The sequence below is a fragment of the Leptidea sinapis genome, chromosome 13 (genome assembly GCF_905404315.1).
Source record: "Leptidea sinapis chromosome 13, ilLepSina1.1, whole genome shotgun sequence".
NCBI lineage: Eukaryota > Metazoa > Arthropoda > Insecta > Lepidoptera > Pieridae > Leptidea > Leptidea sinapis.
The window spans coordinates 9284899-9429077 of NC_066277.1; the positions used below are offsets into that span (position 1 = coordinate 9284899).

A 144179-nucleotide genomic window follows, 5' to 3' on the forward strand; every position below is an offset into this window, starting at 1 on the left:
ACTGCCCCATAACAATATACCATAATACTATGAAAATAACTAAAGTATACTAATCTCGACGTATCTATGTCAGCTAACCGTCTGATTTTCTTAACCGCATATGCTGCAGAACTAAGCCTATTCGCCAATCCTTCAATATGGGGGCCCCACTGCAATTTGGAATCAAGAGTAATGCCAAGAAATATAGCAGATTGCACTGGTTTTACCACCTCTCCATTTAATAAAATATTCGCATCTACATTTTTGACATTTGGCGCGGTGAATTTAATATATTTGGTTTTATGATTATTTAACAATAAGTTATTGGCGCTAAACCAGTACACGATGTCAGATAGAGCATTGTTTACTTCCTCATATAAAACTTGGCTTCGTTTCACTTTGAATATAAGTGAAGTGTCATCCGCAAACAATACCACCTTGTGTTTTTTTTCTACAAGGTTAGGTAGATCATTTATATAAATTAGGAAGAGGAAGGGTCCAAGAATAGACCCTTGTGGTACCCCCATACCGAGAGGAGTCCCAGGAGATCTCCTGCCATTCACCTCGACCCTCTGAATCCTATTATTTAAATATGAGATTAGAAGATCGCGTGCAGATCCTCTTATACCATAGTGGCATAGCTTCCTGACCAGCGTTGAATGTTGAACACAATCAAAAGCCTTAGATAAATCACAGAAGATACCAAGTGCATTCTGTGATTCCTCCCAGGCCTCAAAAATATTCCTGATGAGTTCAACACCTGCATCCGTAGTCGAGCGTCCCCTAGTAAAGCCAAATTGTTTTATATGAAGTAACTTATAAGTGTTAAAGTGAGTAAGCATTTGGCTTAAAATAATTTTTTCAAAAATTTTACTAAGGGTCGGCAACACCGAAACAGGGCGATAGTTATTCGGGTCAGAAGTGAGTCCCGATTTGAATATTGGTGTAATTTTACTATACTTCAGAAGGTCAGGAAACACGCCATGTTCAATACAGCTATTAAAAACTAGTGCTAGATATGGTGCTATGACGTCAATAACAGAACTTATTATTTTTACAGATATGCCCCATATATCAGCAGTTTTTTTCATTTCTAAGGATCTGAAAGTTTTAATTATTTCTGTTGGGCTAACAACACTGAATTTGAAATTTTGTTTACATTCCTTAACATTTTCCAAAAGAAGTGACTCGGCAACACTGGTGGAGGAGACAAGGGTGCTTAAGATGGAAACTGGAATGTCAGAAAAAAATTTCTCAAAAGCAGAAGCTACTTCCTGCTCAGACTGGATTTTTGTATTGTTTATTATTAGATTATATTCAAACTTGCAGTCTTTCGCTCTTCCAGATTCCCAGTAAATAATTTTGAATAATTTTTCACATATACAAGGAAAGATGCATCATGATTACATGATGATCTCTCACTATATAGTTCATATAACCGTTGTCTGCTCCTATGAATACCAGCTGTTGCCCAGTTGTTAAATAACAAGAGACCACCCGAGTTGACTGTCTTTGAAGTAAATATAGAAGCAAACTCTGTTTTAATTATTTTAAATAACTTACCATACATCTCATTTGGAGTACTGTTATAATTCAAATACAAGTTTGAGAGTTTTTCTGAAACATTGCCTCTATATTTCTCCATTCGCCTATTGTTTACCGGAACAAACATAAACTTTTTAGTTGAAGTACATTTGTTCCCTTCAATATTAAAAGAGGCTAATTGACCAAAGTGGTCCGAGCTCAGTTTACTTATTATTGATTGAGAAATAGGTTTATAATTAGTAAAAATATTATCAATACAGCTTTTAGAGGTGCTGGTTACTCTAGTAGGTAAAAAAATTTATAGATACATTAAAGATATATGAATGACCTCATTTGAGTTTCTACTTTCATGATAAACGATAGTTCAAATTAAATAAATAGATTTTTGTAAAAGGCAACATTTTATTCAATCAAAAATAAAACATCTCTTAAATCTAACGCTGATTATCACATTGAATACCTGCTATATTTTAACCATTTCGAAAATTTCAAATATACTTTTTCCTCACGACTAATTCAGGGAAGAATTGTGCACACAACATATTTTAGCATTTCTAAGTTAGATGAAATGGTCAATATTAAACCATTTAGTGCACAAAACACCGCCTTTAGTCCGTGATAACTTAATGGTATGTGTAGAAGAAAAGAGATATTATAATTAAATTTACTACCAGGATTGTTAAAAAAAAAATACTTCAATAAAAAAAACGAAACAAAGTTTCCCACCTTTTGTACAAAGTACACAGACTATCAAGAGTCTCGTCAAAACTTATCTTTAATAACAATATTAATAGTAATAATAATAATAATGACACACTTTCACACAGACGTGTACTATGCGTAATAGACAATAAAATAAAGAATCATCCATTGGAAACTAACATTTGTATCCATCATAAAAATATGGCTTTAAAACCCCCTCAGTCAGAATCAGTAGCTTCACCTTGAGATGTAAGATAATAATTATACACCGCCACATTATCACTGGACTTCGCTGGAACGTGGAGCCCCCTGCCGTTCCCCTTTCACCCCCTCGCCTTGTCCTGTTACAACAGTACGGTTTACAGTTTCATTACCGTTCTGTAGTTCTGTGTCGGTATAATAGTACTGCCAGAAAAATACATACTATTTTTAGTTAACCTAGTTTTTTCTCATTGATTTTTCATTATTATACTAATCACTTATCAGCATCACAGCATACCTTTACATCAATCTATAATACTGAAAAATAAATCGTTGTTTATTTATTAATAATAATATCCTGGTGATGATTGTTTTGCACACCGTAGCAACGCGATGTGGTGACGTCATTGAAATCAGATCCAGAGATAATGTACCCGGGTAGTAGATTTTAATAGAATCAGTGCCCTTCAAACTGAAGCACAAATTGCATACTACCAAATTTGTAATACATACTAATAATATGTCAACACTGCTGCCGCTAAATACCTAAATAGTGTGGACGTCTAGTCGCTAAAATATGCACAAAAATAGAATATATACTATGCTGATGTACAGCCATTTATCTACACCCATGCTTTAAATCCTCTATTAAAGATTCTAAAACAGTAAGCTTATTGCCAACATTTAAACACCAAATGTCCTTATAACCATTAAATCATCCAAACGAGTGTTGTAATGAAATTCAGTACAACATTACAACACTCGTTTGGATGATGTAATGATTGCTAGGACTGGCCTTTTTTAATGTTAGCAGTAAGGTAACTGTTTTAGAATCTTTTAAAGAGGGTTCATATTATGGGTGTAGATAAAGTCTTGTATGCAACTGTTGATAATTAGGTATTGAAACACTCATGTGATACTATTATCACCATAAACCCACATTCGTGTTTTAATACCCCTTATGTGTGATAAGGGGTATTGCATTAATAATTATTACAGCTAAGGTATTTAAACAAGAAAAAAAATAACAATGGCAAGTCAATACAAAAGACGTGCAACTGATTTGTGTACGTGACATGCCCAAATACAAGTACCTGTAGACTGCGCGGGCAGGAGAGGGACGCCGCTCCCCTTCATACCAGACAGAGCAACTATGGGGTGGGTACCCCATAGTTGCTCTGTCTAGTTGCCGAGTTGACTAATTGTATTTATTACACAGATAATAGTTCATGTTCCTGTTCTATCCATCATCACAGATAACGCGAGTTGAATGCAGAGTTCAGGAATGCGATAGTGCTGTGACCTAATTATAATTAATGACCATGATCATGAGTGTGTTGATAAATTTAAAAAATACTTTAAGTATACCATTTTACACTAGATTAAAAATGATGAAAAAAATAACTGATAACTGACAAGGACGGAACAGCACTACAAAGAGGATGTAAACACTACGTAAAACCAGGCGGGTGTGCCTTAGTAAAAATTTAAATTTAATTTAGTGTGAAACGCGCAGTCATTAGACATAAGTTTGAAATAGTAGTAATTACAGTATCGCGATTGCCCACGAAGTATAATCCGGCTAAGTTTGAAAGCGAACAGTTGCTTAAAACGTAGTGGATCTCCTTTTTTTACAAGATTATAGCCGTCATCTGTCAATCTGTCAACGACTGCACGTTTCATACAATCGAGTGAATCGCTTTTTTCTTAGAGAGTTTCACTCGGGCCCCGACTGCATTCAACTCGCGCGATATCTGTAGGTAGCGTCCTGCGACGGAGCTCCAAAGCCGAAAGGAATAGTAACATAAACTTATTCTCATAGTTAAACTAATATTCTATCTAGTCTTAGCTGGAGTCGTTTGGGCTTCGGAGTGGATATCACAGTGACGGAGACTCGATCGCCGAGTTTAGGCGACATGTTCGCCAAGTTGCTGGTGTGTATGAGTCCGTTGTCGCCCACGCCGCAGTCTACGAAACAGCCGAACGGTACAACGTTTCGTACAACGCCTGTGGATATCGTTTTCTTCGATTAACACAATTGAAGTTAAACAAATATTATGGGATTATTAATATTATTTACTAATATTGGTTTTATGTTGGTTTTCTCATCAATATGGTCACGATTAACACAATTATTATTAAAATTAATATCATTATCATACAAAAAATTTTTGATCTGGCCGCGTGCCCGTGTTGGAAGGGTCATCATTATCTTAATAATGAAATAGCGTGAAGAACGTTTGTTAGCTACGAATGACATGTAGCCTAACACCCACTTATCGGGACACGGGCTAAGAATAATATATAATCAACCAAATGAAAACTCCTTAAGCTGTACACAAAATACAATTACACTATCCACGTAAACAATAACATCATCCACGTAAACATGAATTATCTAAATGTGTTAATAGAATGAAAACTACTGGTCCAAACTGTGAATTATTTATGGGACTAAATGGCAACTATTCCGCATCAATCTAAAAGAAGAATCACGTAAATCGGTTCATAAATCTCAGCGTAAGCGGTGTGCAAACATAAAAAAATCCAATCGAATGGAGAGCCACATCCTTTTTAAAGTCGGTTAAAAAAGAAGAAAACACTGTCAGTAAATTTTGCCAAAAAGCCTCTATCTACAGCATATACCACTTTCAAACTATGACAAATACTATCTTGACTCATTTCAACCATTGTCCCCCTGAAAACATGCTTTGGAAAGGTCAGTCAGTAAATTTTGCCGAAAACCCTCTGTCTACAGCAAATACCACTTTCGGGGCAACAAATAGCGCTTAAGTTCATAATGACAAATACTATCTTGACTCATTTCAACCGTAGTCCCCCTGAAAACGTGCTCTGAAATGGTCACAAATCGTAGGGTTTACTAAAATGATATTAAAAATGTAACTTTCACGTAAAATCTAATGTAAAAACAGTTACAATAACACGCGTTTTGATGCTCAGAGTACCTAAAGAAAAGTTCTAATCTACAATCTCACCAGTCAACTGTGTACCGCTAGCCAACTGTTCACTTTTCTGCACTGCCATCGAGTAAACCGGCCGGCAGAATGTTATGACGTTATCCTCGTAGGACTTCTGCCTGAACGCTGTCAGTATCAGCTCCAGTGTGCTGACGTCACAGTCCAGGTCCTTACTCAGCGACACCATGTCGATATTAATCGTCTTGCTCTCGACAATGTGCGGGAAGTTTGGCTGCGTCAGTTGTTTTATGTCTACTCCGATTTTTTTAGCAAATCTGCAATTAAATTATCTCAATAAAATAAAGGCAAAGGAAAAAGAGTTTTGAACTTTTTTACTACCATTTGGTAGGTATACTCATCCAGTTTCGAATTCTGCGGAACTCACCGGTTAATAAGGGTAAATAAATATTCTTTCGAAGTTTATCATACAAAAAACCATTAACCACAGTTAAAATTATAAACCGATTTGAAGCCTGGGCAATACTAATAACTATATTATATAAAAACAAATATAAATCCACGGAAAATCCAAAATTCTGAGCGGCAATTTGATATATTTTGAAATAAAATGTTAAGTCTTATTAGCACGGTAATTTCACTAGCTACAGCGCCATTCAATCCGATACACAAACAGTGCTTGGCGCCAGAAAAGGACCCGGCTGTGGTACCCGTCTACTGTGCAAGAAACTTAACAACATTCAATATATTCAAACTTCATCATCATTTCAGCCGGAAGACGCACACTGCTGCAGAAAAGCCTCCCCCAAAGATCTCTACGAAGACTACATGTTACAAGAATTGCCAAATTAAACAAGGAGAGCAATCGTCCCCGTGCTGTCATCGTAAAGCTTCGTAGTCAGCGACACCGCGATGAATTGTTGGCTGCGGTGACACGATTCAACAAGAAGAACAAAGATTGTAAGCTCAACACCGAGCATCTTGGACTCGGAGGACGTCGAGAGCCCGTATTCGTATCTGAACACCTAACGCCTACAAATAAACATCTACATGCCGCAGCCCGAAAGATAGCCAAGGAGGCTGGGTTCATGTTTGTGTGGATACGGGATGAAAGAATACTTGCAAGGAAAAACGAGCAAAGTCATGCTATTCATTTTAAAGACAACGAAAGCGTGAAACTATTGATTTAGTTTAGCTAAGTTGTTTATAGTAGTTAATAGAAAATCTTACCAAAATGGCTCTAAATATTTATTATCAGAATGTGCGGGGTTTAAGAACCAAAACAGAGGATGTTTTTACAAATATTCTGATTAACAACTACAACGTAATTGTATTTACTGAAGTGTGGCTCAATAGTCATGTAACGAGTTCGGAATTTATAGATAAGCGTTATACCGTTTATAGGAGAGATCGATTGTGTACAGAAAGTACTAAAAAAGACGGAGGGGGAGTGTTGATCGCTGTTTCTAATCATATTCCTTCTTCTAGTCATTCAAACTGGGGGAGCGATGCAGAGGACCTATGAGTCTCAATTGATATAAAAACAAATAACGTTGTCACCAAAATACTAATTTGTGTAGTATACCTTCCTCCACCAGTGAAGCTGGAAAGCCTTACTCGATTTTTAGAGCACACTAACGATATTTTAGACAAAACAGACTAAGTTATAATATTGGGTGACTTCAACTTGGGCTTTGTTGGTTGGTCTCGCAATTTAGATGGTGGTTCATGCAGTGCATCTAATTATAGTTCACCACAGAGTATAGCACTCACTGACTTCATGGCACTAAATAATATTATGCAAATGAACCCAGTCTCAAACGAAGATGGCAGAGTTCTGGATCTTGTTCTAACCAACTGTGTTACCTTAAAAGATTCTAACTCCTTAAATATTAAGTAAAATTGACCGAAAGCATCCTCCCTTATTAATTACTGTACCGGAACTAATACCACACTTTCTTAAACCAGCACAAAATCCACGACACAACTTTTTAAAGCGAACTATGATCTAATCTTAGCTCACCTGAAGGAAATTAATTGGTCACAACAGTTCGATAAGTGCCAAAACGTTAACAAGATGACAACTGTATTTTATCGTATTTTAAATAATACCGTGGAAACATACGTCCCTGTTTCAAAGCCAAAAAAAGCAGGTTCCCTTGATGGTTTAGTAAGTCTCTGATAAGAATAATCTTGGAAAAAGAAAGTAAGAGAAAAAATTATATGAAATACAAAAACCCACGCGATAGGTTGGAGTATGAATTACTCCGTGAGCGTAGTAAAAAAATAATAGACGCATGCCTACACAATTATATAAAACGGATCGAGGGTAATATTATCAGGAATCCTAAATGTTTCTGGAACTATATTAAGGATAGACGAGGTGGTCAAACTACTATACCTGCCGAAGTGACCCTTGATGAGGTAACTGCTAACACTGGTACAACAATTGCAGAATTATTTGCTAAAAAATTTTCATCAGTGTTTAGTAACGTAGCATTACCTGATAGTCTAGAGTCCGCAGCGCATGGTCTGCCATTTTTGAATGTAATAAAATTCAGTGAACGTGAAATTAAACGTGCCATTAAAAATCTAGACAGTTTCAAAGGTGCCGGCCCAGATGAGATCCCTCCCGTATTTGTAAAGCGCTGCGGCCCTACTCTTGCTCTGCCACTGTCACTCCTTTTCAACAAGTCTTTACATGACGGGGTATTTCCTGAATTGTGGAAAAAAGCTAAGATCGTTCCAGTGTACAAAAAAGGTGACAATAAAGACGTCAAAAACTATCGTCCTATATCTCACTGGTTCGCAGCAAATTAGAATTTGCGTCAGTTGTGTGGAGTCCCCAATACGCAGCACCTTCTCAACGTTTAGAGAGACTACAAAGATCCTTTACTAGATGCTTGGCATATCATAGTTCCGGCATCTTTCATAAGGCCACCTACGACCAGCGGCTGAAACACTTTAAAATGTTGTCACTCTACAATCGCCGCATAATACTGGATCTAACATTCCTCAAAAAGCTGGTATCAGGACAGACAGTGTGCAGTGAATTGCTAGATAAAATAAATTTCAAAATCCCGCACAGTTATCCACGAAATCCGATTACTAACATACTTGTGGAACCAGTAAGTAGGACAAATGCCCTTAAACATTCTCCATTATCAAGGATGTGTTCTGAGTACAATCGATTTTCCGCGTCCATAAAAGATTTTGATATTTTTCATGACACAGTGACAAGTCTGAAAAAAAAACTAACCGCACATTTCTGTTTGTAAATAATAATAATATGTTAGTTGATATACATACAAACTATTTCTTCGTTATATTGTATCTATTATTGTTAGTAATCTGCTTAAAATCCTTGTTAAATTTGTAGGTCGAACTATATTTTGTATTTTAATTAATGTCTTGCAATGAGAGTGGTGTATGCACCAGTAACTGGCATTCATACCAGATTATAAACCTATAAGACCATAATTATTTTTAATGTTTTGTATGTAATGCTGTTGGTGTGTCAATAAATAAATAAATAAACGAAGACCGGTCCTGCGCTGCCTTCATCCATACTATTCCGGCGATCTTGATGACCAGATCATTGGTCCATCTTGTGCCTACCAATACTGCGTCTTCCAGTACGTGGTTGCCATTCGAGGAGTTTGCTGCTCCAAAGGCCAACTTGTGCCCTGCCCACTGCCACTTCAGCTTCGCAATCATTTGGGCTATGTTGGCGACTTTAGTTCTCCTACGGATCTCCTCATTTCTAATTCGATCTCAATGAAGAATGGGTATGCGAAATCGGCTATATGTATATAAATACACTGGTATTTGTTTCATTTCAAAATACCAATTAGTTTAGATTTTAAACACATCTAGAGTTTCCATAAATATAAGCCGCTGTGTGACGTCACAGGTCACTCCTTTATTTCCTCATTTAGTGGTTTTGCTTTTACGTTACATAAATTAGACATTTCAAACAATATTTGCATAATCTTCTAGTGACCCGTACCGGAGCGGGGAAAGTACTGTGTGAGTGTTGACTTATGACGTCACACGTAGCGAGCAACGGCCAGTCGAAACTCGCGCCATGCGCATTTTAGTTAACAATTCCATATCTCGGAAACTAATTGAATTATCGAAATAATTACCCAATTTTTATATTTTCAATAGAGAATACGAAAAGCTAAACATCAAAATGAGTGAACATTCTTCGATCAAAATTTAAACTTACAATTTGGCAACCTTATAGCTCTCTGGATGTATAATAGTAGTGTCCAAGGGCTCTGTTCCTCCGAGCACCTTCAAAAAGCCCACACACTGCTGGTAAGTTATTTTACCGATTCCAGACACCTTTAGTATTTCCGCTCTATTCTGGAATGTGCTATTTGCTTCTCGGTATGCTATTATCTTCTTTGCCCTTCCGTCGTTAAGGCCCGATATGCGTCTGAAAAATTATTATTTATTTAAAAAGTCCAATGAAGTAATTCCTCGTTCGTTCCACACTAGACCTACTAGTTTAGTTTATGGCCACTGTGCAACATATGTATAAAATTATTCAACCATCAATCGCTAAAATCAAAAAACTTGCCACAGAAACGATTTCCCGGACTCCTGTTTAAATGGTTAATTGACAAAAATAACCATATATGTATAGTGTTAAGTTTTTTTTATTTTATTTTAAGTAAACGTTTTTTTTATGGAATAGGAGGACAAACGAGCGTACGGGTCACCTGTTGTTAAGTGATCACCGCCGCCCACATTCTCTTGCAACACCAGAGGAATCACAGGAGCGTTGAGCGTTTTAACATACTAATTTAAATAAGCCGAATAGAAGACAATAATAAATTTAAGATCTATAAACTATACTGTATTCGACGCAATAAATAGATTACATTTCCTTTTACTATGATAGGTACGGTAGGTATTACAAAAATAACGCAAATTAAAAATTTATCTAATAAAAATATGCATATATTCCTTATTGTCTAAAATATTAATATTTACCTCAGCATAGCCTGTGACGCAGTGTTGATGTCAACCCCAACCAAACTCACAATCTTCTCTACACCACTGTCAAGGGCTGTCTCCAACATCTTAGGAGGAATGTCGTGCTGATACAAGCCCACTCCTAAGTTTTTCGGATCTACCTAATATTAAAACAAGTTTGTTATAATAATTCTTAATCGCCTTGACTCAGATAATTATTCGTTTGTAAATATTTACACGACATTCGTCGACCAAATTGGGCATTTTGAGAAAAGGAAAGATCCGAAAGCACGCGGAACCGGCGAGCATGTGTTAGAGAGTAATGAATATAGGAAGGAGGAAGCGCGTGAGTATTATAAGGAGAGAGATGTGTGTGAGTGTGTGTGTGTTTGTATCACTTACATCACGCTATTCCTATGCTAGAGTCTAACGGACAGAGAACTTTTTACATTAAAAACGCGTGTTGAGGATGCGACAGGCCGCCATCTTAGTGACGAAGAAATCACCAATCAAATACCATTCATTTCATTACTGACCCCTTATCATAATAAAATATACATCGCTTTGGCTCAATCAGTGATCACCTACTACATCCCGGTATGGGGCGGTGCAACTAAAATAAGCCTCTTAGAATTGGAAAGAGCTCAAAGATCACATCTCAAGGTCATGTACTTCAAACCTTTAAGATTTCCAACTGATTCACTCTATTTGACTTGTAATCTTTTGACAATTTGGAATCTTTATGTTCTTAACATCATTTCAGCCGTCCACAGGTCACTTCCGCTAGATCACGCCAAATTGATCAGTAGAAGAAATGATGTAGCAGATACCATTACTGTTCGCACTACTTTTGCTGAACGACACTTTAGCTGTCAATCAGTGTTCTTATATAATAAAATTAATCGTGTCCTAAATATAAATCCTATGACATTACATCTTTGCAGAAAATCTTTAAATAATTGGCTAACTTGTCTTGCTTATGATGAAGTGGAAAATCTTCTGATCAGACTGACATGATAAACACACGCATTGTATAGATGGACCCAATCAAAGGTCCAATTCAAACCCACATCCACACACTCACTCACTCACTCACTCACACACACACACACACACACACACACACACACACACACACACACACACACACACACACACACACACACACAATTGATTGTAAATTGTAAAATTTGGTTTTTAATCATTTCTGTTTATTTCTATATTGTTTACTAAATACAATATATCTGATAAGGAAGTTGCGGGATATTCCCAATACAAGTGTCCTAAGACAACTTACTGGGGAAGTCTCAACCACTAAAAAATGTATATGTAATCTTTGAAATAAACGAAATTTAATATTTATTTTTATTTATTTATCATTATAAGGTGCAAAATAGATTGAAACTTTATAGGTCATAGTTTTTCTAGTTTCAGTACTACCGTGCGCGTCATCAGTCATCACCCTCGGCGCACCCCCCGCTCCCAGCCTGTCACGCCGCAAATTCATTACGTTACGTGCAATGGCGGAACTTTACCGCGAACTCACTACACTCACCCCGTTAGAGGACCTCCGAATGGTCGAAAAGTATAGTTCGGTACCAATACCCAAGAATCGCGAGTAAAGACTATTTAAATTAATAAAACACAAATTAATGATTACTATTCATTGACATACTATAAACAAATAAACTCTCAAAAATAGTCATAAAACGTCAGAGCGGCGTTGTATATTACGTAATCATTAGCTTATACATTAAAACATTCATTCAAATTAACATCTTATTTCGTGTTCAAAGTCTCAATAGACTATAGTGTATACTATATACGCTCATAAGCTCATTGATTATGGTGCAAAATGCGCGAAAGAGACCGACGCGAACACGAGGCTAGAACATTTTGTTTTAGCAATTGAAATGTAATTATTTATTTATTTATTTACTTATTTATTTATTTACGACACGCCACAAGTTAGGATTTCATCCCCACCATCTGGATGTGTGGCGGTCCTCCACAGTGCGGTTTTCAAGGAGCTTTCTCCCTCGTACTATAAAGCTGTGGAATGAGCTTCCTTGTGCGGTGTTTCCGGGACGATACGACATGGGTACCTTCAAAAAAAGCGCGTACACCTTCCTTAAAGGCCGGCAACGCTCTTGTGATTCCTCTGGTGTTGCAAGAGAATGTGGGTGGCGGTGATCACTTAACACCAGGTTTGTTCTCCTATTCCATAAAAAAAAAATGCAAAATGAAGTTAGTTACACGATTTTGTTAATTTAAAGGGAACAGGGTACTTTACTTGAAATACGTAGTCCATTCTTTTTACGTTTGGATATGCCGTTATTTGAACAGTATATTCCCACTGAAGACTTTGTCATTGCGTGGCGTTGTATTCAAAGCGCGGTCGTAACACAACTGAACGTAAACTCTGCCTAATAGATGCGTATGCAGAGTTTTCCATCAGATTGTGATTGTGAGTCTAGTTGTTTATTTTACGTCAAAGTTACTAGTTCAATATGTAACTTACTTTGATAAGTTCTCCCAATGGATCCAGTACTCTCCTGGCGATTGATAAAGCTGATATCAAATTAGGGTCCATGTTTGGGTGTTCCTGAAATACTTATAACATGGTAATAATTTATGAATGGTACCCAATTTTAAAAAGTGAGGCAAAGAACAGGCAAAAACCTTAGTGACTCTGAGAAATCTACTAACACTCCAGGAGTATTTTGAACTTCAAGAACGAGCTAGGCTGGCATGGAATGACTGGCTAAAACTGCACGCAAAGGTGAGTAGTTTGCTTGCGGAGACAGGAGCCCCTCTACCAATACCAAAAGTAAAGAGGGAGGCAAAGCTTTTTATTAATATGACTATCGAGGATGTACACAAATCTCTTGTATCAACATCTGTTGGCAAGTAACATACTGGTCCACACACCTAAAGAGAGAGCCTATCTTCTGGGCATTATTTTTTTCCCCAACCTGACTCTTAACGACAACGGAAAGACAGCCTGAAGTACATATTTTCAGACAGAAAACTGATCGAAAAGCTCTGTTTTCTTTGGATGTAAAGATATCGACAGGTCAGGATGGAATTTCTACGATTATGCTTAACATAACCAATAAAATAAATAAAAACATACCTTCTGAGCCTCTTTACTGATAGAGTAAATAGACGCGCCTTGTTCAGGAACTATTATGACAGGTATAACAGCACTAATACCGTGATTTCTTAACCATGCTTCAGTTTCACGACACGCCGTCCCATTCCCCAGACCAATTAATTCTACACTGAAAAAAATATATGTTTCAGCATTACAACGAATTGAGGGTAGTACTGAAAAATAATAAATTTCAGACCAAGTATTTTTTTTTTATGTCAATCATTAACGGACGAGCAAGTATTTAATTTGATAAAGATATAATTATAACAAGTACTTCAAGAATAATTTGAATTCAGAAAACTTCACATAAGAGAGTCGATAAGCGCAATTAACTTTACCCAGAGGTTCTTATATACCATAACTTATTGCGTAGAATATTATCGTTCAGATTTCCAGAACATTTATTTTGCCCTTTTGCATTTAAATTCAAATATTTTTATTCAAAATAGGATGTTGATCGCTTATTGAAAGTGAAAAAGTACCACTCATTCCAAAATGAATGCCTCAGACCTGAGAAGAACGGGCGCAACAAACTCAGCGGGCTTTTTTTTCATCGAAAAAATATGTTTACACAGTAATATTGTACAATTAAACTTATTATTTAATAGCCTGAGGGCGGTCACGCCATTCCCTATCTGTGGTATCATTAAGAAAGTCATGTTATAGTAACCTTTACCACACAATCGTTCTTTAACAATTTTTTGAATAACGTAATACTTTTGTTTTGAAAATTTCTGGGATCTTGTTGATAAAGGATATACATCGCCCCACAAAAGACTTACTAACTCGACTTAGGCATTATAAGTTTATGACTGTTCCTGATGTTAACTAGTTTCTAGCAAAATCACTTATGCACCTATGAACATACATTACATTATCAAGAATATATTGAGAAGCAACAATCAAGATGTTAATTTCTTTGAATTTTGCTCTCAATAATTATTTAGGACCTAGGTTATAAATAGCGCGAATAGCCCTCTTCTGCAGCACAAATATTGTATTATTTTTTTTTTTTTAATTTATTTAGTGGCACGGGATGCAAGTCCATAGGCCAAACTTATTACTAAGATAACAAAGTTAAATTTTTCCTATAGTATTTACAATAAATTTGTACAATGGCTTGTATAACGATAAATTACACAAAATGTCTTGTAAAGTGGAAGGTGTCGTTTGCATTTTCTTCTTATCATCCAATGTTATATTTTGAATGTCTGCTGCTAAAATTAAACGATGAAAGTTATACTGTTGACAATTCATGACCATATGTTCTAAATCAGCTGTGTTATCTGTTGTACAGTGTTTACATTTACTCTCTGATTCTGGTATTATCTTCAGTTTTGCTAGGTGTGCCGGGGTTCTACAATGACCAAATCTCAATCGGTTTATAGTGGTAATAAAATTTCTATTATTGACATTCTTGTGTTTGTGATACCATGGTAAAAGCGGCGGGGTCTCTTGTATTTTAGTGTACCATTTTCCTTTTTCTCTGCTAATAAGTGTCCAATAACTGTGCCACAACTCTCTCAACTTTGTTTGTAATGTTTCATGATAGTCTGTATAAGGAACTTTTAATACTTTGCTGTGATCTTCATCGAATTCACCTCGGGTTGCTTTATCCACCACTTCATACCAGAAATACCACTGTGGGAAGGTACCCACTTAAATGTAACAGATTTGCCACTATTCTTTAACTCTAATATAATTTTAGTAATATCAAATAAAATATAATTACAACATTGCTTACTTGACATATTGTCCAGAGCTATAATACAGCTTAAGCTATCAGAAACAATTAAAAAGTTTCTACTATTTACATCCTTTATGTACAATAAAGCTTTATAAATTGCATAGCACTCAGCCGTAAATATGCTGCATGTGGGATCAATCTTATAACATTTTGTTTTATTTATTTGAGAGTCATAATAAGCTGAGGTGACATTTCCTGCAACCTTTGAACCATCTGTATATAATTTGTAAAAAAGTTGTTGTCTATTTACAAAGCTTAAGAATTCTGACTGATTTCTAACTATTTCAAAAAGATCATTACTCATACATCTAAAATCAATATTATACAAAGATTTCATTTTACATGAATATACATTTATACATAAAGATTTTAAATTTAATATTAAGTTCATTATGTCTGGGATATGATCAAATATCAATTGAGTAGCATTAATGGAAAGATTAGACAGCAAACTCTGAGGAAAATCCTCTTTGGGTAGAATTCTATCTAAAACAAATTTATTGTTATTAGCTAATAACTTAAGGCCAAACTTATTGGCAATCTGTAACCTTCTCAATTTTAGAGGAAAAATGCCAGATTCTGCCTCCATTGCATTTATTGGAGTGGAGCACATAGCTCCTGTTATAATCCTGAGAGCCTTATTCTGGATAGAATCTAACTTCCTGAGGTAAGTAATATTCGTATTCATGTATGCTAAGGTACTGTAGTCAAAGTGGCTTCTAACAATGCTTTTGTACAGCATGGACAATATTTTAGGGTCAGAACCCCAGTGTACACCTGCCAAAGAACGCATAATGTTAAGTCCTTTAGAAGATTTTTTAATGATATTATTAATATGAGACTCAAACTTCAGTTTGGTATCCAACCAAATTCCCAAAAACTTCTTTTCATTCAACCAAACCAATGGATTACCATTAAAATATATTAGAGGAGTATCTTGTATATTACCCATTTTTTTACTGAAAACCATTGCACCACTTTTATTTACATTAATATCTAGTTTTAAGTCACTATAAAATCTATGGATTTGGTCAAGTGAATTATTCAAGCATTGTACCGCACTATTTACATTCTTACTAACACTATACACAACTATGTCATCAGCAAACAAGAGACACTTAGCAGATGAATTTGTTAAATATCTGTTAATTTGAGATGTATACAAGTTGTACAATAAGGGTGAGATAGTAGATCCCTGCATTATTCCTTTATAAATAAGCCTAGGTCCATGTAAAACATTATTGAATTTAATGAACATTGTACGCTCATACAGAAATCTGAATAACCATTTACAAACTTTGCCAGGTATTCCAATGGCTGTGAGAATCTCAATTAACACTAAAGGGTTAACATTATCAAATGCTCCATTAACATCAAGAAAGGCGCAAACTGTATGGGAATGGTTATGAAATGAGTTTTTGATGTCTGAAATTAAGGATGTAAAGCTTTCTGTGGCACTTCTAGCTCTACGAAAACCAAACTGCTCTTTAGGTATGATGTTATTTCTTTCACTATAATGTTCTAGTCTAAACTTTAACATGCATTCAAATAATTTTCCTATACATGACGATAATGAAATGGGCCTGTATGAGTTGCAATCATTTGCTGGTTTATCAGGTTTAATTATAGGGATAACACACTGTGTTTTCCATGAATCGGGGATAATTTCTGACAGCCATAAGTGGTTATATATTTTTAATAAGATAGTTAAAGCATTAGGGTGAAGGTTCTTGATTTGTATGTTATGCCATCAAGACCTGGTGTGGTGTCTTTCCTAGATTTGAGAGCAGTTTTAAACTCTTTCATAGTATAGGGTTCAGTAAGAAAGTAGCTATGAAGGTTACCAGTTGATTGAAACAGTTGATTGAACTTTTCTGTGTTTATATCTTTTTCAGGTGGAGAGATAGGTGCTAGCTTATCTAAAAAAGAAGGTCCACTCATCATTTATTGGAGCTTTTCTGTGTGAGATTCTTTTAAACCTCCGAATGTAATTCCAAATCTTGCTAACTGGTGTATACCTATTAAATGAGTCACATAATGAAGTCCAGCCTGCCTTCTTTTTCTCGGATATTAACCTTTTTTTTGTGCATCAGCTTTTTTGTATTCAATATAATTATCTATTGTTGGAAAATGTCTATAAAAGGCTAATGCATTTTTACTTTTAAATACTGCCTCAGAACACTCATTATCCCACCATGGAACCGGTTTTCTAATTTTATAAGATTTTGTATTATTTGGTTTTTTAAGTTGAGGAATACAGTCTTGTTTAATGTTGTTTAAAATGTCACAAAATTTATTGTAAAGATAAATTGAATCTTGTGATTCTAAGTTTATTTTATTGAATGCTTTTTCACTTAAAGTGTGATATTTGCACCAATCTGCCTTACTATATATAAAGTGTTCAGTGGGACTACCAATTTCATATTTTTCAATTGATGTTTGAATATCTGTTATTGTAGGATAATGGTAGCTACCCATTGGGTCATTATGTACTTTCCATTCACATAAAGGGGCTATATCAGGACTTACACATGTTATATCTATTGCAGATGGATTATGACTTATGGTACCTACTGTGGTTGGAGAACCTGTGTTAAGAATACAAAGATTGGACTCATCTAATAAATTGAAAATATCATTTCCCCTGGAGTTTGAAGAATTACAACCAAAGGCAACATGATGTCCATTAAGATCACCTGATAACATTAAGGGTTTGGGCAAGTTATCTATAATTTGCTTTAATTTCTTGCATTTAAAACGACCCCCTCTTGGAGGACTATATGCACACAGCATGGATATTTGGCCAATGTTGAGTTTTAAAATAATTGCAACTGTTTGTAAATGGTTATAGTATGGTGTTTGAATAACTTTATATTTATATGAACTCTTTATCAAAATAGCTACACCTCCATGACCATTAGGTCCGTTTTGAAGTATTATATTATAGTCTGGTATATTAAAGCAACTGTTTTCTTTCAACCATGTTTCATTTAACATACAAATGTCTATATCCTGTTAAAAAAGGAATTGTAGTAATAAAGGTTTTTTGTTTTTAACACTTTGAATATTAAACTGTGCTACTGTAATGTAATTCTTTATATTTTGATTATTTTTATTAGAGCTATGATCCATATTATAATAAATTTTTCAAGAAAATATCTCTTATTCTATTTGTTGTAAGAGCTTCATTACTAGGTGAGTTGGCTAAAGAAACTAATGATTTCACAATGGCATTGAGAATAATTTCATTGTTTGCTATTTTTTCTAATTCTGTTTTATTATTTACTGCTATAGTGTCTCTTTTATTTGATGAGTTAGTATTTACAATAGACTTAGGGTTATTTACATTTTTTTCAATGGATTTAGATTTAAGTGCTGGAAAATTTTTATCATCTAAAGTATTGCTACTTATAATAGATGCAAATGTACGGTTCTGGTTTAATATAAGTGTACGTTTTTCTTCTAATTTCTTTAATTTTATTGGACAGTCCCTTGAAATTGCTAGGTGAGCCCCTCCGCAGTTGATGCAACACATGGTATCCATTGTACATTCTTTGTATAAATGACTGCCAGCACAAGAGGAGCACATTTGTGTGCCTCGGCACACTTTGGCTGAGTGATTAAACTTAAAACACTTGAAGCATTGAATTATTGGTGGAATATATGTAAAAACTTGGTATCGAAATAGATTTAAAAATACATATTTTGCCAAAGTTGTCGAGGAAAAAGTTATAGCTAGTGTGGTCATTGGTGTTAACTTTTTATTCTCATCTTTCTTCATGAATCTTTTAACTGATATTATGTCTGCATCTGAAGTGATATTTTGATATATATATTCATTGGACATATCAGTTGGCACAAATTTGATTAAACCCACCTTCTCAACCAGGTGGGCAGGTATGAAGGCTCTATATTTATATTTTGTTAGAAAACTGTCGTATTTTAAAAATATGTTTGCTGCAGCAGCTTTTTGAAAAGTTACAGCAATTTTATATGAATTTATTCTGAATACGCTCGTTATACCTTTCACATTTTCTGTAAAGAGTTGGGTAAGTTTTATAGGGTTTTTATTACCCAACTTTTCATCGTCCGTTGATGTAACATACACGGTATAGTCACTGTATGTGACATTTTCTAGAAATAATCTAGTATAATTTCTTTTAAAGTAAATTTTATACTTATCGTTATTTCTCTCATCTCTCTCCGAAATCCGCACGTATTTTCTTTTTTTGTCCGAAGACTCCCCATCGCCATTTCCATCACTTTGAGACCCCATTCGTAGATTGGGATAATTAATTTACCAAGAAATATGAATTTTATTTATTAAGAAATTTTAAAATGACCGCCTTGTTTGACTTCCCGCCAAAAAGTCAATATTGTATTAATATCAGCAGTGTTGCCCCATAGCAATATACCATAGGACATAATACTATGGAAATAACTAAAGTAACTAATTGTGTGGTACTCTTGCTTATTTATTGCTCGAGATATTATATATCTTAATATAAAATATAAATTACGTGACACGTTGTTTGTCAGCGAATAAACGGATTTTAAAGGGGATTACTCCATGGGGCGCTGTTTGGTCCTTGAGACTTGAGAGATAAGGATAGTTTTTATTTCGATTTGGGGCCCATAATATTTTCAATATTTGTTTTGTATGGACATATTTTCTATGAGAGAATTTAGTGACGCAATTTCATTATAACAAAGGGGAGCATTTTTAACGAAATAATTCTTGATGTTTTGAAATATTATTGGCAAATTCCTATAAAACAGTATTTTTATTATAACCTACAGAACAACGTCTATCGAGGCAGCTAGTATATTATAACTATGTATACTGAAATAAAGTCCCTATTTCAATGATTTCAAATCTAAATATAATATTTTGGCAATAGCACCCTAGTACCGGGTGGTCGAACTCATTGATCAAATTACTTGAAATAGATATTAATCACAGGCATGTCATTTATTTCAACGTGGTAGTTTTTGCCCAAATTGACTTGTAAGAAATGTTGGACAAGTAAAAGAACTTAATTTTAAACAACAATAATGAACTATTCGGTATATTTGTATTTATAACTTGTAGCCAATCATTTCATTACAAAAAAAATGTGTATTGTAATGGTGTCTTAATGCTTTTTTTATATTTATGCTATGGACCTATCTTTAATGTCAAAAATTGAATTACAATCCATTTCAACTTTACCTGTGTTTCTTCAACAACTCCTTCAACTGCCCCGCTGCAGTATCAAACTTGTTATTTCGTAAATTTGGATATATGGTACATGCTTCTAATTTACTGCCGTTTACGTCAATAATGCCCACCTAAAATGTGTCACAGCCGACGATGACAATACAAAAAAAAAAACATATTTTGTTCTATTTTTCTTACAACTGAACGAAAACTCTGCCTAATAGACGCATAGGCAAGTTGTTTATTCTCTGCAGAGTACACATATACCCGACAACAAAGACTACATCTATAAATGCACTCTATGTTATAAATGTATCAAATCAAACATATAGACATAACTAGTCAAATAAACATATATTGACAACCTTCATCAGATCCAGACCAGTGGGAGGCTCCTCTGCACAGGTTGCCGGCTAGATTAAGGGTACCACAACTGCGCCTATTTCTGCCGTGAAATAATTTATACGCATTACTGTGTTTCGATCTGAAGGGCGCCGTAACTAGTGGTATTACTGAGCAAATAAGACTTAACATTTTATGTCTCAAGGTGACGAGCGCAATTGTAGTGCCGCTCAGAATTATAGGGTTTTCCAAAATCCCGAGCGGCACATCATTGTATTGGGCTGGCCGTATCAATTCTCGTCTCATCTCTTACTGTCATAAAAAAATTATATTATAATGAGTGTACCAAAATTAATAAAAATATATTAAAATACCTTGCAGCCAGCTTTGAATCCAGGATCAAGACCACAAATCCTTCTATTTTTAATTGGTTCTGTAAGTAAATACTTCTCTAAATTCGATGTGAATGTTTTGATTGCTTCTTTCTGGGCTGCAGTTGTAAGATCAGAGCGGACTTGCCTTGAAAGCCATGGCTTAATAAGTCGATTGTATGCATCACCAAGACCTTTCCGTACCCAGTGGCTGCTTTTCCATAGTGTCAGACAAAATCTAAAATACAGAATACCATAATATAACTTTCTCATTATCATGAGCTATAAATCCAAACATTTCATGCTCAACTTAGTAAATCTGATAAACCTAATAAGCATAACCATCAAAAATATCAATTTAAAAAAAAACTGTGATTCCTGCAGTGTTGAAAGAGAATATGGTTAGTGGTAAATAACCATTAGGTAAGCTTATTTATAATAATAATAATATTGCCACACTTTTACACAAATTATCTTGCGCCAAACTAGGCATACCCTGTACTACAGGTACAAGACAACGATATACAGGGTGTCCCAAAGTTATGGGAGATGAAGGGAAAGTACCATAAATATCGAAGATAGGCTATTTTACTGAAAGAAGACTCTATGTTATTTTTAAAAGTTAGTACTTCTGCATTCAAAGATTTTCTAAAAATTACTTGCCTCGTCTGGGAATCGAACCGACTGAAATGTAAAAAAAAATACATCCCTACTTTTATAATGCCAATCGAAAGAATGGCCAAAAACTAATAACTCTTCTTAAGTAACATTGTATTTTAAAAGAAAGGAAAAACGTAAAATGAATGTTTTACTACTTGGATTGGTACGAATGGACCGATTAGATGGCCGGCCAGATCCCCGGACCTTACACCATTAGATTTCTTCTATTGGGGATATGTGAAAGATATGCTATACAAAAAGCGATACGAGAACGTGGGCGAGTTACAAACAGAATTGTGCCATATCATATCGAGTATTCACCATAAAATGATAAGAAAATGAACAGGTAGCGGACTGATTAAAAGATTGGCGATTTGCGTAAGACAAGAGGGATCACATTTTGAGCATTTAATTAATTAATTTACAAAAAAATACCCACTTAATTGACTACTTTCTTTTAAAATACTATGTTATTTAAGAAGAGTTATTAGTTCTTGGCCATTCTTTCGATTGGCATCATAAGAGTAGGGGTGTTTTTTTTTACAGTTAAGCCGGTTCGATTCCCAGGCGAGGCAAGTAATTTTTAGAAAATCTTTGAATGCAGAATTACTAACATTTAAAAATAACATAAAGTCTTCTTTCAGTAAAATAGCATAACTTCGATATTTAAGGTACTTTCCCTTCATGCCCCATAACTTTGGGACATCCTGTATTTAATACAATATTCTTACAAAAACATACACAAATACATATAACCATCCATGACTCGGAAATAAAAATCAATATTCATCATATAAATTATTGCACCTACCGGGATGCGAACCCGGCTAGCTAGTAGTCAGGGTCACTAACCATTTGACATTCTATAAAAAAAATCTTGAATTGTTGCATTGTGGGGTAGAATTAAATTAATAGACATAATCTAAGTTAGAGTAATAATAATAAACTAACACTGATATTTTTAAACGCTATCCCTCATTTCTGTCTTCTTCTTTCTAAAATTAATGGACAATATACGAACCCGCGCCTCTCAGGTTACGTCCCAGCGCTTTTACCAACAAAGCCAAGTTGGTGCGGGTTCAAATAATAAATTTTGCTACAATACAATATTTTTATAGTTAATCCCAGAATTGAGGGATATCACTTAAAAATAACAAACTGCTTAGACTTTCAAGAGCGACATCTCATCTCTCGAAAATGGTCTTTGTTTGAGGTTCAATCACGCCTAAACCACTGATCGTATTGACATGAGACTACCACCATTCGATGCGAAATTTATCATAGATGGTTTATGGCTACTTATTTTTCGAATTCCAAAATTATTTCCTTCTAAAATTCTAAAAAGCGGACGGGAACGGCTAGTATATTATATATACAATTATCGGGGTTGAGAGTTGAGACAAAAATATATCAAGATTTACGGATCATGCGTCATGCGTATTAATGCGGTTGGCTTAGTAAGAGCGCTGAGATATAGGTCGAGGGGTGCAGGTTTGATTCCCACATCATCCATAAATTTTGCTACAAATTAAATTTGTAAACACATATAGCTTCAAATGTAGAAATGTATTATTTTTTAATATTAAACATAGTGCATTAAATTTTACCTTTCAAGCTTATTGTAATACCAATCAGGAATAAGAACTTTAACAGATAAAATCTTCTCGTCTTCTCCTCTATTAATTGCCAATGTTTGATAGCTCTTTATATGCTGCACTGGACATTTCCATTCAAAGTAAAGCTTATATGTCTCTGGATCTGATTTTGTGTCTACTTTCTTATTTTCATCGGTTTTAACCTCCTTTGTGGAACTTTTAGTTCTGGTACTTTGTAGAGTGAATCTTGTTTCCATTTTTCTAGAATACAAATGAAAATATATAGAAAATATAGTCTGTAGGACTGAACATGAGAATGTCTAAATATAAAAATTCTGATCTATGCAATAATATAAAAGGCTTCTGCATTTTTATTGTCAAAGAAGTCTGAATATCAAGTTAAGAACTTATTTTAATTAGAGCTAGAATTTTAATTTTGCATTGGCATAGCTATGGTCTGTCTCAATTGGTTGAGTGGCCAACGCGGCTCCCGGATGTGGATAGCCACATGCCATCCTTATTAAATCTTCTTTTGACTACACATCCCGATACTTACCAGGTCTCTGTCGACGCTCCTATCGGAACGTCTGACCATTGCCTAGTTAGGAGTGTAGTGCCTATCCAACGCCCACATCGCAGACCACTAGTAACCCGTCGCGATTGGCACTACAAGTCAACAGATTGGGATAGGATGCATTTTTGTTCCTACCGTTGGGGTAAGGTTTGTTTCCCTTCGGATGATCCCAGTGCCTGCGCCGTTGCAGTAGCCGATGTGATCACTACATATAACAAGCTCTATAGTATCCATCAGTGGCAGATCACAGCCCTGGTTCAATGCGTCAGTTAAAGCAGCATCTGACTGCAAAAAACAGACGTATCGAACTTGGGTTGCGGCGCTGGGCACAAATGATCCGAACTGCAAAGTTCTAAAGAGAAAATATAACCGTGTCTCCAGATTCTTTACGCGGCAATTCGCCCGTGCGATATCGAAGCACGTTGTCAAAATCGGCGAGCAGCTTTCCAGTTCTCGACTGGAACACGCAGGTTCCGGTCGTTGTCGAAAGCTGCTCTTGGTAACTTCAACCAGCCGTCCCTGCCGCCGTTGCACATGAGGAATGATACACTGGCCCATATGGCAAAAGAGAAAGCCGATCTTCTATGCGCTCTTATTGCCTCCAACTCGACTCTTGATGACAACGGAAATACACCGCCGACCATCCTGCGTGTCAGAGCTCTATGCCTGAAGTATAGTACAGACAGAAAACTGTTCGGCAAGCTCTGTTTTAGTTGGATGACGGGAACTTGTACGGGCCGGATTGCATTTCTCCAATCGTGCTTAGAACGTGTGCCGTTGTTGACGCCGGTGCTAACGCGTTTATTCCGGCACTCTTATTCAAAACGCATAGTCCCTGACTCATGGAAGTCAGCTCTTGTCCGGCAAACTACATGCCTATTATTATTACCTCCCTGCTCTCCAAAATCATGGAGAGCATAATTAACCGCCAGCTCTTGAAATACCTAGAAGGTCACCAGTTGATCAACGACCGACAGTACGGCTGTCGCCATGGTCGGTCGGCAGGCGATCTTCTAGTATACCTAACACATAGATGGGCGGCGGCTATCGAAAGCAAGCGGGAAGGACTGGCAGTTAGACTGGAGATAGCAAAGAACTTTGATAGTGTATGGCACAAGGCACTCCTCTCAAAACTTCCATCATTTGGGCTTCCCGAGAGCTTATGCAAGTGGATCTCCGGCTTCCTCACTGAGCGTAGCATTCAGGTGGTTGTCAACGGTTATTGCTCGAACCCGAAGCCCGTGAACGCTGGAGTGCCCCAAGGCTGTGTGCTATCTCTCACTCTGTTTCTTCTGCTATGCAAACGATAACACTGTTGATGTGGTGATGCCGTAAAAACGAGCCATGCAGGTCTCTCTTGGGAAATCGTTGACCAGTGCCGGGAGAAACTTGTGTCTTCTATCGAGTCCTCTCTTGAGATGGTCGCGGAATGGGGTAACTTGAACCTTGTCCAATTTAACCCCCAGAAGACTCAAGTTTGCGCGTTTACCACTAAAAAACCCCATTTGTCGTATCACCACTCTTCGACAACATATACTGGATCTGACACCAGGTGACCCATACACTTGTCTGTCCTTTCTCATGTGACCTCTTTTTCCATAAAAAAAGAGCCATATTATAAGTTAGTTAATGATTAAATCATTATGCTTATTTATTTATTATAATATTTTGTAATGCTTGTAATGACAAAATACCAAAAATATACATTAAGGAAAATATATATTATATTGATTACATACTTAATTCAACTTTTGCTCTTAAAGTTTAAACAAAATTTTAAGTAATATCTTGATAGAATATACACATTATTAGCTATCTAAAATAGTGATACTGGCTCCGAATAAGGCATTTGCTGAGCAAAAGTGGTAATCCAGACCACTTTATTACAAGACACTATAGATACACTTTATTGCATACCATACAGACTTAATAATAAAATGTTATAGATAAGATCTTAAGGAAGATACAGCCATCATTAATGTAGTGTCTTGACATCTAGTCTGAATTAAATATGTGTTAACAATCAATGTCACTCTCATTACATCAACAGTGACATATAAAGACTGCACAGCACAATGGGAACACCAGTTCCAATCGGCTATCGGGTGGGAGCAGACAAACTAGAGTGTAGTGCTACTTACTGAAGAAGAGTTGTTTCTCCAATGACCAAACATTAAAATTACTATAGTGTAAAACATTGTGAGGAATTGTGAGGTTGACCAATTGCACTGCACCAACATGTTGGACCAAAAACTACAGGCACCACATATCTTGAACCAAGTTCTGTTTCTAATCAAAATAGAGGTGCAGTATAGATTTTGTTGCCGAACCCCGTAAATACCTCTCAACCCACCAATCTTCCATGAATACCTCTCTCTATCATCCAGTTTTGTGTAGGCCTCCTTTAGATTTCAATATTTAGTCTGGTTTTGAACTAACTCCATCCAGTTTGTGCTTCATCATCACCAGCCAGAAAACGTCCCCTGCTGGACAAAGGCCTCCCCCAAACATTTCCACAACAATCAGTCCTGTGCTGCCCTCATCCAAGGTATTCCAGCGATCTTGACCAGATCGTCGGTCCATCTTGTGAGGGGCCTGCCAACACTGCGTCTTCCGGTACGTGGTCGCCATTCGAGGACTTTACTGCCCCCATTATTAGAACCCCCTGCCCCGTCACTTATGTGGCTGCTACCGTGGCCACCACGAGCGGGGCCGCCGGGGACTGGGGGCCGGGGCCTTATTGTGTCTATCATATTTTTGATAGGTGTTTGAGGGGTGTTTTCTGCCGTAATCGCCACGCTGCTGCTGGCAAGCGGGTTGGCGATCGCAGTAAGTGGTGGCCTCTTAACAAAGTATGCTGCTGCCCATCCTCCATTGTTTGTATCCCTTTGTCGCCTCTTACTACACCCACGGGAGGAGATGGGGTGGTGCTATTCTGGTGCCACGCCACACGCACTTTAGTGCTTGCAGTTTTCTTAAATTATCATTTTTCCATCACATCTGTGGTCTGCTTCTAGGTCTCTTTTTGCTCCAAGTCCTGTATTCCAGGATCTTTTAGCCCTATGAGAAATTTTTAGAGACTATGTGTCCTGCCCACTGCCACTTCAGACTAGCTACTTCTTTGATGGCTTTGGCGACTTTTCATTGCTCTCTAATTCAGATGTTTCTGTTGAGGTTTCTCAATGTAATCCGTATTTAATACCCACCTTGTTAGCATACGAGGCTTTGATATTATAAGCCACACATTGTGATTTAGCAACAAATGCTTATTGTCATCAACAAAAATAATATTATATACATTGTACATAACATAATACTTACAAATTTCTCATTTGTTCAAGAACTCTTGTATCTTTATAAATAATATCAGCTACAATGTGAGTTATATGAGACTCCACTTTTTCCACATCACATAATTCTTCATTTCCCACAGTGAGAGATTGCAAGTCTATATATTCACCATTTAAAGCACCGATAGCAACAGGTTCTAAGCCTAAATTACGAGCCCTCTCAGCCAGAGAAAGAGAATTTGATTTAAGGGGGGCATACTGAAATTTAATCAAACATTTAATAAATTTTATAGATATATGTAGGTACCATAGCAGTTTTAGAGTACCATAGAAGAAAGGTTTGAGATAGTTATTCACACTACTTACAACATAGGTCTGATTATGAGAAAATTTAAATTATTGCCTCTCGACATATCCCTTCATTCCTGGAAACTCTGATCGTGTGTGTTATGCCTCGGATCGGAGTGATTTTGGGCATACTCACAGTGTTCTGTCAATGCATATTATTTTACATACAGCTCTACAAAGCAACACTATCACCTCAAAGCTAATATACGACTGCCACCAGTATCTGACGGAGTTATGTGCAAATGGCAACCAGGTAACTCTTCAATGGGTAAAGGGTCACAGTGACTCACGCGGCAACAATGCTGCGGATTATCTGGCCAGGTAAGGCTCGGAGATGATAGCAATAGGACCAGATCCAATTGTCCCCCTCCCCTCTAGATGGCCTACAATGGTCATACGAGATACTGGACGGAAGTGAGAGGGTGTACAAGCAAAAGAGGCCCTACTCCAAGTAGACTTCAGGCTCTCTCGCAAGCTACTAAAACTTCCACGCCAAAGATAACGTAAATTAATCCACATTATAAGGGGCCACGGCCCTTTTAACAAACATCTGTTTAGTATAGGTGTCACCGACAGCCCGCTGTGCAGGGCCTGCATGGAGGCAGAAGAGACGGCCGCACACATCATTCTGGAGTGTAGGAGTGTGGCCACTTACCGGGCCAAACACCTGGGGTCACCGAGGACTCTCCCCGAGGTCATGGGTGACATCAGAGGTTTGATTAACTACCTTGAGGAGCTGGGATGGCAAGATTAGCCACCTCACCACGCAAAATAGGCGCGCCATAGTCGTCAAGTTGCGGATACTAGCCCATGATAACCTATAACCTATATTATTTTACATATTATTATTGAAACAAGCTATAAGACCATGCAAAATAAACCATATTTTAAATAAAATAAGGGTCAGAACTTGGTGAGGGTATAGTGTGCCGTACTGCTCTTTTGATTTTGGTGAATCTGAAAAATCTAGTGCCCTTGGGCACTTGCCGATATCAGAAGGATATTCTTGATAATGTTAACCCCAGGGGCAAACAAACTTATTATACCTTCTACTTTATTGAGTACGTAGTTCTTCTTCTGTTGAGAAGACTTACTATTTACATCCCTATGTATATATTATGCTATCATGTTCATAAACGTACAAAACAAATGGGTTACAGTTTCAAAAATATGTAATATAAAAACAAAACTTACCACTAAATCAAGCTCAGATAAATTTTTGGCATTTAAAATACTATTTTCAATTGCTTGTGTCAGTTTTTTAGATTTTCTCAATGCCTCTAACACTGATTTAACTTTTTTCTTAAACTGTGCAATACTTTGATAACTATCAAATATTTCTTGAAGCCTACAACACAGACATATATTAAATATTTACAACTATCATTGGACTTTAAGTAATACAATATTTTTAAGACTGAAATTAAATTTAGGAATTTACCGATCAGGCAATAAGTGATTAACTGCTTCTTTACGATATCTGGCTATAAATGGCAGCGTACATCCATCCGCTAACAAAGAGATAAATCTTAAAGCGAAGTCATGCGGTACACCTTCGATGCTTGAAAGCATATCTGCCTCATTCCACAAATGACTCTCATTTCCATTTTCAAGTTCAACACTTTCGTCATCAGATTCTACCTTTTTTTTGACTTGAACTTTCGGCTTCTTAGGCTCCTTAACATTGATTTTTCGAGATTTCTCTAATTTTTCGACAGTTTTCACCGTTTTGTGTTTTGGTGAATTATTATCTTCAAGAGCTGTATTGGCTTTTCTTTTCCGCGTTGTTGGTTTCTCCATTATTACCTATATCCTATACAGGCTTATTAAATATTAAGATTCTTATGATGTTTAAAAGTAGATAAGAAAAACTTAAATTATTATTTTTCGTGATTATTGTATGTACCAAAACAAAAAAACAATAACATCATAATTTTATAAATTGTAAAAGTTCAAATTCAAATTACAAAATCAACTGTCCAAATACTTTGAATGTTTGCTATTGTCACTTTTATCCAAATGTGATAAACTGACAAATGACAATTAACAAAATGATAAATTACAGTCTACAGACTACAAGATAGTCGACATTGGCAAACTTGTGGTATACATTCCACAGGAGTCATAGTAGGAAGAATAGAATAGAATACAAGATGGTCACAGCTCAAGCAACTTCTCCCTCTCCGCGTTCCCCAACCCGTTACCCGCCGTTCATAGTCATACTGCTAGTACTTAGTAGCGTTAGCAACTTGGCACACTGAAGACTGAACATCAGTTGTTATAATTATTCATCTCTTTTGTTAAGTTCTATTCTATTCTATTCTATTCTTCCTACTGTGGCTTCTGTGGAAGATATACCACAGATTTGCCAGAATCACGTTAGATTAGACTACCAAGCTTTGAGTATGTGTCTTCTAAGTTTAACGGTAATAATCGGTGTTCAGATTACATAAAGTTTAATTTTCTAATAATATCTGAAACAAATAATATACATGCTTGTAAGACTATAAATGACATACACAAATAGAAATACTTAAATAATTAATTAATATAAGTACTAAATAATATTTACAACTTAATCTTATTTATTTTAATATATTTACACAAAATATTTACAAAAGGAGTGTAAACTAGGGAGAGGAGACATTTAACGGAGGTTGGACGGGGGACTTCAGCGGGTATATAATTGTGCAGAGAAGATTGCATTAAGGGACAACAAAAGAATAAATGATCCATGTTTCCCTCATCAAAGCCACAATCACATAGAGAATGATCCCTAATTCTAAGTTTTGCTAGAAAGACTGGAGTGCAGGCATGGTTTAAACGTAAGCGGCATATAGTTGAGATTATTGTTTTATTATGAATCCTACATTTTGAGAACCAAGGTTTTTGAGGAATTTCTGGTTGGAGTTCTCCATAAAATTTGCCTTTTAAAGTTTTGGAAACTTGCCAAATGTTTGACCAACTCTCATACATCTTGGGTTTCAGGGTAGAGCACAAGTCATGAGTGAATATTTCTGAATACTGAAAGGAACCTGAATGAGCAGCTGATCTAGCACAGGCATCTGCATTTTCATTACCAGAGATGCCCATGTGACCTGGAATCCAAGCTAAAACTATGTTAATTTTGAGTTCATAGCACTCTTTCAAAGTTTCTCTTATTTTGAGAATGATGGGAAACTGACTTTTTGTCTTAAACGGATTTGAGAGAATTGATTGGAGGCAACTTTTAGAGTCTGAAAGGATAATAGAATTGTTCATGTTGTGAGACTTAACAAATAGAATAGCTTCAAGAATGGCGATTGATTCCCCTGTAAACACAGAAGTGGTGGGTGGGCAGCTATAACTCAGTATAATTCTTGTTGAGGGAATCCATACTGCAGCCCCAACCGGACTCATGTCTGTTTTTGAAGCATCCGTGTAGATTTTATACCAATGTCGAAAATCTGAGTCCATTATATGAGAAAAAGTTTTATTTGCTTCTATAGAAAACTTATCAACACCTAAGTCTAAAATTACTGAGGGTTGGAAAGTAAGAGCATTGAAAGGCATAGAAAATAAAGGCAATTTAGAATATTGAAAGAGAGGGTTAGAGAGCTGAGAAAATAAAAGGTAACTATTTATAACGCAAGGTCTTTTGTCTTCAGGTACAATATTATTATCATTGTATAAAACAGCTAATTGTTCTGATTTTTGGAGTAAGGGATGAGCTCGGCAGCCAGCTAGTTTAAAGAAAAATTTATTGGCAAGGAATTGTCTACGTAGTGAGAGGGGAGGATCCACACATTCTACTTGCATTGCATTAATAGGGCTGGATTTCATAGCTCCCAATACTAAACGTAAACATTTAGCCTGAATTCTGTCCAATTTATTTAGACCTGCTTTGTTTGCTGGGATTAAGAACATAGTGCCATAATCTAAATGAGTGCGAATTATGGCATTGTATAGTAATTTTTGAGTGACGGGGTGAGCTCCCCACCAGACACCAGACAATGAGCGAAGAATATTAATATTTTTCTCACATTTCTGTGAGACATAATCAAAATGCTTGACGCCAGATAATTTGTGATCCAACCAAATACCCAAAAACTTAACATTATTAACAATTGGTAGATCAACATCATAAATTTTAATTTTAATAGGTGGAAGAATTCTTTTATTTGTAAATAAAACTACCTTACTTTTAGATGTTGATAGAGACAGTCCATGTTGTGTTAAATATTCAGAAAGATAATCAAGAGCATTATTTAAATGATTAGATGAATCTTGTATAGACTTGTCAGAAGAATACAGGACAATGTCATCTGCATATTGCAGTACCTGACAGAAAGGTGTAACGGTACTGTTGAGGTCATGGGTATACAGATTATAAAGAAGGGGACTAAGGACTGAGCCTTGAGGTAAACCTTTCCAAACTGACTTAGGAGGGAGGTAAGAGGATGGACCTTTAATAGTGATGGATCTCTCCATTAACATGTTACATATGAAACGGGATAACTTCACGGGGATACTCAGCTGGTTGAGTTTACTCCTGAGTAGGGGAAGTGAAACGTTATCATATGCAGATTCTATATCAAGAAAAACTCCCACAAGGTGTTCTTTTCTGAGGAGTGCTATTCTAATGTCAGTTGTAAGGATACCTAAGCTATCTAAGGAGCTCTTGCCCTTTCTGAAACCGTACTGGGAGGTGGAAAGGAGATTATTGGTTTCAACAAACCACTCAAGTCTTTGTTTAATCATGATTTCAGAAACTTTTGCAAGAGCAGAAGAGAGGGCAATTGGCCTATAGCTGGTGGCTTCAGATGGATTCTGACCAGGTTTAAGTAATGGAATAATTACCTGATTTTTCCAAGGTGGAGGGATGGAACCAAGATCAAAAAGGTTATTGATTATGCTAAGATAATATTCCTTGGTTGTAGATGATGAATTTTTAATGAAAGAGTATGGGATTCCATCTGCCCCAGGAGCAGAGTCAACTAGGCCATCCAGAGCAAGAAGAAGTTCAGAGAATGAGAAGGGGGACTCTAAACTGTGAGTTGAGGCAAGAGGGATTGGGGGGGATGGAAAATAGTCCATATTTGGAACTGAAGGGGGGGACATCCTATCTGAAAAGGAATCAAGCCATACAGAAGGATCCACATTAAAATCACACACCTGATCACAAAATGAACCTCTAAATTTTTTAATTTGTTTCCAGACAGTTGAGGATGGAGTGCTTGGTTTTAAATTCTGGCAAAAATTAATCCAACCTTGTTTTTCCTTTTTTCTGAATAAATGGGTAGCCTTCGCAGCCACTTTTTTTTAATAAGTAAAGTTTGACATGGACATGTTTCTATTGTAATTTAATTCAGCTAATTTCCTTTCTTTAGCAGCAGCAGTGCACTCAGAGTCCCACCAAGGAGTTGAAATCTTATTTGAAACAGGTTTTTGTAAAGGGAAGTTGTCAGCACATGTAATCATGGCATTAGCTAATTTATTATAATTATCTACTGCATTAAAATGGTTAGTGACTGGAAACTTAGCAATTTTTTTATCAAGACAAGAAGAATATTTAGGCCAATTTGCTTCTATTAATCTATATTTAAGAGATGGGGAAAAATTTTGGGGTGGAATTACTTTGTCAGGGATAGAAATTATTATAGGAAAATGGTCACTACCATGGGAATTATGTAAGATGTTCCAAGAAAGGAGAGGAGCCAGACACGGAGAACATAAGGTGAGATCAACTGCACTTTTGGGATTTTGAGAAGGAGAAACCCTTCGGGTTGGAGAGCCATCATTGATAATGCAGAGATTGATTTCATCAAATACATCCAACAGGGAAAGGGCAAAATAGTCAGTGTGACTTGAACCCCATGAGGGATGATGGGCATTAAAGTCTCCCATAATAATAATAGGAGGGGGAATAGACGATAACAAAAGGAGAATATCTGCAATCATAGTTGATTGCGGATGGGGCACATAGATTGATACTAAGGAGAAGTTCATTACCTTTGCTGCAACAATGTTTATACCAGGATGGGAATTAGGAAGGATAATTGGGGAAAAGGGAAGGGTGCGTCTTATAAATAAGGCGCAACCCGCACCAACACTTTCTGCTCTATCATCCCTAAGGCACATATAGCCGGGGACCCTGAAGTGAGTTCCAGGGACCAGCCATGTCTCAGAGATGGCGATGGCAGAAGGAAGATATTTATTAATTAGGTGTATAAGGCTGGGTTTTTTAGGACGTAGGCTTCTGGTGTTCCATTGAAGAATGGACACTGGGGCCATGAATTTTACCAATAGATAAGATTTGTGATAGTTGATGGGCAACGTTGGACGGTAGGCTAAGATTGTTCTTGGTAATCAAAGAGAGTAAGATTGACAGGAGGGCCTCCAAGAGGTTATCATCCTGTGTTGATGAAGAAGAAGAAACTTGGTGGTTTAGGGCAGAGCCATTTGGGAAGGCTGAAGGTACATCAGCAATGATAGCTTGGTGAGCAGCTCGATCATAAGGTTTACTCAATAAGGGTTTGGAACGTGGAGAAGAAAATACAGTTTTCTTATAGCTGACTGTGGGAGAAGGAGTGGGTGTCTGGCTCATGTGTGCTGAGGAGTAGTTATGGGATACAGAGGGGTTACGGAGAATTTCTGAGTATGGCCTCATCACCTTTGGGCAACGATTTGAGGCCTCCTCATAGGAAATGTTCCCTTGGGACATAATAATTTTAATTCTTTTTTGTCTGCCCAGTTCAGGGCATTCCTTGTTTGTGGCAAAGTGTTGTCCTGAACAGTTAATACAGATAGCATCCTTTTCAGTTGTATCACATGAGCTACCAGCATGAGCTTGAGTACATTTGTAACATCTTGGGTTAGATCTGCATACAGTTTTGATGTGACCAAATCGGCAGCAGTTAAGGCATTGGATTGTAGGGAAAAGGTAGGTTTCAACAGGGAGGGAATTATGGAAGAGGAATATTTTTTCAGGAAGCACTTGACCATGGAAAGTTATTACAATTGTTTGAGTAGGTAACCAAGTAACTTTACCTTCCTCAATGACCTTTCTGTTGAATCTGCGAGCCTTTAAAATCTTACCACAACCAGTGGGAAGACTGACAGACTCCACAAACTCGTTCATAGATAAGTCCACAGGAACCCGGCGGACTATACCCATCTTGGTTATGTTGAAGTTTGGGATTGTTGCTGTATATTTATTGGCAGATAATACAGGGTTATCTAAAAATTTGTTTGCATCACCAGACGATTTGAATGTGACAGCTATTTTATTCCTACCGATTTTTTTTATGCCGTCAGGGCAAATATTTGGAATTTTATGCCTATGCAGTAGTTGACCGAATTTGATGGGCTTTATAGTTTGGCCTGAGGTAGGGTCTTCCTCGATACGAGAAACATGGATAATAAATGGACCTTTATCAAAATCCGTATATTGTTTAAAACCAATAACTAAACTTGGGTCACAAAATACATTCTGAATGGACGCCGAAGCCAGATCCGTATCAGTTATAGTTTTTTTTGCAGCGTTTTCTTCTGAGCTGCTTGTATGTTTACGCCGTTTTGACCCGGCGAGTGTGGGGATATCCGGAGGGTCCGGAGGTTCCGGGGGAGAAATCTCCATTATTAAACGGTTAGTAAAATGTAAGGTTGACTATGTTAATTGTTAATGACTAAGTACTTAATCTTACCAAAATAAAAACAATCCACCACCAATGAGAGAAAGGTAAACTCCTGTAATCAAAATAACAATAGGCTACGATAGACAAAGCCCATAAAAAATGATCACTGAATTTCCGAACTCGACTCACGCGTGGTAGCTAATCCAATCTTGTTAAGTTTTTCTTGCTGACTGTACTTCCTGGAACTGTCATTCGAGTCAGTTCCCGAGTTTGGTTGACCGGGTTGTTTGACTTTGACAAATATTCTGCAAGTTTTGTTTAGTTTTGTCTACATCTAAAATATTTAAATTTTCACTTGTTTGATGTTCCTACTTTCTTGGTGTAAACGTAAAGGAGGGGTAACGGAACTTCGGAAGCAGTGGATCTTTAATATGATGAAGAACGAGACAGTAGTAAATAAATTGGTTAAATTGTTCTATAAGGGATGCCATAACTTGGATTTATCTGTAAGTTTTTTCTCTTTCAAGATTGAGTAGTATGATGTGAGATGAGAATTTTTCAGAATGAATTGTTTACTTGATTTTTAGGTAGATGAAGTTGAAAACCTAACTTGGAAAGATCAGGAGCTCCTATTAAACCTTACAGTGAAAAATGACTTATTTACTAGATATCCTGTTAGTAGTGACTTTTGTAGGTTGTATTTCAAACGGTTGATATCCCTTTTAGAAAATTGTCAAGAAATTCATGATGGAGTATATGAATTTATGTGTACTGTGATGTCCAATGCCAATCAGCCTTTAAAAAAAGAGTTTTGTTACAAACATTATATAGTTGGAAATGATTTATCAAATATTGTCACAATGAGAGAAACCAAAAACATGGTTGTTAACGGGACTACTGGAATGAAAACTTGGGAGGTAAGAAGTTTTTAGAACTTTATGAACATGGTTGGTTCAAAGAGGTTTCCACATACATTTATTATTTTAGGCTGCAGTAATAATGGCTGATTGGATTCTGTGTTTCAAAAATTTATTTAAAAATAAAAGAGTACTGGAATTAGGATCAGGCTTAGGATTTACTTCTATCATTCTGGCAAAGTTCTGTGATATTTTATCATTAGTTTTAACTGATTGTCATGATGATGTGTTACTTAATATATGTAAAAATGTTATTATTAATTTTCCTGACTCAATTCAAATAAAAGAAGATGAAAGCATTGCATATAAAATTCAAAATAAAATCCTGGGTGAGTTGTGTATTGTAATATTTTATTAAAAATTAAATAGGCATGTAGACACTATGTAAGTTATAATACTTTATACTAAATATTTTTGATGTGTTGCAGAAGTAAAAAAACTTGATTGGTATTATGCTGATGAATATCCCGTGGAAGATGTTCCTGATATTATAGTTGGTACAGATATTGTTTATGATCCTTCTATAATAAAAGCTCTTTGTAATGTACTGCAAATATTTTTCAAGAAAAACAGCAACCTGTGTGTGTATATAGCATGTGTTATAAGAAATGAAAGCACATTTAAACTGTTTTTACAAAACATAGGTATTGTTATGTTTCATTTTTAATCTATTTAACTTGCTAAAATCTAAATATAATATGTGTATAATTGAATTATTATTATCTTACTTTTAGAATCTTTGAATATGAAGTTTGAGAAAATACAATTTACAGAAAGTGTTCATATTGATTGGAATCTAAGTACAAACAAATGTATTTTGAAAATAAAGTGCCGAGATGAGGACTATGGTTGTCTTTTATTTGCCAACAATGCATCCTATGCAATAGGTTCTAAGACAATGTACCTGCTTAATATGTATTTTTTCAGAAGAGACCTTTTTTCTGAACTTTATTACCATAATTGTTTTGTGAAACATTTTCAACTAGTGTTTCTAGATTACATGATCAATGAGTTTATGAACATCATACTAGGCTCTGCATGTAATAAAAAAATCTTAATTACATATGACCTTATACTGGCTGCAAAAATGTTGTATCTCCTTGTTGCAACCTTATGTTTTATCAGATGGATATAGACAACATGTATACAGTCGTAAGTCTAAATTATGACTTTATGGTGCCTGTATACTTTCAGAAAATAAGGGTTGTAAATATTAAGTGGTGGGTGGTAAGTGTTGAAAATATTAATTTGACCAGTGCCTCAAGAGACTTGTGTCTTCAATCCTGTCCACTCTTGAAAGGTCGCGAAATAACGTAAAATGAACCATGTCCACCAATGAACCACCCCTAGAAATGTTAGAGAATTATTGGAGTGATTACCAGAATAACCACAGAGAAATGAATGATTTGGGTCATTTGGAGCATGTTTATTTCACCAAAAACTGTTTTGAGACAGCTGAAGAGCTGTAACTTACCGTAAAATATTTAATTAATAAGACCATTGAGCAGTTGCGTAAAACAAGGAAACCAGAAATTATGACACTGCCAGGCAGTAGGTGCCATAGACCAGAGGTTGAAGCAGTACAGCAACCTCCTTTGTCCGGAAACGAGAGTAAGCTGGACGAAATGATAAGAAGGCAATCTTTGATGAGAACAGTAGGGAATATTGAAATAGACCAGATACAGAGTAAGTGGGAATCTGAAGATTCCTTTAAGTCCTTGCAATCTCGATGGAGTATTATTGATAATCTTCATTGGGAAATAGAAGGCGAGAAAGGGGAAGATATGTGGTACCAAAATGAATTTAATAGGTATGAAAAAATATATAATGATATGAAAAAGACGATCAGCACTAAAATGTGGTCGGAGTCGCACCGGGAAAGATCGACACCACAAATGGTGATCCCAACTTTTAATGGAAATTACCACGGCCGGGTCGCATTTAAAGGTTTGTTTACTGAACCTATTCACAACAATGCTTCCATATCTAGTACCTAAAAAATGCAATTTTAAAAAGTATGGTGACACAAGAAGCAGTACGTCTTATACAACATTTAAGTATTAGTTCGGATAATTATAATGTATGCTGGGATATTCTTAACCATAGATTTAATAACAACAAGCTTATATTTACATCTCACATGAATATACTTTTTGGTGTACCTAATATGCAACTTCCATCTTTATATATGATGGAAAAGCTCCATGATATACCAAGGAGTGTCTTAATTCTATTAAAACCCTAGGAGTGGATATAACAACTTAGGATCCGCTGCTAGTTCATCTGTTTGATCAAAAAATAGACAGTGCATCGTTTGCAGATTATATTAGTTCTGTGAAAAAACCCCGGGAATTTCCCATACTTCAAGAATTTTTGGATTATTTAGAAGCTAAGTTTACTATGTTAGAAGCATCATCCCGTCGTAAGCAAAACCAGTCATCAAATGACAATACAACCCCTATCACAAAATAATCATTTCGATCATACCAAAAATTCTCAATTAGAAATAATAATGTTAAGTCCAACGGCAATACTTTACACGTTTCGAGGTCATCGACTTGCATCCTGTGTAATGCTGAACATCGATTATGGCAATGCAATGCATTTCACAACATGCCTGACGACAAGAAGTTGGAAACAATTAGCAAACATCGGTATTGTTCAAATTGTTTAATTGACCATTTTAATAAACCATGTTATTCGGAAAAACGCTGTCGCATGTGTTTAAAGAAACACAATAGTTTGTTGCACAATGCTATAATGAAACCGTGTCAAAATTTATCAGCAAAACCAGTTCATCGACCAGGCTACAGTGCTAGAACAAATGACAAAGGTTCCGGATCCAACTCCACACACGTGACCGGAGATGATTGGTCAGAGATACTTTTGGTCACCGCTTTGGTAAAGGTTACAGGAACCGATGACACGCAACGTACTATTCGAGCTTTGATTGATCAGGGATCACAGATTTCATTCATAATTAATTTTATCTACTAAGCAATATTTGTAATATAATGCTGTCCGATGGATTTACTTCGAACACTTCCCTTAATGCCTCATAGAGTATCGGAATACTGCATCTCCAAATCTCGAGTGATTGACAATTTGGTGGTCACCTGGAAAGCAAAGCCAAATTGGCTTCGAAGAAGCTGCGCCTCATTAATAGAGCACGGCAATATTACAAGCTGATTCACATTCTAACGCTTTACAAAGCACAGGTACGCCTACATGGAGTATTTTTTTTATGGAAAAGATCACCGCCGCCCACATTCTCTTGCAACACCAGAGGAATCACAGGAGCGTTGCCGGCCTTTAACGTTTTTTTAAGGTACCCATGTCGTACCGTCCAGGAAACACCGCACAAGGATGTTTATTATTTTTATTATACTTTATTAGCGGTGTTGCTGTCATCTCTGTGCTGCCTCACCACAGTATCCGCCCGAACTATTTAACCGCGTGCAACTTAGAGCTGTTTGGATTATCGAGTATCCAGTGGTCTGTGAAGGGCTAGATCACTTAGCGTTGCGTAGAGATGTGGCTTTATTGTGTGTCGTCCAACAAAGTTAGTTTTACTTTGTCGAACATTTTTGTCATTAAGTCGGCACCATTGTATGTCTGTCAAGGAAGACTACGCGCCGGCGCATATAAAGGCGGTTGCGTGCTTATGTCTGCGGCCACCACTACCCTGACGGCATTTGAGACAGAATACAGGGAACACTGAACTAGGCAAGCAAGAGAACCAACTGTCCTGTCAAATACTGATGGTAGATCGCACCCTCATGGTTGCGATTCAGGTCTTGCTAGTATATAATAGATGTTAATTGGGACGACATTATGAACCACTACGCTCGCTGGGGTATATCCCCGAATATTACCAGGTAATTCAGCAAGATTAGAACAACCTGGATTTCTGATGGACTTACCAGAATGAAAGGCCGCGTCAACAACTGTTTAGTATTATGCTTTTCTAACAAGCAAAGTATTTGTTAATTTTCTAAGGTTAGTTTAGTGATAAGAAATCTCAGTTTTTAACACTAATTTGTACAAATATCAGTAGTTGTCAAAGTAATATTAGTTATTAGTGGTCTGTGGAGTGTGGTTGTCAATTTATAGGTTATGTTTACATGAAAAATTAAATATTATAAAAAATTATATTAATGAATATTATTAAATAGGAAAAATAAGATGGAATCGCCTAAATCGAATACTGAAACAGAAATAAAGTCAGAGGAGAGTAAAAGTGAAACTAAAGAAACAAAACAGGAGGCTTGGGGTTACGATTTGTATCCAGAAAGAAGAGGAACATTTACACCTAAAATATCCAACATTTTGTTAGGAAAAGAAGGAAAGGAAAATCTTGAAAAGATTAAATGTGAAAAGAATGTTTACCACTGCGTTAAAAACAGTAAGCCAATATGTTTACGCAATTCATTCCATACCTGCTTTTTGCTTCATAACATCTGATGATTTCCAGCATTCCTAGTTTAGCGTCTGATTAGTAATATCTATAACTAAGTGAGTGATATATATTAACATTTTTGATTTTTTCCAGGCCCAATAGTAAAAACTATGATGGCGGCTCTAAAAAGTTCTGGTTGGTTAGTTTAAATTATAATCTCCTTTTGATTGAATGAAAATATATACAAATATTTATTATTTATTTTCATTCCAGTCCTATTGATATAAGAAGACACATATCCTGTGAAGTGTGTGACTATTCTGTGAGCGGAGGATATGACCCTCAGTTAAACCAGGTACTTATTGAAAATTCTGACTTATACTATAAATAGATAATAATATAACTTATCAATAACTACGTAAACTCTCCTTATTTTCTGGTTCAAATTTTCTTTATGTTCTAGGCTTTGGGTTTGTTCAAGCCAAGTCTTACAGAATTTAGAAATTAGAATCAATTACTGTTTCAATAGATTCACACTTAATTCTAGCTTCAACATGATTGTTGAATTGGCATAATATATTATATGTTTTTAAATATAATTTCTTTTTCTTTGTATAAGTTACATAACTATAATATTCTATTTATTGTAGTTTCAAATTCTTAGTTTCCTTCTTATGTTTTATATTCATCCTTTATTTACATTGAATAGTTTCTTTTCTATCCTATTTAATACTATATGAAGACTCATATTTTAGGTATTAACTAGGTAACAATATAACCAGTAACTGTCCAGTAACAGCCCTAAATGTTTTATGGTATTTGGCTGGATACCAAACAATGAACAAATTTCTGGGAGGTTTCAACAAAATTTCTCTGTAGTTAGGGGCAACAAATAGTTTCACTTGTTTCCTTCTAATCCTTATTTATAATAATCCCCAATTACAATGATTAAGAAGTGCCAACAATATAATCTTATGCCAACCCAGAACTAATTATCGTAAACGAAATATAACTTTTGAAAGTTTTGTATAATAAGCTTCCTAAAAATATTAAAGATTGCAACAGTACACACATTTTTAAAATACTCCTAAAGGCCCATTTTAGCAATAAAACTGAAACATAAATAGAAATATCTTGAAATTAATTGTCAACCCATTAAATAGAAATAATATTTTCTGTTGTAACTCGATATCGATGAATCTATGTAATCTTGTGTAGTGAGTTGTGACTCAACCATGGCTCGTGTGGACTGTTGACGTCGACCGGCCCGTGTTGGTATGATTTTGATGCGATGGTGTTTTAAAAATAACCCACTAGTATTATAATTTTTATTTAATATTTGTATTAGAAATTAGAAATGTATATAAGCTATACTTACCTAATAAGCCTATTTTAATTACTTTATATTTACTGTATGCTTTAAGATGCAATTTTGTTACCCACTTTTTATAAAATAGCCTGTAAGTTCCATTTAAGTGGGAATTCCTTTATGGAACAATAAATGTCTTAAACCATAAATTAATTTCTCTTAAAAGTTATAGTTCCTTCCCTTCCCCCAGTCTATTGTAAAGTATTATTTTGTAATGAAAGGTGAATTTGATGACACATGTTCTCTCAGTGTGTGTCATCAACTTTACACTGCACCTCATCTTTGGTAAATGATCACATGAGTTCTGTGGACTTGAAGACAATAGACTGCTGGGAAACCAACATGTTCCATAGTTTAATATAATTTGTTTTAATAGATGTATATTATGCTGTTGCAGACAGTTTTAAGAGTAAATTGTATGAAATTTTGTATCTATAGTCTCACTCAAGAGTCTTTGTCAAAGTTTTGTACCTACAAGCAAGATTATAGACATAGACTTATTGTCAAATACTATCCCTTTAAATTAGATACTTCGAATTACATACTTTTAAAATGCATTAGAAATATTTACTGTTGGAAGCCTTAACTGACAACCCATAAAGACTGTTCGTGACTGTCTACTAAGCTAGGTGTCTTCTGTTCAAATCGTCATAATATGGTTATTTATGTTTAGTTCTCATATAAATATTAATCTTTAGATACTTTTCTAGCTCCGATTCGAATATTGTAGTGACAAAGTACAGGCTTATTTTGTCATGTGGGAAAACAATGAAAGTATAATATGGGTAAAAATTAAAAATGTATTTTTTTATATATATACCTACTGCCTTTGGGCTTCATTTTATTCGTATTCATTCAGTTTCATATTTTACCTGAAAAAAAATAAGTACTATACAATATATGTTTTTTTGTCTGTTTCAGATTGTTGTCTGTCAAAATGTGTCCACAAAAGAAGGCATGGTCCAAGGTGTTCTAACTCATGAAATGATCCACATGTTTGATTATTGCCGGAACCATTTGGATTTCAGAAACATGGAACACCTGGCATGTACTGAGATCAGAGCGGCAAACTTAACTCATTGTTCATTTTTAAGTGCATGGTCCCAGGGAGATGCTTCATGGATCAAAATAAAGAAGGCACATGAGGTTTGTCAAATATAATACTCACTATCTGGATGTCTTACTGATTGTCTGATTTCTCAATGTGGATGATCACCATGGTGTTCACCGTGGTGTGGGTGTGGAGGAGGTTTTTAAGGAATTTTCTGGATTGTCTCATTTGATACCAGACCAGAACATTATAACCTCAAACTTTCATTTGAAACTTTTATGTGATTACTTTTGATATCATTTTGTGTTATAAGTATATTCTTATCTCATATTGGAAATGAAAGCAATGTTTATTTATTTCATTGATAATTGAATATAAAAAATCGTGTTATGTACGAAAAAATTGAATATTTATTGGAAATGAAATAATAATATTCTTTAATACTACCACCATTTCTGCATTGATAATAATTTAATTGCTCTCTTCATCAAAAGGTATCAGCTTTTGTGTATTTGGTGGTAATTTTCAATCTTATGTGAGCATAATTTAAGCAGTATTATTTAATTTAAGAATTAAATAAAAAATAACTTATCTTCGTCATCCACTTCTATTCCCACGGGAACTAACCAAAATAACAAAAAAAAAAATGTAATTAATACCTAAGAAATAAGTCAAATGATTAAAACTGTGAGACATGATTAACTTTTTTAGTAATATCGCTAAGTATTAAGTCCAATAATTATTCATATTTTTTATTCACTTTATTCATGTTACAGGATTGTGTCAAAACCAAAGCACTGTATTCGGTGATGGCTGTTCGTCAGATTGGCAAGTTAGAGGCGGTGGAAATTATAGAGAAGGTTTTCCCAAAATGCTACAATGACATGGAACCGCTTGGAAGAAGAATGCGTAGGAACTCCGAAGACATGCACCGTGTGTTTAGAGAGGCGGCATATTATGGGTATGACATATAAGTAGTAAGTTACAACTAGGGTTGCTAACCTTTTTTTGTAAGAAGTAGAGAAAGTCTCATTCTACTAAATAGTGCCAATAAAGAGTACAGTTTGATAAAAAGGATATCCAAAATTAATATATATTTTTTTTATTATTAATTTATAAAAGGGGTTTGGATACCATACCAAGTATTTTTCTCTGAGAAAGTTTTGTGCGAGTGATAAGTTAAAGTGCATAATGGGCAAGTCCCACAGAGTCAGTATATTAAAAAGAGTGCTTTAAGTGCATACACTGTTTTTTGTAGGTTTTAGAGTACACATACACGAAGTATAATAAAATACTCTGTTTTAGACTACGGTTAGCAACCCTAGTTGTATCAGTGATGTGTTTTTAAAGGCCTCCCATCTAAGAATAGATGTATATCATATAATCAAATAGCAATTAATGTGTAGATAGTACCAATATTATGTTTGTATATTAGTCTAATAATTAGGAAGAAATAAAAGTTGTATTTATTAAATTAAAATAATGTCTTTTATTTAATATTTTTTCTACATATTTACAGATAATATTAATTACAACTGTCCCATTTCATACATTACATTAAAATGCGTAATTTAACAAAAAATTTAAATATACAATTTATATGATTTTATCATATTATCGAATAAATATTAAGTACTTAAAGATGCTAGGCAATAAGTAAATGATGTTGGAAGTAAAATAAAATTCATTCACATAATATTTTACATGTCTAATAAATACCATTAAAAAAAAACCGTTTACATTGATGACTGTACCTAGCTGGTAAAGTGATACCCCCTTATTCATAATGGTCCGCTAACTTTAAACAGCCGCTTAGGAGTGTTTTTTCTCATTCTGACGTAGGTCAATAGAAGAAGACAGAGTGAGAATTAGCAATGCTTTAAGTTAGCAGACTATATTATGAATAAGGGGGTTAATATTAACTATTTACACAAATTTCATTATAATTTAATTCCAATTCGTGTGAATGCATAATTTGTGCATAGCTAAGCAATCAGGAAGTTGAGTTCAAATATAACATACACTTTTAATCACCATCCAAATATCTTCGTAAATAAACTAGGAATAGCTATGTAGTATAGTTTAATTTTTATAGTTCTTAGTTGTAAAAATAATATTGCGTGGAATTATTTTAATGAAATAGTTACGAAATATTACTCGAAAGAAAGCGTCATATTCATCAGTAGGAATTCTATTTTTATCCCAGTGAGTAGCCATATTAAAATTGAAATTAAAATGAATTTGAATTTTTTTTATAATAATACAACTGACTAACGCATGGGTAAATATTAGAAAATAATGAAATACCTACAGTACGTAAATAATAATAAATATTTATTCTAAACAAGGTCTTTTTACCTTATGACTTTTCATAAGACTGCAATTTGGAGAGTCATTGAGAATAAATAATTAGTTATTGTATAATTATGACTAGATAATACGAAAGGTAATGTAGGCTTTCTTATAATATTTTTCATATATAATTTAATTAATTAGCTACTATATTCAGACTATTAATAAATGTATAGTGATAGTATTGAAGGAGATATTGAAAACAATACAATAGTGTATAAACCTAGAGACTATTAAGTGCACTTCAAAACAGTAATTAGAACTCGCAAGGCACTGTATATCAATTAGATTATTAAATATAAGTTTAACTTTGTGAATAAATTCAAATTTAGATACTTATCTATACTTACATATTAAACATTTGTTATGAATTCATTAGAACTATTGACGGAGAATTAGGTCCACATTTAATAATATTTCCTTGTTAATGACTGACGGCCTTACAAATAAAATTGGCATAAAGTTATAACTAATCATAAACCAAGAAAATGCAAAATGTTTGGAAATAGACATTTCGCGTTTATTTGCAAGGTAGCTTGTCATTCGGAAAACTTCAGAATTATCATTGTATTGACAGTGTTGTCAACGATAATGTAAACATTTTGCATATTCTTTGTTTATGCTTAGTTATAACTTTATACCAAGTTTATTTGTAAGGCCGTAAATCTTTAGTTTCCAAGGCTTCTGACAAGGCATGTTTACTCGATTGCTAAATATTTTAATTGAACAGTTGATCACAAAATAATTGCGAAGACACGAAATTTGACTTGAAACCATTAACTTACAATACACTAGCGTATAGACATCTATATTAATGATACAGCAAGATAGAAAAGGTAAGCGAATCTATTGTTTCTATATCCGATTATGATTAACAAGTCGTAAACAGTCAGCTACGCTTGGCTCTGTTTTTATTTAACGAAAATAAGGGACGAGAGGAGCAGGACGTTGAGCTGATGGTAATTGAAACGCTCTGCCCATTACAATGCAGTGCCGCTTAGGATTCTTGACAAACCCAAAAATTCTCTGAGCGGCACTACAACTGCGCTAATGCCTTGAGACATAAGATGTTAAGTCTCATTTGCCCAGTAAGTTCTCTAGCTACGGCGCCTTTCAGACTGAAACACAGTAATGCTTACACACTACTGCATTACGGTAGTAATAGGCACCGTTGTGGTACCCATAATCTAGCCGGCATACTGTGCAAAGGAGCCTCCCACTGGTAAAAACTCCTTAGTATTTTGAATATTAAACCACTATCTAACGCACACATTGACAAATCATAATAGGTCACGCATTGTCGGGCTGCCACGTCGTCTATACGCTTGTACTTTTATCTTGAAACACTCATGTGAGTACTTTTACTGTTTACACAGTACTTATACTTACATTTCAATTCGACAATAATAGGCACCTAGTATGTACTCAGACGGCCTTTCAAATAAACTTGGTATACATATGTCGGAGAATTAGAATATAAAAGTAATATGGCCTGTATGATTATATTCTACTCTGTGTATTGGGCTGAACTGATGGCGAACATCATCTTTCAAAGTGTGTTTGAAGTTGTCATTGTGTACGTCACTGACGGTGACGTGATTGAAGTTTGTTATTATTGTCCATCAGTAGAGCGCTCATTGAGAAGTCGATTCGTCTTCAAGCTAGCGCCCGCGCCGGTTGTGCGCACTGATATACTTAAAACAACATGGAGGATACCAACACCGTGACGCCTGATTTTAAATCCAAATAAATCTCCGAGAAATATATACCTGAGAATAAACTGAGTATATCGCTGACAACACTGTCAATACAACGATTATATGATTTTTTCCGAATGTCAGGCACCTTGCAAAAAAAAGCAGGAAACGTTACACGTCCAAATAAACCAATCATAAGCTAAATGTATATTTGTATATATTTTGCATAATATTCTTGGTTTACTCCCAGGTATAACTTTATGCCAAGTTTATTTGTAAGGCCGTTAGTGTTTTCAAGAGTTTTTTTAATTTCGTATCATGCTCATAATCACTCTCACAATCAATCTGGCATAACATAAGACGTAAATAATAAAAAAACAACGAAAGGTACCTGCTTAGTTGAGCAGTTCCACAACAATCTTATTAATTACTAGATGATACCCGCGACTTATTCTGCCACCATAATTATTATAAGCTTTGACAGTATCTATACCTTGCCGCATTTACTCCAGTTGTTTAAAATATTCTTGGTCAATAGGCAGCAATATAAAACATTTATTCAGTTCAGGTTACGTATGTTGAATTTAGAACACGATTCGGACAGTGACAGTTGACACACGACTAAGGAGAAAGGTGTGCATACATTGTTTTTAAGCACACTTTTGTCGTTCCGCTATCAGATTGCGAATGATATGTCCTTATATGTATGGAACGTCATTGGCATACACAAACGACTGAGCATAATAATTTATATATAAGGGCCAAGTGTCTAAGGAATAAAGAAAACCTTATTGAAATAATATAGAGCAGTTTTTCCGTGACGCCCGCACAAATTTAAACCTCTGTCATGTTATTTTTAAAGCTAAAACAATTGAAATAAATTAAAGCCATACATTGGTCTATTATTATTAATCCCTTTCATCCAATGCCAGGTAAAAAAGTACGCAAAGCTGCTCAAAAGCAATTTACGTATAATATTCTTTTCATTTTTCAAATGAAAATATAATTTATTATGTTTTAGTAAAACGCAGTAAACCAAACTTAATTTTAACTTCAAATACAGCGTTATTTTGGTGAATTTAAACATTGCTCTAAATTTTTTATACGCTTTATATTAGCTTCACCTGTATGTTTGTATGTTTGTAACCGACTTCTTTGGGCTCGATTTTGACCCACTTTAAACGGCTAGATTTCGTTCAAACTTTGTAGATTTATCGAGGACCGATGACATTATACTAATTTGACTAAAAAATTAAAAATAAATAATAGTTAAAAAAAAACTAAAAAGCACGCCTTATATAAAATTCCACTAAAAAATAGAAAATAAATTTAAATTGAGAACAGTGTAAAAAAAATATATTTTATTGTAAAAAAAGCGTGGGATGCTTTTTAAGATATTATTATAATAATAATTCTTCTACACCCCACGCTTTTTTTACAATAAAATATATTTTTTTTACACTATTTTAAATTTTAATTTATTTTCTATTTTTTAGTTGAATTTTATATAAAGCGTGCTTTTTAGTGTTTTTTAACTATTATTTATTTTAATAGTGTCTCTCGTAATAATTTAGCTGTTTCTGTTAGCAGACATAATGAGCACAAGATGCAAAATAAACTGCATTATTTGAAGCTTTTAAACAAGCAAATCTATACAGTATCGAATAGTATTAGTACTTGGTTCTCCTTATTTCTGCTAACATATACAAATAATAATAATATTCCAATTTAACAATTTTTTTATCTACCTATACAAGATTAATTTGTACCAAAATTTTTGGACGATGATGTCGGGTTACGTCCCAGTGCTCTTACCAACCAAGCCAACAGTCCGTTGGAACGAGAGTTGTCACGTAACCCGAAATGCGCGGGTTCGAATACTGCATCATCCATAAATTTTGATATAACTTAAATTTGTTTATTTAATCCCATAAGTGAGGGATATATTATCTTAAAAATAACCAACTGTTTAATATTCGAATTATTACCATCTAATTTTAAATAGATAATATGCTTATAGCAAAATATTATTCTGGACGTCGATAATTGTACTGGGTACCATTTTAATAACAATAAGTGATATTCGTGTGATGTGTTCTTTAAAAACTATAACAACCACTTTGTCTCAGGCACTTTCTCCACAATAATTTGATATGCATCGTTACATTTGCACAGTTCAGTTTGTATCACCCGTTTATTTTACGGTGAGCCTCACTTAGATACGTTGTCCAGTAGATGATGGTGAATAACAGGAAACTCAATGGGAAGATCATGAGAGCGTATCTGTCGAGGGCTCCATGTTGAGCGCCGCAAAACATGACGCCCCTGTCAGCCGCAGCGCAAAAACGCGCCCAACGATTTTTCGGTGTGTTTGACGACATTGTCTCCAAAATAGGCGAGTCCTAGAGAAAATGATAAAACATTAATATGGGTATCAAATTATGTGAATATAATATTTGTGCGCACGCAACAAGTTATACTTTGGCGTAACAAAACAAAAATCATTAAAAAATAAAACATTTCTTGGGATATTTTACGTTTGTTTAAAGAACAATATTGTAATAAAGACGGTATTAAATACAACCAATGAAAATATTATTACACCGCAAAATATAGTTAAGTTTATTTACATATTCTTAAATTATTTTTATTCTATTAGAAAAAAATATATTTTTTTTCCCACTTCGATTAAAAGCTGTCTTTTAGTCTCTGGTACGAGAGACAAAAGTGGCCGATTCTTTTCCGGCAAGATGACTTTTGTCCCTCGTACCAGAGACTAAAAGCGAACTTTAAAAAAAAAGGAAAAAAATGTATACGCACCACGTGAGATAAGTAGGACATTGCCACCCGCGATTGAGAATGACCTACTATTATCCCAAGGTGCGTAATATGCTATTTTTTACAACTTATACGTCATATGAAAATTTATCTAATTCTCGTCTAGTGTTACATATTATGAGTTACAAGAGGCTAATGGTAGCTGAAGTATGATACAAATGGTCTAGTAGACCAGCTAACGTCAGGTGTCGAACTGTACGCGCATCGTAAAAAATCACTTAGGTAATCTTTCCCTCCCGCGAAAACAAGCATAACTTCAAAGAGTTGCAATGAATTGAAACGAGAGTTGATAAATAAGAAGAATATGTACATTACTAGTTCATTTTATACAAATATTCATATACATAAATATGGATTTGGGATATGATATAAAATATCAGATACACTTTTGAAAATAACACTTTCTTCTGCTTTACATTTCTAGCAATTATTGTTGATACTACAAATAAATTTAGCGACCAAAATACGTGTGCGGAAACTCAAAAAGACAGTTCAATTACATTATAATTTACAGTGCTTTTGTTTCTTAGATACCATTACATCAATGAATTAACATCTGCTTGTTCGTGTTGTTTATCGCTCACATGAAAGCGTGTAAGCGCAATTTGATTGCAACAAAATTTTGGCAAGTGTTCAGCTTTATCCCCGTTACTAGCCACATTAATAAGTCTTTCTACTATACCTCAGTGCTAAATATTTTTAACACTTGAAATAAAACGATCTTCTTCAATATCAGGTTAGTTTTTGTATTCATTTAGTAAGGTAATAAGTTAGACACCAGTTTTATTTCAACGTGTACAAGTGGGTAATTATCTTGATGCAGAAGAATTGATATTACTTAGAACAGTAATTGTGCTAGCATTTACCACACCACAAATATATCGCCAATGTTACCTTACTAACTGGTCTCGTCTCACATCCAACTTTATTTCCCCTCCAACTTCTTCTTCTCTCCGAAGAGGAGGACTAGAAACGTCGGTCGAATTTTAAAACCAATCAAAAATTCGTTGTAAATTTCGCTTATTGTAGAACACTTTGATCTTAACTCTCGGCCTTTAGGCGGTGTTTTTCTTTTGAGCGATAATGGCAAATTTTAGGGAACTTTAAATTATTTATTAAAGTTTACGAATAATACCTTCTAATGATGAGAACTGCATTAAGAGACAAACATGAAGTTAATGACATAATTTCCGCATATCTAAAGAATTATAAATATTTACCCTCTGTATTGTTTGATGTGAAAATTGTTGCTTGAGACCTTCATCTTCAAGACTTAACTGTGGTGTAAACACGCCTCCTTGGGGTGTTCCCGTTACTGGGGTACTCAGTCTCTGTGAATACAATATTTTTTAGACAAAATTCTCAAGTGAACAATGCCCATATAATTACCGACGGGATTCTACCAGTTCCTTTTTGTGTAATAGATGAATCCGACAGCTCAAAAACCCCGTAACGAAATGAGCTTGGAAGTTATTTGATTGGTGTGGCGTTTAGGGAAGGGTACGCCATGTTACGTTTACAAGTTTTGTTTTTTTTGTTACAATGACATTCTATACATATGGACATATCATTCGCAATCTGATAGCGGAACGGCAAAAGTGTGCTTAAAGACAATGTAAGCATTTTTTCTCCTGAGTCGTGTATCAACTGTCAGTATCCGAATCGGGTTCTAAATTCAACATAGTAACGTTACCTGTTACGATTTAATGTTTTAAATTGCTGCTTTTTCACCATGAATATTATTAACAACTGGACTAAATACGGCAATGTATAGATAGCATATCTGTTTATACATTGCCGTATCAGTTGAAGCTTATGATGGTATAATAAGTTGGATGTTCCATATTTTTTTATGCGACCTGATTTGTTTATGCATAGAACGTCATTGCATAGTTAAAATAAAGTATCCGCGTAGACCATAGAGTAGGTGAACCTTACCTGTGTATGGTTAACATGCATCGGAGGAGCAAGTTGTGCCGTTGAAGCTGCCCGCCTTAAATCCTGGCGGCGTTTACTCCAGTTCTTATCGTAGCGGATCCCGAACAGGACCACAAAGTACTCCATCAGCGCCAGGAAGACGAATATCGTGCAGGAGATCAGCCATACTTCGATACACTTCAACTCAAGCGCATCGGGGGAGTTCGAACTGTAATTGTAAAAAAATAATTCTGTAAACTCGGTTAAGTCGAGTAAGAAAGTCTTTTACTGGGCGATGTATATGCTTCTACAATATGATCCCAGAAAATGTACAAAACAAATGTAAAATAATTGTTAAAAAACGTTTGTGTGGGAAAGGTTGCTATAGCATAAACGATTTTCTTAATGGTATCACAGATTGGGAATGAAGCGAACACCCCCAGGTTATTTAATTATAAATGTTTATTGTACGGCATACATTGTAATCCATATTTTTTATAAAAAAAAGCCCGCTAAGATCCTTGCGCCCGTTCTTCTCAGGTGTGACACAGTCTATTTTGAATGGGTGGTAGTTTTTGACGTTCAATAAGTGATTTTGAATCCTAATTTGAATAATAATGACACGAGAGTGGGTCAGGGATTGGAAATAATACTCCGCTTATAAGAACGAGTCTTTATTTGCGTTCACTTTTTCTGAACTTGCACTTCGCTGGTCTGCCGCTCCTCTTGTGGGCGGCGGTACCTTCAATGCGTCACAATGCACCGAACACTAAGTCTCTTCTATCTTCTTCTTCCTGGAACACTTCCACTTTTCACTACTTCTTCTTGGAACATTTCCACTTTTCACTTCTTCTTTTCTTCTTCTTCTTTACACTTTCGAGACAGAACTAGAACTGCCGAAGGCCACGCTTAGTACGGCTTATGTACCCCCGGATCTGTTCTATTTTTAAAATGATTCTCCCATTCCATCTTTAAATTTTTATGTACTAGAAAATTCTTTTAACTATTTCTTCCTACTTACACATTTTCCATACCTTTTTTTTCTGTTCGATTTGATCCTGAACTTACTAGAAATTTCCATTAACTTTACAAAACCCAAAAAATTCCATAAACTGGTAGGTGTATCGAACCCGGGTCTACTGCGTCTAAAGTAAACACTTTTACGCTAAAGCTACGAGTATTGCTGACGGAGCGGTTGAAATTATCAATGTCTTGAAGTTTGACAACTCTCGTCATGTAGGTTGCTGCACGATATGACGTTTGACAATTCTCGTCATATACGTCGAAGCGTTGCTACGCGACAATAATATTTGAATTTGAAACCTCTGCTTTTAGGAACTATCGACAAAATTGAATTGTTACCCACCTTAATGCTATTTTCCTAAAGTCATGATAAACGAGAAGGTCGAAATTCGCTTGAACATACATTTCCTAAGTAACTGTTATCATTTTAATAGACGTCGAATTTGTGTCGGTTTTGTGAATTCAAAGAATCCTATAAAATGTTTTGTTTATATTCAATAGGACACACCTTAATACCATAGACTTTACAGTATACTAGCGTATAGAGAAACAAAGCGTGAAATAGAAAGAACATCTCTAACGGCAAAATAGAAAAGAAAGCGAATCTATTGTTACTGTAACCGATTTTGACTGACAAGTCGTAAACAGTCAGCCACGCTTGGAATTAGCTTAGTATTTTGAATATTTAACTAGCTAACGCACACATTGACGTATCAAAATTGGTCTCGCATTATCGAACTGTCAGGTAGTCTATACGCTAGTGTAATACGTAAGTATACATCCCTACTCTGTACTAATGTATTCTAACGGCCGTTCCCAATATACTATTTACAGATAGAGATAAATTACTACGTTCTACTGTCAGTAATTAGCTGTCAATAATCTGAAGCTGTATGGATACAATCGATAAGTCATTCTTATCGCCTTATGACGCGTGAATTGAATTTCAATACAAACTTCTATCGCTGGTAAGCTATACGTGCTCCCATTGACAGACAGCGTGTACGGATAAGATGAGTTACCGTCGATAAGTTTATTGGGGCAGAAAAGTCAACGATAGTTAGGATTTTTTTCTCAAGTAGGCCACAACCAGAGATAGACTGAATATTGGGGACGGCCGTTAATTTATGATAAATACAATATTTTTAATAGGAAAGTGACAATGAAGCTAAGACACATAGAACACTAATAAAATTGTAGTGAACTAATACAAAGTATATATCTAGCAGAAAAACAACAACGTCATCTAATCATCTTAATTGGTTGTTCTTGGTTTAGAGTGCAATTGCTTTGAAAGTGTTTTCATATTAAAGTTTAACTTGTCGCAGCACCTTATAATCCAATAAGTATAATAGAAGTATCAGGTTTTTAGGCAAAAGGTACGCTACCTATGGTTTATTCTTATTTTTCATACAAAACAAAATTGAACCAAGAATTGAACCTTGTGGTGTACCTACACAAACGCAAATACAAAGACGATTTTTCCCGCTCTCATTGTGTTTTGTTGCTTATACTAAAACATTATCAACGAAATCTGTAACGTGCCCAATTACCAACCACCACTACAATGATGTTAATACAGGGGTCACCAAATAGTTGCGCTCGGGGTCCGTTTTAAGAAATGAAATGACCATCGTGGTCCGCACAATATTTTCTAGAAAAAATATTTTTTAACCAAACGTAATTATGGTAGTAACAAAGGTACTTTATACGTCATATAAATTAGAAAAATTACATTTTTTGTTGCGAACTATCTATCTGATGTTTGGTATAAAAGTACAAGCATTAAATCCTGGAGATGGTCATCAGTAACTTATCTTCGAAAATGCTGCTATTTAGTTAATGTTAGTAATTTTAAAGTTAGTAATGCAGTTATTACGCCTGGCCGTTTTCGAATTGTCGTCAAAAAAGATAATGCAGGGGATACATTTTATTAACTTAGATACTCTGCATGTAGTTCCTGTGTTCTCAGTGGGCCGCCATTTGGCGACCCCTGGTGTAAATTTTCCATAATAATTATTTTTAATTAAAGTCCACGGAGGCAGTTAACACGTTAAGTTGACTAATGGTTAGGGCGACAGAAAGAGGAACTTCTATATCTGACCCTTAAAATAACTGTATATTTAGCGAGTGCCCCTTGAGATAATGCTCGAGGCTCTTTGCTATAAGAGAAAGTATGTATTTTATTATACAGTGTAATTTAATTTGTAACCAAAATTTATGAACGATGCGGGACTCGAACCCGTGACCTCTCGGATTCGGTCCGAGCGCTCTTTCCAACTGAGCGAACCGTTTGAGTACGTATAGTTTGTAAATTTTGGTATATCTTGTTCAAGTCTCAGGTTGTGGCTCCATCTACAGGATCTACTTTACAGTTGATAACCTGCTCAACCCCAATGATTCCATATTAAGAAATTGAATTGAGATGTCACTCTTTCAAATCTAAACAATTTGTTATTTTTAAAGTGTAATGTATTTTATGATAATCTAGGCTGAAAGAGTTTAGAATTGCTCACCTTACTGTGTCGAACATGGTGATGAGTGACAACAGTGTGGTCACAAGCAACACCATCCGTCCAGGCACGATTTCTGGAATGACGCAGAAGCTGCCCCAGGATATGATGACAAATAGTGATGATGGCAGGTAGCTCTCCAGCAAGTATCCCCGCAGTTCTCTGGACAGAAGTATCTGCAGGCGCGCTTCTGAATGTTTGCCTGTCGTTCACAAATTACTGATAATTCAAGATAATGTTGTAGACTACCCGCAAAATTCAACGAGGATCAAAAACCGTATTTACATTATAAACACTTTTTAAAGTATTAAAACTCTGGTAAACAATTGTAGCTGTGTTTTTACATTACTACAACTTACATTTTTATTATTATTTTAGCTAACCCGACGTGTTGTGATCTTTTCAGAGGACGTTTTCATGCAGACTGCGGTTGATAGGAGTCAAGATAGTATTTGTCATAGTTATTGTTATTATTTATGTATATTTAAGTAAGTATATTGTATTAAATATATCATTGTCTTGTAACCTATAACACAGGCTATATATGCTTAACTTGGGGCAAGATAATTTGTGTAAAAAGTGTGTCAATATTATTATTATTAATTTTAGCGCCATTTGTTTCCTCGGATATTAGTAAAAATTTAACTTTTACGCCTAAACTAATGTTTAAACACAGTTACAATTACACGCGTTTTAATCCTTTAAAAAAGCGTTTAATTTAAATGTGTAATACTCGTGTTATCAATGAAAATACAACCTTATTTAACCGTTTACTACTTATCTTAACTATATTTAGTTGTCTATTAGACAACAAGGACTTTACTGCATTGATCCAAGAACTATATACCTATATCTCATTAATACCAGTATCATATTCTGTAATATAAGTATATAAGGTACTTAATTATAACATCTATGACATGCACATGCATGATAAATTACAATTAAGAATTAATTTACATGGGTAAGTTACATAGCCCACTTGGTAAATATTACGTAAGCGATTAGTTTACAAGTTTAATGAAATGTTAGGAGAGCTTTATTTAAGCACTATTTACAGCTCAAACAGGATTAGCGTATGATGTTAGCTAGTGTTGGCTAAATATAAACATGCGCTACGAAGCCTTGCGACTAGCATGGGTATTGTGACAGAACTGTTAAGAGGATTCCTATTAGGCCAAACAAAAATATACTAAATTTCATTTCATATACCTATATGAGCGAGCGCCACAGAGCAATCGAGCGCAGTTTTATAGTGAAATTTGTAGTTTTTGTTGGTTCTATTTTCAAATAATGCTGCTTAAATGTCTCTTTAATTTCCTATGCAATGACGTCAATTATTATAATATAATATTCCAAAATAATTATCCAGCTTATTAATTATGAAGCTAGCACGACATAAATTAAAAAACAATCACATTCAGATGTTTTTTTTTCATAATAATACTATACTGTAGGTACATTTAAAACTCTTGCTTCAAATAATTGCTTCTGTGCAATACATATTATCTAGCTTAAAAAAATAATATTATGTACTTCATAGAACTAGATATTTTTTTAGCAGCAGGACGTTCAGCTGATGATGAAAAATCCTGTGTGGCACTACATTGCGCTCATAAGATATTAAGTTTCATTTGTCCTGTAAATTCACAGTTTACACATTACTGCAGGAAAAGGCGCCGTTGTGGTACCTAGTTGCAAAGGACACTCGAACTGGTAAAATGTCCAATAGAATCCTCTTAAGCCGAGTAAATAAATAGATATCAGAGGAACGGGGCGCAAACAAAAGCGCAAAGCCATAAGTATACATTTACCTTCACCAAAATTTCGAATATGATTACTTTTGTCCGTTACGAAGGTCACGACGTATCTCGGCAGCCGGAACTCCAGACGTTGGGCCCCAGCGGTGCCGGCTCTGGGCGCTACTTCACGCCACTCGAAACGCACGTCCTCTATTGTATATTTGTCTGTAAAGAGAAAACAAGAATATGTTTGATGTAGAACTTCTTGGCAGGGCTGAGGCTTTTTGAAGTAAAACTTCTTTACGGCCGCTTGAGTTGGGGAGTAAGCAAAGCTGGTGAATGCGTGATGTGAGCGTTACGAACGAATGCTAGCGTTACGCGAACGGTGATTTCTTAACTTGGGGAGTAAGCTGGTGAATGCGTGACGAGAGCGTTACGAACGAACGCTAGCGTTACGCGAACGATGATTTCTTGATTATTTCGTAATTTCATTTCGTTATTGAACAACTTTATAAATTTATATTTTATTTACGTCTTTTTTCTATGGAAAAGGAGGGCGGTCGTACGCGTCACCTGTTGTTAAGTGATCACCGAAGTCCACATTCTCTTACAACACCAGAGGAATTACAGAAGCGTGCCGTTAACTTCAGTCGTGAGGTCTAAACTCGTTTTTTTATATTAGAAAAAGTGGCGAATCGATCATGACATTCAACTGATGGTAAGGGCCATCACAATGCTATGGATTCTTGATTGAACAATATTTTTTTTAATAAGAGGGGGAAAACAGGCAAGAGGCTCACGTGATGATGAATCACCTCCCATGAACATCCGCAACACAAGGTCAAGAGAAGCGTTGCCAGCCTCAAGGTGGAAAGAAAAGAACATACTCCCCACCTTATATCGTTTCAGTTCCCATACCCTAAGAGCACTTTTGCACTACGTCCGATCCGAATCCGATACGTATTTGTGATCCGGCTTTCTTCATCCGATTTCTTTCTGTTAACCGTTAGAAATAGTTTTAAGCGGCTACGGATCGGATTCGGATCGGACGTAGTGCGTAAGTGCTCTTGATCGTATCGGTTCGGGAAAACGCCAGCCGGTAATTGATTCCACAAAGTAGGTGGGCAAGGCAAGATTTTTTGCTAAACGCGCTGTCGTGGAATGTTTGCCATCAAGATGCGGGTGGTATTTAGCATGCCTCTGATAACCTAATAACAATACGTGGTATTTTTATGTTGTTAGTGAGTCCATAGTTTTATCGTGCAAAGTTAAATATGTAATCTATCTGTCCTGTATAAAAAAATATGTTTATTTAGCTATTCTACCATAGTATTTTTTTTATTAAAAATTTTCGGTGCATAATTCGGCAAAGATTTCGCTACTCGCGAATTTCGTTTTTATATTACTGTCATATTCTTATAAAATTACAAAGAATTCTCAGAAATATTCGCTTTGAAAGCATAAAGAAAAACTGCCAACTTTATATTACGGCATGAAAATCTTTACGTTCACTCATATTAAAGGCTGGAAAATGACCTATGGTGCCTCTACTGTTGCAAAAGAGCGGTGATCACTTATTGGATAAAAAGCAGTGTCTTTTTTATAGAATAAATTAAGATGGATTATATCAAATAATGAGTATATAATATTATACTTACAACTACTAAAGTCTATGGCACAGTTCTGTACGTCCAATGGATAGAGGACGAAATCCATTTCACATTTTATTGTTATTGTGGCACTGAAAATAAATATAATATAGTTACATCCAGTCCTAATAAAATACACTGGTCCAGAAAATAAGTGCAAAAGAGAATGAGAGAGAGGACTAAAACCAAGCCATGATAAAAAGAGTTTTTTTATGACAATAAGGCACGAGACGAGCAGGACTGCCCATCACAATGCAGAGCCGCTCAGGATTCTTGAAAATGCCCAAAAATTCTGAGCGGCACTACAACTACGCTTGTCACCTAGAGACATATGATGTTAGGTCTCATTTGCCAAGTAATTTCACTAGCTACGGCGCCCTTCTGACCGAAATACAGTAATGCTTACATAGAAGTATCGGAAGGTCAGCGATAGTATTTGCACTCAAATGACAAGGAATTAACTTAGAACTTGGGTGAATTAACCACTGGGCACGAAACCTTGGGAATGAAGCTATAGAAACCTGATCGAGCAATTTTCGCGTGTTGAGTGGGGTTTAAAAAGACTTAGGTATTATATTTGTTTACATAGATATCGAGTTCCATATTTTGAAGAAATGGCTTCAGTAGTAGGTTGAAATTGTATATTAAAACGTGAAACTCACTTTTTTATTGTCCTCAATTATTTGAACAAAACATAATGTTGCATATTCAGGCTATTAGGCTCAGTAAGTGGCTAGAGGCAGGCGAACACGGCCCGCACTACTTTTTCCAGAGGTTAATTCGTCCAAGAAAGAATAGCAAGTCAAATAAGCGTATTCTTTTAAAAAACGCTTAGGCACCAAATATATCTTAACAAGCCAACAACCATTATAATTGTAACAGAATACATTACTAATTTTACACTTCTAAGATATTACGAACAAATGCAATAATAAAGAGTAGGTAGTAAAAATAGCCGTCAAAAACTGTTTCTGAGTTCAACTTAAGGTGAAAAATTAAACTCTGTGTTATGGAATACATGGAAGATAGGCCTTTAAACAGATTAAATTAGCTCTTCGTAATAAAAAATATAATTCTCTAATGTCTTTGTGTACTTCATCTTTTACATTGTGTTAGGTTGAGTGCACAGTTGCGTGAGTGGTTTTGGTTATTAGTTGTTCAACTTACCCAGCACTAATAGATACTGTGTGATTGGCGTAGAGCCTGAGAGACGCCATCTCTTGAAACACATTCAATATCCTCATGGTCTGCAGCTGCCATATATAAAGATAAGGCGTCCAGATCAATCGACCGTATTCCCACGGGAGATCTATGTAGGACTTGCTCTGTGGAAGATTTAGCCTCGGGTCCTCCCACGACATTTGTAGAAACACATCTAGCGTTATTTCCTAAAAATATTGAAATAGGTCAACTTAAAGCTTCACTGAGGACAAGTCGATTTTGCTAGAAATTGTGAGCAATAATGGTATTTTTTAATGGATAAAAATGAGTTCTCTTGTGTATCAAAGAGGAATATCAAAAGCCTTTAAGGCAACACTCCTACCATATCCACTTGCGAACACTTCCACGCGTTTCGCAAGCTACTTTAAATTGGCTTCAAAAACAGAAGGAAGTTTTCAATTTATTCTTGTTTGTTTTTTGTTGTTAGAAAGGGTATAACTACGGAATTGATTGCCATATCAGAAAAATTAAATCTGATGATGGAAGCCATGAGTAATTGCGGGAACCTTTAAAAGAAAGAACCTTGGTTTTCGTAAGAACCATTCAAGCATTTGTATACAGAGAGTATCATTTAGTGAAGTGGATCTGATGATGAAGATCACAAATGGCAACCGGATCTTTTTAAATGTAAATATTTCACTGACAAGATTACGCTACTATAACTCTTCAAAGGAAATGAAAATAGCATCATCTAAATTAACTGATGATATAGTCGGAAGATGGGTATCGAAACTCTGGCAGTGTTTGGGCTAATTAGAAGTGTCAAGAGACGCAATTTTTCTATTTATAAATTTGCTATTTGCAATATATTCGTAATTGCTTCACTTTCCTTAAGAAATTGCCGAACTGACTGAAAATTTGCGGATACTTTAAAACAAGGTAGGTACAGGGTAAAAAATAAAAGTCTCTGCAACAATTTTGATTATTATTGGATTATTGTAGATGAATGCCATATCCACTTATATAGGTACATTAGAGCTTGGCCTCTTTCTTGAAAGTGTCCTGTATATATGTCCATATTTGTCAAGGATGTCGCTTATTATATACTGGGGACAAATATGAAAGTGGCTCTCCTGATGAGCAGAACAGAGATCAATGGGAGCAACCAGTGGAAAGCTCCTTTGCACAGGATGTCGGTTAGGTTATGGGAACCGAAAATGCGCCTATTTCTGCCGTGAAGCAGTAATGTGTAAACATTACTGCGTTTCGGTCTGAAGGGCGGCGTACCTAGTGAATTTACTGGGAAAATGAGACTTAATATCTTATTTCTGAAGGTGACGAGCGCAATTGTAGTGCCGCTCAGAATTTTTGGGTTTTTCAAGAATCCTGAGTGGCACTATATTGTAATGGGCAGGGCATATCAATAACAATTTAACAGCGTATAGACTAATAAAGCGTACAAGAGAGAAGAACATATCTGACGGAGATAGAAAAGTGAATCTATTGTTCATGCAACCGATCTTTAGTATTAACTCGGGCTGCCAGGTCTTTTGTAAGCTAGTATATTCAAAATCTATGGTTACACACCCTTTTTTTCTCTTCCGTTCATTAGCTTTATGCGTCGATCGTTATACATAATATTATCTGGACCAGTTGAAGACTTTAGCCCGGTTAATCAGATAGACATAAAAAAAAAGCTGTAGCTTTCACTGTATATATTTACCTCTCTATTTTCATCTACGCCTGATACTCTATTCACGTTCACTCCAATATATACCGTAGTGTTCTTGCCTGAAAGATAAAAGTGTCGTTATAATCGAAGTTCAATCGAATTGGTTTATGCTGGTAAACAAGCATAGACTGCAAAGGTTGTAGAAATTATCAGTTTTATGGCTTCTTGTCCGAGATATCACCGACACGCGCCGTACTCAATGATGCCTACATAACTGAATTTAGTTTCAATATATTCACATAATCAATGTTCATACAGTATTGTTTTATTAATCATTATTAGAGATTTTTGTTTAATATAAATGTCTCCCTTATTACCTTATAATATATTAGCTGACCCAGCAAACGTTGTATTGCCGATATTAAAATCGCGATACAAAAGTAACTGTTGATCGTAGATGGGTGAAAATTTGAAGTTGTATGTATTTTTAATGCTGACTCATAATCAAACAAATTTAAAAATTTAAGATTGTCAAAAAAATTTTAAAAAAAATGGCGTGGACCACCCTTAACATTTAGGGGGATGAAAAATAGATTTTGTCCGATTCTCAAACCTATCCCATATGCACTCAAAATTTTATGAGAATCGGTCTAGCCGTTTCGAAAGAGTTTAACTACAAATACACTACTAACTACTACGACTAACGACATGAGAATTTTATATATTAGATTACTAGCTGACCCGGCAGACGTTGTTCTGTTCATAATAAAAGTAAACTCTAATAAATTTCGTGTATTCCGTTCTTAGCTGACAATATTCATTTACCTCTGCATAGGATTTAGGCTAGATTACGGATACCACAACGGTGTTTATTTCTGCCGTGAAGCAGTAATGTGTATACATTACTGTGTTTCGGTTTGAAGGGCGCCGTAGATTGTGATATTACAGGGCAAATGAGACTTAACATCTTATGTCTCAAGGTGACGAGCGCAGCTGTATTGCCGTTCAGAATTTTTGGGGTTTTTCAAGAATCCTGAGCGGCACTGCATTGTAATGGGCAGGGCGTATCAATTAGTATCAGCTGAACGTCTTGCTCGTATCGTCCCTTATTTAATATATCTACTCCACGAAAGGAATATTCCTATTAATTTATTTAATATTAGATTAAAGTTTTTCGCCAATCATACTGTGGTATTAGAGGTATGAAATTGCCGATTTGTGTTGAAAAAATTAAATTTGTTTTTTGTACAGCCAAATCATGAGGCACCCATTTTTGTTTTTTTTTTTTTTTTTATTTATTTGTTGCGTTGCATCGTTGATATTGCGAGCTGTTTCTGCCGCGTTAGTTCCGCGTCAAAACTCGTATTCAAAAATCACTCAAATTTTTATTGATGAAGTATCCGCCTTTCTTGTTTAAGCTGAATATAAAAAAAAAACAACTGAAAGTCGATAATCGAATGTAACACATTTTTTAAAAGAAGAACTACACAGTTACCCAGTAAATAAAGTTTCACTCAAAAATCTCAAACAGGTTCTATGCCAATTCGAAGTACCTATTACAATAAAACGGCAATTTAATACTATAACCTCTACTATTTATATGTCAAATCAATGTTATATCGCAACGCTTAAGTGTACATTTTACGTTAAATAATATTAAGGAAGCGGTTAATAAACGATAATTATAGTTCCATCATTCTAATGACCAGATACGTTAGCGGTGTTCATATTTGCTGCGTAATATCCGCCCCTAAACGGACACCAGTAAGATTTAGCACATCATCAGAGATCAGCAAAAAAATAAAACAGATAAGACACCATGATATTAATAGATTCAGGTTTGCTCAGCAAAAATAACCATAACTCCCTGTCACGATATCGCCCTGACCTTTCAAGCTTATTGAAAACCAACGTGGGTATTGAAAAATAATATTCGGAAGCTTCTAGGCTTTTGTTTACCTTAAAGGAAACCGTCAACTTAACAATGCTATTTCTGTTTAAGATGTTTTAGTACTTTATCACATTACAATGGCTGTATGTGCAAAAATTATTAATATTATAACGTAGTGGACTTACCGGGTGGAATGTTTTTGTTGTAGTCTGTGGGGAGATCGTATTTGTTTTGATCTATGTAGAGAATCTGGCTGAAAAAAAAAATAGATAATAAACAAAATTTTGTAATTTTACATGCATACAATATATATAATCTTGGAACAACAATATTTTATAAAAAATTGTTCCACCGCGACTAACTTGGCTGTCTTTATCGATAACGTGTTAAAGTGCATGGATGAGAGGTATCAGGTAGATATGATCTACACAGACTTTGAAAAAGCATTTGATCGTGGGGATCACATAATATTACTCCAGAAATTAAATGTACTCGTAATTTGCTGGAACCTGTGCAGATTGTTCACCTCATATATCATGAATCGTATGCAGGTCGTTGTGAAGTAACATCTTGTCAATACCATCGGACTTGCCACAAGGGTCTATCTTAGGCCCCCTTTTGTACAATACCTATTTACTCGACATATGAAGCTTTCCTCCCAGCCATCATTTAATGATTGCAGACGACAAAAAAAGTCTCCCTCAGAATGCGTGACATTTATTGTGACTGTCACGAGTTGCAAATAGACCTGAACTACAGAGTAGGGATGGATACTTACGTATTATCACTTTGTCTGAATATTATAGTAACAATAGGATTGTCGTCAATGTTAAAAAAAGATTAATGGCGTATCCATATCATAAGTGAGCTCCGTAAGAGATTTGGGTGTTAAAATTGATACTAAATATGAAACTTTCAATGAACGACCAGATTAATAACGAAGCAGATAAGGCATATAAGCAGCTGTGTTTCATCAAACACGTAACTCGTAATTTCAGCAACATATTGTGCATAAAAACTCTATATTTTTAAACTTAAAGAATAAATAGTAAATATACATCTACTACAATAATTAGTTTAATACCTATATATATATATATATATATATATATATATACCTACTGTGATAAGTTGTGGCCTTATTCTAATAATAATGATGTATACAAATTATGACGCTGTAAATGACATGAAAATAAATACACACACACATACACAATCACGCCGTTGGGGTAGGCATAGACAATATAACGCTACTTGTTTCTATCCTTACAATCTTCACACGCTTCCTCTACATTCATTACTCTTTTCATACATGCTCGCCGGTTCCGGGAGCTTCGCACTTTTCCTTTTTTCAATACCTCCCCAATTTGGTCGTCGAATGTTGTACGAGCCTTACATATTTGATAAGTCATACTTTATTCACTCATTCGCTCCACGCGTAAAAACCATTTCAGCATTCCTTTCTCAATGCTTGGCAGGACATCTTCTTCCAGACCACTGCGCGCTCGTATAACCGCATTCGGAATTCTATCAATGAGTCTCACGCTACACATACTAAGTAGTGATTGCATCTCAACTGCGTTAATTATGCTTTATTACAGGCATTCCATTATGAACCTCCGGTCGCGCCTCTTTTGACACAGTCTGACCGTTCATAAAGTTTCCCACAGTCACTCTCCTTTCAAAATCTCCTTCACATCATCCACCTATTGTAAACATGCGCCCGCTTGTAAACGCAAGTAAATAAATTATAAATAAATTCTCAGATCTATCGATGTCACACAAAAAATTTCATAAAAATCGCGCAAGCCGTTTTGGAGGATTTTGGTGACAAACAGTGTGAATGATAGTGTGTGTAAAATATTTTTTTCTCAGTTTTGGTAAAAATTAAATCTGTCATTAATACATTCAATATTATTTCGAAGATACAATGTATTAACGAAGAAATAATATTTGTTTAGCTCTCCTCAATCCGTATTTGTTTGACAAGATCTTCAGCGTTCAAGATAACTTGTTTATAATAAACATCAAGTTTCATGTAAATATAATATCATGATTATCTTAAATCTTAACAATTTATTATAATATATCTGTTGTGAAATGTTTATGAAGATATGGATGGCTCTTTGAAGTTTGTATTTCTTGACTGAGTTGTAGAATTGGCCACGTAATAAAACGTCCGGCGTTTTGATGGAATGGTGTCATTTCATAAAACTGCTGCATCGTAAATTTTGACGATTTGTTGAGAGTTTTTTCTCTTTTCTCGGTCACAATTATTTGTTTTACTAACAACCGCGTAAAAGATACATATTTAGGTATGAACTTATTAACCTATTTAAGGATCTGGTTGAGATTTAGACAATAAATGTCATGTTTAAGTTCAATAAAGAATCTTCCGACAATTTTAATGTATTTAGCCTAGATAATTTTAATATATACGTCTAGATAGACTGTGACAGCTATGAACACGATGAAATAAATAGCGGTGAACATTTAACCTCTATTTTCAGCAACACACGCACACTAAAACAAAGTGCCTAACAAAGCACGAGTGTAAGACGTAGTTGTTATGCACACTAAAATAACAAGTCTGGCCTGTTTTCTTGGGTTGCCTAACAGTAAGAGGCTCCATGTAGACGTATAAATTATCTAAGGAGTTTGGAGTTTGATAATTGACTTTAAAGACAGACAATGAAATAGAATTAAAAAAATCATTCTCTTTTAATCATCATCTAAGGTTAACGTCTACCTGTCAAGATATATTTTGAGGCTGCATGGAGAGCTCGACCGACGGTGACCACTGATGTCAGCAAGTATGGTACGTGCTACGCATGACCGACGTCAGCGCTGACCGTCGGTCAAACACTAACGCTGAGCGTCGGTCGAGCACTAATGTTGCATTTAGTGCTCGACCGACGGTCAGCGCTGACGTCGGTACAGGAATTTTTAGGTATGTAGAATGAAAAAAAAAATGTGTGTTATCTTATGTATACGCACGCAAGAAGTTATTCTTCTTTGGCGTATTAAAACAAAAAACTTTAAAAAAATATTCCTCGTGCTATTTTTTTATACTACGCATAACGTGCTACATTTGTTGATAAATCAATAAATAGTAATAAATAATGTATTAAATACAAACAATGACGTGTAATTAAATATCATTAAATTGTTTTGATACAATAAGAGATAAATTGTTATTATTTTTTTTAAACCATATATAAAATTGAAATTACATATTGAAATTTATTTAGTTCTCGTCCATTGGTTGTGGTTCAGTAGACATATGAGTTACAAGAGGCTTGGTAGCTGAAGTATCATACAAATGGTCTAGTTAACCAGCTTACGTCGGGTATCAGTGTGCGCGTGCATAAAAAAAATTCACTTTGGTAGTATTTCCCTAATGCGCCAAAATAAGTAACTATAACTTCAATAAAAGTTACTGACAACATACGCCCTACTTTTTGTTTACTAAATTTATAAAAGTAATGCTGGCTCACAACATAGCATGATACGAATAGAAAATCTAATGAAAGTAACAAAAAACCTGTCCGATTGGCAACAAACATAGATTAATAATTGCTAAAGTTGAAATTAGCCTTGAGTTGAGGTGAATTAAAGTTGTCGAGAACAGTAATTGCATTGGTCGCTGAAATAGCATGTCTTCGTCTTGACACGATATACATTTTCGTGCTTAAAAGTCACTGCGGATATTTTTTATAATTTGTAATTTACATAATTACTCCCAAGCCAGTTTAAGGTCTTCGGAATTAAGCAAAAAAGTGTAGCTTGTATTTATTTTACCTAATAAATAGGTACTCTTCTATGCAAGGTTATATGCAAGAAGTTGTTTTCTTTTTGTGTTTGGATAATTGAATATGACTTTTTTTTAAATGTTTATTGTTGTGGAACAAAATTACAGAAAATGTACACATATATCTGTTACGCAATTCAAAGTAGAAGTTACTATACCATTAATGAATTTCTTAATGATATCATATCTAAAAGCTGAAGAGTTTATGGCTGTATCTAGTATAGCAATATCATATCACTGTATGTTTATACAGTTTGGGGCATCATATCTTTGTATCTTTATAAAGTCCGGGGTACCATATGCCTATATGTTTATGAAGTCTTAAGGCGAACTATTAAGGCGAAGAGTAAGCAGGAAACACGCAAACATGGTGTTTTTAGACAAGTTTTGTGGTGAAAGTATAGCATTTCGAGCTATGAACACTACTTAATCCTGTTACACATATCCTTAAGTCTTATTTGGAGGTTTCTAATGCTTGCTGTTGGTTAACACTGCCGAGCCTTTTTGAACTACAACTTTTCTTTGAAGTTACATAAGTTTTTTGGCATGGCGTGACGCATTTTTTTGGTACTTCTCTCAGAAAAGTTATTCTTATAGCTTGTACTTTTTTGTGTAGGTTGATTTATTCAGATTAGTAGTGAATAACGAGGATTGTAAGCATATAAACTGTTTTCCACCCAAGAATTTTGAAAATATTGGCTTTGTTACATAGATAGCGGGCCGGCAGCTGTGAACTCATATCGCTCAAGGTCGCTGGCATTTAGTGTCGCCTTAAATGTCTATATCTTTTAAAGTCTGGGGTAACATATTACTATTTCTTTATAAAGGCCGAGGTATCATATGCATATATTATCTTTATAAAGTCAGGGATACCATATCTCTGTATCTTTATTAAGTCCGGGGTATATATTGCTTATTTCTTTATACGTAAGCCACAATAGGTGAGTCAAAGAATTATTTAAGCAGTTTAATGCTGAAACATACTCGTGATGGCGAAGGCATAACAACTCATTAAATATTAACACACCGTTAAATAACACTGGGAACATTCTCACTCCTTGATAATTTTAGCTGAAATATATTTAGCAAACGGCACAAACATAGTGTTCGGATGTTTTCGTTTGACATGTTTCATTTCGTATGATGTGTGATTGGCGAACTGCATGTTAGTTTGTCTTGTATAAAAAAATAAACAGTGTCGGTACCGTAGTAGGTAGAACCGTTGATTCTCGCCACCGAGCCCCCAGTTTGACCCACGCACCAGTACCAATACCACTACCAATGTGTTTTCCTGCTAACGAATTCATATGGACGTTTATTCGCCGTGATTTCAACTCTCTAGTGATTTCTTCGCTGTTACAAGAGAATACCAGCGGGAGGCACAGGAATCCAGCTAGATTATGGGTACCACAACGGTGCACACATTACTGTGTTTCAGTCTGAAGGGCGCCGTAGCTTATGTTTCATGGTGACGAGCGCAATTGTAGTGCCGCTCAGAATTTTTGGGTTTTTCCAGAATTCTGAGTGGCACTGCATTGTATACAGCTACAGGGTAGAGAGTATCGATTACCATTAGCTGGATGTCCTGCTCGTATCGTCTCGTATTTTAATTAAAAAAAAACTTCTTACCGCGCTCAGCCACTTTATGGAATCAAATTTTGCTACAGTTTTCCCGAAACGATTTAACGACCTTCAAGGTTAGAGGATAAGGATGTTGATATGTTGGCAGCGGTGATCACTTAACACGAGGTGAACCGCTCGTTTATCCTCCTCTTCCATAAAAAAATATTTCTTTCACAAAAGTATCTCGAAACTACTTTGTGTTGGTATTTAAACGGTTGCGTACCATCCGTTTGTATGAAAGACGATATGACAATTATTAGATTTGTCAATGCGCGAAAGCTAGTAAATATACAAAAATTCCAAGCGGCGGACTTGCCAGTAAAAATCGGTTACAGTAACATAAGATTCGCTTTCCTTTTCTTTCTCTCTGTATTTTAGACATGTTATCCAGTCAAATGCATCTTGACTATTTTTTTACACAAATCAATTTATAAAAAGCAGATAGATACATGTACAAAACACTGTACGATACATAATGCTTGTCTACGACAAAATCACATTAGAGATTAGAATCGAATGTGAGGCTTCTATTACGTCAATTATTATATTAAAATAGATTGTTCGCTATTTAAAGATCACGACCATAACATAATACTGCAGGCCTACGCAGAGTCACAATAGATGCAGTTACTATCCTTTTTTATGGAAGAGGAAGACAAGAATCATATCAATGCTGTAGTCGTTTTAGCACTTACCACCACTTCAGAAAAGGTCGAGCTTAAATGAGAAGTAGTGGCAAGAAACTCTATTTAAATTAACTGTAAATGGTCAAGTCAATCTTATTTAATAGTAGATTTTACAACGAGTGCACAAAACGAACCATTTTTTATCCGAGACTTTTAGCAACCCGAGCCAAAGGCGAGGGCTGATAGTAATGTCGAGGATAAAATGGTTTTGTGGACGAGTTATAAACTCTGCTTTTAATTTCGATTGCGAGGAAATAAAACAGTAGTATAACATGGACATTTTTAAGAATTTTAGCAAATTTGAAGAAACTAATAAACACACGAAAAAACAAGACCTGTTTCTCGCCGCTTTATTTTTAAATCTTACGACATACGGCTTGGGCTCCAGACCTATACAGACTACTATTAAATTAATTTTGTAAAATATATATTTTTTAAATTAATTAACTAACCTACTATATTTTAATTAAAATTTTAATATCTTTTATATCTTAAAAATACATGAGGCAAATAAATTAAAGTAAATATTATAAAATAACAAATTCTATCTCTGAACTTTTTATTGTGTTTGTGTTTGTGCACTTGTGCACAAAAATCGATTTTGTGCAGCCTATATCGTGCACAAATAAGCAATTTCAGAGCATGAGAAGTGAAAAACATTTTATTTAAAATATTTTTAATATTGATGATATGATCTCTTTTGATTTGAAGTCGGTTTTTGTAAACGAAGTTTTTTTTACACTTCCGGTACTTATATTACACTAGCTGACCCGGCAAACGTTGTTTTGCCATATAAAGTATAATTCACGCGATAGTTTTATAAGTAATAAAATATTGCCTATATTATAGCCTGTACATCATTTAGTTCTATTGTCAATAGTTTTTGCAGCGCACGCAAAAATAGGTTTTCGATTTTACACCTTGTGTTACAAAATAGCAATTTTATTACGGATCCCTAAATTTGAAAAAAAACATAGCCTATAGCCTTCCTCGATAAATGGACTACCCAACACTGAAAGAATCATTTAAATCGGACCAGTAGTACCAGAGATAATATTTAGTAGTAATAATAATATTAAAAGCCTTAATCCACTGGCCATACATTTTAACTTATGTACTACTTATAAAACATGTTTTCTTAAATCTATAAGTAAAATTAAATATAATTATATTAATGTTCAGCAACTACTTTATTGGTCAGGTTGTCTTTCGAGGCCTCCCCCAGTTTCTTCCACTTATCACTGTCTCGAGCTAACCTTCGCCATTCTGTTGGTACATCGTCCTACCATCTTTTAATTTGACGTCCTCTTTGTCTTATCCAATTTCTAGGGTACCACTCTAATACATCCTTTGTCGATTTTCCTTTGTCTGACCTCATCATATGTCCAGTCCAATTCCATTTGAGTTTTCTTATTTTCTCAAATACATAGCTCACCTTTGTCCTTTTCCTTATTTTTGAGTTACATATTTAATATAATATTATACCTAGGTAACAGTGAACATGTTTAGAAAATGAAAAACGTCTTAATGTAGTTGCCAATACATTGAAGGCATTAAGTAAGTTTTCGTAAGCTTTCAACGCATCTTCAGGACTTGAATACCTTAAATTTTATCTTTAGTTCTAAGGAATAAATAAAAGTCGCAGGGCGCCAGGTCAGGACTGTGTGGCGGATGACTCACTATCTCGAGTCCTGCCATAGTGAAATATTCAACAGTCCGTTTTGCGGAGTGCGCTGAAGCATTGTCGTGGTGAAGGAGGATCCTGCTTCGAGGGCGCTGCTGTCGAATTTTTTTTGCAAGACAACTGGCAAACAGCGATTGACATACCAGTCTGCATTAACTGTCCTTCTATCTTCTAGCACAACTGTCACGAAATGACCTTTCCGGCCAAAGAATGAGGCAATCATCTTTTTTCCTTGACTTCGTCCTTTCTTTACCTTAGTTGGCCGATCCTCGAAAGGAAACACCTGACTGATTGTCTTTTGGTTTCGGGTACGTACAATATATCCAGCTTTCATCGCCTGTGACGATGTCAAATACAGCATTTGAGTCACCACCGCTGAACTTATATAACATTTGGCGACACCAGTCCATGCGAAGGTGTTTCTGGTCGTCGGTTAAGGTATCCATCTGCTACAAAGCTTCCTGACGCCTAAATGTTCCTGTAATATTTTTTGGACTTGACTCATACCAATGCCTAGGCTTGCCCGTATCTGCTGATAGGTCACTCTCTTATGTTCCTCTATCATGTGTAGCAATGATGTTATCTTCAGTAGTCGCTGTTAAAGGACGTCCCTCACACGGATCATCATTGAGATTGCTACGTCCACGCTTAAACTCGTTAAACCAATTGTAAATAGTGGCACGAGATGGGGCTTCATTAAGAAATGCTAATCGCAGCCTATCATAGCTTTGTTGTTGAGTAAGCCCACTACGAAAAATTTTCGCGCGTCAGGTTATTTTCACGTGTAACAAGAGTTTTAGATTTGCCGCCAATACACAAAAACAAATGACAAATGAATGCAATATACTACATAAGGTTACCAAAGAGTTCTAAAAATGAAATTCAAAAAAGTTTTCATTAGCAATGTTTCTAACTGGCCAGTTATAAACATTTTCAGTGTTACCCACGTAGTTACTCGAACAAATTTCAAGAAAACCATAATAATTAGAGCGTAGCTATTTAATCTGTTTATTGATGTGTTTGATAACGTCTCGTGTCGATGGTATGTGTGACCACTTGGCGACTTCTGGCAATTAGCCAGTATGTCTGCAAGTCATGGACAGACACAACATACGAAAAAACAATTTGATTTCAAGACAGCATTAATGCTAATTGTATCGTAAAACTTTACGATATCAAAGTTATAGGTTTTCGTAAATCAGTTTACAAATAAAATTAGATCTAAGTGTTGTTATCATATGGTTTTTCATTTTTGAACTTGTGTTCATTCATAAATGCTAATAAAGAAGTTTAATAATTTTTTTTTTGAGACAATACGGAACGAGGCGAGAAGGACGTTCAGCTGATCATAATTGATACATCCTACCCTTTACAATGCAGTAGATTGATTTACACACTCGGTAATATCGTAAGCAAGTTAAAATTTTGAAAAACCCAAAAATTATAAGCGGCTCTACAATTGCGCATTTGAGACAAGATGTTAAGTTTCATTTGCCGTCAGGGTCGCTCTTCTGGTGATTTTCTACAAATCTGCATATCTCATTGGCATGGGCGGTGAGTTTGGACATAGCGATGGCCTTCGATCGGGTGTGCCATCCTATGGGCTTCCCGAGAGGTTGTGCAAATAGCTTTTTGACCGATCAGAGCATTAAGGTTGTTGTTATCAATGGTGCATGCTCCGACTTAAAACCCATAAACGCTGGTGTAGTGGGTAAAAGGCCAGACTGACCTCGAAAAAGCTTGGTGTACTCAGTAAGGCGTGACAGTACTTCACTACAAGCCACTGCCAGCAACTAGGTACATATATAAGGCGTAAATATGGCCTTACATGGAGTACTCTCAGTTCTGGGCGGGCGCAAAAAAAATACTTTGCTCTTGTGTGATACCTCACCTCACTAGGGAAAAAATACAATCACCAATCATACCAGCTTCTTCCATTTGACCGCATACAACGAAGAGCCGCTCGAACGATCGATGATCAAGGCATCTCTGATCGGCTTGATTCTCTGGCATTGCGTAGAGGTGTGGGTTCTCTCTGCATCTTCTACTGCATTTATCACAGGGAGTGCTCAGAGAAGTTTTTTGGGTTGATACCAGCGGCCGAATTCCACCACAGGACTTTGCGTCAAAATGCTAAATGCCACCCGCATCACGTTGACGTCTGACATTCTTCAACCACACGTTTTTCAATAAAATTTTTGCCTCGCACAGCCGCTTTGTGGAATCAATTACCGGCTGCTGTTTTCCCGAACCGATACGACTAAGGGACTTTCAAGAAAAGAGCATACTCCTTAAAGGCATAAGTGTATGTTAACCCTCAAGCCCTCTTCGCATCTTAAAGATGGTATAACGTACGAGATATAACTACGAAGTCCAAAATTCCAACGCATCTCTTGACCCCTGGTTCTGCGTCGTCATGTCCATGGGCGGTTGCCTCACTACTCCCCAGTACGTGAGCCTCTTGCCCTTTTGGCCCCTCTTATATAAAAAAGAAGATTATAACATTCTATATATAAATTATAGAAGCGTTTCATGCTGCATACTGGAGACTCATCATCTCCATCTAGCGTTATAATGTATAGATATTTTATATAATTCATGCATCTAGATAGAGTCTCTTGCTATTAGCCAACCAATAAAAACAGGCCAGGAATATTAGTTTAGTGTGCATGACAAGCTACGTATTACACTCGCGATTTTTATGACACTTTGTGTTAGTGTGCGTGAATTACTCAAAATAGAGGTTAGTTCTAAACTTAATTTTTTCGACGTTTTCACAGCTGTCATAGTCTATCTAGACGTATAAATGATCTAAGGCCTATATGTTGTCCCGATCTCTAGATAATATTCATGCAAAATTAGAATCGAATCATTTGTTTTTGCGTTTTGCCCGGCCATAATATGTTCAAATACCAAAATTATTTAATGAATTTTGTTGGATTCGGTATTGTTTGAAGTATATACAACAAATATTATAAAAAAAAATATCAGATTGGATTCCGAGTATTTTTCAAGGCACAATATGATAAACTTTCTCCATGTCACCACAGTGATGCCGAAATATCGATAAGGAAATGTTAAAAAATATCACAGCATTTCGTACTCTTGCGCAACTGTAAGTTTTAAAAAATATTGCGCAGTCCTTCCGGGTAGGGGATGGTGACCCGCTTCGCTCGGTTCGTGTCTCTGCCATGCCCGCATAAATGTGTACCTATCTAAAGTTCGAGCGCTTTTTGCCTAAAGTGTAGGGAATACCTCGCCTGATCGTAACTAATAATCCTAACTTGTGACGTGTCGTATGAAGGTGAAATCCGGCGGCAGGAATCAGATCTAACAACTCTTTAATTGTTCTATAAATGGAATTATATTACTTTTAAATTGTATGCTTACATTTAAGTCAAGGATGAAATTAAATCTCTGGAAATTAAAAATAAAAATTAAATCTTTGAAATTAGTCTTTAGACTTATATTATAAATATTCTCCTCAAACTCATTGAATATTGCACGTCATTTTTTATTCTCCTCTAACTTCGAGTTTTAGAATTAACATAGTACTATTTTAGCTCTACGAAGGTTAGTTCTGGAGCTTTCACAGTTTGGCGGGCTTTATTTCCTCGGGTGATCATTTTTATAAATGGCTTACGGAAAAGGCGCAAAAACTAAAGTAACATAAAAAACTTAATACATAATCTAATATATAAAATTCTCATGAAACGGCTTGACCGACTCTCATGAAATTTTAAATGCATATTGGGGAGGTCTGAGAATCGGACAACATCTTTTTTTTCATCCCCCTAAATGTTAAGGATGGTCCACGGGAAATTGTTTTTTTAATTTTTTTGACATTTTTTTTTAAATTTGTTTGATTATGAGTCAGCATTAAAAAATACATACTACTTCAAATTTTCACCCATCTACGATCAACAGTTACTTTTGTATCGCAATTTTAATATCGGCAATACAACGTTTGCTGGGTCAGCTAGTAGCAGTATATATTTTACTTAATTAATCAGAAATGAACGCTGAGTTAAATGACTTAACAATTAATTTAATTAACATTTATTGGGAGGAGTTCAATTTTAAACATTGCCACAGCAAAAATAAATAACACACACACACACACACGCATTGTTCCCGTCGGGGTAGGCATAGACAATAGAATGCCACTTGCTTCTATCCTTACAAAACTCACGCGCTTTCTTTACATTCATAACTCTTTTCATATATGCCTGCCGGTCCCGGGTGCTTCGGACCCCATTTTGTTGAAAAAAAAAATATGTTATTGCATTACAGTAGCTTTTAGTAGTATGTTTGTATTTAGAATTTAGGTCTGGCAATTACTATGTAGTACACGAAATACGACAGACGCATTCGCAATGATTCTCATAGGTATTTAGCACAAGGGTTTATTTCTGTTGTCACACTTACCGCGACCCGTTCGGGATATAATTTGGGTTATTAATGACGCACGCATGTCTAATGATAAATCTAATTTAAGCGTTTGCTAACTCTATTGTTGTGTATTGGATTAATATAGATACTGTGCCATTATGTCTATTTAAATCCAATTGTAGGTACGTGTTTTATTTGAAGCATCCTTAGACGTGCACTTTATTTAGTTGGTATTTATATTGAGACAAGCTGAACCAGCAAACGTTGTATATCCAAATAAAATACAAAAAAAAATTTTGGGGTATAAAAAAAAGATGTAGCCGGTCTCAGATCTACCAAATATAAGGTACTACAATAATTGTTATCAAAATAAAATAAAATAAAAAATTGTCAAAAAAAATGAAAAAAAAAATATTAAGGTTAAGCGTGGTTCATCCTTATCACTAAGGGGGAATGAAAAATAGATGGCCGATTCTCAGACCTACCCGATATGCACACAACATACAAATCGGTTCAGCCGTTTCGGAGGAGTTTGGTAATAAACACCACGACACAAGAGTTTTATATATAAGATCATCTAGATATCGCTCGTTCGATTAAAGTGGGTTCTGGAGCGAGATTAGTCAGAACAAAATGTATCAGAGTACTTTATACATTTATAATTCGTATACAGCACAAACAAACTGTGGAAATTATCGACTGCTGTATTTCCGAACCTATACGACTTAGGGACCTCCAAGAATTTGTTGGATGCGGTTAATAATTATGACAGTAATCACGACCATCATGTTCACGAAGCATCTTTACACAAACAATGTATTCAAGGTTCTGAAGTTTGATGCATCGAAAATACGATAATTGATATTTACACAGTTTATTCTTTATTACTTTTTATGAAATATTTCATAAATAATTTTTAACAGCTTTGTAAGCAAAAAAAGCTTTTTTTTAACCTGTTTAACCTCATTTTCGTTTGGCCTATTCTAATACTAAGGTAACGCGTCCTGGTTTAGTTCGTGTGCCATAAAGAAATAGCAACAAGGTTAAACGAAGATTGTTTCATAGTTTCGTTCTTTAAATGCCTACTACTCGGTAAGTCGAGTCGGTTAGTTTTTTGTGGGGCGTTGTATATGCTTTTACAAAAAGATCCCAGATAACGTTCAAAACAAATGTATTACGAAATTCAAAAGAATTGTTTAAGAAAGAAAGAGTTGTAAAGGTTACTATAACATATATGACTTTCTTAATGATACCACTGATTGGGAATAGATTGACCGCTTACAGGCTATTAAATAATAAATATTATTGTATGATTTCACATTGTAACCATATTTTTTATAAAAAAAAAGAACCCCGCTGAGTTTGTTACGCCCGTTCTTCTCAGGTCTGAGGCATACCTTTTGGAATGGGTGGTAGTTTTTGACTTTCAAGAAGTGCACAAATAAAATTTGAAAAAGAGTTTTATGAACGATACGGGACTCGAACGCACGACCTCCGGCGTTCCGTGCTGGTGCTCTAACCAAGTGAGCCAACCGTTCGAGTACCGTCTCGTTAAAAAAATTCTGTTTGCTTTGTTCAACTCTCAGGTTGTGGCTTCATCTACAGGATCTACTTTACAGTTGATAACCTGCTCAACCCCGATATTTGCATATTAGGAAATTGAAGTGAGGCTTATCACTTTAAAAACATAACATATTGTTTCAAGAAGTGATTTTGTATGCAATTTTGAATAAAAATATCTGAATTTGAGAAAAAACATCTGCACTTGTGAATGAATGCTGTGTAGCGAATTAGTGAATATGAAATTTAAGTGAGTCTTTTTTTAATCACAATCCTGAATGTGCATATCTATCATCATAATCTCGGCCTAGATGTCCACAGCTGGACAAAGGCCTCTAACAAAGATCTCCATGACGATAGGTCCTGCGCTGTTCTCAGTATTCGGCCCACTATTATATTAAAGTACGGAATCGCCATTCGAAAAGTTTGTTGTACAAAAAATGTACCGACTGTTTATCCGGCATCCTGCGTAAGCAAGACTTCCATTGTTTGTATATAATTCTTAATAAATTAGTAATAAAATATTTTATGTTATAACTCAGCTAAAATTAGATACGTTTTAATCATTTAAAACTATTTAATTTAAATTTTGAAACCAACATAGCTTTGAATTGTTTAGCAATGAGGTAGTTACATCTCGTCCACATAATAATCTATATAAATATGTAGGCTGTCTGTAATTTCATTTTTGAAGTGAAAACTCTAGCGGCGTTGAGCACTTTTCTTGGGAAAGGTATAAAACCTGAAACTCGCGTCAGCAGACGTGGCCTGATCGAAAATTTGTAGGGCAGCCGTTGGAATTATGGATAAAAGGTGAATTTTCAGGGAGGTAAACTTTTTAATGTAAAGTAATTATAATAGTAAACACTAGCGCCATAAATGAATATTATATTTAACCACATTATGCTAGTACTTTTATTCTGATAAATAAAGCAATTCGTGCAAAATTATTCCCTAACCATTCCAAAATATTCAAAAACGCACAACGTTAATGTTCAATTTTTTACTTCTGCTGGCACTCCCGGAGTGCAATCCGTTATTTTTTTAAATTCAACCCGTGCGTCAGTAATATACAATAATATATTCGGAACACAGCCAAATCAATTTGATACTAATAGAAGTAGTAAATAATGGATATGATCGTTTTATGATAAATAAAAGACACATCGTTAAAGTTTATTAACCATTTGATTAAGAATATAATACAAAACGTTTTTAAAAGTTACTAATCTTTCATTTTGAGAAACGGTAAGTGCTTTTTGGCTACCAGAATACGGGGTTAAATTAAGACTTGGGATTAATTCCTTAGGTAAGGACTATGGTTTAGTAATCAAACATATATTGAGTTCAAGTTTATAAAAACATGGGCAATAATGATGACCATGTTAATATGAGAGATTCGTTTTAATTTTTACTTAAAGTAATTAATTACCATTAATAAATTAAAAACATATATTTAAAAACATAGAAAATCCTTCTTTGTTTGTTTGTTAGAACCAGCTTATCTCTGGACATACCAGTCGGAATTGACTAACTAACTACCAGTGGGAGGCTCCTTTGCACAGGATGCCGGCTAGATTATAGGTACCACATCCGCGCCTATTTCTGCCTTGAAGCAGTAATGTGTGTTTCAGTCTGAAGGCTGCGGTAGCTAGTGAAATTACTCGGCAAATGAGACTTAACTTCTCACGTCTCAAGGTGACGAGTGCAATTGTAGTGCCGCTCAGAATTTTTGGGGTTATTCAAGAATCCTGAGCGGCACTGCATTGTAATGGGCAGGGCGTATCAATCACCATCAGCTGAATGAACTCTTGCTCGTCTCGTCCCTTATTTTCATTACTCATATCATATATAATAGCCAGCAGGGGCGTGCATTGATTTTCTAGCAAGATAGGCACTGTAGATCTAACTAGTCGTAGTTGCGACTTATGTCTTAAGTACTGTATGACATAGTTGTATGAAACGCTGCTTTCTTCGTATATACAGTCTGTAGACTGCCTACCGTAGGTAGTAAATTGTATTAAACATTGGTGCTTTATTTATTTAGGTACATTAAAGGTAGGCACTGCCTAATTGCCAATACGATCTGCACGTCGGGTAGAAGAAGAGTTTCGAAACTGCTTTATTCGCCTTCGCTGGAGTATGTGATATGTTAATACAATACCTATTCAATATGTTATGTTTTCCCTCACTTCTAGGATTAATACACAAAAAAAAATTTAAAAACAAAATTTTATGAAGGATGCGGGATTCGAACCCACGACATCCGGCGTTCCAAAAAAATGTTGGTTTTTCAAATTTTATTTGTGTATTAATCCTAGAAGTGAGGGTTGTCACTTTAAAAACATAACATATTGTTTAGATTTACAAGAGCGACATCTCAAGTCAATTTCCAAATATGCAAATATTGGGGTTGAGCAGGTTATCAACTGTAAAGTAGATCCTGTAGATGAAGCCACAACCTGAGAGTTGAACAAAGCAAACAGAATTTTATAACGAGGCGGTAGTCGAACGGTTGGCTCAGTTGGTTAGAGCACCGGCACGGAACGCCGGAGGTCGTGGGTTCGAATCCCGCATCGTTCATAAAATTTTGTTTTTCATATTTTATTTGTGTACAATACCTATTCTACAATTGATCCTTAATAAATTTAAAAAAAATGAACATGTTGTTATTATTATGCCTTTTTCTTATCATGATCCCAATATGTATTTTGCAAGAGAAAGTTTTATACGCGCGGTATGCAGTGAGGCAAATATACCTATTATAGTGTGTAAATATTTGATATTTAAAAGACTTTTTAACTTTTAACATGATTCATATATTGGATGCAGCAACTTACAAACTAATTTGTTATATCGCTATTCTAAAATACACAGTGATTTAAAACAGTGGTCGTTGTATTTCTTGTATGTTCTTCTCACGAACTCTACTGTTTCTGAAAATATTATGGTAGAGTCAGTAATTTAAATTAAATATTAATAAAGTATTGAGTCCATTTAACTTTGAGTTTATAACATGTTATTATTATTATTATTATTTTCTACTATCTATTCATTCACTTTTTTTCATCAACAAATTAAATATATAACCAAACCTTGGTAATCCCAATGGGATTTGTTTAATTGTTGTCACCACAAATACAAGGCCAAATAAATTGGCACAAATATTAGAAATAACATACTTTTTCTAGGATTATATAGCGTGAAGGATAATTATTTAGGTCAGGACAAAAAGTTTCGCCTTTATAATATATTAAGCTTAAATAGCATGTCGAGTTAATGTCACAAATATATTAAATGCACCTGGCGAAACACATTCGGCAGTTCATAGATATCTGTTTGTGTCAACATATAGCCTTGCCAAGAGACATCTCTCGTATGATTACAATATATCAGCGTAAAGACAAACAAAGCGTCTACCAGTGGGAAGCTCCTTTGCACAGGATGCCGACTAGGTTATGGGTACCACAACGGCGTTATTTCTGCCGTGAAGCAGTAATGTGTAAACATTACTGTGTTTCGGTCTGAAGGGCGCCGAAGCTAGTGAAATTACTGGGCAAATGAGACTTAACATCTTATGTCTCAAGGTGATGAGCGCAATTGTAGTGCCACTCAGAATTTTTGGGGTTATTCAAGAATCCTGAGCGGCACTACATTGTAATGGGCAGGGCGTATCAATTTCCATCAGCTGAACGTCATGCTCGTCTCGTCCCTTTTTTCATTAAAAAAAACCGTGCAAGCGAGAAGAACGTCTCTAACTCAGCAAGATAGAAAAGGAAAGCGAATCTATTGTTACTGTAACTGATTTTGATTCACAAGTCGTAACCATTCAGCCACGGATTGGAATTCGCTTCTTTGTATTTAGAAAACTAGTGGCTAACGCACACATTGCCTAAGCAAAAGTGGTTACGCATTAACGGCTGTCAGATTGTCTATACGATACTATATTCTGTGTGTATAATGTTGATTTTATTTCATGAATGACTGTAAACACAATACCTTTTGCATTTTTACACAAAAGACTATGATTGATGAATTTCTTTGTTAAGTTTATTAATGCGTAAGTATTTTTGTTTTTTTCTATTAAATCCATTATCATTATTTAGTTGTCGTTTGACGTCGCCGACTGTCACCGAATTGTATGAATACAAATACTGGGTGGACGAGAAGTTACAATTTGAATTTGGCTCATTTTATTGGCCAATGTTCTGGGAAGTTATTAAAAATAGAAGCCATAGGCTCCCCATTTTTTATTTTGATACCTTGAATATTTTCATGAATTTAGCTGGGGCAGTTATCTTGAACTTACGACTCAATTCTAAACTAGTTCCGCATTGTCTAAACTATTCATAGTTTCTTATGTTGTTATTGGAACTGTAGTTAATAATTATCAACAATAAAATTAACTAAAAGTGTTCAAAAAACTTAAAAAAAAGTCGTAAACAACAATTAGGTGATAAAAGCGGATTAAAGAGGAAACAAATTATTATCTCCTAAACTACGCAAAATCGTAGAACATACATAGGGGTGATTCGGATACTCATCACCATGAGGCTTTCAAATTTTAGCTTTGGACGTCAACTTCTCGGCCACCCTGTATATATATGTACTCAGATATCAGATATGTTTATAATGCTTTGTATAAATCGTAATACATTCCACATTAAAAGTGGTGACAGTGCCAAATAAAACCAAACTCGACCGGATTTCGTTTCATTAACGTTGTTACATTTTGCGCGCCCATCGCAAATTATTTTCGTAGCTCGTTTTGGTCCCAGCGACTTTCGCTAAGCTTATTTTTGTGTTAAGTCACAAACCTGGCACATTCGAGTATATCCCGGTTTTGGGAGTAGGATGAGCCGCCGCCTAACGCTACCAGCGCCAGGAGCGGCGCCAGGAGTTTCCACATGTCTCGCTACGAGCGCGGTCTTCGCGCGTCGCTCACACACAACACAATACACACTGGATACCACATGTTCAGTTCCCGCGACACATCTCGAGATGTCACTTGAGATACGGGTAAAGGTCCGTGGAGTAAGGAGTGCGGTTTGAGACTGCGAGCGCTCCGTCGAGTCGGGCGGGCGCGGTCATGGGCGAATGCCACAACCTTCACTCCGCGAAAATCCCTTGCGAGCGTGACGCCGCGGCCGATGTCTGCCGTCAGTGAGACGCGACAGAACGCTACGTAAGGCTACGCAAGCTATTGCGTGTACGACTAAATAACAATATCTGCAGTGATTACAGTTTGTTTGCACAAACTTTAACTCACGCATACTAATCGTACTTGCTCTAGAGTGTTGATATAATAGCCTTATTAGTACGTTGATGTATAATCTATATATATATATATATACAATGAAAATGATCTTTGTTTGGTACTCAATCACGCCTAAACCACTGATCGTATCGACATGAAACTACTACTATTTGATGTGAAATTTATCCTAGATGGTTTATAGCTTCTTATTTTTCGAATTCCAACGTTCCTTAATTAATTTATTTCCTTTTTAAAATCGGGCATGAAGCGTCAAGAATCTATCCCATCTCTCAAGTTGAATCAAACTGCACCCAGTGTGCAAATTTTATTAAAATTTTAAATAAAAGTAGTTTCGGCAAAATGCGCTAACAAAGTAATAAACAAAATAAACAGGCAGACAAAAAAGAATTCTTTAAATCACTGATTTCTGTTTTTATAATTATTTCTTACTCTTTTCTCATTTCATTGCTTTTATTTCATTATTACTATATGCATTTATTTATTTATGGAAGAGGAGGACAAACAAGATATAGATGACCGCCGTTAAGTGATCACCGTCGCCCACATTCTCTTGCAAGATAAGAGGATCACAGGAGCGTTGCCAAACTCTTAAAAATATGTAGGCGTTTTTTTAAAGGTTATTCCACAATTTGGTTGTACGTGGAAGAAAGATCCTTCAAAACCAATGCTATAGAGCAACACCAGAAACCCAGCTGGTGGGGATGATGTCCTTATTTGTGGCCTGATCTGCGAAGGTGGAATTTGACAGCAGGAATCAGATCAAACAGCGCTTCGGTGTACGCCCCGTGATAAATGCGGTTGGAGACACACAATCAATCTCAAACGCAACGCCAAGTGATCTAGCTATTCAGGGAGCCCCGACTATTCGCGCAGCTCTACGTGGCACGCGGTCATATTTGACGAAACGAACTTATTTTTCGAGCTGATACTAGGGTGCGCCAGACCAGAGATGACAGCAATACTACAACGTCAATCATTTGTATCGGTTCTTCATTGCGTCTTCCGGTACTTGGTCGCCATTCAAGGACTTTACTGCCGCAACAGTTAACCGTCTATTTGCGCTATGTAAGGATCTTTTCATTTCTGATTCGATCTCGCAGAGTTACTCCAGTTGATAAATTCAAATTAAAAAAACAAATTCAAATTCAAATATTTTTATTCAGAACAGGGTGTGACATCACTTATTGAAAGTCAAAAACTACCACCCATTCCAAAAAGAATACCGCAGACCTGAGAAGAACTGGCGAAACAAACTAATACTAATAGCCTGAGGGCGGTCGCTTCATTCCTAATCTGTGGTATCATTAAGAAAGGCATTTATGTCAAAGTAACCTTTACCACACAAACGTTTTTTAACTATGTATTATTTTGAATATCGTAATGTTTTGAATATTTTCTGGGATCTTGTTGTAAAAGCATATACATCGCCCCACAAAAGACTTACTTACTTGACTTAGCCTAGTAGTAGGCATTATAAGTTTATGTCTGTTCCTGGTGTTAACATTATGGTTCTAACAGTTTCTAGCAAATTCACTTATGTGCCTATGTACATATATTACATTATCAAGAATTTATTGAGAAGCAACAGTCAAGATGTTAATTTCTTTAAATTTTGCTTTCAATGATTCTTTAGGACCTAGGTTATAAATAGCGCGAATAGCCCTCTTCTGCAGCACGAATATCGTATTAATATCGGCAGTCTTGCCGCATAGCAATATACCATAGGACATAATACTATGGAACTAACTAAACTAGTCGCGCCGTATCTATATCAGTTAATTGTCTAATCTTTTTAACGACAATTAGTTGTAAAATATTTTTATTTATATCATTTGATAATAAGTAATGAGAGCATGAATTTTAGGTGTAGTTGTCGTGTTTGCGTGACAAAGCCTGCCGTGCCCAAATATTCGACGACATTCAGTTCTTGTAGACTTAAAATAGGTAACGGTTGTGAACAGACACGAAAGATAATCGTTATAATTATTTGTTTAAAATTTGACGCATATCAATATATACCTGACGCAATTATTCCATTTTTAAACTATTTTTTAAAAGCTTTTGTATATTTTGCTGAAATATATGAATCTTGTTGCAGCGTCGCTGGTTGGGTTCCCTTCCTTAAAACCTTCCCTAAAATATGGTTGAGGGAGGTGATGGCTGGTCTATGCCTCATGCTCGTGAACGGGGGCTACTTGCTGGACTAAGGCCTCCCCCAAAGATTTCCACGTTGATCGGTCCTGCTCTGCCCTCATCCAACCTACTCCGGCGATCTTGACCAGATCGTCGGTCCATCTTGTGGGGCCTACCAACACTGTGTCTTTCGGTACGTGGTCGCCACTCGAGGACTTTACTGCCCCAACGGCCATCTGCCTGTCGAATAATGTCTATACCTGCCCACTGCCACTTCAGTTTCGCAATCATTTGGAGTATGTCGGTAGCTTTGGTTCTCTTACGGATCTACTCATTTTTTTTTTTGGAATAGGAGGACAAACGAGCGTACGGGTCACCTGGTGTTAAGTGACCGCCGCCCACATTCTCTTGCAACACCGGAGGAATCGCAAGAGCGTTGCCGGCGTTTAAGGAAGGTGTACGCGCTTTTTTTGAAGGTACCCATGTCGTATCGTCCCGGAAACACCGCACTAGGAAGCTCATTCCACAGCTTTGTAGTACGTGGAAGAAAGCTTCTTGAAAACCGCACTGTGGAGGACCGCCACTAATCCAGATGGTGGGGATGATATCCTAATTTGTGGCGTGTCGTGCGAAGGTGGAATTCGGCGACAGGAATCAGGTTGAACAGCTCTTCGGAATACTCCCCGTGATAAATGCGGTAGAAGACACACAATGAAGCGACGTCTCTACGCAACGCCATGTGATCCAGCCGTTCACAGAGCACTCCCCGACAATTCGAGCTGCTCTGCGTTGCACGCGGTCAAATGGATCGAGCTGATACTGGGGTGCGCCAGACCAGAGATGACAGCAATACTCCATGTGTGGCCGGACCTGCGCTTTGTAGAGCGCTAGAATATTGGCCGGTTTGAATTATTGCCGTGCTCTATTGATGACGCCCAGCTTCTTCGAAGCCAATTTGGCTTACCTTCCAGATGGCCACGGAATTGGCAATCGCTCGAGATTTCGAGACCCAGTGTTCCGATACTAGGCGAGGCTGTAAGGGAAGTGTTATCGATGAGCGGTGATACGACAAATGGAGTTTCTTTAGTGGTAAACGCGTAAACCTGAGTCTTCTGGGGGTTAAATTGGACAAGGTTCAATTTACCCTATTCCACGATCTTCTCGAGAGAGGACTCGATAGAAGACACAAGTTTCTCCCGGCACTGGTCGACGATTTCCCAAGAGAGACCTGCATGGCCCGTGTATACAGCATCACCAGTGCTGTCGTCCGCATAGCAATGTATGTTGGAGGTGTCCAACATATCATTGATATGCGGAAGAAACAGCGTGGGAGATAGCACACAGCCTTGGGGCACTCCAGCGTTCACGGGCTTGGGATTCGAGCAAAAACCGTCGACAACGACTTGTATGCTGCGCCCAGTGAGGAAGCAGGAGGTCCACTTGCATAAGCTCTTGGGAAGCCCAAATGATGACGTTTTGAGAGGAGCACCTTGTGCCAAACACGATCACGAAGGCCTTCGCTATATCCAGGCTAACTGCCAGGCCTTCCCTCGTGCTATCAATAGCCGCTGCCCATCTATGTGTTAGGTATACCAGAAGATCACCTGCCGACCGACCATGGCGAAAGCCGTATTGTCGGTCGTTGATCAACTGGTGACCCTCTAGGTATACCAAAAGTTGGCGGCTAATTATGCTCTCCATGATTTTTGAAAGCAGGGAGGTTATAGCAATAGGCCTGTAGTTTGCTGGATCCGAAATGTCTCCTTTTTTTTTGGATCGGATGGACAATGAGTGACATGAGTCAGGGACTACGCCTTTGGAATAAGAGTGCCGGAATAAACGCGCTAGCACCGGCGTCAACTCAGGGGCACACGTTCTAAGCACGATTGGAGAAATGCCATCCGGTCCGCTCGACTTCCTGACGTCCAACGAAAACAGAGCTCGCCTAACAGTTTTCTGTCTGAACTGTACTTCAGGCATAGAGCTCTGACACTGCGGGATGGTCGGCGGTGTTTTTCCGTTGTCGTCAAGAGTCGAGTTGGAGGCGAAAAGAGTGCACAGGACATCGGCTTTCTTTTTTGCCGTATGGGCCAGGGTGTCATTCCTCATGTGCAACGGCGGCATGGACGGCTGGTTGAAGTTACCGAGAGCAGCTTTCGACAACGACCAGAACTTGCGTGTTCCGGTCGGGTAACTGGAAAGCTGCTCACCGATTTTGACGACGTGCTTTGACTTCGCACGGGCGATTTGCCGCTTAATAAATCTGGAGGCACGGTTATATTTCCTCTTAAGAACTTTGCAGTTCGGACCCTTTGTGCCCAGCGCCGCAACCCAAGTTTGCTACGCCTGTTTTTTGCAGTTAGATGCTGCTTTAACTGACGCATCGAACCAGGGCTGTGATCTGCCACCAATCGGTACTACAGAGCTTGGTATAAAAATATCCATGCCCTGCAGTATCACATCGGCTACTGCAAAGACGCAGGCAAAGCGCAGCAAAGGCTGTGCGAGTGTGGTAAGTAACCCGGACTAGTCTGGCCCGATTGTGCTGACGTCATAAGAGGGCAGCGTAACTCTCCCACTTTCAAGAAGCCCGTAGTCGCCTCTTACGCCCTATTATTTCTACGCCCCGGGGAAGCACAAGGCAAATCATTTCTGATTCGATCTCGCAGGGAAACTCCGGGCATAGCCCTCTACATACATATATACCTACAGTATTTATAATCTAAACTAATATTATAAAAAGGGAACATTTGTCTTTTTTATGTATGTTTGAAATGTTTTTATGTATGTATCACACAAAAACTGCTGGACTGATTTCAAAAATTCTTTCTTCATTAGAAAGCTGCATCTTCACTGAGTGATACAAGCTATTTTAAATTAAAATAAATGGGGATCCCTAATGAAAATGCAGTAAAGGTGTGAAAAAATTGGTCATCAAATATCTGTCATCGTGTGCGCTGCAGAATGTTCTACAATACTATAGAACGCATCAATATCTACAAAAAAGTTCAGTAAATCATTTGTCCAAGTACTGTAGTAATGCCACTATAACTACTTTTTTACATTATAAAGTTGATTAAAGTGCCCACAATAATCAAACCATACCCAGGTAACACTGAAAATGTTTAGAAAATGAGAAACGGCCTTAATGTAGAAAGTTGCTAATACTTTTATTGTTTGTTGAAGTAATCTCCACTCCTCTCTACACATGGTCGCATTCGATGGAACCACTGAGAAAAGCAGTGGGCCCATTCTTCCCCAGGGGTCCCTTAAATGGCATTTTCGTACGCTTTCACCGCATCTTCAGGGCTAGTAAAGCGAATACCTCGAATTTTATATTTAGTTTGGGAATAAATAAAAATCCCAGGGCGCCAGGTCAAGACTGTATGGCGGATGACTCATTATCTCAACACCTGCCATAGTCAAATATTCAACAGTCCGTTTTGCGGAGTGCGCTGAATCATTGTCGTGTTGGATCCAGCTTCGAGGGCGCTGCTGTCGAATTTTCCAAGACAACACGCAAACAGCGATTGACATACCAGTCTGCAGTAATTGTCCTTCCATCTTCTAGCAGAACTGTCGCGAAATGACCTTTCCGACCAAAGAATGAGGCAATCATCTTTTTTTATTTTTCTTCCGTTCTTTACCTTAGTTGACCAATCCTCGAAACGAAACACCCACTGAGCTGAATGTCTTTTGGTTTCGGATTTGTAGCAATATATCCAGCTTTAATCACCTGTGTCGAAGTCAAATACAGCATTTGAGTCACCGCCGTAGAACTTATGTAACATTTGGCAACACCAGTCCATGCGAAGGTGTTTCTGCTCGTCGGTTAAAGTATGGGGAATCCATCTGGTACAAAGCTTCCTGACGCCTAAATGTCCACGTAATATTTTTTGAACTTGACTCATACCAATGCCTAGGCCTGCCCGTATCTGCTGATAGGTCAATCGCTTATCTTCCTCTATCATGCGTCGCACAGCAATGATGTTATCTTCAGTAGTCGCTGTTAAAGGACGTTCCTCACGCGGATCATCATTGAGATTGCTACGTCCACACTTAAACTCGTTAAACCAATTGTAAATAGACAAGGCACAAGACGGGGCTTCATTAAGAAATGCTAATCGCAGCCTATCATAACTTTGTTGTTGAGTAAGCCCACAGCGAAAATCTCATCATTGACCGAAAATTTTCTCGCGTTAGGTTCATTTTCACAAGAGTTTTAGATTCACGCCAGTTCACAAAAACAAATGAATGCAATATACTACATTAGGTTACTAAAGAGTTCTAAAATTGAAATTCAAAAAAAGTTTTCATTAGCAATGTTTCTAACTGGCCAGTTCTAAACATTTTCTGTGTTCACTAATAATACGTGGGTGTATTATTTTTATCTGTGTTCTAATCATTATCCCGTTAAATGATATTTTATTAAATACCGTTTCAATACCTTTGAAATGCTTTTTAAAAAAAATAATAAATCGGTCATTCCATTCAATAGCCTACATATAACGAATTTAAAAATATCAATCTAAAGAAAATAATGCAATATTAAAATAAAAAAACTTTCATGATAACAAAAATAAATCTACCTATGGTCGGACGTAGTAGACTTTCCTCTACCCTCATCCAATGTATTACGGCAATCTTGACGTGATCGTCGGTCCATCTGATGCGGGGCCTACCAACACTGCATCTTCCGGTACGTGGTCGCCAATCGAGGACTTTTCTGCCCCATCGGCTATCTGTTCCTCTACCACGAGATCGGTATGTACGCGAGTGAAACCGTGGGACATTTCTAGTCGTTAATATAATACTCGCATGATATTGCACGTCTCATAAGCGAAGCGTAGCAAAGGTAGTGCTCTACTCTCGACACGTCAAAAAAGCATTTTTCTCGAAACTGAATATTTTTTTAACTTTCCGCTAACAAAATTGAAAATTTTCGAAAATTCTAGAAGTTGTTACCCCGTTTTTTAAAAAACTAATTTTACTAGATCTCTACGTGTTAAGGTCCTAGGAAGCTACCCTGACTATTCCCGCGATGAAGTCCGTGCTGTATGTATGTAGCTTATAGAAGTGGGAGAGTCACGCTGCCGTCTTTTGACGTCAGCTCAATCGGGCCAGACTCGTCCGGGTTAATTACCACACTCGCACAGAATACCGGCGTGAAGTAGCGGCCTAGTGCCGCTATGTTTCGCATAGGTTAGTGTCGAGGACCGGTGGCCATTCCGGTTATTGCGTCCTTTTATGGTCCTTTTATCGTGGTTAGTGCCATTCGAAAGGGCTTGACGAAACTTTGACTTTGAATACAATTCGGACCGATTCAGACATTTACTAATCCGGTAGATTTTTAGAACAAGCCGGTCAAAATCGTTTGATTCGATCGTGAGTTATCGTTGACGAAAGAAAACCGAAAAAAGTGTTAGTTCGGAATTAAAATCGGTGTGGTGGGGTATTAGCGATGAAGAAGTGACTGAGCCATACTCTTGTGAAAAAGGTGCAAAAACCTCGGCACAATGTATTGAGAAACCATTCTTGCGAAGGTTGTGAGGCCCCTTAACAACACTATGCTCAATAACCAAGAATGGTCCTACCAGAAAGACTCGGCGCCGGGTCATTAAGCTCGGTCTACGCAGTCTTTGTTGGAAACGAACGCTTCGGACCTAATCAGAGCTGAAGACTGGTCGTCGTCTAGTCCTGATTTTAATCCGATAGATAATGATTTATGGGCAGTTTTAGAGAGTACGGCATACTCTAAACGCCATGATAATTTAGAGTCCCTAAAACAATCCGTACGATTGGCAGTGAAGAATTTTCCCATGGAAAGGGAGCGTGCTTCTATGGATGCCTGGACTCAACGTTTAAAGGACTGTATTGCACTCAATGGAGAATACTTCGAATAAGCTTTTTATATTTGAAATTGTTTTATATTTATGTATTAAACTAGAAGGAAAGGTCCGGAGCACCCACAACCGACGAGCATCTATGAAAAGAGTAATGAATGTAGAGGAAGCGCGTGAGGTGTGTAAGGATAGAAGCAAGTGGCATTCTATTGTCTCTGCCTACCCCAACGGGCACAAGGCGTGAGTGTATGTATGTATGTATTAAACTAACACACTGTAAAAGTAATTAATGTTATTTGCAGTAGACATTTTTTTTTGTTTCAGTATTTATGGCAAGACTAGGTATTTTGTTTGAAAAGTTCGCCAAAACAAAGTGGAAATTGTTCTTGTTTATTTGTCTATCTTAGTCTAATTCTTTCTTAGCAGCGCCTCTCTTATTGGACGCGTTTTTCCGGACACTTTTTCATACACAGAGATACTGAGATGGTTCTCCTTACCTCTACCCTCCATAAAGCGAACGTAACATTAATTAATATATATTATATATATTAATTATATATCTATACTAATATATTATAAAGAGGAAAGATTTGACTGTTTGTGTGTTTGCATTGAATAGGCTCTGCAACTACTAGCCGATTTGAATAATTCTTTCACTGTTGGGAAGCTACATTATCCCCGAGTGTTATAGGCTATATTACATTTTCAAAAAATTAGGGATCCCTACTAAAAGTCCAGTAATGTAACCCAAGGTGTAAAAATACGTACGCGAACGACGTCGCGGGGTATCAGCTATATAATATATATTAATTATAGTTTTTGCTAATAGGTGAAGGACTTGCATCCACAGTGTAGCAAAAATTAAAAAAATGCAAATATGTGATTACTCCAAGTAATACTTAAGAATATGTTTTCTTTTGAATCCTATTATATTATCCAAATACGAAAATAGCAAAAAAGACAAAATATAGGATAATCACTATCACTACATGTTATAAAACAAAGTTCTCCACCGCGGCTGTCTGTTCGCGATAAACTCAAAAACTTTTACACCGATTTTCATGCTATTTTCACCAATGGATAGCATGGTTCTCGAGGAAGGTTCTTAGTACTTATATCACTTTTTGGACACATTTTCTTATAATTTATTTTTATACGTTTCGGAGCTTTCAAAGAAAACGCTTTGAGATATAACAAAATAATGTATCGTAGAATTGTGTATCTTATAAACGTCTACAGAAAAATCCGCGATGGCATATCACTTAAGGATATCATACTATATCCATCTTAATACTTAAAAAATTGGCAATAATAAAGTGTGATGTAAAAGTTGTTTACTCAAATACTGCTTTTCATCATAGTCAATCAATAAGTGCTGGATGCCTACTAAAAACAAGGAACGTTATCAGGATCAAAATGAAACAAAAACGTATACCAGAAGGTATACCAGAAGGTATACGTTTTTGTTTCATTTTTAATTAATTCAATAAGATCACACATTTCCGTGGCCTTAGACTAGCCAGTGTGAGGCTACTTTGCACTGGATGCTGGCTAGATTACGGGTACCATAACGGAGCCTACTTCTGCCGTGAAGCAGTAATGTGTAAACGTTATTGTGTTTCGGTCTAAAGGGCGCCGTAGCTAGTGAAATTACTGGGCAAATGAGACTTAACATCATGTCTCAAGGTGACAAAGCATTTGTAGTGCCGCTCAGAATATTTGGGTTTTTCAAGAATCCTGAGTGGCACTGCATTGTAATGTGCAAGGGATATCAGTTACCATTAACTGAACGTCATGATCGCCTCGTCCCTTATACATAATTCCCGAATATTTACTACATCTTATTCTTTCCTATTGACAGAACAGCATCTGTCGGGTCAGCTAGTTTATAATTCTGAATATTGAAAATGGAGGAATGGAGCTTGTAATTGCATTGTAATTGTGAACGCTTTGTTTTATGGGGTTTGACGTTGTTTACGATACCATTACTAGTTACTTGATACTATTTTGGTTTCCACGTGTTTGTTTATTAAAAATAAAACGATTCTAATTTTATATTTACAATCTTTAATATGATTACATAATATTAAAACTATCATTACGAAGGAGTGTATCAAGAATACTGGACGAATTTCTTGTTGGATAGCTAGGCTGGTCCGTTGACCGAAATAGCTGACAATACTAGTAACTGGAGTTAGAAACGCTGGTAAGGCAATGCCCGAAACTTTAAGAGTACCCAAACCACTAAACCGTATTGGTAAAGAAGCTTGAGACCGTGCACGATCTGTAAACGCGCAATTTAATACGGTTTCTAAAATATTTTTAAGTGAACTATCAATCACATCAAGTAAATTTGAAAATTTCCATAACGGGGTAGACATTGACCGAACAATGTTCAAGGCCGAGAATTAATCTTGAATAATCTTTTTTTTTTGAAAAAAAGGGATGAGATGAGTAGGACGTTCAGCTGATGGTAATTGATACGCCCTGCCCATTACAATATAACAAAGTATATGGCCAATCATTAAATTAATTTATCAGTTAATTCAGATCTTTTGCAGGTCACCTCTAGCATTGCAGATGCTTGAAAAATAGTGAATGTTTAAATAACAAGTAAGTATTAATTATGAATACTAAAGACCAGGGAGCGTTCATTTTATACAGGATGTTTCAAAAAACGTAGTGACAGATAGTCTATCAACGTTTGATTCTAACATATATATAGTTTCTGAAATATATTTTTTTTTATAACTTAACATGGATTTATTTGGCACAATAATTTTAGAGCCTTTGGCCTTTGGCCTTTGGCCACTAGCGAAGCATTTTCCCTATCTTATTTAATTTAACTGAAATGTTGTTTCCGCACGTTTCCTATTTGTGACAAAGAGTAAACTTAGTTGTGACAATGTCAGATAATGTTCTTTCAATGTCCGTCTCATCTACTTAAGCGGAATAGGTTGATTAGATAACAGTGATTAATGTTTAATCATATTTTCCATTATCAGGTACGGATAAATAAACTTTCGTTATTCCCTTGCTCTTTTCAAACTTGTTGACTACGGAGAAGACGAAACTGAGTGATAGTACTTAATGTCAAATAACACAACGAAGCATTTTGTTTCCAACCCATTAAATTCTTATTTTTTATAATTCAGAAACTACTACGTTTGTTATAAATTATAATTAATTAATTTATCTCTAAATAACACGCATAATTAAATGAAGAGATAGACATGAAAACCAACAATTCCTTTTTTTCCATCCTGTATGTAGCTTGGCGTCATACGCCTGTCATCGGCATAACATGTACGCAGGACTAAAAACTTGTCATTTAATTTTAACTATTAGCGCATTATATTTACATCAATAAGAAAATGCTTAAAATTCAAAAATTCAAGTCTTGTCTAAACCTCGCCGTTTAATCCCAGTACCAGTTGAGGAACTGAATTGCGAATTTTTTTAACATAATTGTAACATTTTATTTTATAAATACGCATAAAATATATTTAAAATAATTATATTAAATCGCAATTCTAATGCCAAGCTCTTCCTATACTAGTTGACCCCGGCTAACATTGCTTTATCACATAATTTTCTTTTTATGAAAATAATGAACGAGACGAGCAGGTCGTTCAACTGATGGTAATTGTTACGCCCTACCCATTACAATGCATTGCCACTCAGGATTCTTGAAAAGCTATTAAATTATTTCTAGTGTTGGACCATTTTTTCTCCTACTTACTTTGCAAATCCAACTACCACGAAACAGTCTTTTCATATTTCGATTCGGCTTTTCCATACTACAATACATATGTCGTATGCGTAGAAATTTTCCACTTGAATCACTCTATCTATGGCTGTAAACTGCATTCAAATCCGTTGAATACATTTAAAGATCTAAGCAAACAGACAGCGGAAGGGATTTCATTTTATACCTATGTAAATAATGAACTCACAGCCTTAACCTTAAACTATCTAGATCATCGCATTGGTTACTAGTTACAACCAAATACGAATGCGCTGTGTCTTACCTTCATCCAAGTGAAGACTGTCAAATGCAACTTATGCAACACAATGTTTACTTACTCGTCATGTTAAACATATAGAAAGGTTATGGACTGGCCGCAACCTTGATGTGCTTCACTTATGTGTTGTATAATGAAGTAATAATTAATAACATAATATCTTACATTAGGTCAATATTATGAAATTGCATAATATGGGATATTTATTCAACAGTTATTGCTTATATCTGAAACGGCTAGACTAGTATATTTCAGCTACTTTCATAGTGGGGTAGGGCCGCAGATATTGACAACATATCTGTGCTGCAGAAAAGGGCAATTCAAGCAATCTATAAAATGCATCCAAGGGATTCATTGAGAGAAAAGTTTAGTTAAAATAATATTATGACAGTACTCTGCCAGTACATATACGAACATGGGATTTTACCCGGAAAATACCCTAATGTGGGAAAAAATAGGGAAAAAACCCGGGGAAAATTACCGAATGAGATGGGCAGCAAAAATAGCTTTTATATCTTATAATTGGAACCTGTTACACAAACATAAAGATAATGATAATGATGACGAGCCGTTATCTTCACCCAGGCAAATGTCAAGCCCGTTGGGTAGCCCAATGAATGAAGAACAACCTTCAACATCTCGCGGTAATACACAAGAAATAGAATTTGGTAATATTATTAATATATTTAGTGATCGTGACTAAAAAAACTGTTGTAACTTTTATAAAGTGTAATAAATAATTGTTTGTACGTATCTCTTGTTGTTTCATTTTTAGTTTTTGGTCAAATATTGTTAAAAGTCCATCAGAAAGCGCAGAAAAACAAGAAGACATCTTTTTATTGTCACAATAAACTGCTGGTTTTATTTTAGTTCCTGAATTAGGGTACACATTTTGGCGTTTCGAACAACAGGCAACAGCTTGTGCCTTATATACGCTGGCGCAAAGTATCTACGCATCGCAAAGTACCTATTTTTCGCTGCATTTGTTCTAAAAATGTAATAAAGTATATATTTTTAAGATCATGATAATTATGTTAAATAATGAAAAGACCCGTTCATTGGGTTTTTTCCCACTGCCCATCTCTATATACGAAAACCTCCTATACGCTCATAAATATATTAATCAATTTAAAAAGAATAGTAATGTACATAATGTAAAAATGCTAAAATTGGCTCCGTAAAATTGCTAAATCTTTTAAAATCCTCTTTAATATTATAAAAAACTCCCAAATGATATTAAAATATTACTAAATAAAAAATTTAAATGCATCGTGATATTGTTATACTCATTTGAATGCTATTGTAGCTTTTGTACTTCATCCCGAATAGCACTAAATACCTTATAAAGTTTTACAGTGAATAAAGATTTTTCTAATATAGCTATTTTCGTGAATAAGTTTAGGGCCAATATCTAAGCTTTGTCAATATCGTCTCCTGCGTGCATTATTGTTAAAGTAGGTGATGAGGATTTTTAAACAAAATTAAAAAGTTTATAAAAATTTGTTATTTGTGCCAACCCTAGCCCATAAACATCATTTCGACGCTGTCTAGATGCTGTCGGAATTTTCCATAAGATCAAGGACGTCATCCTACTTTATCCCCTTTCTCTTTACTGTGACCATATGGTACCATGACACAAATGGAAAATTTTTTGTACGACCTAAAGAAAAGTTTGACAACATTTTAACCGCTCAGGCAATTTAATTTTAAAGCTCTACGCTATATGGCTAAATTTGGCATGCCAATATTTTTCAATTGTATGCCAGGCTGATTATGTGGCGTCACCGGAATTGTTCCGCGTTGGGACGCGTGCGTAGGACGATTTTTTTAGTGTTTGGCTTGCGGCCAATACTTTTGGCGGTCTTTGTCAATGTTGTGTTTATTAATACCTTTCATTGTTGTTCGTAGTTCTGGCCCGACGACAATTGTCCTTAATAAGTACCTTATGAAACTAGTGTGTTGTCATCATTGTGTGTCTTCTACCGCATTTATCACGGGGAGTGTTCCAAAGAGCTGTTTAACCTGATTCCTGCCGCCGAATTCCACCTTCGCACGACACGCTACAAGATAGGATATCATCCCCACCATCTGGTTGTGTGGCGGTCCTCCACAGTGCGGTTTTCAAGGAGCTTTCTTCCTCGTACTACTAAGCTGTGGAATGAGCTTCCTTGTGCAGTGTTTCCGGGACGATACGACGTGGGTACCTTCAAAAAAAGCGCGTACACCTTCCTTAAAGGCCGGCAACGCTCTTGTGATTCCTCTGGTGTTGCAAGAGAATGTGTGCGGTGGTGATCACTTAACACCAGGTGACCTGTACGCTCGTTTGTCCTCCTATTCCATAAAAAAAAAACTAGTGAGCTATGTTCGTAATAACGCTCGGGGTGTATTGCACGCGCAGGCTAGAGTCGAACGTGATAAGTAAGCTGACAGTGTCATGGTCAATGTAAACACGTTTCACGCAATGTGTTTCGGCACAGTTGTATGAAAAATAATTATAATAATCAACCTCGCAAAGAAAATATTTACGTTAATTTGTGGATGGCCTTATTAAGCGTATAACTATACATATATCGACTTAGCCGACTAGTAGGTGCTAGTTACGTGAAGTTCATAGTAAGCTCAGCAACGCACGCACACTAAAACAAAGAGACTGATGTATTGTGAGTGCATAAGACAACCGATGAAAACAGGCCATCTTTATTACTTTAATGTTTGTGACAAGCTACGTCGTACACTCGCGATTTGTATGTCACTTAGTGTCAGTGGGCGTGTTTTGCTAAAAGTAGTAACTAACTGTTAACCACAAAATTTTTCGACGTTCTCATAGCTGTCACAGTCTGTCTAGACGTATAAATGATCTGAGATATTTAAATCTAGATCCTTAATTCCGATTGTATATAAGGATACAAAAACAAATCAAATCAAATCAAATTCACTTTATTCATGTAGTTCACGGAAATGCCACTTGTGAATGTCAATAAAAAAATTTTTCTTATTGAATCTACTGCTACTTCGTAAAGGGTTGAGCTAATTAGAAGAAGTAGCAAGAAACTCATTGCCACTCTCTTAAATCAAGATTTACATTTTCATCGTTTTACAAATCATTTCAATTACAATATAATATGTAAAGTGATGCAACAAACATACTCAAACGTCAAATAGTCAATGCCTTACACGAGTAAGTCAAAAAAGTAAAGGTAAATGAATACAAAACAAAAGTTATTGAGTATAGGTATTCTGTGAGCATTTTATTTTAAAGAAAATGGAGGCTAAATTGCTAAATAAGTTACATGTTAGCTATTAGGTAATATTAGCATTTATAAGTCTCATATAAAGCGGTAAGTCTTGAATTGCGTGATAAAGCGTTCATGAGCTTCGAACAATAATATTCTTATGTTTTATTATTACATAGCACACGCATGTGTACCAACAAATCTAGGAATACAACTTTATGCGAAATTATTTATGCATTTATTTTAAAAACCATTTTAATTTCCATCAAAGTTTTTATTGGGTCAAAGTCAAAGCAAGGAATTGGTTGTCTGTTAAGTATGTTTACAGACCATAGCGTCGTAAGAAAACCATCTTTTTATACGATCGCTTAAATGAGTCATACTATTTTTTTATACAAATTATTTAAGTTTTCTTTAGTGTTAATTCCGCCAATATTTGTTTTTAAAACAATTCGACACGTGTTTCGCCTACACGAGGCATCCTCAGGACGTGTTGTCTCTCCAAAATCTGGCACGAGATGGAATAATTATGGATTTTCGCAAAGTAACGCCTAATTCAATAAATTTTCTACTATTTTTTTGTCAAATTTGTAGCAATAACCTATTATCACTGCACTTTTTTTATGATAATAAGGCACGAGAGAGAAGAACGTACAGCTGATGCAGCCCATTACAATGCAGTGCCGCTCAAGATTCTTGTAAAACCCAAAAATTCTGAGCGGCACTACAATTGCGCTAGTCACCATGAGACATAAGATGTTAAGTCTCATTTGCCCAGTAATTTCATTAGCTACGGCGCCCTTTAGACCGAAACACAGTAATGTTTAGTGTTTACACATTACTGCTTCACGGCGGAAATAAGCGCCGTTGTGGTACCCTGAATCTAGCTGGCTTCCTGTGCAACGGAGCCTCCCACTAGTAATGGGTGCACTCGACGATTGATGCAGAACAAGATTCTTCACAAGTCGAACGCTTAAGCCGATCGTGTCTTTTTATTGCTTGTTCCTCTCTCTCGCATGCACGCTCGCCTCAGGCAGAACGTGACATTTTTTCGTGCATGCAGCCGGCCGCGGCGGTCATCGATTTATGAGACGTTATCACGTTAAAAACATTAATTAAAAATTTCTAATTTTATGATCTACTACCCCAGAAATTTTAAGACTTAACGAGACGAAGTTTTATAAGACTTACGTCTGCAAGCTATGACGTTCTGTAGAAGGTCATTGTCTGAAAGTCAAGAAGTTAGGAATATAGAGTGTTTAGGAGTGATAAATGTTAGAGACTTCTTTTGATATCATTATATAAATGCAAAGATAAAAATAGATAATCAAATAATTCAAAATAATGTCTGATCACAGTGGCGCATACACTCTTGTAAAACCAGAGGAAACACAAGAGCGTTGTCGACTGCCGACCTTTTAAAGCGTCGAAAACTGAATACACATTTATTCGTGACGGGCGAGAATCGAACAAAATACGTTTATGTGGTAGAGGTTACTGTAACGTTAATTAATTACTTGTGGCAGTGGGCAGGGCACAGTTCGACGGACAGATGACCGTTGGGGCAGTACAGTCCTCGAATGACGACCATGTATGTACCAGAAGACGCAGTGTTGGTAGGCCCCCCACTAGATGGACCAATGATGTTTGATGAGGGTAGCACAGGACCAATCATCGTGGAGATCTTTGCGGGAGGTCTTTGTCGAGCAGTGGATGTCTTCCGGCTGATATAATGATGATAATGAAATAAATTTCTTAATGACTACCTTGAAAATGGAGCGACCGCCCTCAGGCTATCTAATTAATAAATACTATTGTAACGAACTTTTATTTAAAAATAAAATGCCCGCTAAGTTTCATTCTCAGATCCGTGGCATATATTTTCGATTTAATTCATTTGAATACAATATCAATAAAGAAGACTCACTGAGAAAGACTATCTCTGCGAGGGCTTTAGTATGTAAGATACCATTTATTGGTATAATTATTTGACCTCGTAAATTCTTACAGTAGGCCAAGCCCTCCTTAAGTTACTTGTAATCCTTTACCCGCAATGTTGTTCACGCAATTCTTACAACCACCAGGGGCACGCACAAAGAAAAGGAATTTTACGCGCGGGCTTATGATTATGAGTTGAATAAAGAAATATTTAATAGTTGTTTACAAAATAGCGAGTATCAGTAACAACTGATCGAATTATCGAGCTCTCAACATTTATTACATCAGTTTGACAACGTACTACCCGGTGGGATTGGGAAGCGTCCTTAGAGATTCGAGCATAAATACGGTCATTTTGTTTGTTAAGATGTTGGTCAGTTATAAAAGTTTTCTCATCGGTAAACAATTTTTTTCTGTGATCTCCCTTTGCGTACCGCTTCAGTAGTTGTATCGATTTTACCACTTATACAAGTTAATTATCAGGTAAGATATGACCAGTGCGTCTCTTAAAGGCTGCGAGTCCTAAGTCATCTTTTAAAATACGCGACATCGTATCCACCATTTTAAAGGTAGTGAAAATCATGTTCAAATTTTCCGTTCCGAGGATAACAAAGAGCGGGCGCGGGGGGTATTAGTGACTTAATTTATATAGATAGCAAAACAACGTTTTCCGGGTCAGCACTTGATTTTTTTTAATGAAAATAAGTAAATACGCCCTGCCCATTTCAATGCAGCGCCGCTCAAGATGATTGAAACACCCAAAAATTCTGAGTGGCACTATAACTGCGCTCGTCACCTTGAGACATAAGATGTCAAATCTTATTTGCCCAGTAATTTCACTAGCTACGGCGCCCCTCAGACCTACACAGTAATGCTTACAAATTACTGCTTCACGGCAGAAATAGGCGCCGTTGTGGTACCCATAATCTAGCCGGCATCCAGTGCAAAGGAGCCTCCCACTGGTGAAGAAGGATTGAAAATGCAAGAGAGGAAGACGTTACCGTACATATTGGGTCCATCCACTCAATTGCCGCAGCTAAACAAAATATTATTTGTTAAGAAAGAATGCTTTTTCAGGATTCTTGAAAACCCCAAATACTCTCAGCGGCACAACAATTGCGCTCGTCATCTTGAGAGATAAGATGTTAAGTCTCTTTTGCCCAGTAATTTCACTAGCTACGGCGACCCTCAGACCGAATCACAGTAATGCTTACACATTACTGCTTCACGGCAGAAATAGGTGCCTTTGTGGTACCCACTTGTTTTTTAAAATAAGGCGTGAATTTTGAGACCAAAATAATAGAACAAATATTTCCACTTTGAATGTTTTTAATTTAGATTTGTGTTATAAATAAAAACAATGTTTGTTATGGTTAAATAAGGCATTATAATAAACCTTACTTTTTTGTTGATTTATATGTATACTGAATTTTATGTTAATGTTGAGTGACATTGTTTCGTTTAATGACGCAAAGCCTTCTTCCGTGTCGTCGAAGCCTTTGTTATTCGCATGTTTGTGTAGAATAAGGTTTATTTATGCTTAAATTTTTACATAAACTGCGCTTTTAAACACGAATTTATCAAGGCTGTTATAATTAGGTTGAAGATTTGGGCAGTTCATAATGTATCTGGGATTGTAGAAAATTAAAAAACGCTTTATAAGGCCCGGTATCCACCAAAGCGGAGAGGAGAGGAGATGTGTTTTGATAACCAATCAGATTTCGTTATCTCCACATCTCTCCGCTTAGCTTCGGTGGAAATGGATCAAGCGGAGAGGAGTGGAGATGTCTAATTTTTCTTTGATTTTGTGCCGCGAGCGAATAAGCGACGCGGAAGAGTGGAGATGTGAGATGTCTGTAGAGAGTAGTCAGCTATCGGGAGACAGGCCGGCAAAGCGCCCGCGCTCTCGCGCCCATTTCTGCCGTGAAGCAGTCATGTGTAAGCATTACTGTGTTACTAGTGAAATTACTGGGCAAATGAGACTTAACATCTTATGTCTCTCGCAGTTGCAGTGCCGCACAGAATTTTTGGGGTTTTTCAAGAACCCTGAGCGGCACTGCATTGTAATGGGCAGGGCGCATCAATTACCATCAACTGAACTTCCTGCTCGTCTCGTCCCTTATTTTCATAAAAAAAAACCTTCCTGCGTCTTGCACACCCATAGGCGTCATTAATTTGATTGACTAATCTTGAATGCGTTCCTGTAGTATTTTTTAACTTCAGTAGTTTAGCGACGTATTTTAATTCAAAAAAAGTAGGAGGCTCCAAAAATATTCTTATAGATTTACATTAACTCTTGTACACATAATACAGTCGGTAATAAGATACATTATTTTTTCACTTTTAGTGTTTGTTGTAATAGACGTCGTCGGTTAATAATAACCAAAATCTGGCACGAGACTGAATGATTTTGGCGAGTTATCACGTCCTGAGGATGCCTCGTGTAGAGGCGAAGCACCTGTCGAATTGTTTAAAGACAAATATTGGCGGAATTAATTCTAAAGAAAACTCAAATCATTTGGATAATTATGGATTTCCGCAAAGTAACGCCTACTTCAATAAATTTTCTTATTGTAGAGTCAAATAAAGGAACATAATACATATATAAATGATAGTTTTGGGCAATTTTCGAAGTGAAAACTTCTTTAGCCGCGTTGGGCACCTTTTTTCAGGGGAAAACCTTATGGGTTCGCGTCACCGACATGCTCTTGACTGACGTACGCGATAAATAAGTAATTAATATATATATATATAATATATATATATATATATATATATATATATATATATATATATATATATATATATATATATATATATATATATATATATGTATATATATATATTATACATATATATATATATATATATATATATATATATATATATATATATATATATATATAGAGTATGACACTTTTTGGATGGTTGAAATCTCGTGAGTTCGTGTCACCGATATGCTAATAGCATTATATCTGTAGCTATACACCTAACATATTGTGGAACATTTACGTTTTATTTTTATTTAGGTTAGATTTAGTGAAAATTATACTGAATATACTGTGCATTGTAGAAATAGTGACACAAAAAGTTTGATTAATATATTATTGAAAATAAGTTTTAAAAAATAAATTGAAATTTATTATTTAATTGTTTTTAAATATTAAAATTTTAATACTGTAAGTTGTTACTTCTCACTTCTATTTTAAAAACTCAGAAATTGTCTAAAGCAAATCTCTGCCTACGCGTGTATTAGGCAGAATTTTCGTACACTTGTGTTTCGGCCGCGCTTTGAATACAACACCACGCAATGACAAAAAGTGTTCAGTGAAAAACTGCAAAATTTCCTTTTTTGTAATATAATCCTGGGTATTTTTCAGACGATGCAGTGCGAAGAAGCCTCATACTTCTCAATAAGAGTGAATCCAATGAAGAAATTCGATATAATTAAAAAAAATATTACAAAAAAGGAAATTTTGCAGTTTTTCACTGAACACTTTTTATCATTGCGTGGTGTTGTATTCAAAGCGCGGCCGAAACACAACTGTACGAAAATGCTGCCTAATACAACGCATAGGCAGAGATTTGCTTTAGACAATTTTTGAGTGTGATTGTGACTCTAGCTATTTATTGTACGTCAAACTGCAGTGAACTTCTCTTTGGCCAATTCGTTACGGATAAAATAGACACCATTTTTGAAAAATACAAGTTAAACTAACAACTTACAGTTATTATTTTATTAAAATTTTAATGTTTAAAAACAATTAAATAATAAATTTCAATTTATTTTTAAGACTTATTTTCAATAATGTATTAATCAAACTTTTTGTGTAAATATTTCAACAATGCACAGTATATACAGTATACACATAGAAATTGTCACTAAATCCATTCAATTTCACTTGTAAGATATACTCATCACTAATGTTCCACAAAATGTCAGCTGTATAGCTACAGAGAATGGTGGCCGAGAAGTTGACGTCCAAAGCTAACATTTAAATTTGGCTCATTTTATTGGCCAATGTTCTGGGAAGTTTTATTTTTAAAAACTAGCTAAACTAAAAAGCCATAGGCTCCCAATTTTTTTTGATACCTTGAACATTTTCATGAATTTAGCTGGAGCAGTTATCTTGAACTTACGACCCAATTCTAAACTAGTTCCACATTGTCTAAACTATTCATAGTTTCTTATGTGGTTATTGCAACTGTAGTTAATAATTATCAACAATAAAATTAACTAAAAGTGTTCAAAAAAATTTGAAAAAAGTCCTAAACCACAATTAGGCGAAAAAAGCGGATAAAAGAGAACACAAATTATTATATCCTAAACTACGCAAAATCGTAGAACATACATAGGGGTGATTCGGATACTCATCACCATGAGGCTTTCAAGTTTTAGCTATGGACGCCAACTTCTCGGCCACCCTGTATAATGCTATTAGCATTTCGGTGACACAAACTCACGAGATTTCAACCATACAAAAAGTGTTATCTATATATATAAAAATGAATTGCTTTTCGTTATTCTCGCTAAAACTCGAGAACGGCTGAACCGATTTGGCTAATTTTGGTCTTGAATTATTTGTGGAAGTCCAGAGAAGGTTTAAAAGGTGAATAAATAGGAAAATGCTGCTAAATGAAACAAAAACAACAAATTTGTTTTTCCTTTGATGTGTCCATACATAATTTCTATGAGAGAATTTATTGACGCACGGTTTGACAGTTCTGCTGTGAAACTTTTTCATTACGACAGCAGGGTGCATATTTTACGAAGTAATTTTTGATGTTATGATATATTATTGACAAATTCATATAAATCATTATTTTACTTATTATATACAGAACAACGTCTTCTGAACAACTTCAACAACAAATTCTCGTGTCACAATGTTAGTTACCTTACTCCTCCGAAACGGCCTTACTGATTTTTACCAAATTTTATATGTATATTCAGTAGGTCTGAGAACCGGCTACTATCTATTTTTCATCCCCCTAAATGTTAAGGGTGGTCGTAATTTTTTATTTTTCATACAGCAATAAAAAATAGATACAACCCTAAATTTTCAACCCTCTACGATCAACCCCTATTTTTATATTGCGATTTTTATATTATTCTGTTCCATACACAAATCCGCTATAGGGTTGCAAGATGGCAATGGATCAATACTTACAATAATTGTAGTACGATAAATTTGGTAGGTCTGAGAACCGGTTGCGTCTACTTTTTACACCCCAATTTTTTATTATTACTTTATATGGCAATACAACGTTTGCTGGGTCAGCTAGTACTCTATATATATATTAATTATTATTTATCGCGTGCGCCAGTCATGAGCATGTCGGTAACGCGAACACATAAATTTTTCCCCTACCAAAAAGTGCCCAACGCGGCTAAAGAAGTTTTCACATCAAAAATTGCCCAAAATTATCAAATATATGTATTATGTTCCTTTATTTGACTCTACAATAAGAAAATTTATTGAAGTAGGCGTTACTTTGCGGAAATCCATAATCATCCAAATGATTTGAGTTTTCCTTAGTATTATTTCCGCCAATATTTGTCTTTAAGCAATTCGACACGTGTTTCGCCTCTACACGAGGCATCCTCAGGACGTGTTGACTCGCCGAAACCATTCAGTCTCGTGTCAGATTGCTGAAACACGTGTCGAATTGTTTAAAGACAATTAATATTGGCGGAATTAACACTAAAGAAAACTCAAATAATTTGGATGACTCTACAATAAGGTAAATTTAAAGTAAACGAATTCAAAAGGTCAGTCGTTGAAAGTCATCAAATTATCAGACTTTCTCAGCACGTATTTGTATTGTTCATTTCAAACGTATCGAAGACCTTTCGTGTTACCTCGAAGTTGTCAAATTGTGACATTGATGCACAAAACGATTTTAAAATTTTAGTCAGAACTTGGAACTTCTGACGCGCTCTGCTTATTGATGACACAATGTAGGTCTTCGATTATGCGGTTGTAAAATTAATATCCATTCAATTCATACACTTCCTATGCTAGCTTCTAAGCAGACCTGTGGGAGGCTCCTTTGCACAGGACGCCCGCTAGATTATGGGTACCACAACGGCGCCTATTTTGCCGTGAAGCAATAATGTGTAAGAATTTCTGTTTCAGTCTGAAGGGCACCGTAGCTAGTCAATTTAGTGGGCAAATGAGACTTAACATCTTATTTCTCAAGGTAACGAGCGCAGTTGTAGTGCCGCTCAGAATTTTTGGGTCTTTCAAGAATCCTGAGCGGCACTGCTTTGTAATGGGCAGGGTGTATCAATTACCATCAGCTGAACGTCCGGCTCGTCTCTCTGGAGAGAAGAGCAACTCTCTAGATACAGCAAGATAGAAAAGTAAAGTGAATCTATTGTAACTGTAAACTATTTTGACTGACAAGTAACGCGAATAACTTACTCTTTCTAGCATTGACAATATATAAAGTAATTATAACAAAATGACATGGGACGACCATACTTACTGTGTTATAAAGAAACTCTCTTCTCTGCTGGGTTCCCTTCGTGGCATAGTTCGTTCGATACCCCGGAAAGTTCGAATGCCTATCTATAATTCATTAGTTTAATCACACCTTACATATCTCATTGAAATATGGGGCATTGCTCAAAAAACCCAGTTAGCTAAATTGCAAAAAATACAAAATAGACTCATAAAAATGTTATTTCATTACGCTTATTTAACACCTTTTTTCCAAAATATACAAACATTCTACATAATTCCATCCATACATCAATCTTACTCACGCAAACTAAACATGTGTCTAAACGCAGTACGAGACGCGCCAGCTACCTACTTGATACCTAAGACTAAAAAAAATTATGGCAAGCGTCACGGACGAGTAAAAAAAGAAGGACTCCGCGCAGTGATATTAGCAAGTGAAGCACCGTTATGCTAGTGTGTGTGCGGTTACGGGGGATACTAGTTACACAATTTTTCTCCCTTAAATAATCATAATATATGGCCACAAATATTTATAAAGTATCGTTTTTACACTTTTTCACAACGCACGCCGGCGTTTTTCAAATATTTTATTGAGACACAAACTGATCTGTCACAGACGATGACAATTCTCATAATTGCCGTCTATCAGCCTGTAGTAGTGCAAGTGTGTGAGTGGGGCTATTTATTTACACGTTAATCGGCTTGTTTTGGTGCTACACTGTTATGTAAGGTGACACGGAGTCCTTATTTATTTACTAGTCCGTGGGCAAGCGTATGTTTATTTACGAGGGCGTACAACTTTTTAATAGTCCACCTTCATCTCTCAAAAAGATTAAGTCGTTAAAAACATTTAAACGTGAGTTATCAGACTACATCATTTCAAAGTTTTTATAAAAAACATGTTTGAAATAGTTTGTTATGTGACAGTGACCTATAAAAGTGTATAATTATAGATTTTGTGAAGAATAATTTATTTTTAAGTACCTAGAAATGTATGAACTGAACCATGTCAAGAACGGCGGATAAATTATTACACCATTTTATGTTCTCATGTTAGTGACAATATTATGTTTTTAGTGAGAAATAAATATCTTTAAGCCTACTAAGTAAAAAAAACACTGCCATCTGATCACTATGGGCAACAAATTTGTAATAAAAAATGCTCAGGACTTAGATTAAGGATTGGTCTCCGCTGCGCTCCTAGTAGATACCGCAGACGGAGTCGCGAAGTGCGATAACTAATACCACGCCCAAGTGGGCGTACTCATGCCAGTCTCGAACAATGTGTGACGTTGACGTGCCACATGTTGTGTTAAACTTTGCTTATAATTGAAACTTTTTTAGTTTAGCCGGTTTGCGTAGTAAATTTTGTTAAAATAATACTACAAGAAATAATAAAGAAAGAATGGGTTCACATATCATTAGTAAGTATTTTATTAATTTCAATGTGAAATAACACGAAGCGTTTCCCATATGTGATACAAAATTTGAAAAATGCCCATCTTTACAAATGGCCAATACACACTACAACATAAGGTTACCGTAATAAAAAAGCTATTGTTCTTAGGTAGTACGTTATCTAGTTGGAGCGCAGAGGCGATTTTTGTGACGTAGCTTAAATTTTCATAAATGTACCTACTGACAATGAACAGTCATAATATATCCTAATTTATTTATTTATTTGTCATAATATTGGATAGAAAAATATTTTTTTTGTCGATGCAAAATAATTTACTTGTGTATTAGCAATTGTTTATTTGGAGGAACACATACCGTATGTGTAAATCAAGTTTATGAGATATGATGAGTGAATTACATAGCCTACAGTGTCTGGAAATAGCTGTGTTTTGGCCAAGTTAATCCTGGATAGTGAAACTACATACATATAACACGAATTTATTCTTATCATGGGCCATACATAAATTATATCACATTATATTGGGGAAGGCTAATGCAACTTATTTTTTTTTAAAAAACAAGGTTAAAACTTAGTATCCCTTAGCACGAATTTGGATGTAAAAAATATTGTAGTTGATAGAGCTTTAGTCCACGATTATAATGATACCACTCTTATTACAAGGTAATGCACCGTTTTCGAGAAAATAACGAAAAAAATTCTAACCTAAAACAGATAAATCACGTAAATAAACACTACTGACATCGCGGCGGGAGGCTACAAACTGTAAAAAAATGATTTTGGTTTCTTCCTAAAATATTTGGACAGGCAAAGGGTTTTAGCCCATACAGCCATAAATTGTATGAAAAACAGTGAAATGAAATGAAAAAAATAGTCTATGACAGATTAGACGGCTTCATCAATAATTATTTTTTGATAAAAGGAAAACATTTATAAAAGGGTTTATTGTTCATGTTCATCAATCCCCAAACATCTATCGCCGCTGCCGCGGCACGCTACGCTCGGCTCGGCTTGTTTTAACTGTTCTAACATAACTTAACCTAACCAATTTTAATCAAATAAAGGTTGATAGAGCTTTGGTCCACGATTATAGTGCTACCATTCTTATTACAACGTAATACACATTTTTCAAGAAAAACCAAAATAAAAGTCTACCCTCCCCCCTCTCTAATTTGTTAATGGGGGGAAACGCCTACAATTTGGTTCTGGCTAACGTTGTTCTAACATAACCTAACCTAACCAATTTTAATGAATTGCCGTTGATAGAGCTTTGGGGATTTATTACTTTTACTAATTTATGGCTTTATGAGCTTGAACCCTTTGCCTGTACTTATATTTTACTAAGAAACCAAAATCATTTTATGACACATTTAGCCTCCCGCCGCGATGGCAGCGCTCATCTAGTGTTTATTTACGTGATTTATCTGTTTTAGGTTAAAATTTTTTTCGTTATTTTTTTGGAAACGGTGCATTACCTTGTAATAAGAGTGGTATCATTGTAATTGTGGACTAAAGCTATATCAACTACAATATTTTTTACATCCAAATTCGTGCTAAGGGATACTAAGTCCAACCCTATTTTTATTATTATTTTAGTTAACGCGAAGTTTCAAGACCATTTATACAGGGGGACTGAAAACATGATCTGGAAAGGTCTTGGAGCGCGTCGGGTAAACAAAAAAAAAACATTAAAAATTTAACTTTTACGCAAAAATTTAATACCTATAAAAACACAGTTACAATTACACGCGTTTTAGTCTTTTAAAAGTGTTTTATTTAAATGTGTGTGCTATGTAATGTAAAATGCTATATATGTAAATACATAGTATTTTTGAATTAAGCAAGTTTTAACAGCAAGATAAAACTTGAAAGTAACAATAAAGACAATAAACTTTAAAATAACTCGTGCTTTATTTATAAGGCTTACACATGGCGGTTTTATGTCATCAGTAAGGGCCCGCTCGCTTCCCGATATATATATATATATATAGATAAAGGGAAAATTTTGGAAAACTTTATTAATTCTTAAAAAATGTAAAGTTGCAGCAGGGGCGAGGCTTTCACAAGTGTGTCCACGTGTGACAAGAAAGTGGAAACTATAAATTTGTGTGAAGTAATTTATGGATGGCCTCTTAGCCTTGAACGATATGGAAATTTCATAAATTCATTTGTAAAAGAAATATTTTAATTTTTCGGTTATTTTTGAATTTGCATTAGCATGTCTACTATCTAACTATTGTGTCTTCTGCGATACAGCTCGATGATACACAGACAGATGGATTAGCAGACAGCGGAATATTAATAATTAAAGATTTCTCGGTTAACTTTAAAACAGAACTCGGTTGATTTTTCATTTTTTGTTATAAGCGCCATCTCGTGAAATAATGTTATACCTTATCATCACTGTATCACACTATAACCTTTCAGGTTCATTTCATGGAAGAAATTTTGCTTGCAGTTCAACAGATGGCAGTTACCACTACATACAGTTGGCCGCATAGACTTAAAAGCAAGTTCACAATGTACTTGAATGTAATAATGTATTAATTAGTTTAATAACTATATTTTTGTTGTATTTAAACAAACGAGGTGCGAAGGGAACGAAGGCTACTCCGCGTGTCAACTCGTGAACGGGTACTGCTTGTGATGCCAGGTCGACCTGTTATAGTAAATAAATCATTGTATTTGTTGGATGCAATTACTAATTGTGACAGTAATCACGACCATCATGTTCACGAAGCAACCTAACACAAACAATGAATTCATCCTCTAAAGGTCGATGCATCGAATATTTTATAATTTCTACCTGTACAGTTCATTCTTTATTACTTTTTATGAAATAATTTATAATACTTATTTAAACGCGATAGAAATATTGGATGCAGCATCTTGGAAACTAATTTGTTATGTATTACAGCCATTGTAAAATACTCTATTTGATTGAAAAGAGTGGCCATTGAGTTTATTGTGTGTTCTTCTCACGACCTCAATATTTTACACACATAATATGGTACACTCAGTCATTTAAAAGACGCTTAAAAAGCGACGTTTAAAGCAATAATTTTTTTTATAGCAATAAGGGACGAGACGGACAGGACGTCAAGCTGATGGTAATTGATACGCCCTGCCCATTACAATGCAGTGCCGCTCAGGATTCTATAAAAAAACCCAAAAACTGTGAGCGGCACTACAATTGCGCTCGTCTCCTTGAGACATAAGATGTTAAGTCTCTTTCAGCCAGTAATTTAATTTTATTTGCGCGGCAGCTGCCGCTCTTTATAGTTATATGTACATTTATCGTGTAACGGAACTAAATCTGACGGTCTCGTGTAACGCTCAAATCTGACGCTTAGGTCGGATAGAGAGTCCGCGCGGCCAGACCACAGCAAAGGGAGACCCCATAAACAAAGATTAACTCTTATTGTCTCGTCTATTGTACAGAAATACCTGGATCTCCGCAGCGTCCTGCTGATATGAAGACCGATTGGTTTTTCATCCGTTATAAAAATAGCAAGCGCTCAAAACAAGTTATGGGAAAAAATAAAAATTTCTAACATGCCACAAGAAATCGCTACTTATTTGAAGTTACCAGATATCAAGCAAACATGACATTGTTTTCATTGTACTTCCTTTGTACCTTTTTGGCAGATTCTGCAGCGGATCTGTTCTCAAGCGACGTGGAGGGTGGAAGTCGAGTGCTGTAGTAAATTAGTATATACCCCATATATAAAATTTTACTGAGAACAAGTCGAAAACATGTGAACGCATCCTGCATCATCATTAAATTAAAAAAACTAGATTCACCGTCACACTTTCCTCAAAATGAGCCAGATTCGGACATTATTTCAAACACGCAGAATATAAAAATTAAATTTAAAACAATAAATTTTCATAATTGCGAAAATGTCTCAAATAAGTTTAAAGTTGTTTTAGTATTAGATACTATTTGATTTAAATTTAGTTGTAACTCTATGTTTTATTTAATAATAATATTTCAATTAAATATGAATCGCCTTTTATTTCCTCATACTGGGTGAAGAAAAGTGGAATGTAAAAGTAGAGAGGTAAACTCGGGCGCAAAATATATTTTTGGCTTGGGCGACGTGTTTTGGATCCCTCGCTACGTTCAGGATTATAGTCTGAATACCTCGCTACGTTCAGGATTATAGTCTGAATCCCTCGCTACGTTCAGGATTCTACTTTGAATCGCTCGCTACGTTCAGGATTCTACTTTGAATCCCTCGCTACATTCAGGATTCTACTTTGAATCGCTCGCTTTTTTTTTTTGAGAGGAGGAAATACTGTTACGTATTTACGCCCCGGAACGGTCCGCTTAACCGGACTCGAGTGTCCGCGTAAGCGGACGCCCCATACCGACACTAAAACCTCCTCTGTGCTGTTAGCAGCCCTGGCTTTCACAGCGAAGTAGGACGTGGGCTGTGGAGGCCGCAAAGACTACGCAACAACAGTCGCGGGGCGTCGACTCGAACCTCAGACCGGCTGTGTGCTTGTGGGAAGGAGAGAATGAAAATGAAGATAAAATGAGGATGAAAGATGAAAGGTGAGAAGAACACACTCGCCGGCGAGTGTGGTGATGTTTTGTGTAATGTATGTAAGTGTGTATGTATGTGTTTATGATTGTATGTATGTATGTTTGTATGTATGTAAGTAGTGTAAATGTTAGTGTGCATGTATGTTTGTGTTTGTGTCTGTTTGTGGAGTGTGTTTTAGTGATTGTGTAAGTGGTGTATGTAGCTCGCTACGTTCAGGATTCTACTTTGAATCGCTCGCTACGTTCAGGATTCTACTAATCCCTCACTTTGCTATGGATTCTAAAAGCGTCCTCGTCGTAAAAATCTTATTTTGCACCCTTACAATTTTTTCTTTCGTTCTTTCTTTTCTCTGCTATTCGTAAAAGTAGGAAGGCTGTATTAATAATCTATCAAGATTCACCGGTTTGTAGATTAGACAGATAGATAAATAAAATTTTTAATGATCTGTTTTCTGGTATACCATGCTATTTTATATATGCAAAGCTATTGTTATGAAATATGAGACAAACACCTTTTTTATTTAAATATAAGTAGTGAAATTATTGATACTGATATATTCTAGGGAATCTTAATTAATGTATTGTTTCAGCTTCACAGAGTTTAGGAACTCGGGGATTAAGATTAAAATCCTCACTTCAGACCCCATTTATTAGTAAGAGAACGTCTCCCTAATTTGATTAATGTATGTAAATTCCTGCTTTAAGCTTACATTTGATAAAATATCTTCGATCTAAAATGAATGGATGATTTTCTTGGATTTATAAAAGCAGGAATGGTAATACCCTTAACGAGTTTTGCCTGTGGAGCCTGTTTGTCCTGTTATATAAACTGTTATTAAATCATTGTAGGTATTTGTATAATTCGATTACTTATTATCAGTAATCACGACCATCATATTCACGGAGTATCCTTACACAAACAGTGAATTAAAACTCTAAAGGTGGGAGGCTCCTTTGCACAGGAAGCCGGCTAGATTATGGGTACCACAACGGCGCCTATTTCTGCCGTGAAGCAGCAATGTGTAAGCATTACTGTGTTTCGGTCTGAAGGGAGCCGTAGCTAGTGAAAAATTACTGGACAAATGAGCCTTAACATCTTATGTCTCAAGGTGACGATGGCAAGAGTAGTGCCGCTCATTTTTGGGTTTTTCAATAATCCTGAGTGGTACTGAATTGTAATTTATTTATTTATTTAATAGGTACACACAACAGAATTACAACAAATACATAATAAAAAAAAATAAACTATCAGCTAAATACAAGATAGGCTGCAACTCCACGAGGGTGTGTACTCAGCATGTTTAGCATAAGTTGATAACTATGCAAATACAACAGAAATAGCGATTTTAAAACTAACTTTAGGTAATGTAGTATTATAAAAGAAAAAGATAGAGAGAATATATATTTGGACAAATAGAAGTGAATAATTATGGTAGTTAAATTAAGATGCTTTTTTAAAAATTTAAACTAATTAAGGAATTTATATAAACTAGATTTCCATTTACAAACAGATGAACTGTGGATGTCAGGTACTTCACTGATTTCGAGTAGTAGTGCATTGTATTGACGACAAATTCTATAGATGGGGTTTTGGAAGGACACGTTATTATTGCAGAACGGAATGATAAAAGGCTGTTCATGTCTTGAAGACCGATTGGGAACTCTTAGATGGATATTCGACAAGAGGGAAGTAGAAATTGTGCCATCCAGTATTTTGTATAAAGTCGTTAGGCCATGCAATTTGCGACGACTCTCGAGGCTCAGTAACTTGAAGTGAGATAGCCTTTCCTCATATGTAGTCAGCTCCCTTTTTAGACCAAACCTAATCGTCAATACGCGAAGAAGACGTCTTTGAATAGACTCAAGCATATCAGTATATGTATTATATTGAGGTGACCAGACAATGGGCAGAGCGTATCAATTAAATGGGCAAATGAGGTTTAACATTTTATCTGTCTCAAGGTGACGAGCGCAATTGTAGAGCCGCTCAGAATTTTTGGGTTTTTTGAGAATCCTGAGCGGCACTGCATTGTAATGGGCATGGCGTATAAATTGCCATCAGCTCCGTCCTGCTCGTCTCGTCCCTTATTATTATAAAAAAAAAGGTTGATACATCCAATATATGAAAATTATATATATTTATACCGTTTATTTTTTATTAATATATATGATATTTCATAAATTTATATTGATTTACTTTGAATTTATTTATTGTAATTAAGTAATAAAGATTAAAAAGTTTTTTAACTTTGAACATGATTCCTATCTTGGATACAGCACCTTACAAACTTGTCACGAATCAAAAGTACTTAATTCGAGTCTGTACTCTTGAAAATGTCATTATTCCATTAAAAAGTTTTCATGATTATGGAAAATTAGGTTACTAACATCTTTGTGGAAGACAAGTTTTTTATACTTATCTTATTTGTCTTTTTCTTTCCTAAGCAGGTTTTTCAGAAATGTACCTCACTTCTGGGATTAAATATACAAAATTTAATCTGTACCAAAATCAATGGACGATGCGGGATTCGAACCCGCACCATAAGGGCTACGTGCAGTTTTTTTAAAGTGAAAACTTATTTAGCGGAGTTGAGCACTTTTCATGACCTGACCGAAAATTCGTAATAGTCGTTGAAATTATGGATGACAATTGATTTTTCTAGTCTTTTTTAAGGTAAAAAAACATCTATCTATTTAATTAATACAATTCTTATTACAATTATTATTGGAATCGGTGTCCTCCCGCCGCGGCTCCACCCTCGCCTCTCGCCTTGTCACGTTACGACACAAGCACATGGCTAACCCCAACTCGAATTAGATTAATTAATTATGTTGTATAATAAAAATACGCAATATTTTTTACTTTTTAGTGCATTTTTTTTTAATATTGACACACTTTTTACACAAATTATCTTGCCCCAAGTTAAGCATATATAGCCTGTGTTATGGGTTACAAGACAATGATATATTTTATACAATATACTTACTTAAACACACATAAATTCATATAAACATACATAAATACATTTAAACATCCATGACTCGGAAACAAACATCCATATTCATCATATAAATGCTTGCACCTACCGGGATTCGAACAAGGGACCTCTAGCTTAGTAGGTAGGGTCGCTACCACTCGGCTATACTGGTCGTCTCTATTATATCTAATATTTTAGAATAGATTATATTGAAGTCGTTTGTTTTTAGTGAATCTGCAGTACACTAACTAATATGTTAAATTGGTTGGCGCGATATTGATTTATTCGTCAATTTATCGCGCACATACTTATAGCAAATTTAAGACTAGACTATGGTTTTCTCATGGATGCCAGTGTCAGGCCTAACATCAACTTTTAATAAACGATGTGATTCCGATGCAGTTCAGTTTGGGTACCTGATCAGTAAAATTCGTAGCTACCATGAAGTGCCTTTTACTGAATGACGTTTGGACCGCATAAGAAGAATGAATGAAATAAATTTGTCTGTGGTTCGCGGTGTGAGAAAGAGATGACGTTCACTTTGTCTCTCTTATTCGAACAATATGCGTTGCGTTTCGAAACCTAAAATGATATGATTTAGGCGGTTTTTTTGCATAGAAAATACTAAAAATACATTTTTAAATTGCGCTTTATACCGTCAAATTATAAACCATTAAGACTTTTTTTGTACATATTAAATAATAGAAATATAAATATATATAGTTCTTTGTTATTACAAATTAAACGTTTGCTTAGGTGTTTTAGTAAAAATAACGAGTTATGAACGCACCTCCATTGATGTTTGATTTCACAGGAGCACAGAGTACATTTTTTTATTCGTTCTTGCAAACAGGCTATAGCCCGGGCCCTTACAGCCTCGTCTTTAGTATGTCCATTTTTGGTATTTATTTACAGTATTTTATTTTATAAAAAAGTCCAATAAAGTATTCTCATCTCATCTTTCATAAATAAAATTTTCCTTTCCTGTATGTTTTCATCATTTTCTAAAAGTTATTAACAACACGATTCACTTTCCTGTAAGGAAGTAGCAACTTTTTTCGAATCGCTCACTTTGACACATAAGCTATCCACTTTAGGTTGAAATATTTCCTTATGGTACGAATGAATGAACAAACTAAATCAGTTTGCGATTCAATTGACATCATTTTTGACATTCAATTGAAATCATTGCGATTTTATCAGTTGATTTGACGGCAACCTAAATTAGATAGCTCTAATCACGTCGTGGTACGAAATAGCAAAGCAGTACATTTTAGGTTGTCAATTGAATCGCAATAAGAGTTCATGGTAGGCCCGCTGGACCCAATTACAATGGGTTACACGGGAAGCACCTGCTCAACCCCAATATTTGCATATTAGGAAAGCATACAAGATTTTATGTAACGATACGTCACTTTGGCTGAATTGGTTGGCTCAGTTGGAAAGAGCGCTCGCATGGAATACGAAAGGTCGCGGGTTCGAGTCCCGCATCGTTAATAAAATTTTGTTTTCAGGTCTATTGTATACATAATTATGTTATATTTTGATTTATCAATGTAGCTAACACCAACCGTGACTGACTACTTACGACTTGTTAATGAAGATCGGTTTCAGTAAAAACAGATTCATATAACTTTTCTTTAATGCTGTATCGCCTTTAGAAGTGTTCTTCTCTCTCGTATGTTTTGATATGTCTAAACGCTAGTATATCGTACTTCTAAACAGCTGCCCATTATTGATTGTCGCCAGTTTATCTATGAACCAAAACTTGATAAAAAATCGAATAGGAAATAACTGCGAACCCGACATGTTATATTACTATAGTTATAATTGCTTAGTTGTTTCTAACTTAATCAACCCTAATCAAAACTTTACGGGATTTGGAATTTGGGCTGAATCTGATTAATCACTCCAACTGTGGCAGTCTCGAGTATACGCAGAATATCTGTAGTTTGCTTGCTAATAATAATAATAATTTAATTCAGAAAAAATCTATAATAATTGTAAGTTAAATGTCCTAAGTTATGTTAGTACAATAATTATAAATAAACAGGCATATGAAGACGCTTAAATGCCTTTATAATTGGCGCATCGTAATGACTAGCAATGGTTTGCAGAAAGATGTTGGGACTACCCCGCAACTCCTTCAGAAATGACGCGGTTATTTTGCGTTGGATGGCATGGAAGCCGTCCACCCTCGCGTCCGCGAACATTGCCAAACCACTGTTTGCGTATAAACGTATAATAAATTCATAATAAAAAATTGTACATTGAATATTTTAAAATGAGTTCTACTACTTTTTAGTTTGGTTTCATACGTCTAATTTAAGAGACTATAAAAGTAAAAATATTTAATTTTAAAACTTTATCTGTGTAAAAATACGACAAGCCGTCAAAATGCGGTCAGCCTTGAAAATTATCTGTAGCAGTCGATTTAAATTTTTTTTTTGTATATTATATGATGTTTTAGTAACTATTCTATTACAATTAGTAATTATGTTTTAGTTATAAAAAATTACTACATTCATTAGTAATCTGTAGTATCTGTCTGTAAATCTAAAAAAATCATTAAAAATGTATGACAGCCCTACTTTAACCGAAATTTGATTAAATTACGCAGTATCTATTGTTTATGTTATCTAACAAAGCGCTAGCTTGTTTAATAACAAAAGCATTGACGTTCGTTTTTATAAACAAGCCGAAACACTTCAAAAGCAATAAATTTTATTGTTTAACCCGAGCCCGTTGACCTTGGTGGCGGTAACGCGCGGCGGCTAAAGAGTTAAAGACTGGCCATGGCGCCATGCGCTTTGTGGCATAGGCTGCCCAACGGACGGGTTATAAATCGACGAAGACATGCGCCGGCTGCACACACGAGAAAGTGTCACGTTCCTGTCCCTAGCGTGGAAGCGAGAGCGTGGAACAAGCGATAGGGAGAAACGATCGGCGTTAGTAGTTAGTGTTCCGCTTGCGACTCATCTTGTTTTTGATTATTAAAAAGTACCATCAGTCGGCGAGTGCAAGTAATAATAGGTTATGTTACAATTTTGACGTTTATTCATGACTATATAGTACAATAAAACATAAAACAAAATTGAGAAATATTATTTTCTATACGTCACCGTTTACCAATATTGGTCCTAGTTTTAGAGAGGTGAAATAAGTTTTGTGATCTAGTGGCTATAGATGGTACACGGAAATTAATCTCAGATAACAATTGGAATGACTTTATCTCGCCATTACAAATTTTATACAGCGTCACTGCGTCAATTAACCGTCTACGGTTACTCAAGGATAGGGTATTATGTTTAACTAACAGTTCATTGTACGAGCCGCTGCTCGTACCGTATGCGTATACCCCGCTGGGTATACCCCGCTGGGTATACGCATACGGTAATTAAGGGTTCTTAAATTTTTTTTTGAATTATTTCTAATTTTTGAATGTAGATTGCATAAAACGGATTCCAGATTGGTGACACATATTCTAGATGAAATCTAACTAGACTATTAAAGAGGCAGGTAAATGTGTCTTTCCGCTTAAAGGGTTTAGTATTTCTTGTTATGAAACCTAGCATTCGGTAAGCTTTATTAAGTACATTTTCTACATGCACATCATGAGTAAGTTTTGTATCAAGATACACACCAAGGTCTCTGACTGTTTTTTCTGAGTAAAGAATGTAGCCACCTAGTTGAAAACTCGTAATTAATATATTTAAATTTCTTGTGAATGTCATATATTACATTTGCTAAGGGCCAAAAAAAGTTTATTAATTTTACAATATTCTTCAAATCTCATCAAATCAGACTGTATTAATTTTAAATCATTTTGATCACGAACACAGGAGTATATCTTTAAGTCATCCGCATATAAAAGGAAATTGCAATGTTTGACAAACAACAATCAAACAAGATGAGATATCATTTATGAAGAGTACAAATAGTAATGGTCCTAGGATAGATCCTTGAGGGACGCCCGATGAGGCTACGACAGGGGCAGAGACATGCCCATTAATAACAACAGACTGAACACGATTTTGTAAATACGAACTGAACCAACGCAACAGATTGCCTTTGATTCCGTTGTAGGAAAGTTTTTTCAAGAGTATCAGATGGTCCACCTTGTCGAACGCCTTCTTGAAGTCTGTGTAGATGTCTCAACCAATGTATATTTATAGATTTTAATCAAAAATTTATAACAATGGCTGAAGCAACACGCCGCGATCGCCTCAATGATTTAAATATTAAGGACCGTCAATTTTAAACACTCGATTGCTCACTGTTGCTTAAAATTCACTTAATATAATTATTTTTTTTTTACATTTAATGAAAACACATTGAGTATCAAAATATATGCTTATAAAAACTTGCAATAATTTAATTTAACTAAATTCAATGATAAACCGCGTTTTAATAATTATATTCGAGAGAACTTGTGTATACGTGTCACGATCTCCTTATATTGTTTTGATATTTGATCATGGTTTGATGATTGGGTTATAATACGAGGTGTTATTTGAAAAAAATTCTAAAGTAAAGGGGTTTTGATCTTAAGCCCATTTTTCTAATATTTATGTTTATCTGAGATAGCAGTGGTATATAAGTGCACCCAAAGGTGGTGTTTTCTATAAGATACTTTAAGAGTTTTTAATACTTTTTATAAGTGCGCTACAGTTACCTTTGCCACGGAATTTTTGAATTTGGAACATCTTAGTTTTCAGCACAAAAGAAATCGAATGCAAATATTGTTTGATTAAAGATTGGCTGGTACGACGCGACGGCGCACATTTTCGCATCGCCTTCTGAATAATATTAAAGTTTTCGTCAATTTTCACGGATTATTAGAAATTCATGGTTATGTTTTGAATAATGGGTTCTTCAAGTGACAATGAAAGTAAAGAATTAATTCCTGAAAAATATTAGAAGTAACGCAAGAAATGTGATGGATAAGCTCTTACTTGCAAAATCCCGCGAGAAATATGTGAAAGCCTATGGTAATTTCATTGAATGGAGAAATGCAACACGCGCTAAGAAATTTTCAGAATCTGTGTTTTAGTCCTATTTCTAGTATTTATCCAAAACCTTCCACTCTTTAGAGTACTTACTCAATGCTAAAATCAACAGTCAGTTTTAATAACGACCTAAAACTGGACACATATTCGAATATAATAGCGTATCTGAAGAGGATGTCTGATGGATTTAAACCTAAAAATTCCAAAGTGTTCTCAGTCAAAAATGTGGATACTTTCCTGAATGAGTAAAAAAAAATTTCAAATTCCAAATTTCTATATTTGATCTTAAAGTATATATACAAAATTACTTAAATCTACCTTTTAAAGCAATTTACAACTAAGCAATAATATGTAGGTGTCAGAAAACTTATTTCTACAACCCTATCTACGTGTTGAGGGATAAAACTTTATTATGCTTATAAAACTAATACATATGGTTTGGGGGAAAATCCAGGAAACTGGGAAAACCTGGCTATTTCCTATCACTTAAGCTAACTTAAGACTAATGACTAGAACTTAAAACTAAGGTAAATAAATACATAGATATGTATACATAGATACATAAATATAAGAGGGGTGTGGGGTGGGGGGATCTTGGAAAAGAAAAGGAGGGAGAGGAAATAGGAGGCCAGTTTTCGCCGATATTTAATATTTACCCTTTAATGAGTCACCCGACAAAGTCTTTTTTGCCCTAAAAGTAAGTAACTATGTATTAGGTGGGTTAGTAAAATATAACCATAATGTTTTAAAATGCGCATTCTATCTTAACCTGTAATTCGATGGATACTTGTCTTGTTCACATTCGGTTTTCTTACGTTTGCTTTAATTTTCGGAGTACATGGAGATTGTCCTGCTAATGAACATTTAAAAATAACTGTTGATGATATTGAAAATCACTCGGATGATTTACTGTAAGTAAAACTGACAGACAAAAAACCAACAATTGAGCGATCCTTCGTAATTCGAGAAGAATACAAAACTTTCGTACAGAAATACCTGGACCTGCGTCCTGCTGATCTGAAGACCAATCGGTTTTTCATCCGTAGTCAAAATGGGAAGTGCTTTAAAAAAGTTACGGGAAAAATAACATTTACATTTAAAAAGTTACCAGATATCAAGCTGTTTACATGACACTGTTTTCATCATACTTCTGCTACCCTTTTGGCAGATTCTGGAGCGGATCTGTTCTCAAGCGACATGGAGGATGATAGTCGAGTGCTGTTACAGAAGGGTATATAAAAGCTTCCATTGAGAACAAGGCGAAACCATGTGAATGCATCATAAACATTAAACAACCTTCAGTTAATCCACCCATACCACTGACGCCGCGCCAATCTACACCCAAACAACGAGATTCACCGTCACATTTTCCTAAAAATGAGCCAGATTCGGACATTATTTTAAACACACAGAATATAAAATCTACAACAATCCCTATGCCTACTAAAACTGTTATAATAAATTTTCATAATTGCGAAAATGTCGCAAATCTTAATATAATTTTTTAGTTGTTTTATTATTAGGTACTTTTGAATTTCAATTTAGATGATACTTTATGATTGACTAAATAATAACATTACAAAAAAGTGCCTTTTATTTCCTCATAGTGGGTGATGAAAAGTAGAGTGTAGTATAGAGTAACTAGATCACTTGGGCGAAAAATATATTTTTGGCTTGGGCAACGTACTTTGAATCCCTTGCTACGTTCAGAATTCTACATAACAATCCCTCACTTGGTCTGGATTCAAAAAAGCGCCCTCGCCTTAAATATATTATTTTAATCTCATATGATACAATCTACTTATGACTCAATGACTGTATAAAAATATGTTTTCTTGTGACATAAGAATGTTTAATAATTAGTAGAATTATCGTGCGACTGACACACTACCATGTTTTGATGTATTCACTTTTACTTTTAGTCTTAAAACGCTCAATAACTTCGTAGCAACGAATAATCTACTTTTTGGTATGCGCATGTCTCAGCACGAGTTTTGTTCATTGTAACAAAGACACTGCTGGGTTTCGGATATAAAAAACCACGTCCTCAAGATCCTGATAAGGATTTTGGATAATTCCAAATTAATTCGATATTTAAAAGGAGTTGAAAATTAAGTGATTGAGTAACTTAATAAAGTGTGAGTCAAGTTCGTAAAAGTGGGACAGACTATTTCAGATTATTGTATTTTTTTATGAAAATAACGGACGAGACGAGCAGGACGTTCAGATGATGTTAATTGATACACCCTACCCATTACAATGCAGTGTCGTTCAGGATTCTTGAAAAAACCCAAAACTTCTGAGCGGCTCGACAATTGCGCTCGTCACCTTGAGACATGAGATGTTAAGTCTCATTTGCCCAATAATTTCACTCGCTGCGGCGCCCTTCAGACTGAAACACTAGTAATCTTTACACATTTCTGCTTAACGGCAGAAAAAGGCGCCGTTGTGGTAACCTTAATCTAGCCGGCTTCCTGTGCAAAGGAGCCTACCACTGGTATATTGTCATCGGTTCCTTCAGTATTTCAATTCAATCCGGCGTTTATAAGTGGGTTAAAATCACATTTAAAGATCCGATTCATATACATACATACATACATATATATATATATATATATACATATATACATACATATATATATATATATATATATATATATATATATATATATATATATATATATATATATATATATATATATATATATATATATATATATATATATATATATGTATACATACCTACATATCAAGCGAAAAATCGTGTTTAATAGATGCAAAGGTTTGAAGGGAAAATATATTCCACACATCAAAATATCTCATTTAACGTTGCCGTTACTTGGTAATTTAGTTTTACCTTCTTATACGTTTTTATGATTGGATGAAAAATTACATCAGAATTGGGGCAACCTTATTTTCAATTTTAGGCTTGGGCGAGAAGGAGGAAATTCTCGCCAAATATGAGCCGGTCTCATGAAGGGTTCCGTATTATAAATAATACAGCGTCAATGACGTTCTATACACATTTATGGACATATCATTCGCAGTCTGAAAGCGGAACGGCAAAAGTGTTCTTGAAGACAATGTAAGCACAATTTTCTCCTTAGTCGTGTGTCAACTGTCACTATCCGCATCTAATCTGAACTGCATAAATGTTTTACTTTGCTGCTTATTGTCAAATAATATTTTTAACGACTAGAGTAAATGCGGTAATGTATAGATATAGGTTATTTTATAGTGTAATATTATTATGGTGTTCCATATATCGGCTTTGTTTTTATATGACATCATTTATTATGAACGCTGAATAATCCGTAGCTCCCTTTTCCTTTTTAGAGTCATAAGCGATTCGTTATGCGTGAGGTGGACCAGTTGGCTAGACCAGCTAATCCAGCTCCTTCCAGTAGCTAAAGTCTCCTGGGACACAGTCGACTCTAGGAGCGACCTTGGCCTATCGAGGACAAGAGGAGTTGCTCAGAAAGCCTGTGCATGGTGTTTATTCAGTAGGCAGTAAGCGGCCATAATGCCTACCATTGTCCGTAAGTCTGTTTATTGAAGACTGAATAGTGCTTTGGTCAGTCTCGGAATTGTGCACCCGTCTCTCTAGACTGGCTGCTTTTGCTCATTAGGTATTATGTTTGGATTGGCTGTGCATTCGTGTCCAAGACCTGATCTGCTTGAAGATGGGTAGATGTGGTTCAGGCCCAGCTATAACAGAATTGATCCCCTCCAAGTCCCTCCTTATCGCCATAGTATATACAGCAACATACGTGTAGAACCACTTAACCGTAATCATAAAAAATTCGTCATTCACTTAAATATATCAATTACCCCCAGAAGACTCAAGTTTGCGTGTTTACCACTAAAAATCCCATTTATCGTATCACCGCTCTTCAAAAGCACTTCCTTTAAAGCCTCGTCTAACATCGGAATACTTGATCTCGAAATCTCTAGCGATTGCGACTCCACAGTCATCTGGAGGGCAAAGCCAATTTAGCTTCTAAGAAGCTAGGCGTCATAAATAGAGTAAATACTTCAACCACATTCTAGCGCTCTATATAGAGCAGTCCGGCCACATATGGAGTATTGCTGTCATCCCTGGTCTGGCGCACTCCAGTATCAGCTCGAACCATTTGATATTTAACATAATATAATTTCGGGACAACCTGTAAGTAAAGTAGTAGTTGCGCGCAAGCGTTTTTTTTTGATTTGATTTAATAGCTTCTCTTCTGTCTTTTTGGCTGCCTTGCGGGTTGTTCACAGCCGCGGACTATCACACGGTGGGGCTCAAATCACGGACCGGCTTTTTAGGCACTGACATACACAATATACTGTCACCATAGTAGCGCCACACTGTATAATATACATATTATTATATATATGTACGAATTTCCACATGCATAAGCTGTATGATCGTTTGGTCTGTACATACCCAGTCAAGCATTTAATTTGATGAATTAATCAACAGTAGAGTACGTTCTCGTAATTAGCCGGAATGATAATATTTGTTTAGCCGCTTTGTGAACGATGAGTACATATCGATAGTTTATTTGGCGTATTGACATGTCAAATAATTATAATTAAATGTAGTGCTGACGAACATAGGGGTTAGGTTATTGGCTATCCGCAACTCGACAACTATGGGGCGCCTATTTTGCGTGGTGAGGTGGGCGACTAATCTTGCCATCCCAGCTCCTCAAGGTAGTGAAACAAACCTCTGATGTCACCCATGACCTTGGGGTGAGTCCTCGGTGACCCCAGGTGTTTGGCCCGGTATGTGGCCGCACTCCTACACTCCATTATGTGTGGGCCATCTCTTCTGCCTCCATGGAGGCTCTGCACAGCGAGCTGTTGGTGACATATATACTAAACAGATGTTTGTTAATGGGCCGTGACCCGTTATTACATGTGTTCATCTACTTAATCATTGGCGTGGGAGATTTAGTAATTTGCGAAAGAGGCTGAAGTGTATTTGGAGTAGGGCCTCCTTTGCTTGTCTATACACACTCACTTTCGTCCAGTAGTTACTTTGTAATTCCTTGGTATATTGTCGTATGACCATTGCAGGCCACCTAGAGGGGAGAGGGACAATTTGATCTGGTCCTATCGTTGTCATCTCCGAGCTTCTCCTGGCCAGTTCATCAGCAGCATCGTTGCCGCGTGAGTCACTGTGACCCTTTATCCATTGTAGAGTTACTTGGTTGCCATTTGCACATAACTCCATCAGACACTGGTGACAGTCGTATAGCTTTGAGGTGATAGTGTTGCTTTGTAGACATTAGGGTTATACCCTGAAGTTTCTAGTGGTTCTTTTTTATCCGGATGTTTCACTTTGAAACACCTTTTGTAATTAATGACTACTTTAAATGCCTGCAAAAAGCTTTCATTTTAAGTCATATTAATTTTGTAACTGCGGTGGACCAATCCTCCTCGCGTCGTTTTCCTCATTACTGAGGGTCGTGACTCTCCCGCTGCATCAGTTTCTCCCGTAAGATTTCCCTCCATCTGCTGCGATCCTTATCTTCATGAAGGGCGTTGTAGAAGTTGATGGTCAGAGAAGATCGTTTTTGGTGCGACCATCTTGTGGGACTGCGTCCTCTCGGACGTTTGCCATCTACATTGTCTGTCACCATCAGCTGTTCAAGATTGTGACCTTCTTTACGATCAATATGTCCGAAGAATTCCAGCACCCAACGAAGCCATATAGTGGAAAGTCTAGTGTTGACATTAAGCTCTGTCAGAATCGACACGTTGGTGCAAAAGGCGTTCTATGGAATCTGTAACATTTTTCTCCAGCTCCATATTTCAAAGTACTATTCGGTCTCTATCAGCCTTTTTCAGTGTCCAGATCTCCGCTCTATAACTGAATATGGACAAAACTAGCGAAGTCACCAATTTGGTTTTAGTTTTTCGCGTGATGTTACGGTCTCCCCATATCGTATGCAACTGGGACATTGCATTTTTGGCCATCCCTATACGTCTCCTTATCTCTTTTTCGCATGATCCTGTGTTATTAATATTAGAGCCTAGGTAGAGTAGCTCACGATGTGGTGGACTAATAATATATTCATAAATACGTTTAGGCACTATTACGGTCTACTCTTATTTACGAATTGGGTATCTATTCAGGGTTGAGACTTATTTTCACGTCACTCAGCTTACTCGTAGTACCTGTAAGGTCGAGGACTAAATCTAATTATCTGAATTTACTTAAAAACTCGCGCTATGTCAGAAGAAAGAATTATCTACTCACATTGCCTGATTAGATACCTTGATATAATGTTTACGTTTCAAATCTAATCAGATCAAAATCACTTTATTCATGTAGGTTGAAGAAATGACACTTATGAATGTCAAGTTTTCTTTTCTTTTTACATTTACCGCCACCTCGCAAAAGGTTAAGCATAAATAAGAAGAAGTGGCAAGATACATATTGCTACTCTTCTAAATCAACATTTATCTTAGCTTCATCGTTTTACAAATCATTTTAACTACAATACATATAAAGTGAAGCAATAAAAATACTCAAATGTGAAATACTTAAAAGTATACAAGTCAAAAAAGTGAATGTAAACTAATATGTAAAACCAAGAGTAATTGAGTACTTTATATGCATCAATCCACACACACCGTAAATAAATAAAGAGAAATAAAGGTATTTTGTGAGTATCTAATTAGTTTGTGTTGTGTTTTTTGTTTGTGAGCATTTTGTTTTGTTTATCTATAGCTCTTTTATTGCTTTCCCTGTTTGACAATACGCTTATCCCGATAAAAAAAAAAGGGAAAACATATACATATGACTGGAATAAAAGTCGCACGCGTCGCGAAGAATGACTGACAATCGACCACATAATATCTACTGCGAGTTTTCCTCTCGCCCCTAGGTATGTTTTCGTAACTTAAGCGCGGAGTGACATGCGCCTAGGCAAGTTCAGGATCTTAAAAGACTCAAGTGCCTGTCAAACCTACAAACGGTGCAATACATTGATTAAATGTCAAAAGTATTTTGTGAAAAACCATAGTACTTAACCTTAAAATTTTTGTGACGTAGGCAACAATACAAATATTTATTGTTAATTTATACAACACAAATTCCTCGAGAGATAAATCAAATTTTGGTTTTTATGATTATAAAGAAATGAAAACGTCAAACGCATATCAACAATAGAAGTGTAATCGCTCCGTTGAATATTTGAATGATGGTCGCTATTATCATAAAATACACGAAATATTTTTATTTCTGCTTCCATTTGAACACCGCTGTCACCTGATATGATAGATATTTATTGAGCTGTAGTCGTACCAACATTATTTTCCTCTGATCATTATATGATTTATTACAATTTTTTTGTGAAAAAATATATAAAATCTTATAATTGTACGCTGTGATTCAATTGTTGTAACATTTGTGCTATGCCCGCTACAAACGTAACGATAATATATCGTAGCGATTCCAGACTGTGACAGACACTAGTGTCTAGGGGCATTCGATTTAACTGCATCTCCACATGCCTCCAGTGTCATCATCAGTTCTCTGCAGAAGCTTCCGCAAGAAACTTGTCATCCATGATGGAAGACGATTATGATCCACGTGTGCGCACTCAAGCGGGTCTCGCCACCAGGGGGCTGCAACTTCCCTACATTGGCACATGAAAAAAAATTTGCATTGAAAGTGCTGCCACCTATTCTATAAACTACTGAACTTAATAAACGAATAATAATTTCCATCCACACAAAACAAACATCAATGTGCATTCAATACGCTCTACAACAATAGTAGAAACGTAAAAACTATAAACATAATTAGCGCCATCTAGCGACGATACGCAAAGAGCGTATAAATAACGCAGCGCCATCTCTTGGCCTGGGTACACTGATTTTGCAAAATAAAAACATGAGTTGCACATCTCACATCTATCTCTAGTATATAGTGTATTATCTATGCTATATGGCGATAAAACGGTACAAACACAATTGATGACAACGACTAATCTAATATAAATTGCAATTGCCGCCATGAACTTTAGATTCTTATTTAGATTATTATTCTCTTTGTAGTGTTACATTGAGTAAAGTATTATCTGTAAGGGACCTAGGAGTTATCTTGGATAGTAAATTACACTTAAATCTTCATATTGACAAAATTGTTAACAATGCTTCTGAATAATAGATCTATACCGTTTTCCGACAAGATAAATTATCTGGGACTTACTTTGACCAGAAACTTACCTGGAATAGTCAAGTGGACGATATTGTGCAAAAGGCAAAATTTGCCTTAAGTAGTTGTAGTCGTCTTGTCGCCCAAAAATGGGGTCTAAAGCCCAACATGGCCCTTTGGCTGTATACAGCCATTGTAAGACCACTTATATCATATGGCTCTGTGGTCTGGTGCAGAAAAATTGCCCAAAAGACCGTTATTGCCAAATTAGGAAGCCTTCAAAGAACTGCATGCGCGATAACAACAGGAGCCATGACGTCCACGCCGGGAGCAACCCTAAATGCACTTCTGAACCTGCCGCCCCTAAACCTATATCTACAAAAGGAGGCGAGGGCCAGCATGCATAGAGTAATGACCCATATGCGGACTAACTGGCTCTCAAACTCGCTGCGGCTATTTGAGCAATCCTTACTGAGAAGTCCTGTATTAGACATGGTGAGTGACGCCATGCTGCCGAAATTTGACTTCATCAGCAACTTTAGTATTGAATTCCCCACAAGAGAGGACAGGTTAAACAATCAAATTACTTGGAAAAAAGGGAGCCTTAAATGGTATACCGATGGATCCAAGTCGGGTTCTGACGTTGGCTGTGGAATCTTCGGAGAGTGCCCCAAATTTGGCAAATCTGTCAACTTGGGAAATCTTGCCTCCGTTTTCCAGTCGGAGGTATACGCCATAATAAAATGTGCGGACACCATCCTAAATAAAGGCTACGTCGGCAAGTGTATTTATATCCACACAGATAGTCAGGCGGCTCTGTCCGCTATAGATTCCAACAAATCAGTCTCAAAGCTTGTAGACAACTGCGAGACTATACTGAATACTCTGGGAGGAATGAACAGAGTTACACTTCGATGGGTTCCAGGACATGCAGGAATCGAAGGCAATGAATACGCCGACGAACTTGCAAGAATTGGCGCTAAAAGCACTCAATTTGGCCCTGAACCCTTCTGTGGTGTCCCAAGGAGTCTTGTTAAATCAACCCTTGATACATCATGTTCACAAGAGTGCATTAAACTCTGGAGCAACACTCCGTGCTTAACCCATTCCAAAACCCTAATCCAAGCCTTCAACAAAAAGGCTGCAAATGAGGCACTAGGGCTAAGTAGAGAAAACTTACGCATATTAACCAGGACATTAACGGGGCACTGCAGATTAAACAAACACCTCTCAATCTTAGGTCTCAGAGATTGCAGAGCGTGTAGATTCTGTAATAGTGCAGATGAAACCCCGCTACACATTCTCTCTGAATGTGGTCCTTTAATGCGTAAACGTAGCATCTCTTTGGGAAGTCCAATCCTTCAACCATTTGAGATACAGCTCACTGCAAAAGACATAATAAGATTCATGAAAAGAATCAATGTTTGCAGTGAGGTATAGTTTAACAGTGGCTATCACAATAGATCACATTGGTCGCAGTGTAACAGGGCTGAAATGAACTGGATCAAAGCCACTTTACAAACCATAACCATAACCATAACAATGCTTTCAAAATGTATGAATTAATCATGAGAACATCCACTGACTTCATGAAGCCCTATACTTTTTTACATTTATGTAAAACCCTTGTTCGTTCCCAAATGGAATAATTATGCCGTTCCTATTTGGCACCCTCTTTACAAAAAGTATTAGAAAATGATGGAAAATGTCCAACGAAAATGCTTAAGATCCATGAGTTACAGATGCTATGGTAATTACAATATGTCGTACGCAGATTGTATAAGCACTTTTTCTGTGTACCTTTAAATACCTCAAAGTTTTACATAGTAAGATGTGGATAGCGTATCTGACTACAATTATGTTAGTCTTATATTTCTTTATGTACCAACTCTGTAAGTTGTAGTTGGTTGCTTTTCCTAATAAAAAAAAAATCAGTTTCAACCTTAAACTGTTCTATGGTTTCACCAGATTAATCGTTGCGATATTATATCGTTACGTATGTAGTGAGCATTATTCGCACGTTTCATGCGATCATTTTCAACGCGCTTGTATGAAAATGTTTTGAAATCAATCAATCTTGCCTGTCCTTGCAGCAACAATGGCTACATATTAAGTTTATGCCTGTTTTCGCAATAGCGTGCGTACATCTGTGTTATTAATAAACGCAAAATTCCAAGTTGAAAATTCTTATGCCCTCACAAATAAACTTGGTATAAAGTTATACCTTAGAAAAAACCAAGAATATGCAAAATGTTGATTATATCGCTGATACCACTGTCAATCTATATCTATATATATTATATATGAGATTTCCACGTACATAGTCACTCATCATGATATCTCTGGAACCATTAGAGCTAAAGACTCGAAATTTTGTAGGAACATTTTTTTCAACGAGTAGAGGCCGAGAGAGGATTTTACGAAATTCCACCCACACCAGGTTTTTTTTCTCATCACGAAATCTCAGAAACTACAAAGCCTACAAACTTGGAATTTGGAAGTTAGGTTCTTTCTAGGACGTAGGTGTGAGCTAAGAAGCAGATTTGAGAAACTCCTCCCCTAATCGGGTGATAGGGGGGTGAAAGGGGGGTCGAAGGTTGTATGAAAGTCGTATGTTTTTGAAGTTAGAGACGTGAAAATCAACATTTAGGTTACTAGCTTTAAATAATAAAAATTTGAGCAAGTAATTTTGGGAAATCCCCTTTTAAGGGTGGTAAAATAGGGGGGTAAAGTTTGTATAACAAAGTTGTAACTTGTTATTTCAACTTGAAATTTGAAATATAGGTTCTTTATAAGGGTTAAATGCAAGAAAAAAGGGTGCTATGAATATCTCACACCCCAAACGGGTCGAAAGGGGGGGGGTCAAAGGTTGCATGAAAGTCCTATGTTTTTTAAGCTAGAGACGTGAAAATCTGCATTAAGTCTATGAAATATGTATAAATAAAATGAAATATGAATCTTTAGACACTGTATTGGAGGTCGATGATGCTGTGCATTATCCTGTAGAGGTTCTTCAGACTCTTGAGCCATTAGGAATACCACCTCACATCCTATACCACCAAGTATGCGCTCCAACTGTTTTAATGGGCAATCAAAACCCTCCAAAACTTTGCAATGGAACAAGACTTCAAGACCTTGCATAAAAATGTGATCGAAGTCACCATTTTTACTGGCGTCGACCAAGGGGAAACAGTCTTTATCCCTAGGATTCCCTTAATACCATCGGATTACTAAACTGCAATTAAACTATGCTACGCGATGACAATTATTAAAGCACAGGGCCAAACTTGGAAACTAGCCGGTATAGATCTCAGAAATGATTGTTTCTTGTATGACCAACTTTTGTATGTCCCGTGCTCAAGAGCCAGTTCACCAGATTTTTCTTCAATCTGAAAGAAGAACAAGAAATGTTGTTTACAGGGGAGTTTAAATGAGGCTGTCAATTTTTTTTCCATACCATCGGATTACCAATTGCAATTTAAACATAGCAACAATTTCTGGTTTAGAAATTATGCTACTCGACAATCTTATTATAATAATAAAGCCAGAATCAAACTATGAAAATAAACAAAAAACGGTGTATATGTCAAAAATTGTTTCATTCACGACCAGTTGTACCTACGTGGAGGTTTATAACAATATCTAAATTGAAATATTCTTTACGGCGGAGTTAGGAAAAAATTAAAGTGTCAGCTCTTAATTCCAAAAATATTTCTTTTTATTGCAATCTCTAGATATTAACAATGAAATGCGGTTTTTACTAGCGGTGGGACTTTTGTCGATAAGTTTGATTGCCCTTCCAGCAGGAAAATAATGTCATTGGAAATCAGAAATTATGCGAGGACGAAATCGCGGACGAACTGCTAGTATAATAAAAATTCTGAAATTTACGAAGGTGAATAAGCCTTTCAAATAAACACGACTTATTCATAATAGTCTGCTAACTTAAAGCATTGCTAATTCTCAATCTGTCTTCTTCTATTGACCTAAGTCAGAATGAGAAAAAACACTCCTTAGCGGCTGTTTTAAGTTAGCGGACCATTATGAATAAGGGAGTTAGTGTTTAAACTCTCTTTGTAAACGCGGGAAACGTTATAAGTCCAAATAAACCAATCTGTTAACCAATAAGCAAAGTATCTATTTGTAAACATTTTACATATTCTTGGTTTATTCTCAGCTATAACTTTATGCTTACTTTATTTGTAAGGTCGGTTTTCTTTATCTTACCTTTGTCACTACAGAATTACATCACAGGGAGAAGTCATTTTAAACTTGGAGTAACTTTACACTGCGGGTATTAATAAAACTGTTATTTTTTTTAGTATATGCCTAAAAAACTAAATTGTAAATTCCTATAACTAAAGAAGTTATATGAAATATGAAATAAAAATTTCATGTATTGATAATGTTAAATTATTTTTTAAATATGGCTATGCATTATAACTCTTTATTAGCTATTATATAACCGGAGAATTTTATTAAGTTACCATGAGGTACCAAGATCGACATATTGTTTCGAGACAATATTAAAACACAGTAACGGTATGGGGTATTAAAAAAAAGAATTTTAATGATTTCCACACACAAAGTGGGTATGAAGCCATTAGTCATGTTCAAGATCCTACAAATATTCGTCATACTATCGTTCTTCGTTATGTGTACACATAGTCTTGGTGATACGTCCCAAGGCACGAACTACCCAAGCTTGGTTGGAAGTCATTGGACTTAATAAGAGCTGAAGACTTACCCCCGTCAACTCTAGATCTGCACCTCTGGGAATTCAAAATTATGGTTAGTTTTCCAAGACATAGCCTGCTCTAATCGATATAATCGAGTCACTTAAAAAATCTGTATAACAATGCCTGCATTAAAGTCAAAGGTAAATATTTTGAATAGAACTATTTTTGAAGTAAAACTTCTTGACACACACTTGACTAGGGAAATAAGTTGGTAATTGCATGACGAACGAATGAATGCTAGTGTAACGCGATTCCTTGATTTGGGAAGTAAGCTGATGAATGCGTGGTGAGAGCGTTATCAACGAACGCTATTGATTTATTGATTATTTCGTAATTTCATTTCGTTCTTGAACAATTTAGTAAATTAATATTTTGTTTTATTTCAGTCGTGTGTTCTAAAGCACACTCGTTAAAGTGATAACTTCTTATGGGTGGGTAAACCGCTTCGTAACGTAACGCGTTACAGCGCCAGTCTATCTCGTTTTCCTTTCTCTCACGCATACGGCAGCGGTAGGCAAGCTCCTCCTCTCTCACCAATTAATACTTTTATAGGATTAAATAATGATACAATATTCTAATTTACATATTCAAGAATAAAATATATTTTATAATCAACTAGCTGACCCGACAGACGTTGTTCTGTTCATAATAAATAAAAAACTTGCGGGTGGAATTTCGTAAAATCCGTTCTTAGCTGACCTCTACTCGGTGAAAAGAATATTCCTACCAAATTTCAAATCTTTGGCTCTAATGGTTCCAGAGATATTGTGACTATATACGTTCCGTGATTGTGACTATATACGTGGAAATCTCTTATATATATATATATATATATATAGATAAAAGATTTTATCAATAAATAACCTTTCCTTACACCTATTAATGTACATAAAATTTAAGAAATAATCTAAGCTTTCCTCAAGTTAGGCAATTGCAATATTAAATAGTTCAACTTAGATTAGTTTAAGTTATCACTTCTGTCGAGCATCCTGAGTCATTTTTTATTTATTGCTGAAACTTCGATAAATAAATACAAGAACTATGAGTTTTATTAAGATTACATTACGTCATAAGAAAATAAATGTATTTTTATTCGTCACAATACGTACGAACAGACAAGGTGTATTTTTGTGCTGCGATTGTAAGATGTAATTAATTACGTTGTAGTGATAAGTATCCTGTAATTAGTTACAGTAAAAACTTCCACGTTCTTATTAATTAGTCTTCATTAGCCACAATCGCTCTTTCTGTCATTTTAGCACAACTTTGACCCAGATAACCATTCTATAGAGCCTTAACACAATTAACTACAGCAAGCTCTTTAGTTACAATATATACACGAAGCCTAACGTAATTGCGTTATAACTTTGATGAGTTGAAATGTACAATTGAAGAGTAAATTAATTTCGATTTTCAAATGACGCAATCAAAACTGTCGACTCGGAGAATAGATCAGAAAGTATGAATTTCCAATTTATTTGCTTTGTTACAAACATAATAGAAAATAAATGTTCTTATAAGCATAATAAGTATTATTTCTAAGCTCTAAGTTATTTAGCAAATCTTTTTGAAACTCTTTTGATGTGTGGTGCACATACATTTTTTTGGTAGGTAATAAGTTAGGCTAATCCATCACGCTCTAAAGTGAAAGGCTCGATGGGGTCAACTCGGGACCGCCGAGTGTACCCGAGCGAGAAAGATATAATTTCAAACAATCCTCGATTTTGTAATAGGTATCCATTTTTATATGTGGTTAAAATTAATGCAAAGGGAAATCAAGAATACTTTGTGGCAATGTATTAAATAGTTTTATACCTTATCATAATTTAATCACCAACTTTGCGGAGCCTAAGAATTGGAACCGCGAGCTTATGCCTATTTCTGGTGTTAAAGCTATGTATATCAGATTTTTTAGAGATAATAATATAAAAAATAATAGTAATAAAACTTTTATTTGGAACAATTTAACAAAGATAATACAAACAAGTAAAAACGATGATAGCTGCAAAAGTATAAACTGCAGCGCAGCTAACAACGCCCTTCTCCGAATACAATAAGGAATGATGTTCCATGCACAAAGATCTAAATAGTAAACAGAGTACGGTTATTAATAAAAGACATTAAAAAATAGTACAGGACATGTGATTTGAAATATATACATCATTATTATTATATTATGTGTTTAGTTTTGGGTGAAGAGTGTGGGTGAGTGTTAGAGATACGTATATAGTATGTGAAGTTTGTTACATTTGTGCTGTGTGTGGTTTTCTTAGGTGTGTGAGGGAGTGATGAATATTTTACACATCCACAAGTTTCTCTGTACCTTCATAATCTAATGTTTTTAACCAGGAGTCAAGTTTCGCTTTACATTTCCTCTTGGTCAGTGGGTAGATGTTTAAGCTTTTGTTGATTTTGTTATAAATTTTAGAGCTTATGTCTTTGTAATGGCGACTTGCAGCTATGGTTCTACGTGAATCAATATTACTTACCCTATTTGAGCGGCGTGTGGTACAGCATTTAGGGTCAAAGGTAATTTCGGAGTGTTTGCGAAGAGCAGTTTGAAATATAAATAGCTGTCTAACTGAGATGACCTGGCAAAGGGTATACAAATCGGTTGTCGGATATCGCATTGGTTTCCTTGCTAGCACTTTCAGAACTGCTCTCTGCGCACGCTCGACCCTTAGCATGGCTATTTTAGCGGCACCACCCCATACCGTAAGGCAGTACCCCAGAACAGACTGGGCAAGCGCAAAGTACACAGTTATTAAACAGCTGAAATCGGCTGCGGCTATGAGTTTTTTAAATATATATATTAGTTTTCTTACACGAACTACAGTTAAATCAATATGTTGCTTCCATTTCAGATTGCTATCAAGAGTAACTCCAAGATATTTAATAGTAGCAGTGTTTTCTATTTGTTGACAACCACAGTTTCCGTGTCGGTTTGGACAGGTATGCGCACGAATTTCAATCGGTGTAGAAGGCTGACTAGATTTTGTATTAGAAAAAGTGATAAATTTGGTTTTATTGACGTTTAGAGTAAGTAGATTTTTGGTCAGCCACCTCATAACTGTGGTCAAGGCATACTCAGTGTTGAGGCAAGTATCAGTCCAGTCCCTACCATGAACAATTAGAGCTGTGTCATCGGCATAAGCTATAATTTTGCAGTTGGGTAAGGATAACTGACACAGCTCATTCATGTATATAAGAAAAAGTGGGGGAAAGAGAAGAGATGGATTTTGTGGTAAAAATACATTCTAAAATGTACTGGGATGGTACCGTTAGTATAATGATTTCCCTCAATAATTCTCTTAGTGAGTCATGCGGTCTGATCTTGTATATGGCACGAATAGCTCTATTTTGCCGTACAAAATTGTTTCAATGTCGGCTGCTGATGATGATGATTGCGAAACTAAAGTGGCAGTCAGCAGGGCACATAGTTCGACAAACAGATGGTCTTCGGGGCAGTAATGTCCGCGAATGGCGGCAAGATGGACCGACGATCTGGTCTAGATCTCCGGAATATTTTGGATAAGGGTAGGGTTACCATCTCTGATATCTGGCAACCAGGACAAGAAGCGTGAAAACCCCGGATATAGGAACTTAAAAACCGGTCAAAACAAACATGTCTTGTCAAGCGCCCGTACGCTGCCCTGACGTATCTAAACTAGGACAAATCCGGAGAAACCCGGACGGATGGGAACCCTAGATAAGGGTTGCGCATGACCGAACATCGTGGAGAACTTTGGGGGTGGCCTTTGTCCACCAGTGGACGTCTTCCGACTGTAATGATTATGATGAATATAATGTTTACTTATTTAGTTAATCATAATATTTTTTATACTAATAATACAGAGTTACAGAGAGCGCAAATTGCGCAGTAGATTTGTAATTTGAACAGATAACTATTAATTGTCCTAAATTTACGACAGCCAAATGTTTAGTTGTAAATAATTCAAACTGCCTCAATTATTCAATGGCAGAGTCAAAGTTTTAATTGAATTTGATAAATTTATAATTGAACAATAGAACTGTGCAAGCTTACAAAATAATATATCAAAGTCATTCCATTAATATTCAAAAAGTTTGTTTTGTATGTTTACATTTAATTGCTATTTGTCATGTAAACTCTGATTAATTCTAGTTAATGTAAAATTAATGTAATTTGAATGAAAATGCTTTCAGTTATTTATTCATATTCAAATGGAAAAATTGTATTTTGTTTCCATTTTCTTGAAATTAATTTAATCTTTTATTCTGCTTAGTATTTTCTGAACACTGATTATGCTTATTACTAAACAACAAATTCTGTGGGGGCTTGGTTTTCAGATAAACAGAAAATAAATACAGTCAACACATTCAGTTATAGATTTTGAATAAGGTAATTCTAAGATGTTATTTAAATATCATTCTCATTATTTATAATAAGTTATTACATTTTCATGCATTATTTATACAAAAGGAAAGTATGTATAATAGGGAAAAAGACATGAATATTAATACGAATAAATTGATGAGCCTGAACTTATAATAAGAATTATAATATTAATGCACGGACTAGTAAAAAAATAAGGACTCCGTGTCACCTTACATAACAGTGAAGCACCAAAACAAGCCGATTAACGTGTAAATACATAGCCCCACGCACACACTTACTACTACAGGCCGATAGGCGGCCATTATGAGAATTGTCATCGTCTGTGACAGATCAGTTTGCGTCTCAATAAAATATTTAATTTAAAAAATGCCGTCGTGCGTTGTGTAAAAGTGTAAAAACGATACTCTATAAGTATTTGTGGATATATGATTATTAAAGGGAGAAAAAATTGTGTAACTAGTATCCCCCGTAACCGCACACACACTAGCATAACGGTGCTTCACTTGCTACTATCACGGCGCGGAGTTCTTCTTTTTTTACTCGTCCGTGTTTTAATGTTCACTATATTTTATTATACGGCTGGTATATTAGCCATTATCTATATGTCTTTACAGAGCCTGAAGTATCTTATAATACTTAGTCTTGCCCTAAATAATGATACAACTAAATAAACAAAATATTACATTTGAATTTGGAATCTGTTATTTTTACATGATTGAGTTTTCTCAATTTGGATACATTAATAATACACTGATACAATATTTTGCGATATTAAAATGGAGTGGGGTGACAAAGAGAACCGAATCGCTGTGATTGCATTACACAAAGTAGTATTTTTAAATATTCCATACGCTTGGTATTAGTAAAATGTTTGTGTACAGTACATACAATACTACACTGGCCTTCAAAAGTAAGTATCACACTTTTAAAATTGGGATAACGTTTTAAGTTCACAAGATATACTTTCGAAATAAAAAGACTCCAAAGAGAATTTAATTTTGTACATAAAAACTTTATAGTCGGTAACCTTCTTTTAAGAATTGGCTAAAAAAAACTTCAAAAACAAAACCATTCCTTTTTTAAAGTGGACGTCTCCGAATTACAATTTTACCATTCACATTTTTCTTTCTGTTTTAAATTTATTTCATGATCGATGGGTCTTCTTTTAAAAATTTATGCTAAAAAGCACATAACATTTATTTATCATGCCTCTTTCAGTTGAATAATGTGCTAGGATCATGCCTTTTCTAGAACTAGGCATCAGTATGCGTCGCACTGCAAGAATGGTGGGTGTGACGGTACGAACGGTCCAGAAGGTAAAGCGAAGGTACGAAGAGACTGGACACCATCTGAGGAGACCTTGTAATGGCAGACCCAGGTGTACCAGTGCCCAAGAAGATCGTTATATTATTTCCACTGTGTTAAGAAATCGCCACCAAAATGCAGTTGAAGTCCAGCAACAGCTACTTCAGACCCGGAGGGACTACATTAGTGACAGTACAGTGAGAAGAAGACTTGCTGAAGCAAATTTGAAACCCCGAAGACCAGCGAGTGGCCCAAAACTCGAGAGACAGCATCGAGTAGCGAGACTGCGATACGCCCGTGAACACATGCAGTGGGATGAAGAAGAATGGTCAAGAATTTTGTTTGCAGATGAGTCTCGATTCTCCCTTTACACTTCTGATGGAAGGCGAAGTGTTTACAGGCGACCTGGTGAGCGATACCTTCATGCCTGCATCTCAGAAAGAGTCCAATACGGTGGAGGCAGTGTACATGTTTGGGCTGGCATATCTTCAGAAGGTCGCACAGAGCTAGTAGCCATAGAAAATGGCACCCTCACTGGGCAAAGATATGCTCAAGAGATTCTCAATGAGTATGCAGGACCGTATTTAGCAAATATGGGTGATGGATCGATGCTGATGCATGATAATGCCCGGCCACACACGGCTCATATCGTACAAGAGTATATTCAGGAGATCGGTATCAGCGTGATGGCTTGGCCATCAAGAAGTCCTGATCTCAACCCGATTGAACACGCCTGGGATGAGCTTGGGAGGCTAGTCAGAAATCGCAGACCACCACCTACTACCCTCAGGGCACTAAAGCAGGCCCTGGTAGAAGAACGGGAGAATATTCCCCAACATCGGCTCCGAAACCTAGTGTTCAGTATTCCAAACCGGCTCGAAGCTGTAATCAGAGCTCGAGGAGGCAATACCAGTTATTAAAAATTAAATAACATGTAATACATTTTAGTTGAATTTTTTTACACGAAACTAAAAATGTCTATTTTCATTGTTTTATCTTTTTTAAGTTAAAAATGTTACTAATGTATAATTTTAGTTTCTAAGAATTAAAGCCTATAAAATTTGCAACAAAACTTTTTAATCTTAAATATCTACCTTCTATAGTTAAGAAAAAAAAATAATTTGAAAAGTGTGATACTTACTTTTGCAGGCCAGTGTATTAATAGGTTACAATGAGACCTCCTCTGTTTGTGACAGAAAAAGATATTGCTGTCCACGTAGTGCTCGTACGAAAAAGTTGGCCAAAACAGTAAGGGAAAGAACTCGAAGATATCCTATTCGAAAGCGAAACATTTTATCTCAGGAGATTATGACAGCATCTACAACCATGTCGCGTATTTTAAAAGATGACTTAGGACTTGCAGCCTATAAGAGACGTACTGGTCATGTCTTGACTGATAATTTAAAAAAGAATAGGGTGGTAAAATCGAAATAGCTACTGAAGCGGTACGCAAAGGGAGTTCACACAAAAAAATTGTTTACGGATGAGAAATTCTTACGATTGAGCAACATTTTAACAAACAAAGTGACTGCATTTATGCTCAAAGCTCTAAGGAACCTATCCAATTAGTCGACAGAGTGCAACGTGGGCACTATACGACTTCAGCGATGGTTTGGTAGGGTATTAGCTATAAAGGGGTGGCTAAGCCAGACTTTTGTGAAAAAGGTATCAAAACAAGTGTATCAAGATACCATTCTTGAGAAGGTAGTGAAGCCCCTTAACAACACCATGTTCAATAACAGAATGGTCCTTCCGGCAAGACTCGGCGCTGGGTCATAAAGCACGGTCTACGCAGTCTTGATTGAAAACGAACATTTCGGATTTCATCAGAGCTGAAGACTGGCCGTCGACTAGTCCCGATCTTAATTCGCTGGATTATGATTTATAGTCAGTTTAAGAGATTACAGCTTGCTCTAAACGCCATGATAATTTGGAGTTCCTAAAACAATCCGTACGATTGGGAGTGAAGAATTTTCCCATGGAAAGGGTACGTGCTTCTATTGATAAGTGGCCTCAACGTTTAAAGGACTGTATTTACAGACAATGGTGACCACTTCGAATAAGCTTTTTATATTTCAAATTGGTTTATATTTATGTATTAAACTAATACACACTAAAAGTAATAGAATATGTTATTTGGAATATAATTGTTTTTTCTTTGTTTCAGTATTAATGGCAAGTCTTACCATTAATACTAGGTATAGGTAATAATAGGTATATAAGAATTTTCGGTATTCAAAGTCAATTAAAAAAAGGCCTTAAAAGCATATGGAATTATTTTTAAGTTCAAATAAGTTACTCGAAATATTCAACTAGGTTGATACACTATTTAAATTTCTTTGGTTAATAATTGAGAGTTCATGGAGCATTATTTATGCAAACTAAGACTTCTAGATGACTCTTACTTGTATGTTTCCTTTATTAGTCTGTGACGCAAGCGATAGTAGAGTAGATTCCGGCAAGAATTTTAAAATAATTCCAATTAAACGTAGTGTTTAAATGCTCTTTGATTCCATCTTCCAGTTGTGGGTTCAAAATAAAACACAAATTATTTACATTCATATTTTTTATAAGAACTAATGTTGACTTTAATACAAAGTGCGATTGTTGGGTTTCCGATAAACAAATAAATAATCAATGTAGTCAAAATAGTGGTAAATTGTGTAGTTACTAGATTACCAGTTTGACCGTTGTCCGTTTATATTTTGAAATCTATTATACAGATTACTGGCATAATATTTTTTGAAGTGGGAGAGTTTTTGGAACAAGGTTTCTTTTTAGTATGAAGAAAAATTTTCGAATAATTTAATTTATTAGACGACAGTAATAGCGATCGACGGTTTCGAAAGTTCGGATTCACGAGGGCGTAAACTGAAATTTATTAAATGAAATTTACACCGACCACGACCTGTCAATCCCTCAACTTGAATATAATTTAATTCGGAGCGTCAATACTTTAATAAAACGCGAGGTGCCACCAGTGAATTCGTTTACGTTGAATAAAGCTAAATCTATACGTAAGACTATTGCGAACTTGAAAAAACAACATGTTATAACCAAACTTTTATGTTTATTGTAAATAATTAATATATTTCAAAAAATTTTTTCCATGCAATTTTGATCCAAACATTTTTTAAAACAGGAGGACCACAGATCTGCAGGCATGTTTTCTCATGCTGATTGAACGCTATCACTGCCTCTTGGGAATTGGTAAAACCGAAACCTCTCATTAAATCTTTGATTTTGGAAAACTTGGGATTTTGGATGCTAGGTCGGGGCCATGTGCAGGATGAGTGACGAGTTGTACTTTTTCGGAAGCTAAAAATGACTTAGTTTTCTTGGCCGTGTGTGAAGAAGTGTTGTCATAATGTAGGGGAACGCGGCTTTTTGTTCGTATTTCCCGAACTTTTTTTAACACCCTAGGTAAACAAATGGTAGAATACCTACGTTATTGCGTAAGAAATAAACGAAATAAGGAACTTTATAACATTACATAGTTTCACGCCTGTATTCCTGAAGGGTTAGGCAGAGGTGTATTTTTTCCACCCACAGTTCGCCCACTATATTTAATTCCCACGTAATAGGGGGCGTATTTCTTAGCTTAGAATACTACTTAGATTAGAATATTACTTAGTTTACAATATTATTTAGATTAGAATAATACTAAGACTATATATATTATACGTATCATTGTTTGCAATAAAGGCTTATTCATTCATTCATTCATAATAGGGGGCGAGCCTCCACATTTCTAAACTCCGGGCTGGTACTGAGAAATTTCTTATAAAAAACCCAATACCTATTTTTGCCCGGCCCGGGAATGGAATACCTATTATTAATACGAGAACGGTCAAAGATGATTTATGACTAAATTTATCTGTGAAGAACAATTTCTTAATAGGAGCCTATTAGAATTATCTTTATGGGGCGATACATTTTTATATGTTAAGAAGGGAAGAGACGAGCTGGAAGTTCAGCGGATGGTAATTGGTACGCCCTGCTCATTACAATGCAGCTCAACAGTTTTGATAAACCCAAAAATGCTGAGTGGAACTACAATTGCGCTCGTCACCTTCAAACACAAGATGTTAAGTCTCATTTGCCCAGTAATTAGGCCCAGTTTCCACCAAAGCGGAGAGGAGAGGAGACGAGAGGAGATTAGTCGCGAAGCGGTCAGGTTATTTATTATTTATTTATTTATACTATTAATCATTTACAGAAAGAATCTTAAAAGCTAACATAGTCCCGCAAAACTGTTATAGGTTATTTCCACCAAAGCGGAGAGGAGATGTGAGCTGTGCATAGCGGAGATGTGAGCTGTGAGAGCTCAAAATCAGTCAACTGATATCTACCAAAGGCAGGCGTCATGTCGTTACAAAAGTTATATTTTAATTTGCTTGAGGAAGAGGAATTAAAGGTTGAAGAAACACAATTTATTCTTCAATATTTAAACTATCGACGGAAACAAAGATTCTGGATAAGAAACCATAAAAAATGTCAGTCATGGCGAATATGCCACATTATTTCAAGAGTTTACACGTATGTCTGTGTAGATAGCTATCATAGTTTTATGATAATACTAGCTGACCCGGCAAACGTTGTTTTGCCATATAAAGTATAATTCACGCGATAGTTTTATAAATAATAAATAGCCTATGTGTTTTTCTGGTGTGTAAGCTATATTATTGTAAAGTTTTATCAAAATCCAATCAGTAGTTTTTGCGTTAAAGAAGTTCAAACATACATCCAGACATACAAAATTTCATTCATAATATTAATAGGATAAAAACAATTCAAATAAAAAAGCCTATTTTTCAAAAAATAAATCTATCGAGATTTTTTTTCGTAATCGTGTTTTCGAAACTGCCATAATTTAGATGAAGAAATGAAGATAAACATGTCATAAAATTGGAACCGAAGTATTTGTAGAAGTATTTTATGTAGATTTTCAAAAATATTAGTTTTATATTTAAAGCCTCCTCCATTTCTTGTGTTAAAATACGTCGCTAAACTACTGAAGTCGCTTAAAAATATGGAAGGAACGCCTTTTACATTCATGATCAGTCAATCGAATAAATGATTGAAATGACGCTTTTGGGTTTACGAGACGCTGGGAGAAGGTGCGGGGGAAAGAAAGCGCGAGCGCGGGCGCAGCGCTGACAGGCCGCCGGACTACAGACATCTGACATCTCCGCTCTACCGCGCCGCTTGCTCGCTCGCGGCACAATATCAAAGAAAAATGACGTGTGGCACTCGGGGACTGCCGCGGTAAAGCTATTGCATAGCATTTTTTATCAACTTATGCAATTATAATTGTTTATTTATTTTATTTATGTAGTATTTTTTTTTGATAAAATTAATTTAAAAAAAAGCAAACGAAAAGTGAGTAAAATGCTTGCATCTTGCAAGATTTGATTACAGACAGACAACGGGGCAGGTGAAATTAAATAAAAATGCTTGTCATAATAATAAAAATTGAAAAACGTGATAAAAATAGTAAGAAATTAAAAAAAATCAAGACGTACCC

The 144179-nt window shown here is 35.9% G+C and overlaps 5 protein-coding genes and 1 long non-coding RNA gene across 15 annotated transcripts; 3 read left to right on the forward strand and 3 right to left on the reverse strand.

Annotated features, from left to right (window-relative positions):
- Positions 1-1906: 1906 nt before the first annotated feature.
- On the reverse strand, positions 1907-29628 carry LOC126967531 (S1 RNA-binding domain-containing protein 1). 2 transcript variants are annotated; one of them, XM_050812040.1, is made up of 12 exons: positions 29075-29625; positions 28828-28981; positions 27317-27543; positions 23434-23682; positions 21170-21404; positions 20466-20584; positions 13486-13633; positions 12871-12954; positions 10368-10510; positions 9595-9807; positions 5424-5680; positions 1907-4434 (listed from the first exon to the last, which is right to left on the reverse strand). In XM_050812040.1, the coding sequence occupies exons 1-12, from the start codon at positions 29431-29433 to the stop codon at positions 4250-4252; spliced, it is 2373 nt and encodes a 790-aa protein (XP_050667997.1). In that variant the 5' UTR covers positions 29434-29625; the 3' UTR covers positions 1907-4249. The 2 variants fall into 2 exon arrangements, with proteins under 2 accessions (XP_050667997.1, XP_050667998.1); XM_050812041.1 differs by lacking the exons at positions 1907-4434; positions 5424-5680; positions 9595-9807; positions 10368-10510; positions 12871-12954 and having other exon boundaries at positions 13491-13628; positions 29075-29628.
- On the forward strand, positions 14851-18232 carry LOC126967602 (uncharacterized). 2 transcript variants are annotated; one of them, XR_007730040.1, is made up of 5 exons: positions 14851-14896; positions 15816-15920; positions 16559-16744; positions 17149-17184; positions 17803-18232. It is a non-coding gene; the product is annotated as an uncharacterized LOC126967602 (long non-coding RNA). The 2 variants fall into 2 exon arrangements; XR_007730041.1 differs by lacking the exon at positions 17149-17184.
- A 316-nt stretch (positions 29629-29944) lies between the features above and the next one.
- LOC126967556 (uncharacterized) lies at positions 29945-35450 on the reverse strand. Of its 4 annotated transcripts, none has more exons than XR_007730028.1 (2): positions 35319-35450; positions 29945-30107 (listed from the first exon to the last, which is right to left on the reverse strand). XR_007730028.1 is itself a non-coding variant. In XM_050812084.1 (2 exons), the coding sequence occupies exons 1-2, from the start codon at positions 31537-31539 to the stop codon at positions 30098-30100; spliced, it is 1344 nt and encodes a 447-aa protein (XP_050668041.1). In that variant the 5' UTR covers positions 31540-31797; the 3' UTR covers positions 29945-30097. The 4 variants fall into 4 exon arrangements, 1 of the variants encoding a protein (XP_050668041.1); XR_007730027.1 differs by lacking the exon at positions 35319-35450 and adding an exon at positions 34663-35255; XR_007730029.1 differs by lacking the exon at positions 35319-35450 and adding an exon at positions 31815-31944.
- A 37-nt stretch (positions 35451-35487) lies between these two features.
- On the forward strand, positions 35488-36883 carry LOC126967575 (putative uncharacterized protein DDB_G0277003). The gene is made up of 4 exons (XM_050812104.1): positions 35488-35755; positions 35837-36166; positions 36237-36495; positions 36595-36883. Exons 1-4 carry the CDS (start codon positions 35612-35614, stop codon positions 36831-36833), a joined length of 972 nt encoding a protein of 323 aa, XP_050668061.1. The 5' UTR covers positions 35488-35611; the 3' UTR covers positions 36834-36883.
- A 3012-nt stretch (positions 36884-39895) lies between these two features.
- Positions 39896-44468, forward strand: LOC126967586 (mitochondrial inner membrane protease ATP23 homolog). Of its 2 annotated transcripts, XM_050812120.1 has the most exons (6): positions 39896-40044; positions 40342-40571; positions 40719-40764; positions 40839-40920; positions 42856-43080; positions 43762-44468. In XM_050812120.1, exons 1-6 carry the CDS (start codon positions 40001-40003, stop codon positions 43957-43959), a joined length of 825 nt encoding a protein of 274 aa, XP_050668077.1. In that variant the 5' UTR covers positions 39896-40000; the 3' UTR covers positions 43960-44468. The 2 variants fall into 2 exon arrangements, with proteins under 2 accessions (XP_050668077.1, XP_050668078.1); XM_050812121.1 differs by lacking the exon at positions 39896-40044 and having other exon boundaries at positions 40238-40571.
- A 3976-nt stretch (positions 44469-48444) lies between these two features.
- Positions 48445-82362, reverse strand: LOC126967551 (glycine receptor subunit alpha-4-like). Of its 4 annotated transcripts, none has more exons than XM_050812076.1 (11): positions 82014-82362; positions 63626-63689; positions 61601-61668; positions 59884-60104; positions 58726-58808; positions 57140-57292; positions 55329-55527; positions 51811-52018; positions 51093-51203; positions 50767-50838; positions 48445-49436 (listed from the first exon to the last, which is right to left on the reverse strand). In XM_050812076.1, exons 1-11 carry the CDS (start codon positions 82020-82022, stop codon positions 49221-49223), a joined length of 1404 nt encoding a protein of 467 aa, XP_050668033.1. In that variant the 5' UTR covers positions 82023-82362; the 3' UTR covers positions 48445-49220. The 4 variants fall into 4 exon arrangements, with proteins under 4 accessions (XP_050668033.1, XP_050668034.1, XP_050668031.1 ...); XM_050812074.1 differs by having other exon boundaries at positions 48466-49436; positions 63626-63693; positions 82014-82356; XM_050812077.1 differs by lacking the exon at positions 63626-63689.
- Positions 82363-144179: the final 61817 nt, after the last annotated feature.

Coding starts and splice junctions, on each gene's coding strand:
- LOC126967531 (XM_050812040.1), bottom strand. CDS start 29,433: ATGGAGAAACCAACAACGCGGAAAAGAAAAGCCAATACAGCTCTTGAA. Junction 28,982..29,074: donor AATCACTTATTGCCTGATCG/GTAAATTCCTAA, acceptor TCTGTGTTGTAG/GCTTCAAGAAATATTTGATA. Junction 21,405..23,433: donor TATTACAATAAGCTTGAAAG/GTAAAATTTAAT, acceptor TCTGTATTTTAG/ATTTTGTCTGACACTATGGA.
- LOC126967556 (XM_050812084.1), bottom strand. CDS start 31,539: ATGTTCTTAATCCCAGCAAACAAAGCAGGTCTAAATAAATTGGACAGA.
- LOC126967575 (XM_050812104.1), top strand. CDS start 35,612: ATGTTCCTACTTTCTTGGTGTAAACGTAAAGGAGGGGTAACGGAACTT. Junction 35,756..35,836: donor GCCATAACTTGGATTTATCT/GTAAGTTTTTTC, acceptor CTTGATTTTTAG/GTAGATGAAGTTGAAAACCT. Junction 36,496..36,594: donor AATTCAAAATAAAATCCTGG/GTGAGTTGTGTA, acceptor GATGTGTTGCAG/AAGTAAAAAAACTTGATTGG.
- LOC126967586 (XM_050812120.1), top strand. CDS start 40,001: ATGAACCACTACGCTCGCTGGGGTATATCCCCGAATATTACCAG. Junction 40,765..40,838: donor GCTCTAAAAAGTTCTGGTTG/GTTAGTTTAAAT, acceptor TTTTCATTCCAG/TCCTATTGATATAAGAAGAC. Junction 43,081..43,761: donor AAATAAAGAAGGCACATGAG/GTTTGTCAAATA, acceptor TTCATGTTACAG/GATTGTGTCAAAACCAAAGC.
- LOC126967551 (XM_050812074.1), bottom strand. CDS start 82,105: ATGTGGAAACTCCTGGCGCCGCTCCTGGCGCTGGTAGCGTTAGGCGGC. Junction 63,694..82,013: donor GATATACTCGAATGTGCCAG/GTTTGTGACTTA, acceptor TTTTTTTTTCAG/CCAGATTCTCTACATAGATC. Junction 49,437..50,766: donor AGACGAGACCAGTTAGTAAG/GTAACATTGGCG, acceptor CATTTTCTCTAG/GACTCGCCTATTTTGGAGAC.